The sequence below is a fragment of the Anticarsia gemmatalis genome, chromosome 21, assembly GCF_050436995.1.
Source record: "Anticarsia gemmatalis isolate Benzon Research Colony breed Stoneville strain chromosome 21, ilAntGemm2 primary, whole genome shotgun sequence".
Classification (NCBI taxonomy): domain Eukaryota; kingdom Metazoa; phylum Arthropoda; class Insecta; order Lepidoptera; family Erebidae; genus Anticarsia; species Anticarsia gemmatalis.
The window spans coordinates 163,485-289,597 of NC_134765.1; the positions used below are offsets into that span (position 1 = coordinate 163,485).

A 126,113-nucleotide genomic window follows, 5' to 3' on the forward strand; every position below is an offset into this window, starting at 1 on the left:
TAATTGTTTTCCGGGGTTTGAAAATCATACATGCCTTGAAGGTACGAAAAGCCTTCGATCCTACGCGAGACCTTTAACAGGTTATGTCGGTACCATACCACCAACCCATGTGGGTCTTATAACGTTGACTATGCCTGATTACACCAAACTAACTCCTGCGCAGTTGGCCGTAGTTTCATTAAAACTAATATCGTCCAGAACAACACTGTATCATGATAATATAAAACGATGACTTAATTATATAATTTGATCAGGAACCAAACACTCGAATGACAGCAGTTATAATTTCCCACTGATAAGTTATCAGCTGGTACATAACTGATACTATTATAGTGAATACATAAGAGTTATGATTTTACTCCGTAATGATAGTCAATGAGTCATCAAATACTATTAATAGTCGTTACTTGTTATACTATCAGCTTATCTGGTGTGATGATCCTATGCTTAGATAATACGTGGAAGTAACGGGGTGCCTCCAAAATTTAATAAGGGGGTTTGTGGTAAAGAGGACGTAAAATAAAGTAAACATAACAATATCATATATCTAAATGTGATAACCAAAGTAACCGATATAGCCCTAAGAGTTGCGAACCTCAAGTGGCAGTGGGCAGGGCACATACCTCGCATAACCGACGGCGGTTGGGGCAGAAAGGTTCTGGAGTGGCGACCACGAACCGGGAAACGTAGTGCTGGCAGGCCCCCCACAAGATGGACCGACGACCTGGTAAGGGTTGCCGGAGTCCGATGGATGAGGGCAGCCCAGGACCGGTCCTATTGGCGCTCGATGGGGGAGGCCTTTGTCCAGCAGTGGACGATTCCCGGCTGAGATGATGATGATGATGATGATGAAATGTGATATGTATGTACCTACGTATTTTTATTTTCTTTTACGATTTTAAGAAAACTTACATTTATAGCTAGAAGTCAAATAATATTTTCTTAAGTACAGACAGACTTCAGTCGAAACTTCAGACGACAAATATATCTTTATAAATAAAGTCGTTAATACAGAAATGTATCATAATTTGTCTAGTTTACGAGTTTAAGCAGACTGTTCACAATGTTAGTATTTTAGCTTAGAGATATAAGCACTGTATGTCTGTGTGTCGTGTCTCTATAGAACAAGGGCTCTGTGTAGTGTGTACTAGTATGTAGGTACACTAGTAGCTATTATATCTAAGAGAGACGACGCCACGAAACTTCTGTTTCCACCATTTATAGGGGCGATACAGAATTCATTACAAGTTTTTATTTTGTTTATATTATTAATTTATTATCTCATCGACGACTGACGACGATGTAACTAATATATTTATGTTAGTTGTTAGTTTTTTAGGTCAAAACTCATTTAGACAACATTTGGCAGGGTAGATTATACCGTAAGTGTCTTGTTAAATTAGTAGCAGAACATTTCATTTAATTATTTACTCGCTGGTAGACACCTACTTTGAATGATTATATAACAGTTGATGTCAGTGTTGACCGTGGCTCCATCTTTGTAGACTTATTTAAAAATAAACCGTTACCGTGTCTTTTAATGACATATAATACACCAGTCTCTAATATAGGCATTTCATTGGAGTTCACACAAATTCAGTATTCTTCGTAAGTATTTATGATCGTTTTATCTTATTCATTTACTACTGTTTCGTAAAAGCCTTGATTGCTCGTGAGAAGAAACAAAAAAAAACTCGTTGTACTTTTTTAATCGATTGTAATAATGTGTATAAATAAATAACTTTTATATACTAAAACTACAATTGTCACTAAGTACTTTAACAACGAGACATGTTTGGATTCTAATTATTTCCTTTTGAAGCGCATTCGTAGATTTCTCAACCTCCCTTCAGAAGCATCGCCTGAAATAAAACATTTTTTTTTTCTATCAATTATAACAACAATTCTAATATGTAGTACCAAGTTTTATACCATTGAGGGCATATTGACCCGCGAAGCAAGCGACGAGCGGTCCCTGTCGGCGGCGCAGCGCCAGCACGAGCGCGCCACACAGGACCACCACTACCGGCGCCACCACGCACCACCACCACCGCGACCACCTGATGACATAATAATATATTTTATAATTTTTCCGTTGACCGCGCTAATCTCAGGAACTACTGGTCCGATTAGAAAAATTATTTCAGTGTTAGATAGTCCATTTAGGATATCCATTCGAGGAAGGCTATAGGCTATATAACATCACGCTACGACCAACAGGAGCAGAGTGCGAGTAAAAAAGTTACAAAAATGGGGAAAAATATGACCCATTCTCTCTTATGTGGCTCAAGCGAAGTTGCGCGGGTCAGCTAGTACCTATATGATAGTTCGTTAAAATTAAACAAACATTTTCTTTGACGTAACAAAGAAACTAAACTCACCAAGACGCGCTTGAACTAACTGCAGACTTCTCGACAACATGTGCAATACATGTGCCGTTCTCAGTGTTGTTGTAGCCATGGTCGCACTGACAGTGGCCCGTGTCGAGGCAAGTCCCGTGGCGGCAGGAGTCGGTGCAGGCGGGGCGGCACGTGCCGTTGAGCAGCTTGTACCCGCTGTGGCAGTGGCAGGTGTTGGGCGCCGTGCAAGTACCGCGTTCACACGCGTCGCACTCGGGCCTGCAGTACTTGGAGCTGTTTGGGTGGGGCGTGTAGCCCGGGCGACAGCCGCACTCGCTCGGCGCGCTGCACCGACAGCCCTCGCACTTACAACTTGCACTGCATACTGGCTCACATACCACCTCACTGAAACGTACATAAGACGTGTTTACAAGTGCATTTGACTTCAAAGAAATTATGTTGCTCAGGGTACTTCGATTTACGCAACTACGATGATTTTTTAAGTATATCTTAGTTTCTCTAAAGGATTAGTATAACATTTTTTATCGTAATATACGGCACTGATAAGCCGTGTATTCATCCACAGTCAAATCTTTTAATGTGATCTCCTTTAGCTTATACTGCAGTGATTGTTTAATTTTAAGTGGCAAAGAGAATGACGTTGATGATTGAGGAAGGAAACTAATTGTCAATTTGTATATAGCTATTCTAGGATGGACCAAGTGTCAGAGTTGTTCAAGCTGAGCAATTACTGAGCTTCGCTTTCTCTATTACCATTACATTTCAGCAAACAAACTGCTTTTTATTTTTGCAGTTTTACAAAAAAAAAATATCTACATTAGCCCTTGTTAATCTCAAAAACACCAACAAAAAAAAACAGAGTAAATGCTTCAAATATATTTAATGTAATAAAGCAAAACACAGCAAATATAATACAACAATATAAAATAACTATACACTTTCAGCAAAAGTGTGAAGATCTCTTGAAGAATCTTTGTAACAGGGTCCAAGTGCAGTGGAGGGAGTATGTCCCGTGATGATCGTCAGCTGCCAATGATGAGGTGAATACACCAGCGCAAGTGACGCCTGGTGACAGAACACGTCGCACTCACTCCTCGATGTCGACACACGTAGCTCATCTGTAATTATAACATAGTACATTATATTTAAAATAAAAAATACTAATCCCCTTTTAACAATTCTGAATAAGCAGGTGGAATTTTAACATACATACTTTTTAAACAGTTATGTTTGACTCTTAAGCCAAAACCGATAAACCTGGCCGCTGGCCTTTTCATCTAACCATATCATTCTTTCATTTTACCATGTATCTTTATAAGTGCAGCTAGATTCATCAGCCTGATTAACAAGCTCAAAGAAAAGTTAAATAAAATAAATAAAATTAGAAATCATTATTCAATTAGCCAAAATATGAACTCACCAAACGATTCAGTTTCTCTGGATCATTATAAGCAGCTTTAAGCTCAGTTGTGGGAAATGAGTCCTCGTGGAATTGAAGGAGGGAGGAGTTGGCGTCTTTGTCATCATTGTGAACGTTGATGGTGATGATGTCGTAGTGTTAGCATATGGCTTGCAGACTCCGGTGAAAGACTTGCGGTAGCCGGGGTTACAGCGGCAGACGTCGGGCGCGACGCAGACGCCGTTGGGGCACGGCCAGCGACACACGGGCACACACTCGCCCCCCCACAGCCTGTAGCCCTTGCGACACTCACACACGTCGGGCTCCACACAATCTCCGTTCTTACACTCAAAGTTGCATATCGGCTGGCACTTCAATTCGCTTAAAAGTACACATCATGTTACAAAATTACGACAGTTAAAGAACGAAAAATTATAAAAAAGAATTACTCAAGACGCACTAAATATAGAAAAAATATTGCACATTTTTCACGATTTCTTTTCGCACAATTATATCAATGAGGTCAATTCAAAACTTAGTTCTAAACCTTTTTTGCATACGAAAGTAACGTTAGTGGTTGTAAACCGCGCCTTTTTGTATTATACTATCAAGGAACAATAACTTACCTAGTATCAGTAGCATTGCTAGAATCGGTACTATTGTTAGAGACCATCTCGTATCCATCACAACACACACTCCTCGTCTCGTTCAACTGAAACATGAGTTCAAGGTCACTACATAGTTATACATCATTATACCAACACACTATATACACCACGTTATCTAGTAACACCCACGATCCATATTGTAGTGGTCTAATTTTCGTATTTAATCATAATAAATTTGTATTTTTCCACATGTTTTATCTCTGCACTACCCTAAGGTAAGGTGTCAAAGAATGCCTAAATCATTAACCCCCGATTTCTGAGGTACAATCAGCGGCAGTTTATCTATTAAATAGCGTAAAAACTCATATTATTATATAACGCTACCAAAAAGAGGAGGCGCCCATAGCCAGTTGCGCTCACCGGTCGGTAAACGATCAATGGGTTAAGCAAAGTTTGGCGCAGTCATTCCAAAGATGGGTGACAGCATAGCGCAATTTGAACTGGGCGTCTCCGTGCTTCGGAGGGCACGTAAAAAGTCGGTCCCAGTTGTTGTCCATTAAGATAACGGTTGTTAAGCCATGTCAAAGGCCTTCGGGCGGCTTGAACTACTTTGACACTAGGTTGGCCACTAACCATACGATAAGAAGAAGATAAAAATAAACATTTACCGTGACGTTTTTGGTCTGTAGCCTGGAGGCCTGCCTCATCTTGTAACAGTCCACGTGTTGATGGAACGTGTAAATGTAACACCTCGTGAGGTAAGACTCTGTGAACGTCACCATGGACGTAACTCTCTTCGTTACTTCTTCTCTGAAACATAAAGCATGTTATGTTTAAATAACAATCAGATCATCCTGTTCTTGTATAAATAAGGAAAAGAAAAAAAATCGCTCCATTGCTGGCCCCTTTTGAAATATCAGACGTGAATTGCGTATTAGATACTTTTCGGGACTCCTGCTTAAACATGAAAAAAATACGTAATTTATCAACACTGGAAAGAAATCGATTTTATTTATCCTAGGTTATAATAACCAATTAACGATTTTAAAGTATCGCGACTTGTACACATAATGTAATCTGTATCTTAAACGCGATTGCTAATTAAAGGTTAAGATACCTTATTTGTTAAAATGACTCGACAATTGATCGAATGGTTTTAACAAAGGTATCTTTATCATAATAACCAAGTCGTGATGGAGCTAACGCGCTAAATTGAAAGCTTAAATAAAACCAAATACTTACGTAACACTGCACACTTGTGTGTGTGCAGTGTGTGTGAAGAGCGTGAGGAGCAAGTGAAGTACGAGGTACTGAGCCAACATGTTGAACAACACAAGTCTACTACAAACCAGACCAACAGCTCGGGAGCAAGTGAGGCTTGCAACTAACTCAGCTTCGACGGCAACTATAACCAGGAAACTGATATTTTGGATATTTCCCCAACAGTGGGCCGCGACAATGGCTCACATCCTATTCGTCATGGTGTTATCGCTAATACATGCGTAGTGTATTTATAACAACTAAACAATGTATTTAACTTGTTGTTATTAAACTTATTATAGGTTTTCCTTATCTCGGCACTATTCTAGTGTGTGTGTTCAATATAATATACCTAATATATGATGTAGATATTGTTGAACCGGGAATCTGCGTGGAACTTAAACTATTCAACGTAGCGATGCAAAACAATAAAATACTTGCGTTAGGTATTATACATATTGAGAGATTTTTCTGAGTTAAGCAACTCTTGGTGCGGTCATTCCATAGATGCGTAACCGAGTGCTATTTGACCGGGGGGCATGTTAAAAGTCGGTCCAGGTTGTTATCTATTAAGATAAATAGTCTTTTAAAGTCGTTAGTCGTCAAAAGCCTTTAGAGCGGCTTGAACGACTTTAACACTAGGTTTACCACGAACCGTACTATAAAATTAAATCTATACTAATATTATAAAGCTGAAGAGTTTGTTTGTTTGTTTGTTTGTTTGTTTAAACGCGCTAATCTCGGGAACTACTGGTCCGATTTGAAAAATTCTTTCAGTGTTAGATAGCCCATTTATCGAGGAAGGCTATAGGCTATATATCATCACGCTACGACCAATAGGAGCAGAGTACCAGTGAAATATGTTACAAAAAGGGGGGAAATTATGATTCTCTTATGTGACGCAAGCGAAGTTGCGCGGGTCAGCTAGTAAATTATAAAAATGCACCGAATGATAATTATAATCACCGGATTGTGTGGATCTATCAAAAATTCAAGGGATAAACTACTTCAGTTATTTTGTTGGGGGTTCTCATTTACTAGGACTGAGATACTTATAATGGTACAAAGAGCTTTTTATCAATGGTCGTAAGAGTTGAAGGAAAGAATTAAATAAATTAATAAATATCTAAATTAGTAGTACCTACCTAAAAACCAAGAGGGAGACCCAAGACCACGTGGACAGAAGTGTTGCAGCGAGATATGAAGGCATGTGAGGTTGAGGAAGACGACATCAAGGATAGAGTGAAGTGGATGAAAGGTGTAAGGAAGGCTGACCCCACAACCATATGGGACGAATAGCCAGGAAAAGAGAGAGAGAGGAGTACCTACCTACCTAACCTAACCTAATATTTACGCTTTCGTAGTAGGTAGTAAGATTTAGAATAATGAGGCTCTAGGGTCATAATACCGTCTACAGTGTGTTCAGTGCGCATGACTACATATTTGATATTCGGCCACTGTGACAGTTTAAAAAGAAGTTATCACTTAGATGTTAGAACGACCCAGGACTCGAACCCGAGACATATGCGCAGATGGCGCATATTCTATCGCTGTGCCGTAAAACCCACCTATGCCAAAATGCTTCCGTCAATCTTTGAATAACATTGGAATAAAAATACAGTATTATTCTAATTTGTTTATTTAATTCAATGAGTTACTGCTAATCACTAACAAAACAAATAGGTGAGTCGAGTGCGCGGTCGTTAGTAACTGTTGTAGCTTGTTTGTTGCCGAAGCGAACGCGATGACACTCCTTGAACTTTACCGGCAAGTCACCTGAAATACACGAAAATTATATAAAATATATATTATCTTAAGGCGCTTCTAAACGGGCCATATTTTCCTGCAATATGCGGCTGCACTATTGGCAACTTATTGCTCGGCCATCACAAAAATATTTTATTGCAACGATGGCCGAGCAATCTATGGCCGAGCCATGTGTTGCAATATGTCTGTCAATTAGTGAATGCAATCCCGATCTCGCGGGATCCCGATCTCGCGAGATTCCGTGTATTTTTTCGGGATCAATCCCGAAGCATAATATGACGAGATCCCGTTCGGGATTGTCGGAGAGGGCATTTTCAGCAGCTGGCTACATTGCAATAGACTTAAGATGCCGATTAGAAGCTCGTACTATTGATACACTTTGTATTTTAAGAGGCTACTTTCATGTGATTACTTTTTATTTTGATCTCTTGGAGCTACACCTACTTTTTTGATTATGTTTATGTTATTACACCTGTTAATTATGTTACGTTGTTAGTAATATTCAGAAATAAAGGCTTTTATTTTCTTTCAAATAATAATTTATTGCATTCATCACACTATCACACACATATTACATTAAACAAGCCGTTCGAATTGTATTATTTTTACTAACTAGACGGGATCCCGAAAATCTCGGGATCCCGCGGGATTGATATTTCTGATCGCGAGGGATCTCGAGTTGACGATCTCGAGTCGGGATTGCATTCCCTACTGTCAATAGTATGGAGAATGATGCAGACTCCTAAACGGGCCACACAAACCGGCAATAATGGCTGACGAAATCACACTCGTCGCAGCAGCCTATATCGTTTTACGAGAAAAATCAAAAAGGAAAAAGCAGAGACAGTGGATTCGACCTTACGCCAATAGGCGTAAAACATTAGACAATTTATGTCAAGAATTAATGCTTGATAAAAAATTGAATAATAAATGATAAAATAAATATAAATCGCGTAGAAAAGGATGCACTATATCATAACAAGAGTGAGCGACTGAAACAACAATAAAACTGGCCGGGCAACATTGCAGTAAAATCGGTAGCTCAGCGATCACCGGCAACCTATGAAAACAATATCGGCCATTCACTGCAATATCAAAAATGTGTGGCTATATGTCTGAGACATTGCTGCAATATTGCGTAGTATGGCTGGAGTTGCTCGCAATATGTCCGGCCACTATGTTGCAGCCACATATTGCAGGAAAATATGGCCCGTTTAGAAGCACCTTTATATAAACAATTTCCATGTCACAATGTTAGTTGCCGTACTCCTCCGAAACGGTTTGGGCGATTCTCATGAAATTTTTTTAGCATATTGAGTAGGTCTGAGAATCGGGCAACATCTATTTTTCATACCCCTAAGTGACGCTATTTTTATTATATTAAGTATATGGCAAAACAGCGTTTACCAGGTCAGCTAGTCTAGGTCAGTAATACAGGGCAATAATGGTCATTAGTCCGACTGCTGGCGGTTTTTACCTCGGATCCGTCTCGACTAAGATAAAAGCTATATCATAGGTTTCGCCTTTTATGACGCTACAGGATCTCCGTCATGATGTGAGAGATGATCAAATTAAATTAACGGATGGATTGTGGGAAGACATGGGAATTAAAGAGGTTAAAAAAAATAACGTTGACGGTGGCCGATCCTTATATGTTAATTTAATAGTAATTGCTTTTGCAGATCATCGGGTCAGCGACACGAAGTGCCGAAGTACTTTATTATTTTATTATAAGTAGCGTTCCATGATCTCTGTCCCCACGAAAAAAGATTATATATTGTCACCCTGAACGTCGTATCGTCCAGAAAAGCAAGCGACGAGCGGTCCCTGTCGGCGGCGCAGCGCCAGCACGAGCGCGCCACACAGGACCACCACCACCGGCGCCACCACGCACCACCACCACCGCGACCACCTGATGACACGTCACACCACTCAGTTCACACTCAAACATGCACCATAAAGTTCAATTATAAGATATATGTTTGTGAAAACATCCATTACTGTCTGAATATATTTACTAAATAAATAACAACGATGGCTCCCATGCGTTTAGTCGTCTGCATAGTATCGCAGCTATATTCAACCTTTAATATTTGGCACGTGCTTACGTTTGTGAAAACTCACCAAGTTTGCTGTAACGCGTCAGTTCGGTAACTCGTCCCCGACGTGCGCGCTGACTCCACTGTTGAACCCTCAGCTCCAAGTGTAGAGGCCTCGTCTTCATCAGTGGAGCTCAGCTTGCTTTTCGCCGTTGTTGGTAGTGGACTCGTTATATCGTCGTGTGAGTAGTACCGGGAGCCAGCCGCCGTCTCAGCCCCCGTCTCAGCCGCCCGCGACGTGCTGCTCTCATCGTACACTTCACGTCGAGTCGAAGAACTTACGACGCTTGCAGTGACGGCGTTGGTACGTGTTTCGGTACAGTTGTCACACCGCGGCACACACAGCCCGCTGGAGATATCTCGTGTAGCCAATCTTGTGTTTAAAACAAACCCGTCGAAACATTTGCATACATCCCTTGACACGCAAAGGCCCTTACCGCAAGGTATTCTGCAGTGAGTTACACAATAATGCTCGATGCCTCTAACCATCCATTGCCAGGTTTGCTGGTAGTAATCGGGAGGGCATTGGCAGGTATGTGGCGCGGAACAGAAGCCCGGGCTGCAGTCGCCGCTGCAGTCAGGCTTGCAGGTGCCGTTCACCAGCTTGTACCCGTTGTGACACACGCAAGTGTTGGGTGACGCACAAGTTCCGTGCCCACAAGGCGGCTCACACACTGGGTCGCAGATCAATCCCCTACCAAGGTAAAAAGACTTTGTTTATGTTCATGGTTTAAGTAGCTAGTAAATATAGCTGTAGCGATCATAGTTACTTACACATCCACAGTGGTATGTCTGGGCGGCCCTGGTGCATATCCATCACAACATTTATGCCTCGTCTCGTACTTCTGCCAATGGTCATAATAATATCAACTCATTACTGTCCCACTGCTGTGGCAAGTGTGAGAGGGTATGAGAAATAAAGAAAATGTTTTTTTCGTTGATTGTTGTAGGTAGAAGGTACCTTTAAGTATAGAACTGAGATCTGTGAAAAGGCTGATGACTGTAGAAAAGGTTAATACCGACCGTTTCTAGTTTCGTAAAACGTCTGGACTCCGTAAACGTCTTTATACACGGTGTAGACGAATAGTCATAGTATTCATCATCATCATAATATTCATTCTGCTGACAGATAGAAGGACGCCGCACTAAATAGCTCCTGCTGTATGACACTATCCTTCCAGGTACTTTGATGCTGAAAGATAATATAACATTTGGATTTTCAGAAATTCATAAATGGTTTGAAATTCCAGGGTCGAAATTTGCTCGAAAGTTATACAATATTTTTACAGAAATCTTACTATCTTTCTTATTAGCGACGTGTATCGGTGTATCCGATCTACCAACGATTTTATGTTTAAGGGTAAGCTACGCTTAACGAGGTTGTTCTGTGGATGGGTGACCACATTATATATATCGAGTTTCTTCGTGTTTCGGATGGCACGTTAAATTGTGGGTTCCGGCTGTCATTTTCAAAGATCTTTGACGGTCGTCAACAGTAGTCTGAAGCTTGAAAGCCTGACAACCAGTTTTACTGAAGGGTATCGCGTTATAACCCAGGTAACTGGGCTGTGGAGGTCCAATAGGCATGCATCTTGTAAAATACTGGTATCCAGCTACATTCAGTGACACTGGAAACCGACTCCAACATAGTTTGGAACAAAGGCTAGACTAATATCTACCGGTACTTTGTCTTTTTTCCACTAACTCTATCTGACTCGAAAATAGGTTCAAAATTGATTAAAAACACACACTGTATCACTAATGCGAACCTACTTTCGACAAACCCACGAATAAAATTTATTTGTTAAGTGTTTTTCTTAACTTAATTTTGACTAAATGTCGGCAAGATGTAGGACTCAAATAGGTTTTACTTGGTCCTAATATGGAGATAGGAGCTTTTAGAGTATTTCAATGACTGGTGTCATATCAGGTCAGGATATCCTCTTGGTTGAAATAAAAAGTTATTATTATTATAGTCAGCATTAAGAGAGCTATCATCTATGTTGGTCTCTCAAGTCACTGATCGTTTGTAACCAGAAAAACGGAGAAAAGGAAGCCTTGATGTTCAGAAGTCATATGTATCCGACTTAGGTTTTTACACAAATAATAAAAAAGTTTTAACTTACGGTTCATTGCATACTTGTGTGATTACAGAGCGTGTGAAGAGCATGAGTATCAAATAAAGTATAAGGTAGTGAGCGAACATGTTGAAAAACACGAGACACCAACACTCAGACCAACGCAACTGGCGTAATACTACTGTATCACTGAATAGGCATATTGTGTTGGGAATTCACAACGGCAAGGGATGTCGCGGTATCCGGGAAGATACCATCATCGAATATCTCCATAACATCTGTTTCGCTCTCGCGTTATAAATTAGTTTATTGTTTTCCCAACTCCATGAAACATTGTATATTCTGGTGTTAAATAAAATATGTTGTCACATTATGCTTATTATTATAGCTTCCCCTGTTTTTACTTTGCTGCAAACAGAGCCAGATATTATGTGGTTGAGCTGGTCACATATCGTGCAGTGGTTTTTACCAGATACTGGCAAAGGTCCGCTTCAATGTTAATGAAACGTTCTAATTGTACCTAAGTAAAAAATCAGTCTATCAGTAAGAGTAAACTGTCTCGATTCAACTGATAGGTATTAACCTTTTCGAAACCCAAAGACCAGATTTAATATATTTTTTTAAGTCATTGAGATAAAGCTGTCGTGACAAAATTCTACGTCAAAATTTACTTTGGTTCCGTGCTTATACCGTGTTCCCATCAACAAAAAAGCAAAAATAATTAACAAAAATGAACACAGATCTCTTTTACAAATGAAAGGATAGATATGAAGACTGTACACAACAACTTGAAAACGAAAAGGGCGTAAGTGAAGTAAGTAAAAACCGTCTCCTATGATTATTGTGCATTGTATGTGATTATTGTAATTACAGCTCACCTCATCTGCAGTTCTTCAGTTTTAAAGCACTGTTACAACTCAATGTCTGACTCTGATAGGCCCCTTGTCTACGATGCCATTGAGGTATTAGGGTTTGTTCTGTTCATGCAAAAATCTATTAAGCTTATATCTTAAAGCTTATGACAGGACAAGAAATCCTTCTATGCAGACGAAGTGGTGTCTTCATGGCTGTGGTCTTTTCGTTAGTAACTTTAGTAACCTGCACTAAGTACTGTGTTACTTACGTGTTCTGGTTTAAACATCACCTTAATCGTTTACATCCTATTTTTCGTTTAACCCTCTAAAGTTAAACTATACACTAAAGAAAAAGATGCGCACGTCGAAACGACTTGCGCATCTTTAGATAGCTTTAATACTGAATGTTGTGAACAATTAGTTTGATGAGTGTTATTATTTGTTTGAAGATACGAATGGTGATATTTGGAGGGTGACGCTGCGAGGGTGTAAGATGACTATGAAGCTGGTGCACGCGCTGGCGGTGCTGGCCACCGTGCTACTGTTCCTCGTGCGACACAGGTGCAAGTGTGCTGCCGTCACACCGGTCCGTGTCAATTAACCTTAGCCCTTAGTACTATAAACCGGGTGTTCATAATTTACAGCCCATTTTAGCCCACTGCTGAGGAGGTATACTTACGTCAAAGTATACTATATTTTGAAATAGTTACATCCACTTTATTCTTTTGGATTTATGTACTGCGTGTAATGGATAGCGCGAAGGGATTCGGTAAAGTGTTGTCTTATGACTAGTCTATTCGATATAGTGGTTTGAAGGCCAGATAAGAAAATCTGCCAAAGTATTTTCCAGACTCGTTTAATGATATTTCGATTTTTTCCATAGATGAAAGAACGACCTCCTGCATGTCTGAGATCATGTGGTGACTCCTCCTTCACCCCAAACTCTGCGCCGTTCGGGGACTGCTACGTTTGCAACTACGGAACGCGCTACAGAAGTAACTGCGCTCAACCCAAGTACAAGCGAGATCCAGAAATATCTGTTGACAACGAAGACATAGGCCACGCTCCTCACGATCAATACTTTTAATGCACCAATAACCTGATGAATAAGTGACAAAACTGTATTGTGATTATGTCAATAAATATTTAGATTAACTTCTTGGTATTTAATTTTCTACTGCTTTCATAAGAATCATTTCAAATTAGTAACGTAAGAATGAGTTGGCTAGCTCAAAATTAATGGGTACAAAGTTCCTTCGAAATATAACTGTATTTAAGCTAAGAACACGATAAAACGATCTTCAAAGTTATGAACACTGTCTCGTCGGAGAGCCGTATTGTCGTCTTCTAGCGGCAGGAACCATGAGATATCTTACGTTCTTCTTGTAATACGGACAGGCTGGCTCGTCGCAGCCGAGCACGTCTGCCTCGCGGACCACTTGACCTCCTCTTTGGATCACCTCGTCTCCGATGACCAACCGTCTCGCACAAGCCAGCAAACACGGTCCACATACTGCTACTGCGCACAATGCTGCTAATAATTCCAGCAGAAACATCACACCCTCATACCACATCATGATTATAGCAAGGATGTATAAGACGTTCCATTAGAATATAATGAAAACTACATACAAATAATAAACTTTATATCACTAACTATTATATATACCACAAAAAGTTTACTAAATGATTGAAATTTAAAATTGTAACAAAAATACACAAGCTAGGAAACTGTCAACGTCATTTTATTTTTCTTCTTTTTTTATAAAAGTAGGACAAATAATTTTACAGTTTGCAATACTGTCCTAATAGCTTGCAATAATTGATATGTCAAAGTCATAGGACCTGTCACCGTTGACGTTTTACGACGATGGCTCGGGTGGGGAATAGCCGGGGCATCGGAGAAATAGATTTTATTAATTTATTATGTTGAATTAACCAACGTAAAGTAAAAACGGATTTAATAACATATCAGACAGTATTTTTATAAGTTTTAAATATATTGTTGTGGTGGTTTGTTAAGTGAAAACGTGAAAATGGCATCGATGGGGGTTTGGTGAGTTATAAACATTCTAGTGAATATTGAATGACAATGAAAATAATAAATGTAGTAGAAGGTGTAACTGTAGCGAACTATTGTGTACGTAAGACGAGTGACCGATATTTTAATGCAGTAGGTCTCTGTCTCTATTTAGTATGATGAATAGCTTTCATATGCAACTTGGCAACATGAATTAAATATAATTTGAAACCACACAGTATTTACTACATGTATAATGTTATGGTGATGTAGCCGGGAGAAAAGTAACATTATGTTTTTGGAATAGTTATTCATAAATAGAATTAAATCAATAGCTATCAGGCTTCTGATCTACAGCAATAGGTACGGTGTCTACTTTGCTGATGGTTCTTCATAAATAATGATTAATAATGGAAATTAAAGTAACGAAAATAGCCTTTATCCATCATGATGGCTGCATGTTGATTGATGGTCTATCTTATAAAATATCTATGACACATAGAAAACAATTACAAGGTTTTTGAAGGGTGTAAAGTTTATTCAAATAAAGAGTAAATACTATCCCTTATTATGGTGAGGAAATTGGCCACAGACCATTGACCTACGGACCCTCATGATTCTTATTGGAATATATAGCCTTAAGTCTACTGTATTATCTTATATAGTGGTGCGCAAAAGCCTCTACCTACTAGTATGGTTATGCTTTCACCATCAATATAAATATATGCTTTATATGCATAGATAAGCTTATCTTCAGTCAAATTCTAACGCACTTTGTATGCAAAATCTGTCAAAATTTCACCAAAAATATATGCAAATCTGTCCATGGAATTTAAATTTATATTGGCCATAAGTGATATCATTACTTACTCTAGACCTTTTTAAATTCACAACACACAACTTACAAATAACAAACATAATCAATTTTTTTATCACAACTCATTAAATTTAGCTAGTGTAATTTTTATGTTATCAATGTGAGGCAGGTCTGTGCAAAAAGTAGGCCAGTTTTAAATAATATGACCATTAATTAAGTCATGCTTTTTTATCATTAGGCCTGTGTGATATAACTCCTAGTTTATATATTTATATTTATATGAGTAAACTAAGTTATTGTACCCTGTAACAATTTATTAATAAACAACAAAGGAACTGGTTTTTGTAATAATGTACTAATAGTTCTCAGATAATATATATTTTACAATTTTTTTTTAGTAAACTTGCAAAATTTTGTGTTTCATGTCCAAATTAGTAGCCTCTATCTAAATTCGTTAAGCAGTTTTGCCTTGAAAATGTTACAGATAGCAGACGTACAGTGTTACTACTTTGTATATAAGTAATATTCTCTATTCTCTGCCTACCCCAAGGGGCAGAGGGAGGGAGGCAAGATGTTATGTATGTATGAAATATTAGTAGGTTTTAATCATGATGTGTGTGTGTTTGTGCAGGTTGGTGACGTTCCTGTGCCTGGTGGTGATGATGCTCATCTCGCACGTGTACCACCAGCTACTCGACGCGTATGAACAGTCCGCTACACTCAGCGACATTGAATACTCATGGTATATATGACTAACACACTTCTGTATTAAAATGTACCAGTGTTCATTAAAAACTATAATAATTGGTAGACTGACTTTTTGGTTGGTTACTACCAGTACACCATATGTAATGGTAGTAAAGTCAGTCATTCAGAATCTATTTAAAAAATTAGGTTTTTTTATTACAATCTTTGTGAGTATTTGTTGCAAGCTTATGGAGCTGTTGATGGCTCATTTGATACAGTTACTAAGATTTTGAAATACACAGTTAATTATTTATATGTATATAAATAGTGGGGGTCAAAACTCCTAATTTGTTGGACTATAGTTTCACATTTGTCCATCAGGATCCTTGTAGGCGTTAGTACAAAGTATTTCAAAAAGTCATATTATGTTATAATTTTTTGAATTTTTATGGTCAAATACTTATAAAGAAGAATCACCAATATTGTTTTGTTATAGGTTCTTCCGTCTATTGCTGAATCTGGTGGGGTACTCAACAGTGTTGCTGCCCATGTTCATATTATACAAATACCTACAGAAAATTAACTACTTTGATAAAATCAGTGAGTATTCAGATATGTTATTTTTTACCTAAAATATTCCTCTCTTTGGGAATCGAACCTATGATACTATCTGCAAATGTTTGAGTAAATAGCCCATGTTACCTGCCAATTCTTAGTCAAAGTTTACAGTATTTATTAACAGTTCAAAGTTGTTAGTAGTTACAGTTAAGTACACTCTCAAAAATTACAAATATATCGGTTGTTTGGCAATGGCACCCTGTGTAATCGTAAAGGAGAGATGACTACTGCCACAAAGTTCTATGCAAATAAATTATTGAGTTTAATTTTTTTACAGGAATTGAACCCGATATTTGTTATTATCAAAGTAATCTAAAGCACCGCATGTGCAAAATAAAAACTTAATGAATACAACTAAATAATGAATGAATACGCCTTAATTATTATACATAGTTATCACATAGATAACTCACTAGTGTTTGCACATAATTATATAAATTACTCACACAATAATAATTTATGTCTGTGAACAGTTTAAACAATACGATGATAATTTCTTATTGATTTTTGTAAATATTCTAACCTTTTTTGTCCTATGGACGCAGATGTGTAATGCATGTATGTAAATCTTCTTGTAACTCTTTGCTGTCCCACTACTGGGCAAGGGTCCCCTCCTAAACGAGAAAGTGGTTAGACCTTGAGTCCATCACGCTCAAAATCTTAATATTTTAACTTTCAATATTTTATTATAGTAGGAATTATTTTCTATCGTCATCATCGACCATCGTCAACCGTGGCATTTTTATTAAGTCTACACATCAAAGTCGTCAAAACGCCGACGCGTATCAACGATTTGATATCAACAAAAAAATCGACAACTTTAAGTTCCAGTAGGCTTGCCAGATGGCCGGGATTGTCCCGGAATTTTGCGTGTTGTCTTTACTTAGTTTACTGTACCGGAATGAAAAAGCACTAGCTTTTACAAAGCCACGATGCAATGGCGTTTTTTTTGGTCATTCCTACTTAGTATAGTCTCGGACCGAAGACTAAATCTTTGATTACGTTCGTGGCAACACAAATGTCCAGGAATTGATCAGTCTGGATCTGGCAACCCTTAGTCCCAGGTACTATCGAACCAACTGATTCATGACCCATTTTGCCGATAATTCGCTTGACACCGTCAAAACAGTAAGAATTTCGTCTCTATCGTCAAAGTTGCACTTAGGACATTTTAAACATGCATACGACTGTGTTATGATGTATCTACGACTACATACAACTTTGACCTTTGTTATTACAGTGCGTAGGTACGTTTTCGATAAATCACTCTTAATTTGAATGTAGAATGTAAATAGTCTAAACTCTTTTCACTACGAAAAAACCTATTTGTGTCAAATATCAAATAGCACGTCATTTAGAAATCTGTGAAACGATTAGGGTAACCATTACAGTCATTGCCCATCATAAAGTGATTGCCAATGTTAAGGAATAATACTTTTATTTTAATTTCTAAAGTAACCAGTTCAAATTAATTGCGATATATGTCATTTTTAGAATATTGGTAACATTTTTAATTTATAGAACTCATGTCCGACGTTTGTGCGACAGGCGTGTAGTTCGAAAAGAAAAAGTAAAAGTTTGTTGCAATATTTGTTAAGGATAACATTTGAATTAACAGTATTCGCTAGTATTTATGGTTTTTAAGTGTTTTATATTGAATTAGTATAAAGTTATTGAAACAAAGGACTGATGTTCTTTTAGAAAGAATATTTAAGTTGCGTTTATAATAGAGTTTATGTCAATGTTTTACTAAATAAAGACACTATTGACCAAAATTGTGTATCAATTCCTTAACCGGGTAATAACTATGCTGGTTACCCTATATTATTTAATTTTTATAGTTACATTATTTCCTATAATGGCCGAATAAACCATGCCCTGAGTGGGTATCGAACCCACTCATGACGCGTCGCAGTCGTAACATCAACCCACTACGCCACGGAGCCTGTTGAAAACGGTAGCAAAGCATTATTGTATTGGCGCACAAAGATTTGTCGCAATAATGACAGATAACAAATTCATTACCAAGGAAACGAAAGGTTCAAGCCAATTTCGACCTACGCGTATATAGACGCGTTTTAGAAAATGAGCACATGGTGGGTCATGATTCAGTTTGTTCGATAGTACATTAGTTCCACCTGGCTCTGATATGTGGAAGTGGTCTCAGATTCGATTCTTGATCAAATCTGAAGTATTGTTCCTCAGTTATAAACAATTAGTGACCCTTTTTGTTTTATGAATTGCCTAGACTAGACGTTATGCAGTCAAATATAACGCTTAATTATTGTCACAATAATTACATTTACAACTGAGCGATGTAATCCGACGCTCTCTACAAGGTTGTGCAAATATCATAATTTTTGCAATTGTACATAATAAAGTAACAATTGTGCACACATACAGTTTGAAGAATTTATAAATGTAGGATTGTGCTACAATTACGAACTGATATTATTTTATAGCCAAACAGTTCCTGCCCGCGACATTCGCTTAAAAAGATTTCGGGATAAAAGTATCCTATATAGGTTTTTCTGGCGACTTCATTACTGAATAATGTGTTTTCAAAATATGTAATTGAGCTGTCAGACAGTAAGTTTACATCTCGATTGGTTTAAGAAAATAGTCGTGACCGCATTAGAGACATTAGTTTGAGTTTGTGATACATTGGTTTGAAGTCATCATATAATATGATGAATTGCGTGCGTACATTCTCTTCACGCCTACGTAAAACTATTAATAGCTACATACATTTATAAATTGCTGAACACATTACGGTATTATTTGTACTTTCTAGTACAAGATGATGTGTTACAGTGAAAGTCTTTACCTATCTTGATGCTAAATTCCATCAATATAGGTTCAGCTGCGAACACTTACTTAACTGATCAACAGCATTTATAATATTAAATACGGATTTGCACCCGTTACCTCAACAGCAAAAATACTGTAAAAATGTATGGCCGAATAACACCAATATTATTCGCACAATCTTATCATAGTAGGTATAGTGTTTACGCTGGGAGCTAATAAATTATGATTAGAAATAGTATGCGTGCGATCACACGTATCCACACTAACAACACAATCATTAAATATCGACACGAACAACGATAGCCGAGCCGTTGTACCTTTTGACTTCTCACGCAGAACACTATAAAAACCACGATTAACCTCTCGAGCGCCCCACGTCAAAATTCAAATATACCGTTAAGCGTCCAGGCCAAAAATGGCGCGCGAAATTGAATTGGCGGTTGGCGTTTAAGCGCCGATTCCGTCATATTTTGATACTAACACCCTAGTCATACCTTATATATTTGAAATCTACATAAAATTTGCTATATATTAAAAAAATAAACCACAAATAATATTTGATAGTGGTGGTACAATAGTCGGTTTAATCTGAATATTTTGTGTTTTAGGCATGTGTTTGAAGAAAGTCTAAAAAATATTTTTAGGCATAAAAAATAATATGACGGAAGGTCTTATCGTGTAGTTAATGAATAATGACATTAAAATCCAACTGTAAAATATACTCAAATCTTTAAAATTAGTTAAAAAAAGTATTTACAATATTGGTCATAAAGGAACATGTCGTTGGGTCAGATGTTGTTTAAGGTGCTCTCTGGCCTATATCAACCACTTATTCAAGTGTGTGCATTAGATCGTCGTCTCGTTTCATCAGCTTCAATGTCAAATATGTTTGAAAGGGATAAACATAGTTTTAGCATTTAATTTCTACGTTTTTTTAATGTAAGATCGTTTTGCCGTACCACGGTGGCGGGACGCTTGACGGGGGTAGCACATTCAACCGTGACACGGTGGCCGGGCGCTTGAGAGGTTAACCACTAATTTAACTCTTAGATAGAGATGCGAAAATCGAATGGAAAACATCGAAGTATCGATACAAACATCAATGTATGGCAACAACAAAAGGTTCTTCTTTTGGGAACCGTATTTGTACTGTAATAAAAATCTAGTTTAATTTATTTTCATAAGTTAAGGCAGATCACCTACCGTTTGTTTCTTTTTTGTTGTCAATCTTAGTTAATTTCTGACGGCAAAATATTTTTTTGATTTTTCTTTACCTCCATTAAATTTTTCCTTGAATAACGTTATCAGGGGATGGAAAAATTTAACAGTTATTTGTATGTTCTTTGTGTAGGTAACACGGGGTACACATGGCGCGTGCTGTTCATGTGCTTTGGCGAGCCGGGCGACAAGCTGCCGGAGAGCGCCAAGCCGCGCAAGGACGACGGCGCGGCGCGGGAGGGCGCCGAGCTCGCCTTCTGCTTCACCGGCCTCATGGCCGCCTACCTCGTGTGGGGCCTGCTGCAGGAGAAGATTATGACACAGGTAATAAATACTCATAACTTTTAAACTATCGCGTTGCATGTTTAATATATAATAGGATACGGGAATCAACGCGAACACGCATTTTACCTTAAAATGCCTAACGTTTCGGCGCAGGTTGCACTCGCCGTGGTCGCAGGCTGTAACTGGAATACATACTGCAGCAAGCTAGGTGGAATGATCATGTGCTACTTTAAATAGTAAAAAAATCAGCAAAATATCAGTCTTTTACTTGATTTTGAAAGCTGTGTATCCGTTGTTTGTTGTAGTTGCATTTGTAGCTGTATGACGCTACAAATCATCAAAGAACTATTTGGGTTTATTATGAGTTAGTTTTTTTGAGTTTTTTTTTACAATACACAAGGAAAAAATATTCTGCGACATGTGTTTCCAACGACGTCGAGTGTAGTGGTGTGATGTTTCTGGACATTGTACGCTCGTCACTATGGACTTAAGTTGCGTGTTGTCGCCAGATATCTCAAGTCCGACTTCACTTGTCACCAACTCAATATATCGTGTGTCCCTTACTTTAGTTTTCTGTTAAGAAATGTATCCATAGTGCCTGAAGGTCTAGAAAACACCGACTTTAGTATTCGTATTGGGTGGTAACTTGATGAAAATTAGTGTTAAGCACTCATTTTACGGCACTTTACGATATTTTCATATAGTAAGTAAAAGACATTTGTATCTACATGTTATATTGTGTATAAGAACTAAGTGTGGTCAGCTGTGTCACGGTGTGGAGTTAATTAAGACCCGTTACAAGCGCGACCTTGCTTTTTTTACATACAACTTGTTTTTATGAAGTGCTTCAACGATGTCCGAGGATACATGCGCGAATAAGAGTGTACTGGTGACTTATGGCTAAATGTAGTCATGGTTTGTTATTATAGATACGTTTGATGACGTACTTATGTACATAGGTCTCTTAAAAAATGTTCATGAACTAGATTTTTGCAGATTTTTTATTTTCAATTCAAATATTATTTAAAAAATTTAAAATATTTAGTTAGTCTTAATAAAAAAGATTAATTGAGAGCAGTAGTTTACGTGTTATTCTGATTTCAAAGGTGTACTACTGGAAAGCTTCGTTTATATTCGTTCATAGTAACAATAATTCTCACAAACTTTCGCGTTAATAATAATAGTGAGCAGCTCGCGGCATAGTTAACAGCCGCGCGGAGCGATCTCTGAAAGAAGCCGACTCCAACATAGTTTGGAAGAAATAGGCTAGGCTAATGAATAATAGTATGATGTATGTTATAACGTACGTTTCCTTGCAGAACTACGTGATGTCGGACGGCAGCCTGATGAAGTTCAACGACTCGCAGTTCCTGGTTTTCGTGAACCGGCTCACGGCGCTGGTGGTGGCGGGCGCGCGCCTGGCGTGCTCGCGCGCCACGCTGGCGCCCGCGCCGCTCTACAAGTTCTCGTACTGCTCGCTCACCAACGTGCTCAGCGCCTGGTGCCAGTACGAGGCGCTCAAGTACGTCAGCTTCCCTACACAGGTCTGTTCCGCTCATTTATAATTGGACGCTGATAAGAAATAATGTTCAACCCACACAGGCTACACTTTGAGAAAATGGCTGCTGAAGATCCATTAGTTTTAATTAATCTTTTAAAATGAACTTGTATTTAACGGAATTTTTCAGACTTCCAACTTTTTGCTAAATGTTAATTATAGTTTATAATGTTATTTATAAGGTATTATCGAAATAAATGAAAATATCCGATAGCAACTTTTTGTTTGTTAACACGCTATTGTTTATCACCGTCCAACTCGTGTTGTGTAGTTTCCCGCGTACGTATACGCTTGTGTGACCGTACATTTGCACGTATACGTGTACGTGCGCGTAAGCGTGCATGTGTGGGTATGAATGTGTTCTATCGCGAAAATCGGTCGATGTACAATCATTAGGTTTTCACATTTTATACGTAGATTGCCATATTTTAGCTTAGTGTCCACGTGATTAGAAGAAATTGGTCACGGTCATTTTTAATTAAGATACTAGTTGTTATGTTGCCGGGATTACAACTGTTTGATCACTCTCTCTCTCTCTTCCATGCTATGAATCCCATATGGTAGTGGGGTCAGCCTTCCTGGTCTTTCTCCTCCACTTCGCTCTGTCCTCGACATCGTCTTCGGAAACCTCACACTCACTCAACTGTTTGATCACTGAATGCTAGTTTTTTGTATAAATTAAAACAGATTTGTGTTTGATTGTGGTTATAAAGTAAGTTAGTCAAATTCTGATCCTGAGAGTATTTTGCGGATTATTGTGTATCTATGAAGGGATAAGGATTTGAGTGCTAGTGCTTAAAACACCGTTTTTAAATTAATAAATGATCGTATCGTATGTTTGTCGTCAGGTACTATCGAAATCGTGTAAAGTGATCCCAGTGATGTTGATGGGCAAGCTGGTGTCACGTAACAAGTACGAGATGTATGAGTATGTGGTGGCGGTGCTCATCTCAGTGGGCATGGTGCTGTTCATGTTCGGCAGCCGGGAAGATAATATCGGTAAGTTTACTTAACTCTCTGTACGTTTTGTATGTTATATTTCTTTATGAGATTTGATTGTTATTTGGAAAAGAAGAAAGGTTTTATTTTAGGATTGTATTGGCGAAGATAACTACAGCGTTGAGAATTGATATTTATACAAGCTTTTGTAATATTTGAGAATAATTCGTTAATACAAAGAAGCGATGGTAGTTCAGTGCTAGGTGGCGGCGTTTATATCGGCGGTACGCAGTGGCCGTGTTTGAGAGGCACGACGCGATACTCTAAGAAGTCTCTGTGTGAGTGAGACACACGGCTGTTTCAGTGACTATCTGATACTTGGGGTCTGAAGCTATGTGATGAATGCACAGGGTCTCACGTGACGACGCTGTCGGGCGTGTCTCTGCTGGCGCTGTACATGGTGTGCGACAGCTTCACGTCGTCGTGGCAGGGCGCCGTGTTCAGCGCATACGGCGTGGGCGCGCTGCACATGCTGTGTGCTGTCAACGCGTTCTATCTGATACTTGGGGTCTGAAGCTATGTGATGAATGCACAGGGTCTCACGTGACGACGCTGTCGGGCGTGTCTCTGCTGGCGCTGTACATGGTGTGCGACAGCTTCACGTCGTCGTGGCAGGGCGCCGTGTTCAGCGCATACGGCGTGGGCGCGCTGCACATGCTGTGTGCTGTCAACGCGTTCTATCTGATACTTGGGGTCTGAAGCTATGTGATGAATGCACAGGGTCTCACGTGACGACGCTGTCGGGCGTGTCTCTGCTGGCGCTGTACATGGTGTGCGACAGCTTCACGTCGTCGTGGCAGGGCGCCGTGTTCAGCGCATACGGCGTGGGCGCGCTGCACATGCTGTGTGCTGTCAACGCGTTCTATCTGATACTTGGGGTCTGAAGCTATGTGATGAATGCACAGGGTCTCACGTGACGACGCTGTCGGGCGTGTCTCTGCTGGCGCTGTACATGGTGTGCGACAGCTTCACGTCGTCGTGGCAGGGCGCCGTGTTCAGCGCATACGGCGTGGGCGCGCTGCACATGCTGTGTGCTGTCAACGCGTTCTATCTGATACTTGGGGTCTGAAGCTATGTGATGAATGCACAGGGTCTCACGTGACGACGCTGTCGGGCGTGTCTCTGCTGGCGCTGTACATGGTGTGCGACAGCTTCACGTCGTCGTGGCAGGGCGCCGTGTTCAGCGCATACGGCGTGGGCGCGCTGCACATGCTGTGTGCTGTCAACGCGTTCTATCTGATACTTGGGGTCTGAAGCTATGTGATGAATGCACAGGGTCTCACGTGACGACGCTGTCGGGCGTGTCTCTGCTGGCGCTGTACATGGTGTGCGACAGCTTCACGTCGTCGTGGCAGGGCGCCGTGTTCAGCGCATACGGCGTGGGCGCGCTGCACATGCTGTGTGCTGTCAACGCGTTCTATCTGATACTTGGGGTCTGAAGCTATGTGATGAATGCACAGGGTCTCACGTGACGACGCTGTCGGGCGTGTCTCTGCTGGCGCTGTACATGGTGTGCGACAGCTTCACGTCGTCGTGGCAGGGCGCCGTGTTCAGCGCATACGGCGTGGGCGCGCTGCACATGCTGTGTGCTGTCAACGCGTTCTATCTGATACTTGGGGTCTGAAGCTATGTGATGAATGCACAGGGTCTCACGTGACGACGCTGTCGGGCGTGTCTCTGCTGGCGCTGTACATGGTGTGCGACAGCTTCACGTCGTCGTGGCAGGGCGCCGTGTTCAGCGCATACGGCGTGGGCGCGCTGCACATGCTGTGTGCTGTCAACGCGTTCTCCTGCGCCCTGACTGCTGCGGCACACGCCCACCACGCACCCCCCCTCGCTCTGTTACACGTAAGTTACAAACAAACATGCATTTCTACATTCTTAATTCCGAACATTCGATTCACAACATTTTTCATTTCAACATACACTTACGTGCACGTATACACACGTGCACGCACTTACACACTTGCATGTACTCTGTATATAACATATCAACTATATTATGTTGTTATATTCCAGCACCCAGTGTTCGCGGCTGACTGCATAGTGTTATCAGTGAGCTCAGCAGTGGGACAGCTACTCATATACAGAACTATCGAGCGATTCGGAGCTGTCGTCTTCACCATCATCATGACTCTTAGACAGGTACACTTAATTATTTCTCTTTAATTGCAGGTAATTTACTGTGTTCTTTATTATTTAATATAATTTATCGACATCTCTTAGATTGAATAATTATTTAGGCGGGTTGACGACAAGCCCGTTTTAAGATATATGCCAAATCTCCTTTACAGCATGTTCAACATGTTGTGCTGGACTCCTGTTGCGAGAGATATGGCAAAGAAACGAAAGATCTCTTAATATTTTTTCATATTCAGTCAATTTTCAAAATTTTATTTATACTAATTGCCACATTAATCCTCCTCATAAATCTCTAAAATTATGTTTTAGAAACCTCATGAAAATCCATGCCGCCCTTTTTGAGATTTCTCTGTGATCTGCTATCGCTCTTTCTACTTCTTAGGTACAAAGGTTTTTTTTCATTTTCTGCTCCCCTTCCACCTTAAACACTCCACGTAATTTATGGACGCCTCCTTACATCAATTATAGCATTGTTTTTGAACGACAACAATAAGTACATATGCTCATCTTTACGTTTCCTTAGGCGGTGTCGATCTTGTTATCATGCGTGGTGTACGGGCACCACATCTCGGGCGGCGGCGCGCTGGGCGTGCTGCTGGTGTTCGGCGCCGTGCTGCTGCGCCTGTACTGCCGCCAGCGACGCGCGCGGCCCCGCCACGACCGCGTGTAGCTCGGACAGGCCGCCTGCTTGATGCTGCTCGTCGGAGTACAGAGGCTACTCGACATCTAACGGTCTACACGCGAACTAATAGTATGAGTCGGTATACAGAGGCTGCTCCACTTGACACACAGCGACATCTAATGGTCTTAATGCGAACTAATAGAATGACATACAAAAGTTTACTTTATTTCCTATTGCGTAAGAGTGAATTTTTCTTGAAAGTAAATGAATCATGCCCGGATTATTCTCGACTGGGATCGATTGCGGAAAATTCACTCTTATGTAACAAAACATAAAGTTTACATTTCTATGGATTGAGTTAGACTGGGTTTTGTATTGAGTTGATGTATGTGTGAAGACAGCTGTACCGGACCTACGAAATGAATGAATTATTGTTAGTAAATGATCCTGCAGATGGCAACAACTAATCAAATTTTAGTTCAACATAACAGTAATGAAAATGATTCTAATGTCCACAGCAACTGTCGTATCTTACTATTCTCGGGTGCTACCGTCTGTGAAATCCTATTTAAATAACCTTTGTCCCGAATACAGCACAATATAAAAGGGAACTTTAACTAAACATAATATGAAACCAATACGTACGACATTGACATAATAAAATTTACGTACAATTCTACAGATTAATTCAACTGATTCATACAAATAGTATGAAATCTTGTTGTATAGTTGCGAACCGAATCCGAATGCAATACATCAAGGCTTTTAAGAGCCATCCATAAAATACGTCGCGATGACTTCTGCAACGTTTGACGTAGCATATACATGACCCCTTATTCGACAATTAAATATAAGGTACTATTGAAAATCATTTATTTAAAAAGCAAGTCTTTACAGATTCTATATCATTACCTTAACTAATTCGTAAACGAAGTCTCGAAGTGAACTATAGTATTACAGATAGCTTGTATTATTGTACAATATTCCTCTATTTAATAACTTACTTACCGATTGTTTTTTTACAATATTATTGGCAAATTTTGATAGTAGATCGATACCATCGAATCTTGAGAATCGATAACTGTCGAAATCGATAGCCAAAACGAATCGGGTTATGTCGACTTATTATTCGATTATAGACCTATTTTTAATGGTCAATTATTGATCCATCTCTGATGTAACATTACAGAACAGTGGCAAGAAACTGTCAATATTGGTCTGACATCTCATCGAAGTTCGATGACATCGATCTACTGTCAAAACTAAATACTACTTAATTGTACTACACAGTTTTAACGGTGCATAATTTAGCAACAATGCTTAGAGAAATATATGCTATTTCTACTTGCTACACATATATTTGGTTCGGCACGTTCGTTTTGGAAATATTTATCGAACAACAAAACCGACTCGACTCACTTGTTCGGCTTGTGTCGATCGAGTTCATCATATATTTTACGGCTAGGCCGATTAATGCCGAACCAAATATATGAGTATCAAGCCTCATTTATTTATTTTAATCTCAGTGAAAATGTATGTATTTTGTTCCGCGTCTCGAAAACTATCTCGATAGTAAATGATTGCATTTAGCCTATATTTGTGACTAGGCATATAAGACGGACATTACTAGCAAGTAATGTTGTAAGGTTGTAATATATTATGTATATATAGGTTTAAGTAGATTAGAATACGTTTGATCAGCCTAGAAGTTATATAGTTTAATATATTATATGATACTGTTTACAACGGAAAGACGACTTTCGTATAATACGATTCGATTGGAAATAATTTGAGGGTCTATTGAAATAATTGTAATATCGTTCTAGCCGATATTCAGATACGGTGGCCAGTTTTATTCAAACCAGCTTACTGTGAGGCACTTGGTTGTAGTGTCCAAGTGTGTGTACAATACACAGGTGCATTCTCTGTTCCTTCACTCATATAAGCTCGGTGGGACGGTATCTGAAATACTAGTTATAAGTCAGGCGCAGGACCGAAAGTATTACGTGGTCTCTAAAGCCCAGAGCTCTACCATCTCCACTACCTTACCCCTGGCATCACTCAGAATTCCTTGACAGGAAAGTCTCAGGGACAACTTTTTGACCTGACTCAGTATTCAAACCCGAGACTTTAATTTACACACTAGCGATTACGCCACAGAGGCAGTCAGTGTATTTATAGCATATGAGTGATGTCACCAGTTCTACTCACTAGATGGCGTTAGTTGTCTTTTCGTTGTTCATAGTGCAACTACCGAATATCTACTCTAGGCATTGCAATAGACAAAATATTTGAACAATAAATAATTTGACAAGATTTTGTCTTTGTTTCGTCTAGCGTGGTTTCGTGAGGAAAATGCAATGGCGGCCTGTCAATGCGATGTATGTATGTAAAATATAATAGTACGTGTAAGTCAATTATTTATTGTTGTTCAAATAATCATTTATACATATCCATAAGATATTACCAATTTTTTTGTAGATCTACCCTCTTACTCTTCAAAGCTATTTCTTTAGAGAGCGTTTGAAAGGATTTACGGTGTTTCACAAAATAACTCCATTAGTGTAAAACTAGACTACTAAGTACAATTTTCTTACCTTGTGAAAATCGAATCTATACCCACTTTCCAATAGTGACCGTTCTCACTATTACGCTTGAGCGATGGTCGATCGAAACCATCGATTAACATATTACAAGCTCTGCTTAGTTTCTAATCGAATGACCGTGTGTGAGTTGTCCAGTAATATTTATTTTCTTGTCCTTATCCCGCGATTACTGGTTTCGAAAGTGTCTTCCTCTCAAAAACATGCTGTAAAGGGAATATGGCTGATGTTTTACAACCGACCGTCTTCATGGCGTCAGCCCTCCTTTCGAATCCTACGTAGGTATAGTGTCATTAATAATCGATTACACCTTCGATCGACTTTGTTTATAATCGATTCTAAAATCGATTGATGTAGGGAGGTACCTTACTTTAAGAATATGTTTTTATTTTCTAAATATATCTAGATCTCTTCTAACTCTATACTAGTGCTTAATACCAAAAGTCTTTCATATATTTATTGTTATTTAACTCAAGTTGCAGCTGGCTGGCCGCCATTGTGAAATAATATATAATAAATAAATGAAAGTTGTGATTTTATCATATTAGTTAGGCGACGGCGCTCGAATATTGTCTCGAATCACGACGACTATTGTGTGATGTGAACATTCATTATAATAAACGATAATGAAAACTAAATACCTTTGTCTTTTCTTTATAAAATAATTCCCAAATATAGTAATAAGTGAACCATAGTATGGTACCTAAAGGTATACCAATTTGCAGTCAGCGAACAATTAGGTATACTGAGATAAATTCTAGTAACATACATTCATTATATTACTCCGTTTTTTATAGGGATAGGCAGACTTACAAACTTCGCTTGCCTCATTCATCCATACTAATATTATAAATGCGAAAGTAACTCTGTCTGTCTGTCTGTCTGCTACTCAATCACGCCTAAACTACTGAACCAATTCGCATGAAATTTGGTATGGAGTTATTTTGATACCCGAGAAAGGACATAGGCTATATATCATCACGCTACGACCAAAAGGAGCATAGTACCAGTATTTAATGTTACAAACACGGGGAAAAATTTCATTCACCCATTCTCTCTTATTGGACGCATGCGAAGTTGCACGGATCAGCTAGTAGTTTATAAATAGATTAGTTATACCTGAGGTCTAAATATTCTTCGATGGTGTAAAAGCATTTTTCTATTTGCCAATTCTTTAATTTTTTTTTTTGAAAAATTGAAGTGGTATCTTAATTATAATAAATCTTATTAACTTTGACACACATAAATATACAATTTTTATGGTAAAGACTAGTATTAAATTTTGGTACAATTATTTTTGCTCAATCTCTTTGGCTAAATAGATGCTTTTGGGATTTTTTTTTTAAGTTCAGGGTTTTTCCTGATACAATTACAATGAAACAGCCAAATTTCAAGAATATAAAGAAAACAGTGTTAAAAATTTTAGTTTTTTTTTAAGTAATGTTTTGCAAGAATCGAGAGGTTCGGCGTTACAAATTGCTCTAATACATTTTTTTTGACCCTAAAACACTTCATTGATTGAAGAAGAATTACCCCATAACAGACCATACCGTAAAACTGAGCCAACATAACCATGATATGCTGTTATTGCAGCGCTTTCTGAAGCGGTAACGCGTAAATGTCTAAGAGCATACATATATTATTAATATAGGCTTTCCAATTGCAATAGTTGTCTACAGCCTGCAACACCTAAGAATTTAATATGATTGGTTGGTTCTATGCTCACGCTATCAAGTTGTACTGTTATATTTTTAGTAATTGTTTTGTAGTTTGAAAATTGTATGTAAAACTACCAAGAGACGTCTTCATCACGTCTTCATGAGAGGAAAAACTACCAAGAGACGTCTTCAAGTGAGGAAAAACTACCAAGAGACGTCTTCATCACGCCTTCAAACGAGGAAAAACTACCATGAGACGTCTTCATGAGAGGAAAAACTACCAAGAGACGTCTTCAAGTGAGGAAAAACTACCAAGAGACGTCTTCATCACGCCTTCAAACGAGGAAAAACTACCATGAGACGTCTTCAAGTGAGGAAAAACTACCAAGAGACGTCTTCAAGTGAGGAAAAACTACCAAGAGACGTCTTCATCACGCCTTCAAACGAGGAAAAACTACCATGAGACGTCTTCATGAGAGGAAAAACTACCAAGAGACGTCTTCAAGTGAGGAAAAACTACCAAGAGACGTCTTCATCACGCCTTCAAACGAGGAAAAACTACCATGAGACGTCTTCAAGTGAGGAAAAACTACCAAGAGACGTCTTCAAGTGAGGAAAAACTACCAAGAAACGTCTTCGTGAGAGGAAACACTACCAAGAGACGGCTTCATGATAGGAAAAACTACCAAGAGACGTCTTCATCGCGTCTTCATGAGAGGAAAAACTACCAAGAGACGTCTTCATGAGAGGAAAAACTACCAAGAAACGTTTTCGTGAGAGGAAAAACTACTAAGAGGCGTCTGCAAGAGAGGAAAAACTACCAAGAGACGTCTTCATGAGAGGAAAATCTACCCAGAGACGTCTTCATGAGATGAAAATCTACCAAGAGACGGCTTCATGATAGGAAAAACTACCAAGAGACGTCTTCATGAGAGGAAGAACTACCAAGAGACGTCTTCATGAGAGGAAGAACTACCAAGAGACGTCTTCAAGTGAAGTGCAGTGGAAGTCCAGAGAAGGTGTAGAAGGTGAAAAAATTTGAAAATTTGCGGTATTAATAAAACACAAGAAAGCGTGAGTGGAGCTGCGCGGATCAGCTCTATATATCTAGTTAATTACTCAAAATAAATCAAACGGATCCCTTTGTTAGTAGATACATTTCTAACTCCAACGCACCAAAGTACTAACTAGTCGTTTTTTGATGTATTTAAGCTTGTAAGATTTCCCAACGTAAAAATCAGAAGACAACAGGTTGTGGATAATCAACTTTTTGAAGAAAATAATACAAAGAGAGTTGTTCACAAAAATACATACTGGCCGAAAATGTTATTTGTGAAAACATAAGAAGTTAAAATAAAACATTGAAAGTTGAAACATGAGATCTTTGTGAGCCGTCACCGAGTGCGGTGGAAAATTTGTATGTTTGTTATGTGCCGTGTAGACCATGTTGTGGCTGGCCAACCCCATCAGTATCAACAACTACTATGAGTTCAGGCAGTTCCAGGGCGCTGACAAATAGTTGGAGCAACTTGTAAGAACTTTATCTTATACTTTGTGAACGGCTGTAAAGTCTGGTAAACGCTTTGAGGTAGGTTCTATGTAGGTAGGGTAATATTCTGTGCGTGACGATGACGTTCCTAGATGATCAGCGCGCGTCGTCGAACTGACTTATGACGTTTTACTTTGATGGTGCCAAAAAGTGTACTAGTTGATGGTCTGTAGAAAAAACTATGATGTGAGTAAAATTTACATAGGTGAAGTTAAACTGTAACTTAGCACTAAAAGTTAAGTGTCACGATGAAGTAGTAGTGTATAGGTATAAAGTGGTAAAATGTCTTTATAGTTTTTCAAACTGAACGGATCTTCGGTCGTTTGACAAGTTCTGTCAAACGGATAATAACAATTCGGATCCTCTTTGTGAATAGTACTGCCATATCAGATGGATCTCTAACAGCTGATCCAGATTTTTTTATTACTCCCGGACAGTAGTCTACGTCATTACTAATCCCCCCTTCCCTTTTCTCTCTACAAGACCTTTTAACTATCTAGTATTTTAGGTTTAAGTCAGCCGGCAGTCATATACAGTAATGGTGTCATTATCTGTTTCTTAATTTTATCATTGCCTAATTCTCCAGAGTTGGATTAAAAGCACGACAAATGATGAATTTGCTTTTCTTATAAGGCAATCTGGTTGGTGTAAATCACACCCTTATTAACACAGTTATTTCCGGTCCTTAGCCTACAGGTGTGGTTGTGTTGTGTGCAGGGTGTGTGTGAGCATGCTGGTGCAGCTGCTGGTGACGGCGGCGCTGGCGGCGGGGCTGGCGCCGTGCGTGCTGCAGCGCGCGTGCCCGGCGCGCCGCCGCCGCCCGCCCTCCACCGTGTGCATGCACCGCGTCACCCGCGCCGAGAGGTACCGCCCCCGCGCCCCGCGCCCCGCGCTCCACACCACCGCCGCATAGACTCATGACCATGCTCTTTTGCAGATGTTGTTCTACTAACTCTATGGAAAATTGAAAATGCATACAGAAAATACCAAACACGATTACCTATACAAAATTAAGTAAGTTATTGTTTGAGACAAACATACAAAGGTAAGATTTACGCGGGATTCTTTCAACAACTAGCCGAATCGAACGACCCGCGCCGAAAACTGTCTGCTGCCTCCGTGTCGCAGTGGTTAAAAAGATCACCACGCTACTTAGGTACTACCACTTAGTATATCGGGCGGGAAGTCGTAGATTGGATTCCAACATTTAATAAACATTTGTACGATCGCCACACAGTTGTTTGGTCTGCTTGTACTCAAAGTATGTATGTCCGTTGTTTGTATGATTGGAGAACTCTAGACATACATAAGTACAATTATTATTCTTAGATCGATTTAAACAAAGAAAGAATTTAATTACATTAGCTCCAAGTAGTCACGTAGTTTTTCCTAGACTGTATTTCATTCGGATCATTTAGGTAGTTAGAAACATGAACCAACCAACTCAAATTAGGACGCTATCTAGAGTCCCGAAAATATGCTTACTCAATGAACTACTTACATTCTTGATATTTGTTAACGGTCAAAGGCACCGATGGTTGGAAATACAAAGATGTTATAGTTAATATGAAATAGCGGCTAAAATGTGTGAGAGACAATGGCAGGGAATATTTGGCGAATGAGCCGGCGTGTTGTGACACGACTTCCGTGTGTTTACCAAACACGCTCCGTGTGTCTCTGTGCAGCATTGTGTCGCACCTTACCAGGGAAACTCACTACTCGATTTGAATAAACATACTACATACTAAACTATTTCTCATTAATTATCATGTACCTACACTATACTCCTACTGATTTTTAATTAAAGCCATCTGATTAGGATAAATAGAGACTTTCAAAGACATTGAATAAAACATTGGCTTGAACAACTTTGACACTAGGTTGACCACTAACCATACGACAAACAAACAAAGACATTTAACATGGACCTAATAGCTCAGTCGCTAGGGGTACTGATTCTCGTAGAACTCATCATAGTCAATCAAAAATATCTGTAAGAGTCACGACATGTATCAGTTCACGTAAAAAAAATATCTTTATTACATTTAGATAGTAGTTCCAATCACCGTAGACATCACTCTATCAATATTTGGGTACAATCATTTATGAATCTGTTGCTCTTTTTCAGACGTAAACTCCAAAATGAAAACTAAATACCACAATCAATTACCAAAACCAAACATTCCTATTCCTCTTCAGCTCTCTATACACTTCTTCTAAACTCATACACCTATAACCTCGATAGCAACTCACTCACAAACACGACAGTATATTTCCAATCAATCACACAATTAGTAGTGGATATCGGCGATGGATCCGAGCATAAAGCCGGAGGGTGGGGGTCGGGCGCGCGAGTGGAAGTGCAACAAGTGCTTGACGCTGCCGTGGGCGAAGCTCTGTGTGTTCTGCCGCTGCAACTGCGTGTATCAGAAGACCGACGAATGACGCCCAGCACTAAGACAGGAGACCCGATGGTGTGGGCGCTCGCCGTCGTGATGGCGGTCGTTGCTCTCACCGAACAGGTATGTTTCAGAGAAAAGTGATTCTAGATTTTTTTGTGCAAGGATTTTGTGTAGTATCTGTAGTCCTTGCAGAAAAAATGTCTTCTACGTTCTTTCGGGGAGTTGTAAAGTATTTTTGCATGTAACTATCTGCATAATTTTTTATTAAATTATGTTCGGCATTTTTATTTAATTAAAGTAGCAACATCTCACAGACACAATTCAAGATCTGCAAGATGAGCAGTTTATTTATTTTCATACATTTGCTGTCACCTAATCTGTCGGGTATGTTATCCGACACTTATCCAGAAGCTACAACACTGGTTTTGTTGGAGCAATAGCCGAAACTTTACAAGCATTTGCCTCCCACGTAAATGGTCGAAGATTCGAACCCAAGGCATAACACAGGCATTTGAAGGTGATGTATGTTTTGGAAGTTATTTCAACTCACCTCCCGGATCTATTTTCTTTTATGATCGGAAAGAAATGATACCGTAGAAAACTTGCCATGCAATGCAAACTTTGTTTCTTTAAAAGTGTTGAGTAGATAAATAATTGTTTAGTATTCCAAAGAGCGTTGAAATCAGTTTGCTTAAGAATCTTAATGACTGTTGGCCTCCCGAGAAGCGAGGGTCTCATTGAGGTAAAACAACAACAAAGTGCAACAACTTTAAGAACACAGTCAGGAAATCATTGATTTTGTGTGAGATATCCCTAATGCAAGAACATCATAACAATTATGATGATGAGTCCTTGTAAAGTTTGGTGTTGGAAAACAGACTTAAATGCAATATTTTTGGTTTCTTGTAAATAGACTAGACCTCTGCTAGACTAGCAAGACGCTCTTTTATCACATTAAAGAGACATAATAATCATCAACTTCTCGTTAAATGTCCATGTCTATCGCCTAGTGGCAAGTTTAATATAAGGTATTAAAGGTATAGTAGATTAAATGAGTTTAATGTTTAGTTACCGACAGCCTCTGTAGCGCGATCGTTAGTGTAAATGACTGCTTGCTTATAATGAGGTCCTATTTCGATTCCCCGGTCGGGCATAGTGGTCGTGCTTGGCTAATGACAATGGCTCCCTAATATATCGAGCTAACATTGTCAATCATAACGTGGGTGTATTTCATACACCTCTGCCTAAGCCTTCGGGTATAACAGGCGTTAAGTTAGGGGATTAGTTCTAAATATTTTTTGGTCAAGTTTAGTTTAGTTTCACATAATTGTAGTTACTTATGGGTAAAATTGCGTACAATTCCACGTTATTCATCAGTATAAAATGACAAACATGTATCTTAGTGTTGGACATTGTTATGATTCATCTTGTTTGATGCATTGTATGATTGTTTCAGGCTACAATGGGATGCAAGAACTGTATTGTAAGTAAATGTCTCACATATTTCTATCTGATAAACATTATACTCTCCCGTCATACCATCGGAATGTAATCAAGTGTAATAGGTTAAGCATGGCTTATCTGTATTAATGCTATCAACCATGGCAAATCTAGATGTCTCAGGATTCGATTACGATATTAGATTTGGAACTTTCGGTTTACACTTTAACATAACTCAAATAACAGGATTTCTGTACTCCATCCGTTACCCGACATTTTTATATCGAATATCCGATAGTGTGTTTTTGTTACACATGAAAAAAAACCTAACCTAACTTAGTAACAAGTGTTGATTACATTCCTGCTGTCTTAACCGCTGGTAAATTTCAGATGTTAGGCAAAGAGGAGAAGGCGATGTTCCGCGCGCACTCGGACGCGTGCCTGCCGATGTCGCACGTGGACCAGCGGCTGGTGGACGCCATGCTGGCGGGCGAGCTGCTGGACGAGGCGCCGCTGCGCAAGCACGTGTACTGCGTGCTGCTCAAGTGCAAGCTCGTCTCCAAGGACGGCAAGCTCCTCAAGAACGCCGTGCTCGGCAAAATGGCGGCCAGGCCTGATGCTAAGAACGCCACTAAGGTACGAAGAATAAACTAGTTCAATTTGTCTTATTTAATCTCAAAGATAATGGGATCTCGAGTTCGATTCTGTATTGAACGTTACCTGTTGTTTTTATAAGTAAAAAATCTATCAATGCAATTATAGATGCTTACAAAAATCGAACCTGCGTCGCGATCGAAGTAACTACTACGCTACTTTGATTTATGCAGACTTGCAAACAATCTTAAACTTAGCAAGTGGTGTGAATACTAAACCAAATAAACTCCCAGGTGCTGGAGAGCTGTGCCGAGCAGACAGGAGACACGCCTGAAGACCTGGCGTGGAACCTGTTCCGATGTGGCTACGACAAGAAGGCTCTACTCTTCGAATACATGCCCACCGGCACCGCGGGCTCTGGCGACACTGACAACACCAACTAGTACACCAGTACACTCATAGATGGCGTTAAAAACAAAGAACATCGTTGCCAATAAATGCCGTTTACACGCCCTGCCCATAGATGGCGTTGTCAAACGTCTCCATTCAAACTAGTTTCAGTAATTTCAGTCCCATGTTAGTATTATATTTTCCAAAACATTTCGGTTACATCTCTTCTTTCTGGTCCCCAATACATATAATAGTATTGTTATTTGTTATATTTTTATGTTTGATACAATATAATATAATATTTATTCACCTCCACGTTTTTGTTTTATTTACACTGAGTTGAAGCGGATCCTTCAACAAAAATGAGTAAGGAGCAATATTGACAATTGAATGCCTTAAAAAACTTACATGAATTTAAGAGTTTCTACTTGAAAAAATATGACCTGATTATCACACAAACACTCCATAATAATATGAACTATCTCAAAATGAGGCTTTATAATCTCAATCAACGCGGAAATTATTCACATTACTGGGATGTGACATCATGTTACATGCTTCGAATTTATTTACAAACCTTCTAGGAAGGCCAACAGGATCTCCAATGCATCATCGATCACCGAAATTTAAGAGACTATGTCTTACTAATAGTTAACTTATAGCTGGATTATGGTCTATTAAATAAGTAAGTATATACTAACTATGAATGGAAAGCTACGTCCTAGACGCCAGTTCTTCAGAATTTTAATTGATTCTTTGCAGGACAATACCTTGAGTCCGTCCCACTGGCCAGCCACGAAAGTGGAGATCTAGGACTCTTCACAGCTCTTTTAACCATGCAAAGGTTCCTAACAATGGTTTCTTTAATTGATAATTAGGTATGCGTTTTTCCAAAACAAAATAGCTGCACTAAATAGGTCACAGTCAGATGCACATACTTTCAGGTTACTAATGTTTTAAATTCAGAATTTTGTATACCTCCACCAGCCTTGACAGCCTTGCATACAAGGCTCTATACTAAGTCGCTGGAATATAATACTGTGATGCTTATTAATACACATCTAATTTTGAAAAGTCTTTGATGTACTGCCTTAGGTTTGAGCCTACGACTGCTTGAATAGAAGGCATACAACTTGGCAACCATAGGTTTTGTTATTCATCCAAATGGCCACTCAATTAATCATATCCTGTTTATTACACTATTACAGTAATGACTCGGTAGTGCTGTGCGGTTTGACTGAAGGTTGATGCAACATATGACATCAATGCTCACCGTCATCGTCAAGGTCGGTTACATAATACACTATTTTTACTTTATTATTGACCAGTGGAGTGAATATGATTGATGAAAAGGAAGCCCATATAGTGTTACAAAGTCATTGGCGCCCGATTTCTGAGGTACATTCAAACGGTAGTTTATCTATTCAAACTGTTATTTCTAGATGAGCTTAAACGCTATTGAATAGATAAACTACCGCAGAAACCGGGGGTAAGTATTGTAAGTAATGCCAGTAGCGCAGTTGCTGAGGTTCTCATCATACTCGATGCTAAAATAAATGTATACTGCACTGGGTGTTGAAGGTTCAGTTACTTCACGGAATCACTATTATTTATCCCGAAATCATAGCTGACCTAAGAAAGCAGTGGGCTGGCAATCCATTTCAAGTCTGTAAAGCGTAGCTTGTGTAAAATAAAGAAAGTATATATTATCTACTAATTCCATACACACAGACGTATGATAAAGTTCGAATGAAGCGCATAAATTACATGATTATATTTTCACCGCGATTTTTCATTGTAAGCAGTTTCCATACTAATTGCAAGAATGACAGTATTTGTGCGTGGTGGCGCCACTGAGCACGACACTTAGCATTAAGTTTTAAGAATTGTTATGTTATTTTCTAATATTCGACTGATTGTATTTTTATAAGGTAGATAATAAGACAAGAATTGTAAATATATATACTTTATTTAAGAAATTGTACAGAAATACACTAAAAATTGTTAATTAATGTAAGCGGCTCTCGTCGCAGTCAAGTTTCCTAGTACTTAAGCTTTTGTCCAAAATGTCTTACTGGAATCCTATTGGCTAAAATGCGGGGATTCTAATTGGTCCATTTTTATCGGCCAATAAGAGGGCCTACATTAATTTGAGGATTTTGTATAAATATGGTGGCCATTTGTACTAGCAACACAGTCCACAGCTAGCATCGAAACAATAAGGATCTGAAAATAAACTTTCTTCAAACCGCAAGAAGTCTTCTTATTTACCGGCACAGCATAATGTACCCAGTACATTAAATGGTCCTTCGAGCCGGATCCAGGAAGAAAACATTGAAGAAAGAAGCCTGAACATTATTGAAGAAAGGATCCTGAATAACAGTGAAGAAACAAGCCTGAAGCATTATTGAAGAAAGGATCCTGAAAACAGTGAAGAAAGAAGCCTGAAACATTATCGAAGAAAGGATCCTGAAAAACATTGAAGAAAGAATCCTGAAAAATAGTGAAGAAAGAAATTATTAAAACTGAAGATAGAAACGTGAACAAAACGAAAACATGCCGACTACGCGTTCAGAAGGAAAGGGGCGCAAGGCGACCGCACAAACACCGTCGTCGTCCGAGGGCACGGCCAGCACCTCGGCGACCGGTGCTACCACCGAGGCTACGGGCACCAGCGTCACAGGAACGACCGACAACACAGAGAACACAGCAGCCACCACATCGGTCACCGCGACGACAGCGCCCTCGGGACGAGCCTCGGCACCGCTTGCGCCACCAACAGACGAAACACCTTCGGTAACCGCTTCAACAGCACCGACGCTCCGGATGGACGCCGCGTGTATGCAGCCGCCTGGCAGGAGGACGGATCCCCTTCCGAACCACAATAAGGAAACTACGAAACCAGGTGAGACAGTGACAGTGCAAAGGAAAGTGAACATTAGTGTGCAACCGAACAAACCACAGTGCCCCTCCCCCCCGCCAGTGCTAAGGGCGCAAGGGGGATCAACCGCGAGTCGTGTTAAAGCTATTAAAATCGCAAAAGCGCGGGAAGAGTTGTTACGCTTACAAGTGGAGTTGGCTACCGCGCGCTTAGCCGTCCTAGAGACTGAGGACTCAGATGAAGAACAAGAAGAGATATCCGTGTGTACGAAAGAGGAAGTGAACGAAAGGGTTGACAGCTGGCTAGAGAGGCAAAACACGCAACCAATCTTGGCGATCACGAACGAACCACATCAGCCGGAAGAGCCGTCAGTTATAAGAACCACTATGCAGGGAGATCAACATCAGTCGCACGGGACTCTCACACCGGCGGGAGCTCGACAGGACTTCAAGGAACTTGCGGAGGCCATAACGTCAGCAGTGAGAGCGGGTCAACGACCTAAGTTCATCGAACTACCTATTTTCAATGGTTCATATCAAGATTGGCTACCTTTTCGCGCCGCTTACTATGAAACGGAAAGTGTGTATAGTACAGTAGAAAACATAAACCGCCTGAGAAGAAATCTTAAAGGAAAAGCCAGGGAAGCAGTTGAGGGTCTGCTTATCACCGACGCTCACCCATCCGAGATAATGCAAGCACTCGAATCTCGATTTGGACGACCAGAGTCAATAGCGATGATGCAAATGGAAGCGCTACGAGTTTTACCACGTCTCACAGAATCGCCCCGCGACATATGTATATTCGCCACGAAAATCTCCAATATCGTCGCTACATTAAAAACCTTAAGCTGTATCAACTACATGTACAACCCGGAAGTGAGCAAGACAATAGTGGACAAGCTGACGCCTACCCTGCGATACAGATTCTTCGACTTCGCCGCCGCGGAACCCAAAGAAGACCCAGACTTGATGAAGTTAGACAAGTTCCTGAGAAGAGAATCAACGCTATGCAGTCCTTACGCGCTACCTGAGCAAATATCAACACAACCGCCGTTCACCGCACAGAAGAGGCCACAGAGAGTTCACAACGTCACGGAAAAACCGTACACACCGAGATGTCCGGTATGCGAACAAACAGGACACTTGGTGACAGAATGTGGACGTTTTAAGAAGATGAATGAAGATGAACGATGGGACATAGCCAAGGCCAAACGACTCTGCTTTCGATGTTTGAGATATAGGAAAGTTACTCACCGTTGTGCTACGAAACAATGCGGCGTGAACGACTGTAAATACACTCATCACGCGCTTCTACACTGTAACAAGAAAGAAGATAAGAAAGAGTCCGAAGCGTCGGAAATCATCACCTCTACGTGGACGCCTAGAAAGAAACAGTCTTTCTTAAAAATCATACCAGTGCAAGTAGAAGGTTCTACAGGTCTAATTAACACCTTCGCGTTAATGGACGACGGCTCTACAGTGACCCTGATCGACAACGACCTAGCCAAGCAAATAGGAGCGACAGGACCCGTCGACCCGTTGAAAATACAGACAATTAGTGACGTCAAAACGTCAGAAATAGCCTCTAGAAGAGTCACATTCTCGATTAGAGGTATGAACGGCTTTGAAGACAGAATACAGGCTCGTACAGTAAGAAACTTCCAAGTATCGTCGCAACGCGTATCTAGGGAACACATCAAGGCGTGTCAACATCTGAGGGACATACAGGGAGAGTTGACATATGAAGACGTGAAGCCGAAGCTACTGATCGGACAAGACAACTGGCATCTCCTACTGACATCGGACATAAGGAAAGGAAACAAAGACCAACCTGTGGCATCTCTCACGTCACTAGGTTGGGTACTCCATGGCAGTTTGCTGAAGCACAAAACCCAGAGCATCGACTTCGTATCTCATATGACCGAAACAAATGAAGACCACATAGAAACCTTAGTCAAGCAGTACTTCGAGATGGACGCGATCTGCCTGAACCCCAAGAGACCTAGATCAGACCCAGAGGAACAAGCTCTTCGAATCCTAGACAACACTACGAAAAAGACTGAAGATGGAAGGTATGAAACAAGTCTGTTATGGCGTAAAGAAGACTACAACTTACCCAACAACTACGAGAACTCCTTGAAGCGTCTACACAACATCGAGAAGAAGATCGATCGAGATCAAGTTTTGAAGACGAAGTACAAGGAACAGATGGAAGCACTCGTACAGAAGGGATACGCAGAACCTGCACCTCGAGAAACAACACCCGGTAAAACCTGGTACTTACCACACTTCGCGGTCATCAACCCCATGAAGCCAGAGAAGTTACGAGTGGTACACGACGCAGCAGCCAAGACGAAGGGAGTGTCTCTCAACGACATGTTACTCAAAGGTCCGGATCTCCTACAGTCTCTACCAGGCGTCGTGATGAAGTTCAGACAACATGCTATAGCCGTCACAGCCGACATCAAGGAAATGTTCATGCAAGTGCAACTACGAGTTCAAGATAGAGATGCGCTACGTTACCTATGGCGAGGAGATAGAAGAGACGACAATCCCCCCGAAGAGTACAGAATGAAGTCACTAATATTCGGCGCGTCGAGCTCACCATCAACAGCGATCTACGTCAAAAACTTGAACGCGAAACAATACGAAGTGTCAAACCCAGAAGCAGCGTTAGCCATCAAGAACAAGCATTACGTGGACGACTACTTGGACAGTTTCGAAACATTGGAAGACGCTATACGTATAACAAAGGACGTGCGACAAATCCATCAAAACGCAAGCTTCGAGTTGAAACAATGGAAGTCGAACTCACCATCACTATTAGCCGCATTAGGAGAACAAGAACAAAGGGAAGATCTCGAGTTATATACGTCGACAGAAACCACAGAACGAGTGTTAGGAGTCATATGGAAGATCACTACAGACGAATTAACGTTCAATCTCAACTTGGCGAGAATTGAACCGCCACTACCGAAAAGGAAGACGCCGACGAAGAGAGAAGCACTCAAGATCGTTATGTCTCTATTCGACCCACTAGGACTCGCATCACCGGTGACTATCAAGGCGAAACAAATACTACAAGAAGTCTGGCGCAGAGGAACGGGCTGGGATGCTGAAATACAAGAGGATCTCGCAGAGGAATGGAAGATATGGATGGAACATCTACAAAGACTTCGAGACGTGACCATACCACGGAGATACCTCGGCTACAGCGATGCGACTAAGCTTCAGCTTCATGTCTTCACCGACGCGAGCGAGTCTGCCTACTCAGCGGTCCTATATTGGCGAACGGAGACGCCGAACGGGGACGTAGCGGTGTCACTCATCATGGCTAAGGCGAAGGTAGCACCTCTTAAACTGACGTCGATACCCCGCCTAGAACTACAAGCAGCAGTGATGGGAACCAGAATAGCTGAAACAGTCATAGAAGAACATGAGAAGAAACCCGACAAGAGAGTATTTTGGACAGATAGTCGAACAGTGTTAACTTGGATACGAACGGGATCAAGATCATACAAACCCTTCGTGGCTCACCGTTTAGCAGCGATTGAAGAGAGTACAAAGGTAAACGAATGGCGTTGGATACCAACCAAGATGAACGTAGCCGACGACGCCACTCGAGACGTACCTGTTGCCTTCGACAAGCACCACCGATGGTACAAAGGTCCTGACTTCCTGCTCACCGATGAAGAACTTTGGCCAACAGAGAAGCACAACGAGAAGACGGAAGATTCGACAGAAGAGAAGGTACACCTCACACGCCACAAGGAAGATCTGAAACTAAGTCAAGGTTTACCCGATGTATCACGCTTCTCAGACTGGAATCGACTTCGATACACAACAGCGAGAGTTCTACAGTTCATTCAACTGTGTAGAAACAGGACGGATAACGTCAACTACAAAAGGACAATCAGAAACACAGTGAAGGACCCGAACTGGAATCAAACAACGAAGAGAGAGGTGGTCAAGAAAGCAACTTCCTTACGCAGCTACGACAAGATTATCCCGGTAACAGCTGAAACACTCAAGAAAGCAGAAGAACTTCTCATGTGTGCATCGCAAGTAGAAGCTTTCGCAACAGAAATAGAAGACTTAAAAGACAACAAACCGATCAACAAAGAAAGCCGTCTACATCACCTAAGCGTCGAGCTAACCAACGACGTCATCAGACTCAGGAGCCGAATCGACGCGATAGGAGCAGCCAACGAAGCCATCAAAAGCCCTATGGTGTTAGACGGAAACCATCCGACCGTAAAGTTGTGGGTCAACTCAGTACATCGACAGTTACATCACGCCGGAGTTGAAGCTACAGTGAACGAGTGCAGACAACAATACTGGGTCATACGCATTCGTCCAGTGACCCGAGCTATACTGAAGAGATGCCTGTTCTGTAGAATGAAGACACAAGTACCGCCACACCCAAGGACCGGAGACCTGCCAGCCTGTCGCCTCGCGCATCATCGACGACCCTTCACGTATACAGGCGTGGACTACTTCGGACCTCTCTCGGTAGCTGTTGGCAGAACAAGACAGAAGAGATACGTCGCAATCTTCACGTGCCTCACCACACGAGCTGTACATCTAGAAATAGCGGGTTCACTCACAACCGACTCCGCTATTATGGCGCTACGCAGGATGATCGCGCGACGTGGGTGTCCAACAGAAATCTGGTCGGACAACGGTACCAACCTGAAGGGAGCAGACAAGGAACTCAGACAAGCAATCGACGCAGGGACATCGCAGGAAGCAGCGAAGAGGACAATCTCCTGGCGCTACATACCCCCCGGGGCACCATTCATGGGCGGCGCATGGGAGAGATTAGTGAGGTCAGTCAAAGTGGCCCTCACAGCGACACTGCACGAGCGAAACCCTACGGAGGAAGTCCTGTCTACTCTACTTAGCGAAGCCGAGTACACCGTGAATAGCCGACCGCTGACTCACGTATTAGTTAGCGCAGAAGACCCTGAAGCTCTCACGCCCAACCACTTCCTATTGGGCGGACCCGGCCGAGTACCACAACCCGGTACATTCACAGAACGAGACGAACTTTCAACATCAAAATGGCGAGCAACGCAACGACTAGCCGACGTTTTCTGGACGCGGTGGCTGAGAGAATATCTACCGGAACTTCAAAACCGGCGGGAGCCCCACGGACGCGGACCTGCGGTACGAGTCGACGACCTAGTGCAGGTCGTTGACCCCAACCTGCCACGCAACATCTGGCTACGAGGACGTGTGACAGCTGTCTACCCAGGCCCGGACAACGTCGTGAGGACCGTGGACATCCTGACCAAAGGAGGAGTTCTTCGCCGACCCGTCCGCAAGCTGGTGATACTGCCGCTCAAGGGAGACGACGCACCCGCACCGACAGAAGATGCGACGACCTCGCACGGCGGGAGAGATGTGCGTGGTGGCGCCACTGAGCACGACACTTAGCATTAAGTTTTAAGAATTGTTATGTTATTTTCTAATATTCGACTGATTGTATTTTTATAAGGTAGATAATAAGACAAGAATTGTAAATATATATACTTTATTTAAGAAATTGTACAGAAATACACTAAAAATTGTTAATTAATGTAAGCGGCTCTCGTCGCAGTCAAGTTTCCTAGTACTTAAGCTTTTGTCCAAAATGTCTTACTGGAATCCTATTGGCTAAAATGCGGGGATTCTAATTGGTCCATTTTTATCGGCCAATAAGAGGGCCTACATTAATTTGAGGATTTTGTATAAATATGGTGGCCATTTGTACTAGCAACACAGTCCACAGCTAGCATCGAAACAATAAGGATCTGAAAATAAACTTTCTTCAAACCGCAAGAAGTCTTCTTATTTACCGGCACAGCATAATGTACCCAGTACAGTATTTAAGATAGTTGTCTGGACCTGCAATTGAAAAGTAGTGGTTTCAAATCCGACCTCACATTGCACTTCCAAGATGACCCCGCTCCTAATACAAGCTTTCGAGCTTAGCTAGAAACACAAGTATTATGCAGATATCACTTAATTCACACCAAAACAGTCTGCAACAGGTAAATCTACGGCTTTAACACCTACTTACCTATTACCTTACGAAAAGGGATATCAATTACGACTAACTACATTAAGTCGTACGTATTACATTATGTAAATCGTGAGCGAGGGAGGCTGTGTGCACCGCAAAGTGTAAATGATATTCAAAACGACTTTATGATCTCATTGCGCTTGTGGGCGGTGACCCACAAGCGAGAGCAGCCTCCGTGGCTCTGGCAGTGTGACTGCATGCCTTTGCCCGCTTTGTGCTTTCAAGCGTCGCGTTGTCTCAGCCGACTGACAGTTTCGCGCGCTTTTAGAAAATACAAATGTCATTTTCGTGATTATTTATCTGTTTTGTTTTTGTAAAATGTTTTATTGTAGTGTGTGATATTAATGGATGTTTAAGATTTTTTAAGTGGTGTGTGATTATTGCTGTTTGGATGCTGTGTGTGAAATCTAATGTGTGGACTAAGGAGGAGCATCGACGAGAGCTTTTTTAAGAGTAAGTTTATCGTAATTTGGTTAACCATAGTTAATGTGAACGAAGTTAACAACTGAAATAGCGGTATTGTTTTACAAATGACTGTCTTTGAATGAATGCAAGATCTTTGTATTTTTTGGGATATTTAAATCCCTACCTACATTTAAGTTTGGTGTAGACATGTATGAAGTACCTACGAATAGCTTGATAACTTACATACTTACGTAAGTACCCACCTAAAATATTGTATAATAAATTCTCTAAATATTTATTTAGAGAATGTTAGTTTTACACTTGATAGGCAGATAGGACCTACCTTACCTTCAGAAAAATCATAATTTAAAATATTTCGCGATAATATATAAATAAGTATTAGTTTTTCGTAGGATTTTCCCATTTTCTTACGCATCAAAAAGCAGGATCTTAAGAATATGAACAAACTCAATAGGTAAGTACCTACACACCTACTGTAATATTTTTCATCATAACGTTATACGAGAAATAATTTTGACTGTTTGACTTCCATAGATTATTCAAACGTAGCAGCATGACTTTGTGGATAGGTACCTAAGATATGTAGGAAAATAAGATCACTTGTCTCGAGCCAGTACTTACTTAACTTAAAACCTTGCAATGTGTTCATCAAAGTACGGCGCATATGATTAGTACATAAAGAGTCATATTTATATATATCTGCGGAGTGTGCGGTCCACCCACTCGCCACTCACAGTTAATATCTGTACTTAATAGCACTAGTACTCGCAGGGCTGCCATCTTGTAACGTCTATCTCACTTAACACAACTCAAAACTATGAGGTTTAAATCATGAGTTTTACTGGTAGAAATAGGTAGATAGGACCTATATCAAATAACGTAGCGAGTTGTTTTAGGTGCTATCTTTGATAGGTAGAAAGTCACACCATAATAAACCTTTTGACACTCGCCTCGCACACACAACGCACTCACTGTGCGTATTGTATAGCTCGTAATTAAATACTTAACTGCCCTGCGAAATGTGTGGCTATGTGAAAGTCTAGTTTGAGCACTTTCAAAATCACTGAACTTAATTTATTAAAGTTTTGCAAATAGTTTACTGTAGAGCGTGGCTGGCGTATCATCGGTCTCTACTACTCTTATTAAAAACTAGCTGACCCGCGCAACTTCGCTTGCGTCACATAAGAGAGAATGGGTCAAAATTTTCCCCGTTTTTGTAACATTTTTCACCCGTACTCTGCTCCTATTGGTAGTAGCGTGATGATATAGCCTATAACCTTCCTCGATAAATGGTCTATCTAAAACTGAAAGAATTTTTCAAATCGGACCAGTAGTTCCTGAGATAAGCGCGTTCAAACAAAAAAACAAACAAACTCTTCAGCTTTATAATATTAGTATAGATTAGTATACTTAGATAATAATTGGATTTCGGTTTCCCGTTCAGAAGTTTTACGTATCATGAATTAAAGACTAGGATAAATACCTACTTACGTCATACTATGAGGTACAAGCTGCATGTAGCTTTCCATTTCCATTTACTAGTCAGTAATCAGCCCCAAATCCTTAATAACATATAGGACACTGCCAAACACGTTACAATGTTACATGCATCAGCTACGATAATGTCTAAAGTGGTCTATCTACATTCGAAAATACGATCGACGGCAATCGAATCTATCGGAGGACAGTGGTACCTGAAACTCATGCCTCAGTGTCGGCTAGTTATGAAGCCAAGACTTACGACCGCCACTTTACGCGTGATTACGACACAGCGTACTATTTTGTTAAGGTTTTAATAATAGCTCTATTATTAGGTAGGACAGCCCTAGACAGTTAGTGGAGGCAGTAGTTTAGTGCAAATAACAGGTATCCTTGAAGTGCAGTAATAACCACGCTACTATGAATTTACTCAACATTTGCATAACGTGAAGCACTCGTACACTCGTACACTCGCTCACTTCTACAACAAACAGAGACTACGATCAACTTGTACATTCATATGTAACGAACGATCTAAGTACAGAATGTTACATGAGATGAAAAAATTGGGTATTCTTATGTGTGAAACTAGGATTTTCATTTAGCAAGCAATTTGAACAGCACTTTGCACGCGAACGAACATTAAAAACATATTACTCCTTTGAGCTCTATCATCACCATCAGTGTAATCAAAATCCATATTCCATATCCATACTAATATTATAAATGCGAAAGTAACTCTGTCTGTCTGTCTGTCTGTCTGTCTGTCTGTCTGTCTGCTACTCAATCACGCCTAAACTACTGAACCAATTTGCATGAAATTTGGTATGGAGATACTTTGATACCCGAGAAAGGACATAGGCTACTTTTTACCCCGGGAAAATTACGCATTTCCCGGGAAAACTCAGGTGTCGATCGAAGTCGCGAATAGTCAATATTATAATGACATTAAATTAACAAAATTCCGTTGTCATGGCAACTGTTTTAATGGCGTATATGCCTTAGCGCGACTTCGTTATGTTAAGAGATATAAATAATGTTGCAACTATTTTTCGTGAAAAAAAAATAACAATAAAAAGTGTTACAAAAACATGGAAAATTCTGACCCATTCTCTTTTATGTGACGCAAGCGAAGTTGCGCGAGTCAGCTAGTGTTATATAAAACTGATGTCTTTTCGTCTTGGTTTTGCTTATTAGAGCTTTCTTATAAAAATCGGCATGTATGTCACTACTTTTCGTCGTTTCGTGTGCATTTACGCGAAGAAGAAAAGTAGCATATCACAACCAAAACACCACAAGTTCCTCCTTATTTAAAAATACATTTTTTGTTACGAATAAAAGGTCAAATTGATTTCCACCTTTAAGTTGCAGTATGAAGCTTGCAATGTAACCAGTTAGAAAGAAACAACCGTTTCTATGTAATTAGCATGTTCTTCGTAATGGGCTCTAATATCGCCTGATAAAGTCATTTTGTTAGTTAATGAAGCGTGTTCTAAGTGAATGGGAGTTTTCAAGGAAAATAATAAGCTACATTTGATGTTCGCATGCCATTTATTTTTCATGTTGATATAACTCACTTGTGTCAACAGTTTTAAGTTAATTTAAGAGCGTTGATCTTAGAAAATAAATTCTTAGAAAATAGGATTGTATTTAAAAAAAAAAAGGTTTTATGGTTCTAAGTCACAATAAAGGGGAAAACTTTTGGATAAGTTGGTTAATGCGACTGAAACGAAGCAACACTAGTCAAATATAAATCAGATCAAACTGTAACACCATAATTTATTGCTAATTACTTCTAAACGTTTCTCCATAAACATCATGAGAAAGTTCCAAAATATATATTTAGTAATTTTTTATATATTCAGCCACACGCGTGTACCGCCATATATGTAAACAACGATGTAATAGTATGTAAATATTGACAGCCGACAACAGCGCCCTCTATGGTGATAATGTGATAAAAATGTACCATTTATTGAGTTTTGCACGCGGCTCGTCCTGCGTAGGAGAGCACTCCAATTGGCCTAAGACTCCATCAAATTCATCGATTTTATTTTGATTAATTGACCATAATATGCGACATTTGGTGTGTGATAGATCTACTTTATCGTCATAGGCTTATTATATCACCATTTTTCTTTATAAAACAGTTTAATAACCAAAATATGTTAATAAACATTGCGTTTATAGAAGTAGGCGTTAAATAGAAATTCTGAAAAGTGTTAGTAAATATAAGTTAGGAATTACATTATTTCCGTAAGCATGTAAATATGTAAATATCTTAAATTTTAACAAACTGTAAGTACATAATAATATGTAGTGTGTATGGATACGAGTGAAGCAAGAAAATTTTGTAAGGATCGTAGCAAGTGGCGTTCTTAATTCCCTGTCCGACTTTTTGGGAAAAAGCGTCATTTTATGTATGAATGTAAATAAATATAGTTCTATTTCGATAAGTCACATTAATAGACTGCTATATAAAGAAAGCATAAACAACTGTTATCATAAATACTTCTAGTTATAATTAGTCATAGAAAGTAATAGTCTAACAATTAATATCATTAACGTACGTATTAAGTGAGGTATGCGCACACGCATCATAAAACAACATAAAATTACTCCTAACATTTATTATCTCTAAGTTGAATGTGGCACGTTTACGGCATTGTCTCGCAGGGAATGTGTGCAGATATTTTAATTGATATCTTTATTATATTTTCACTTTCTACGGTTTTCCTTTTTTATTGTTAGTTCGTGTTTATTGTATATTGTAAATCTACGAGACAGATACTTTTTCTTTGGCGTCCTTTTTATAAATCGGCAGTTTAGTAGTTGACATTAGCTTGATAATAATAGTTTTTTGGCTTACGATACGCGCTGATTCATTTTTCGTTCAAAGTGTTTTGACAGATCCTCGGAAGTAGAAAGTCTAAAGTAGTAGGAAATCGGTTCTTTTGTTTGCTTGATATTTCTGTCAGAGACTAACATTACAACCAAGATTATTAGTAAACAAACATATATATTATGAATCCCAGTTTCAAAATGGTTAGTTAATTGTATTTCATCGCAGAAACATAATAATCATTAAGCTAGGTACATACAAATGACATCTGTCATTAACATGTAAAAAAAAAGCCAGACATATCGCTGTCAGGTAAGTGTAATGTCAAATAAAATAGAGTGTAGACACGAGCTCATTACTGTACATTAACACGTTTTATTGGCTCAGATTACCGTGGATTAGTCCCTTGTTTTTGCTTAATATTATTTATTAGATGTCCATATCGGCGCTCTGATTCATTCCACTGTGGGTGGCACCCACGGCCGGCAGTGTTAGGCCTAGTGTACATTCACGACAGCTGTCACCTGATTTAAATATGTTTTAACTATTCCATGTCTTAAATAGACAGTCTCAAAGTTTATCACACTTGGAAGTTCTCGAAGTCGCTCTCCCTTTAGACGTGTTTTAGGTACTAGGTATTCCACATTGAAATTTGATTCATAAAAATCCATTTGAGTATTTACTTTTTTTTGTACTTCTTTTGTTTATAGAGTACTTACTTTTTGCTGCTTTGCCAGCTTTGCCTTTGAGGGAATTTCCAAAAATCCTCTCTTACTGCTCCTCTACAATTCGTAAGAAATCTTCATACCGAATTTCATACGAATTTCAGCGCTAAGTAGTTGAGGCTGTGCTTTGTCCATCAGTCAGTCAGTCACTCAGCAACGAAAGAGTTTTATATATATATGGATTGATTGATAAAAACCTAAATGCGATAGACTTCGTGACACTTTTTCTATTTATCATAAGGTGCATTAGTCAACCTAGATGTATAAAAACTCAAGAGCTACTCAAAAGTATCATTTTTCTATCCGCCAATTTGTTTTAAAAACAAAGCTTAATCAAGAATAATTATGTACTTGACTTAACAATAATATATTAAACGCTTGTATTAATCTATATCGTATGTTGGAACAACGCATTATGTCTGTATATAGCGAATGATTTGCTCACTGCTCAACAAAAGATAAATTGTTTTTATTTAGCGCTAATGTTTCAATATTATAACTTTGGTAACGTGACTTATTGGCGTTTTAGTATTGACACGCAACTTAGAATCGTTTACTAACTAGACCCATATTCAGTGTATATAAGAATAAGTAATTGGTTTTACACAGTTCTTCAGGGCATGTAAAGTTTCCAACCCGCACTTGGCTAGCATGGTGGACTCGAAGCCTAACTCCTTCGTTCAGGAGTAGACCTTTATCCAGCAGTGGGACAGTCTCGGGTAAAAAAAAAAGAAGACACCTAGTAATTTCCTTATTGCTCTTATTTTTTTATGTCAACTTGGTTCCACTCTATAAGTTAAGTCACGCGGAGGCTTTTACAAACACACGATCGTTTTCTTTTAAAATTATAATAATAATTTTCAATCCATCAGCACCCCATCCAATAGCCCTAGTAGTTTATTCCTGTAGTTATGTCATAGTTCCCCGCAGCCCGGTGATTGTCCTTGGGAGCATTTCATAGTGTTCACAGGGATAATCACCGGATTGTGACACCTTGCATATTTTTTGCATATTAAAGCTGTCTAAATGGGCCTCTACGTGTTGGCTTCGGCCCCACGCTCGCCTTCTTAAAGTCTGGGACTCTATAGTCCCGAGATGTTAAACAGACATAATTATAATAATTTGTTTTGGATGGGAATTGAACCCGTATGAACGAATATCATAATAACTGCGACAGCCAAAGCTGTTATTCATATAAATTTCTATGCAAACTCTATTTCAAATTAGTGTACAAAGCTACTAAACTTGTAAGTTGACAATAACTTAGAATTAATCTGTACAAATATTCATAGTTCGTGTCGCTGTAATCTTATTGAAATGATTTCCTTTGCTAAGTGGCTTAGATATTGTGCATAATTGGTGTTCTGAGACGCCCACGCCTACACGGTACAATTATTGCAGTATTTACATTACAACCGCATTGTAGCGCCGTGTTATCCTGCTTTGAGAAATAGTTAGGAACATCTTACTGGTAAATGTTTACTTCTCACTAACTTGTAGCTAATGGTGAAAACCTGTAATTGGCCATTGGACAATGTAATTTATATTTTTAAGATTATGTGCGGTTGGTCTCCCTAACAAATAAAAAAAATAAAAATAAAATAAGAATATCTAAGAATGAGTTTAAAATTGTTCTATGGGTAATTACTCACGTATGATTCCACAACCCGCACTTGGCCAGTGTGGTGGACTCAAGTGTTAAACCCTCCCTCACCATCTCCCTTGGGAGAGACCAAGTCCTTGCCCAGCAGTAGGACTGGAACAGTGAGTAATGTGTAAAAAAAATACTCATGGTTTTTAAAAGACGTATAATATAAGAATGGAAAGAACGCCGAAGTGGTGAAAGATATAGTTTAGGCTAGTTTTCAGGCAGTAGATACAAAATATAAAACATAACAACTTAAAAAACCATCTAAGAAACTGAAACTCTAGGTTAACTAAAGATTCTGGATAAGATAGTCACTTTGTTACAAAAGTTTCGTACCACAAGCAAGGATTTGCTTAAAAACGAACCCAAATGAAATTGTTTTTGCTGACTGTGACGAAATAAATATGATTTTTAAATAAACAGTGCTACATTGTACCGGGACTAGTAAGAGCTTTAAATAGCAAGCATTGTGTATCAGCCTTAGTCACAACAAGCAGAACCCGACAGGTCCTTATCAAACAACTTATCATAGTATTCAAATGTTCTCAGATATTCACACTACACAGTACACAGTGTACAGACACGTCGGGGCTACAGGCGTCGGCTAACTGTTGGTCAATGCATATTGCATCCGTAATGTTAGCAACTCATTTGAATGCAATAACGATAAATTACATTATGATTACTCTGGGCTAAGATCGTTTCGAGATATACAGATTATTATGATAAGGTTTGTTGGTCCGTATTTCACTTTGAGAAATAATATTTGTAGGTATGTACTAGGTACTCTTGAACGGATGTAAAGTCTCATTATAGGCGTAAAATACATACAAAAATACCTGTTTCGCGTACATAATCATAACTTACTTACAAAGGAAATAGCTTAAATTTCCGCAACATGTACCTATACTTAATTAGATATTTGAAATTTAAAGTTTATACAGCTAGCGAACATTTTTATAGTAATATCTAAAAGGCATTGAAAAATACTTATCGTACAATAACAAATAAATAATTAGCTAGCTTTGATCATAGGATCACCCAAGAGTTAGGTGTCACAAATCCCAGTTTTAACACTTTCGTTATATTAGTAACTTTAATAAATGTTGTAAGTTTCAAACAGCGTACAAGTAATGTAAATGCCTTTGTAAGCTTCTTTTACGAGCCTTTTAGACTATTTGATGTTTTTCTTGAATATTGGGCCTCTTGTGACAGACGACGTTTTACAAAGTCTGTAGAAACTGTGTTAGCCTGTCAATATAATTTAATGTACTATAAATTACATTCTAATTTGGAAGTATTCCTCAATCAGTTGAATCTAAGGTCAGACTGGAGTCCAGCCGCTAATAGCTTGAAGGTGCGTCACTCGCCATAAGCGGTGAGAACTGCTAACTGGTGGCCGATGGGACAATGGTATCAATGGCACCATCGACTTAGGGCCGCTATAGGGCTGCATGGAATCCTTACTTAGATTAGAACTTACAAGTATAGTAGGTAAAAGCCTACATGCATGGTGCCTGGTGAGCTCAAGTCTTTACCCCTCCCGGAATGAGGCAGGAGACCCTTACCCATCCGCGGGACAGTAATGGGTTTAGATTTTGCTGATAGAAATCGTTTAGCTTCTTAAAACAACGCACGTAGACAACTAAACACGTCTAGATTTTGATTTATCAAAAGAGTAACCGCAAAAATCTTTGCTTTATGTGAAGTCACAAGCGATAAAATAAATGACGTCTCATTACTTTAAAAAATGGCTACCGAAGTTGAACGCCTATCTCAATTTCGCCAAATACAGTCATGTTGTCCTTAACCAGTGCTATACGAGTATACTTGGGAGTCGCGAGAGTCAGCAACCCTGGTGCAAGTGCATAAGGAAACGACTCCGAGGCCGCGGGGCCATTTCGGGCACAACTAAAATGTATTTATATTTATTGGTTCCTGGTTTTGGCGCGCTGCGTACAAGATCGCCAATATGGCGATTTCGTCGATCGATGTTAAGTTATTTAAATAAATTATTGCGTGTGAAATTACTTTGGTCATACTGGTGCAAGATTAGTGAAAATATAAAAGTTTTTTCCAGAGTGTTATGGAACATGGTCTCTGCCTTTCCCTATCCGAGAAAGGCGTCATTTTATGTTCCTACGCATGTTGTCACAGTGAAATATTCAATCAAATATCAAAATAGCCATCACTCTTTTATAATAATTCACAATATTTTTGTGCATACGAAGCTATCTCTACATAACAATATCTTTGCAAAAATTGGGTGCAATACATTCAATTGTTATTGTATTGTGCCTTTATAAAGCTCTGCTCGATATTACGTATTATTTATATCTCAAGTATTCGCCTCTGTATGTCGACATGTGAAGTTATTTCATATTTTATTTGCTCCACTTTAGCGTTTATTTCTGTTTTGTTTTGGATCCGTGTCGCCGCTTCCTTACACAGTCATCTTTAGTAAAAATAATATTCTACGTACTAAATTATTATTATAGAACTGTGTTACGTCGGAAAAATGTCTTAAGTGTTTTCCACGCAACGTAATTAAAGTATAATTAAAGATTTATATAAAAATGCTTGTAGGTGTCTATCGATGCAAAAGTTCCTTTTAAACGTCTACTCCTAACTATAACTAGGGTAATTTTGAGAATTGCCATTGTTATTCTTGCTGCCGATAAGGTGATTTGGAAGTAAAGAGAGAGGCCCTTGCCCAGCAGTGGAACACTCAACCAGGCTAAGAAAGAACATAAACAAATTTTTATATGTTGTATGTTTCTTCTAATAAAGGCGACTTGTGACCTCGGCTTTTTTACTATTTGTTACACATAAAGAAACAATTTCCCCATGTTCAATGTACAGGAAATAAAATGAGAACAAAATTCAAAACGACCAGATTCCCAGAAGTACTCACAGTGGATAGCGTCACCTCAATGACGAACAACACAACATGAACTAATATCACCAAAACATCGCTATTACCAGCATTTAAGCTTCCATACCTATTATTATATCCATAACCGAATCATAAGCCCCTCCCACTGAGCATAACATAAATGTAAAACAAAGCATATCCCACATGATGCCTACTTATAATAATCACTAATATGGCAGCAGTTTTTGTACCCCAAGTAGCGTGGGTTCGAGTTTCGGCGATGCCCATCGTTAATGACAGACAGACCTACGGACGTATTATTTGTAGTGAACACGTACGGAATGTGACTTTTAAAGGCATATTTGTGATTCGTCATTTGATATACTTGCCTTGTTTGGGTTAAAGTGGTGATTAAATTATGTTTTGATGTAGGAGCTTCTTAAATTAGGATTAGTTAAACTCAGTTTGGTTACAAATTGGAGGTTAGGAAACTATGAACAAATAGAATATACGTACTTTAAATACCTATATGTACTTCTAACTAACTTTAATATACAATGTTTCATGTTATTAGATAGTTATGATAGTTCCTTGCCATCGTTATCAATATTTTCAGCTCGGACGGCCCTTTATTGATGGCCTCCGTGGCGCTGTGGTTAAGATGGTCGCCAAGCCACTACCATTGTGTTGAGAAGACTTGGGTTCGATGTTCACACGAGACAATAATTTGTGCGGTCAACAAATAGTTGTTTTGGGTCTGGTGGTACTTTGTGCCCGTTGTTTATGTTATTAAAAGTTTCAGCGACACAAGAGCAATTCTAAGTGGGGGAGTTGTCTTTTAAAACTAACATGTTTTAAGCAAGCTTAGCAACGAGAATTCAAAATAAGTGTCAATGTGAATTGCTATAATTAAAATTTCGAACTTCGCACTCACTTGTCTCACTCTGTACTTATAATAATTAGTTATACCTATGTAGTGTAAATACAATGAAATTCCCATGAATAGCGTGTTGACATACCGATATAAGACAACTCATCTAACATTCGACATGCTTGGCAACTACACACACTTCTTCCGCCAAAAAATTACTGTTTTTATATTTTGTTTATATGCCATTAAACATCGCGACTGTTTCTATATAGAGTTTAGTAGAACACCCAGAATGTTGCTGAAATACAAGTCTAAACCAGCTTGTCTTTATGAATTGTACTTTTTTCTTACTCTATACCTAGAGTAAGAAAAAAGTAGAACTCAAGAACTTTATCAGAAATGGAATAAATATTATGTATTCAGTTTTGTGATACTCGGCTATTTTACTTGATCGAGAAAATATTTTTATTTTTTATACACTTTATGAAATTGAGTTGCGTGTTTTGCAGTTAACACATAGAGTTTTACTCGTATTCAAGAAAATTAATCGTGTAATAGCTAATGCAAGTACTCATTTATGTAAATAACCAAATCATTTATTAGGATTTTTCATATTTATTTTGTACTTTTTTATATTTAAATCACTTTACTGGCATGAAAATTAACATAAATAATTCGCAAGAATTGTATATATAAGTACATATAAAAACATAATATCTCTACCTCTCCAAGTTTATCACCAAGCGTCTCTATCGGGATTAAAACCTCATCACTAAAAAACGATTTTCCCTATATGCATACTACTCTGTAGAACAACTACAATACAAAATTATACGTCATAGTAAATAATATACTCATATAATTATATATTAGAGTTCACGTCTTAAAAATAGCAACTCACAGGCCCACGCGAGAAAACTAACTGCATTGTTGTGTACAGTGTGTACACCCACACTCCGTATTATCTCTCAGTTTATCTTTATATTATGTAGTATATGAGTGAGAAATTGATACCTTTGACTAATAACGTGTAAGGCTATGTTATGTTATAATTAGATGCTTTTATATAAGACGCCAACTTACATAACTTTGCAATAAATACTAAATATTAGCTAGCTAAGTAGTCTATACATGCACATAGTTTTATATGTTAGTTACCTAGGGACTGTAGTATAAATAAATATTTTTGCAACTATTTAGTAATGCACTCGGGAAATGGCAATAGGTTCTACTTTTTAGCGCTTAGTTGAAAAAATATATACCTAATTAAATAAAATATTATATACTTCTATTAAACTTTTGATTCATATGCCTATGTCTTAGTGTTAGGTCATTGTTACATACTTTTTTCTTTCTATCTGCTATTCCTATGCATAATTTGATGATTATTTAACAATGAATATTTGAATAAGCTCTACCTCTCAATACCTAAACAACTGTTGATAAACAATTTATTCGATTCATAATATATTATTAAAGCCCTTTTGCCGCCTCCGTCTCTCTATCCGTAATAAACTCAAATCTACTGAACGAATTATCATGCGGTTTTCAGCACTAGATGTAGCGATTTCCGCGACTTTGCAATAAAACATATTTAACACAGCCAATAAACAATAAACTAGTGTATTATTTCAATTAATATCGTCGATAGTTGCATTAGACATGTCTATTTGTCACCGCGGGGGTGTGGGTTCGGTTACCGCGCGGCTATTGTCCCTCGAGTGGGCGGATTTTGACACGGTATCAATACGATGCCTATAATTGGCCACGTTCAATGAGCGCTGTCGTGACGCGACACCTCATTATTAATAAATGTGGGTAGCAGGTTCGATGTCTGCTGCAATGTTTGGGACATTTGGATTGACAGACTGGCTAATGATTGGATATGTAGAGTAATTGAAGTATTATGTAGTACTATAACAATTTCTATTAAGTTTCGAGTTATTTCGTTTGCTTGCCACGTACAGTCAACAGTTCAATTCCTTAGCGAAGGGTTACCCTGCTTTTGGTTCAAAAGGACATACATAGATAGGTCGCTGCTTATGCGTGTATCGGTAATAATCCTATTATAATATTAAAATAATAATATTACTAAATTACAAAAACTACTTATTAACAACTTTACTTGAATCTATGGCCTCACGGTTCATTCCGTGTGATTATTAAAATATCGACTCTATGCCCTGATTTATCCTAACCCTGGCCCTACATTTAACATGAAGTAAAAAATTAAGAATCACTGAATAGTTGCTGATTTATTTCGTCAATAACTTGTAAAGTTTTCTCTAATCTTTTAGTTTCACAACACAATAGTAACAGTTCGTTAACACCCCGCGGACATCACCCACACATGATTGCGATATAATTGATTTATTTTGAAATATTCGCACCGCTGCATCTTATTTAGCGCTCCTACATGATTCATAGGTATTAGGAGTACATTATAATTAAATATACACGTCAACATGATTGATAATAAGCCAAGTTTGTTGCCGAAAAACATATCAATGAGAAAAACACGCGATTTCTTATTTAATTTAGAAGTTTTTATGTATTAGTATTAAATACGTAACTTTTTATATTTCGAGCGAGCCATTTTAAAAGAAAACGTATGATAATACGTGTAAATCTGGTTCTAAAAGGATAATATAAAATGAATTTGACATAATTATTCTTTCTTTTTGCTGCCTTACTGGGAATAAAATCAACTACGCCCAACAGCATGCTACTTCATAAGTTATTTGTTTTTCGTTTATCATGCGTTAATTGTAGAAAATAATAGATCCCCATTCTCCATGTATTTTATACACGATATAAATATATTGTATTTACGCAAGAGGGCAAAAAGCACCCAAATAATCCCTGAAAAAAATTATCACTAAAACAAAGTGCCCATGAAATGCGTAATACGATTTACATAAGTTGTCAAATATCTGTTTACTTCGGAAATTCAACGTATAAAAACAAAATCATACAAAAATACTCTCTTAGACATATTTCTTAGACTTTTCACAAGATAAATGGTATAGAACCGTCCGTGACGTGCCGTATCATTAGGCGCCGGCTACGAACACAACACAAATATACTGTTAGAAATAATATGAGTTACAAACATGCACGTAACGTGCCAAATTTAACTGTTTTGTGGCTAAATATATCTAAATTATTGTACCTATTTATATAAAGAGCAAACTCTGAAAAAATATCTTCTTCTTTTCGTATGGTTAGTGTTCAACCTTATGACAAAGTTTTTAAAGCCGTCCGAAGGCCTTTGACGTGGCTTAACGAATGTTATCTTAATTGACAACAACAGGGACCGTCTTTTTACGTGCCCTCCGAAGCACGGAGACGTATAGTTCAAATACCACTATGCGGTCACACATATATAGAAGGATCGCGCCAAGGTTTGCTTAACCCACAGATCGTTTACCGATCTTTGAGCACAAAAGGCTATGGGCGCCTCTGAAAAATGATAAGCGTGACTATTCGAAAGTGCGCATCTTCGTTAAGTTAATACGATAGTGAAAATGTTCTTTCTTGATAAAGGCATTAGTCACATGAATTGCTACTTGCATCATTGAAACACTTTAGTAAACGGTCACCCATCAGAGCATTGGCAGCATTAAACTTTGCTTATCTAACTCATGATTGACTAAAAAAATCAATTCAAATCTTTAAATTCTTTCACGCTCTGACTTCTATCAAAACAGTTTTTGCATTAATGCAAAGTCCATAAGTCTCATTTGTTCAGCGTACTGGACTCATTAAAACAAACCTTCCCTTCATGATATGTGGAAAGCCTTGCATATACCAACAATGGGTTATTTTCTGACTGAGCTATAATAACTCAAATATCAGTGTTGCAACAGAGAACACATTAAATATTGCAATAATCATTATTTACATAAATAGGTTTGAACTGCGATAATTTCAATATAGTCAAATAACGTTGCGATTATAAACTGGGTGAGATCTGTTTGATTACTTCTATTACCACATCTGTGTGAGCTAGGCAAGTGGGCTGACTCTGAGATCATTGCACGGATTCTCAAACTTCTTACTTTTACATTCTTAATATAAAGATAGGGAAATTGCAAATGTGTATTTTGCACTAGTAAAATAAGGTATATTTATAATTTGTTCTCACTGTCTCTATGTATTTTTTTTTTCAAGTTCGCTTTCCCGGCATTACGTTTATTCAAGACCGTCTAGAACGTACAGAAAAATTAGCCGTAACGTTTTCTATTATTATTCTACTGAGATTTAAAAACGATAAAGCTTTTCTCAGAATTTTTCTTTATTCATCTAATATTGTGATTATAATATAATCTGAAAATCGTGTTTGATTTCAAATGAGAATGATTATTAAACGTAGAAAAGAGTTTCTGAGAGAGACCTCTTTCAGCACGTAGGGTTTCAGCATCTTATTTCCTGTAACTAAAAATCTTTTATACCAAGGAAAATATTAAGTTTCTCACGCTACTAAGTTTGAGTGCCACAGAGTAGTGAAATCAGTTGCGGGGGTGTGACAGTCGCGTTGCATGCGCGGCGTGCTCGCACCTCGCACTCACAGTGAAAGGCCTACACTGCTCATAGCTCGGTGTTACTTGTATATTTGCTGTTTTATAGTCATCACGATGTTTGAAGATTTATAGCTATGGATGAATTTTTTTTATTGTAATTGTTATAAGACTGACAAGGTGATCTAAGCGGTAGAACTGTGTTGTGGACTGCAAGGTTTTAGACGCATTTCTTTTTGATAAGTTTTATTATCCGGCTTGTCTCCTATGTTACCCCAAAGAATAGTATTTGGTTTATTCATTTATTGTATTGGTGTTATGGTTTGAAACCCTGTAAAAAGTGAAAGAAAGAACCTTAAATACTTTCTTCTTTTGTACATTCGAAAACGCAAAACAATCACTATTGTTTACTAAATTGTTGTCAAAACACACACAACGGACTTAGATCTAGCTATAAATCTTAATTCGTCATCTCTAACTACATCCCCACCAGTTTTTGTTAGAAAATACACATAAATTCACATAATGTTACGTATGTAATGAGGTTCACAAAGAGTTTGTTTTGGCATGCATTCGAAGCATGTTTTTCTACCAACTTTATGGGTTATTCGAGCGTAATCATAGCAGGTAATTGGGTTATAAAACTAAACAAATTGGGTTTATTCGTTCAACTATTTTAATATGATTTCTTATTGTCTACAATATTATACTGCAACTCATAATATAAACTAACCGCAGTGGTTTTGTAGCTAAGATCGCACCACGCTGCCATTGCGCGCAGGGGTCGTAGATTCGATTCCCGTACAAAACAGAATTAGGTTTAGAATTTAGACTTAGTTATACTGAACATCGTTAATTTGTACGTTTGTAAAAGCCGATGTGAGACAAGACTAGTTCCTTGAGAATAATGAGTCATAAATGCACACCGCAGACCTAAAAACATTTTAGAACTGACAGTAATACAATTTATTTTAGGAAGACGAAAATATCGAGTAGAAATGTAGATGTCTTATTTAAAAGTTTGTGTTAGAAAATTCGCGAGTTCGCACTACGGCGACTACTTAATTATGTGTTGTGGTGTAGCATTGATATATGTATTAAATCATCCTACGCTAGTTTTTAGGTACTTTACAGACAGACTGATGGATTATAGTCCATTTCATTTTAGTTGATTGATCGAATCGTTAGAATCTGTGTTGAAAATAATTCTAATATATTACATACATATAACAAAATACTCTCTTTGGATCTTACCTGTTATGATACAAGTGTGTATTTAGTAATTAAATAAAAAATAATAATCATTAAGCGTGATTTTCCTACACTTTTCACTAAAATAGGAACTTTTATCCTTAAAACTAATCACAATTTAATTTTACTTTACTGAGCAAAAGTATCCATATTATAAGGCAGTTTTGGAATCTATTTGTTCAGCGAGCAACATAATAAAATTACACACAAAAGTTATTTTCACAGAAAGAAAACTGTAATAAAATTATAGGGGACCATATCGGCCGATCAAATTTAATTTTCACTTAAGTTTTTACCAAACACTGAACTTGATGAGTACCGTGTAATAGTAATACAGGTACCTGTTGAATGCAGGTACCTGTAGCTCGATTCTCTACTACTATCGACTACCGACAACCGACCTGTCATCGAGAAATTTTGTATGAAAATCTGATCAACGCCTCTGACGGGTGTCGTAAGAAATATTTTGGCAGTACCTTCTAAATGTCAAAATTTCGATACTCGACAGTACCGACTGTACAGAATCGCGCTACTGATCTTCAACACAATACTTTCAATCACAAACCTGCCATAATCCATTGATAACTCATAAATATGTATGCGAGATATAATATAATTGAGTTGCAGGTACCTCCTCCTACCCGGTGTATTTGGGTCACCTGGCGCTGTGGGCGCACGGCTGGCGTGGACTCGCCATAAACAGAACTTATACTGTCATAATACATTTCTAATCAGTACGCAAATGTTGTTTATTAATCAACTAAGAGGCGGTGATGGAGCAATCGTTACATTATAATTGTAATATTGATATTGTTCTTACAATGTACGAAGAGAGATTGATAGACTGTATTACCTGGTTTCTGAGGTACATTTAGCTGTAGTTTATCTATTCAATATCGTTTAAGCTTATATAAAGATGAGAGTTTGAATAGATAACCGTCCGTTAAATGTACATCAGGAACTGGGTATTAGTCAGTCAAGCAATCTTTCTCGCGATTATTATGTCGATGGGTGACCGCATTGTTGTTTCAGTTGAGCATCTCGATGCTTTAGAAGACTGACGTACCTACTACGTAGAGATAAGTAAGATTGCGCTACCCTATGATTGAAGGTGCTAGCAATCTCAAGCTTAAACATAGTGTAACTAATTGCATCGATAACTTACGTAGACTTTACATACTGCAAATAAATAAATAAATACTTTACATTATTGGCCTACAGGAAAAGAGTAGATCAATCGCCTTCTTGTCATTATCTTCTTTGTTTCATACATGCGTTAGTGTTGTATAACTAGCTGCAATAAACAGACCCTTGAAGCAATAAATAAACTTCATTCACGAAACTCCAATGTAACAGTGAAAATGAAACATTACTCATTTGTCACGATTTCTTAAATTAGTCGCGAGAAAATGACTAATATATCGTAATTGGCACCGAATCGTGAATCCAGCGTAATGTAGATATTATGAAGATGATAGACTAAGAATTGTTCTTCCTTTGTGCAATTAACGTGGTAAAAAGCGAAAGTTTGCGCTAAAATGTGTTTACGCTTCTTTGCGGCATTCTCGTTTTCAGTTTTAGCGTTCTATTTAGATTACATTATAATATTATGTGTATCATGCCTTGGTGATATAAACTCCTGATTTTTCATAGAAATACACATAAAATCACGCATTTTGCTTTATGCGTAGGAAGAGACCGAATAAAAGTATAAGGGTTTATAAACTAAAAAAGAAAATTTCGAATGCCGGTATTTTTTTATTTGTGGAAAAAAGCCAAAAATTATCAAATTATAATTGAAATATAATTTTAATGATAATATATTTCAGAGTCAAGTCAAAATAAAATGTTCTGGGTTGCAAATCCACTCATTTGTCATTTCGTAGTATATCTTACGAGTTCAACAATATTTATCGACGAGATATAAATCCAGTCACGTGGAGGCCAGAGTGCTCGAATTTTTCTCACGACTAAAAAAATATTTATGTAGTATTTTGGTGGAATCTCCGAACTGTGCACACCAAATACTTGTAGCTTTTGAATTGTTGCCAATCAACGCACTCCACTAGATCTTATTCTCTTAATAGAAAACACAAACATATTTCTATACCAAATAACAAATTTTATTCGAAAATTTATTTTTTGCATAAATTGCAGAGCACTTTCCATTTCTTACGTTAGTTAATGGTCGCTCCGTAATGTCTTATACAGGCTGCGTTTATAACATTTTATTCAAATTAATAGTTTAATTGGCGTGTTTTAAAATTTACGATCGTATGATAATATAAAGCTAGCGAGCCGTGTTACCACTCGACGTAAGTTAAAAGCGATAACATTTATATTTCTACGAACATCTGAATCTCTTGTAAATTGTACAAGTGACGCACTTTTGACGTAGTTGTGAAAAAATGTTCAGCACTGACTTGTTTGTGTTAGTGCTTCGTAATTAACAATTGTTTTTTGTAGATTTTCCTTGAGTTTTTTGAGTTTCAGTTGTAGCCTTGTGATATTCTTAGTGATTATTAGACGAGACATTGACTTAATATGAAACCATAACAAATCACTTTTTCAGTGTTTCATTAAATAGAGATAGCTACAACCTAATATGCAATATTAATAGTTCAGCATTATACCCACGCCCGAATTATTCCATTATAAAAATAGTGAAATGATAAACTTGTATATTTATAAACAGAACAATATCTGTTCGCATTGTGTAAGCGTTGAGGCAAAAACTGCCCGTTGTGTACAAACGATATGTTAATCTAATTCTCGTTTAAGATTTGTAGGAAACGAGGTTGAGAACGCGAAAATAACTGACGTGTGCTAATTACCCCATTTTTGCGTACACATTCGACCCAAGTTAATGGAATAGTGACGCGTGTAGGGACAGTGCGAGTCCAGTGCGAGCGGTACAATGGACTCGACGTACTGGACGCGTGGCGGCGGCGGGAGCGACATTCCTGTAAGAGAATACCATATATGGCAGGCTAGTGGCGCATGGCGGCCAGGTAATGCATCCCCGATCAGTGAGCGATTATAACGCAACGGAAGCGGCTGAAATTAGCCGCGCGCATCGTGCGGACGGGGCCGGTGCGCTGGCAGCCGCGCCGCCGAAACTAAATACCCAAAAGCGTTTGTGATCGCGCGAGCGGTTGCCAAATATGGCACGAATCTCGGGTTTCGCGAGGCGCGCGCGCCGCGTCGCTGGCACACCACCAGCCACTGCAAAAACGCTCACTGTTCCCGTCTAAAAACACGTAAAAAACGTTTTTATTTCTGTAGCGAGCGGCCTCTAAATTTAGGCCGTATGGAAACCGAAAGTAATACGAGCGATTTTGGTTGCGGCCGCGTTGTCTGTATTTAGATTAGAGCGGCGCGGGCGCAGCGGCACGCAGTGGGCGCGACTCGCGACTCGGGAGCGTCGTGTCCCGACTGTATGGAGCTGATCCGCGCCGACCTCGCGCCGCGCTGATAACGCGCGCACTGCGCCTGCACCGCGCCCGTCGCGTCCCCGTCTCGCGGACTCTCGCCGACTCTCGCGGACTCTCGCGGACTCTCCCGCGACACGCGCACTCTCCTCTAACCACTTACCGCCGCGGTTCTATCAGTTTATCAATGAAAAGTTTCGTGTTATAATAAGTGTTCAATTAAACGGATTTGGATGTCACAAATGTTGCCTGAAGGCGGAGGTGATTATTGATTTTTATGTTTTAATTACTAGTGTGTGCGAAATGCCGGTGTTTATCAAAGTGAAGTTGAAAGTGTTGAACGCATGCGGGTTTTGCAAATATTAACTCTTGATTTCATGCTGAATATTGTGTAAATACGACTAAATATGGACTGAAATATTGTCATTCAACTTGGAGGCATATTCAATCAAAAATTTGACTACCAAATGGCTATTTTCATGCCATATCTTATTCGGAAACCTCGTAAAGGTTTACATTCTAGTATACTTAAAAAACTTATGTTCAACGTTTTGATAAACACCGGTAATATTCTTTCATATATCGTATTATTAATCTGCGTGTGTTTGGCGGCCAGGCGGCCGGTGTCGAGTGTAGTATTATCAAAGTATACAGGGTGTTGTGTTCGTGGCCGTTGTTATCAGCCGGTTATCGAGTTTATTGATTGGTTACTAACAAGTGTAGCAGTACCGTTCAATTATTATCTTTACTATTTCGTTGATTTGACTTTGGGTTATATGAGACATTTTGGAATATATTAGTTTTAAAGTGCTTATACAGTTTCCTTGCTAGAAATTATCTTATACGAGTCAAGAATTAACATTAATTTAAGAGTTTTTTTGTTTGATTACTATAGAACTTAATAGTACTTATGTAATATCTTATCTGTGTTTTCACTGTAATTAATATTGAAACTGTACGCATGAAGGTACCTACAATTACCTTTTAGAAAAACTATCAAAAACCATACACATAATATCTTACTGATAATACGGTATGTGGTTTTGATAGACGGTTCGACCACATATATATTTCTACTCAGTATACTTACCACTGCGTCAAATATAATATACATAATTTATCAAAACATAAATAGTAAAAAGAAAATTTGCTAAACGTATGTTATGGTTGCACCCTTCACATAAATATACATAAAAATACATTTTTATATTATGTATACGAAATTATCACATAATGGCACATTTACTTACACTATATACCAACTTACGAACAAATGAATTAGTAATAGCATTAGTAATAAGCAGGACAGCAGGTTATACTTATCTCAGAGGTAACCATACACATAAGACACTAGCTGACCCCCGCAACTTCGCTTGCGTCAAATAAGAGAGAATGGGACATATTTTTACAGGTACTCTGCTTCTATAGGTCGTAGCGTGATGTTACATAGCCTAACGCCTTCCTCAATAAATAGGCTATCCAACAGTAAAAGATTTTTTAATTCGCACCTGTAGTTCCTGAGATAAGCGCAGTCAAACAAACAAACAAATTCTTCAGCTTTATTATATTAGTATAGATAGTATAGATACAGAAGAAACCTCGCAAAAGCTAAATAAACTAAATTAAATTTAAAAAAAAAGTTGAATTTCTATTCCCAGCTTCCATGCATTTGTCATCAAACTATGTTAAACAATTAGTGTGCACACTTTATGTGTGTCATATTGACCAATACCGTTTGTATGTTTGTGCAAACAATTGTCACAGAAAGCTTGAGCATATGCCTTGTATGGGCAGTGTCAAGTGAGGCAGGCGAAATATCTAGGTATGTCAAATTGAACAGTTACTGTTTCAGAGGTGGGTAGACATTTGAGCGATTGTTTGTTAGGATGAGTGCTGTTCGTTGCGAATAACATTGTCCGTTGTTCGTTGTCTGAAAATTTAAATTTAAAGCATTCATTTCTGTATATTTGTTTGGATTAATTTAGAAAATAATATGATAAAATCGACCCTTATACATTTATTACAAAATCAAATCATTTATTAATTTGGGTCAAATATTGATAGTTATGTTAGAATGATATAATGAGATGAATTATGATACAATTATCAATGAGAATCAGTGGCATGTAGATAAAAGAAAAGGGCCATACGATTTGCAATAGCATTTCTTATTCTATAGGAACGAAAAATTATAAGTTCGAGGAGAATGTTCGGTTCGCAAAGAGTTACAGCATACATAGTTTGGTTACAAGTGCATGCTCTAATGTGTCCTACACCTTATACTTCAGTTATCACTTACTGTTAGATCTCCCTGAGGTCTAGATTCTAGGTTTCTGAGTATTTCGACACATTTGTTTAACAACATGACTACACAAACTGCAATATTTGTTCATCATGTTTGTTAAATTAGAAATTGTTACTTTTTGGAAAAGTTCATGCATGTTAATTGATGAACATGTAGTTTGACAATGGTTTAGGCACTGAGTTTAAAAAACGAAAAGTATTTTAAATAGTTAGGTACCTAGTAGGTAGCAGGTAGGTAGTAGTAGGTACTAGTGTAGTGTAGTAAGTAGTTAGTGATTGCTAAAATTCTCATGTAGAGTTTTAATTACACGTAAATAAGAACAATATAGAATTGTACTATGCTTACCACAAAACTGGTAACTCCGTAGTTGCTACAACACAAGAATTGGTCAAATATATTTTACCCCAATTATTTTTATATGTAAATAATAAGTCAATCAGGGAAATACTACTGAATAAGGAAATTAAGATAGTAGAGAAACGTGAAATCTATTGTATTACCTACATATGAACACGTGGCCACGTTCACGAGCGTGACGCATGATGAATCAATAGAAATAAAACCTTTTATAACGAGCGAACGTTTACTGTTTCAACACAAACTTGAGTTCAAAAAAAGAATGACTTGTAGGCCGTTTAGGAAGCACCGTATCTTTAGTCGTATCTTTAAAATATAACACGTAGGATTGTACCTTACCTACTTGTACAATTCTCAATATTCTATATTTAATTATTGAGTAAACAGCGCAGCGTCCATACCAGTTGGATGGCCTAAGAAAGGTCCTGAAACCTGTGAAATCAGTACAGGGTGAGTGTGAAGGGTTAAAAAAAATTGTTATATTGTGCAGATCGCGAATGGTCATAGTGTATCTATCAGACCTTTCTTTATTGTTGAAAATGATGATGACTAAATAGTTTAACATAAATTAATAAATAATAGTAGAACCAACTTCGTTTACCAAATAAGCCATCTATATCCCCACAGCATTAATGTAAAACAATACATCCATAACCGAACTGTTTGGTCAATCGTTTCGTACAAAAACGGTGATAAATAAACCGATCTCCTACGCTGCTTCAACGTCCGCGATATGATTCATGCTCAAAAGGCACGGGCCCAATATGGCCGCTATTAGCATACCCTTTATGCCGATCTCAAATTAATAGGTAGTGGTTAACCCGCGAGTTTGTGCCGACTTTTGGAAAGTTAAAATAATAAAATACTCCCGATATGTTTAAATTTATGTTTGGCTCGAACGCACATCGGTGATGTAATTTTGGTAAACTATTTGATCCTTATTTATGTACTGTACTTGTTTTGTATACTTGAAACAAAATGTTGATGATGAATCAAGACATTCAAGTGCTGCTTTACTCATGTTGCAAGAAAGTTTTTACAAAACCTATATGTATAAGTCTACCAAATAATATCAATTTTATTGGCTTAGGCCAAACAAACTATAAATCACCCCACTTGCACTGAGTATTGAATTATATTACTAACAGTTTCATAGTTTTACTAAGTAACCACAACCTGTAGACAACAAAAGATTATAATACAACATATCAGTGAAATATTGGTACTCTTTGTATAATATTATGCATATCTATCTGAATGGATTTCATTGAAATCTGGCAGAGTTTAAACTATATCCGGGGAACGACCATATACCGTTTACAAGAATAACCTATTGAGAGCGAAACCGTGACGCAAACAAGGCGGATAATAACAAAGAGCTTATCAATTATTGCTAGAATGTGCTCAAACGTGACGAAAATAGGGAAAAATACCTCCACATCACATAAACATAAATAACACGGGGGACTTTCCGAATTTATCATATAACTTACTATGACTACACTCCAAGCACGTGTCCTCTGACGGAAATTCTACGTACCTACTCTGAGTAGACTATATAAAGGACGGTGCATCAAGAAATTTTGATGAAATATTAGGAATCTTAAACATTGCCACATGATGGTCGGCTGCGACGGCGAAGGCCCAAACGGAGATGGCGGAATGACCTGAACGCATTACTGGCCGCAAAAGTTGATTGAGGGGACTAGAAATTCAAGGGAGCCTTTGCTCAGGTGTGGGATACAGAAACAGGCTTAATAAAAAAAGAGGAAATGAAGAAATCTCAGTTCTCTATATGATATATGTACATTATTGCATTAGCGGATCTTGGGATAAGGATGATAGCTTTCCTAAAAAAATATCAACCGTCTCGGGCCTAAAATATGTCAAATTTAACGCAGAAATGAATTCCTGCCTTGTATGACTCACAGTACAATATTCACTATATCACAAGACTGCGTAAACGATTTGTACAACCGGCCCTAAAGGGACGAACAAACTTGTACAAACGCCAAACTGTCTTGGCACCTGCGATACCATTCATGAAACTCATATGTAGGGAAAAAACATCGTTATGGACAACGAACTTATGTCCTGAACATGTTCCACTGCCCTCGTGAAGCCGTGACGTGTGTTGTTGGCGGGAAGCCAAGCGCCAATGTAAGCGCTACGTAATCTTACGTTCGTTTGTAATTGTGACTCATTACAACAGTGGTATGAGGGATATTTCCTTTTTTCAGAGAGTTTTAAGTTTCTTTTTTTGTTTTTAACAATTAGTTATGAAGGATTAAGGGCCGCTATAGCTATTAGCGACCAGTTAAAATGGTGATTTGGGTTTTCTTATTTTCATACTTAGTAAAAATCTAAGAATTTTTCATAAAGTGTTTAACAATCAGTGTTAAAGCTTTAAGCTTATTTCTTTTTTTATATAGTACAACAATATAACGAAGAAAGTAGTGTGAAAAGAATGTTGTTTTGGTTTTACGTATTTGAATTCATAGAGTAGAAAAATCTTAATAAATAATACAAATAAGTTAAACTCAATGAATGTAAATGACTTATATGTAAATGTATATGAAAACAAGTAGTACACTTTGAACTTGATGAATAAAAATTAGTGATCAACAATGACTCATGCCTTAGACGTAAACTTCTCATTTTCAGTAGAACTCGATCAAAACACCCATCATAGTGAGTGACGTAGGCAACCGTAGGTACACAGTAGGTAAGTACATACAATAAACACTAATATTCCCTGAATCACAAAATTTTTGAATTAAATTTTTTTTGTGTTTTATAAATCTTCATAAATCGATCACAATTAACATATTCTATCAATTTCCAGACTGTGTAATGTATGCTTCAGAATATAGGTTAATGAAAAGTTCAATTTGTTAAGGGACTTTTGCAACTGATAGTATCTACTTGCCTATTTTATATCAGTTATTTGTGGTCGGGTGGTGACCACTTCCCGTTCTAGCAATGTTTAGAACAACAGGAAAATAGCTCGAAGTAAACCGGTAGTTGAAGGTTAGTATGGAGGCAAACATTCTGAAAAATAAATTAATTTCATTCAATATTATCAGTTTAAAAAAGCGGACGTAATTTTTTCTAGAGTCAAGAAGAAGTAATTTTCTGAGATCGTCTGCTAAAGAAAGACTAAAAAAAATATTAAGGATATATTTTTTTTTAATTGGGCCTCTTCTCTTGAACAAATGCGTAGTCAATCACATTATCATAATTATAAGTTATTTCTGGGTACCTAAATATGTCGCTAATTAATCATTTAAGGCTTCTATCAATGTCGAACCAAAACCGACAGTTCGGAAGTCCATAAAAAGGACTGCATTCCTTTTACGTTTTAAGACAAATAACTAAAATAACAACAATAAACTTATATAAATGATTCAATGAATGATGAATGTTCAAGGGCTTCGAGAAACGAAATGTGTAAAAAATTGCTTTAAAAGTATGTAGATACGACGTTTTATCTCGGGGAAAGTCGTTGGGTTTTTCTCAACCGCATTATACGAACCACATTGGTAATGCTGACCGGTAAATGACCATATCACCACCACCTAACTTGACCACCTACCTTCACGTTATAAAAAAACGATAAAATGTAGATTTCCAGGAAAAAAATATATCTCATAACTAGTATAGTACCTACAGTAAACTTCAACAAAATTTGAGAAGATAAATTGGTTGATGTGTGTATTCTTTATTTTACTAGAATATTTTACTACATTTTTCACAGATTTTTCATAACTATTTATCAGTAAAACTGACATAATATTTGCGAAAACAAATTTAAGGAAAATAAACCATTTTAGAAATAATCCCATACCTACTTAACTATGAATAATTGTTTGGCTACTTGTTTACCGATTCGTAGCACATTGGGAACGTATAGAGTAAGCTACAACTCACTGACTTATTTATACCTAGTCATTCAAACGTGCTCTTACCATATAAGGTAATAAATAAAGACGTAACACGAAAACATATTGTATGATGACTGTTGTGTATTAAAACTAAGTAAATAACAATTCGTGCCTAAATCTTGTGGTTTTCCTTACTTCTCGATAGTTTTATTGGTCAGCTCAACGTGGGTGATTTTCGATCATGGCTTAAAATAAAACCTATATCTTCGTAAAATTAGCAATCATTATTTGAATTAAAACATTAATGTATTATGTATGAAAGTAAAAGGACCCAAGAATGTTCTAAGCTTATGCTCTACCTACCTACGTTTTAGTTTCCTTATTAGTTCTCTGTAAGAAAAATCTTTCTTTGTTAGGTATTTTTTAAATAATCAGCGTTTTAAATATGAGTCAAATATGTAAATTAAGCAGTTGAAATTACGACCAGAAATGGGAATACGTGTTTCAAAGTTCATTCTTTTACCCTTGGTTGTCTTTTCATACAGATAGTCTAGAAATCTAAATGTCTACCTGTAAACTGTAAACACTCAGTTGCCTTATTCTTTAAAAAAATAACGTCTTATTAACGACTTTCCATCCAAAATAACTTGATCCGAAAACGTCAAATACATCGGTCATAATTTACACTTAAAATCTAAAACAAAAACGTATTAATATCTAAAACGTTCGTGTTGATACATTATGATAATCTTTCTATATATAGATATATCATCAATATGCCTTAAACGTGAAGGGTCCGGGCTTCTTTTATTGACATGACTCAATGTTTATGTTTATAATTTACAAGTGCATAATTGGGAATGTTGGGATGGTCGCCGTAAAAGGATATATGCGGATCTTTTTGATGATGATCTTTAAAAGTGCATAGCAGTTTAATATATAAAAATTTTTGAACAACTCACACACGGTCATCTGATTAATCGACAAGCATTTGTGTTGAAGCTTTGATAAGTTTTGATGACTACTGTGGCGCAGTGGTTCAGGTGGTCGCCGCGCCACTACCATTGCGTTGGGAGAACGTGGGTTCATTCCCACACGGAACAATTATGTGTGCGGTCCATAAACAGTTGTTTCGGGTCTGGTTGTACTTTGTGTCCGTTGTTGCGCAAGAGCAATTTTAAGAGCGTAAGTTGAAAAAACAAATGTATATCTTAAAATATTAATTTAGTAGTAAAATATAAATATTATATATACTTAGGTAAAACAGTTCTCATTTTGACCACAGTTGTATCTCTTTTAATAGAGTATTTTCAGTAAAACTGCTCTACATATTTCCTTCCTCTCATTCTAATTACAAATCGTCACGGCATCTTTATAGTATGACTGAAAATTATCACGTCTCGTTAGTAAAGACAACACGTTTTTTTGGCACATATTCATGGCTATACTTAAATGATTCTCTATTTAGATCACTTGAAATAGTCACAAGTAGGTAGATACTTTAAAAAATGTGTTAGAATAGTCTGTTGAACTTTATAAGCAAGTTAATTGGTATCGCAAATAAGACAAAAAAATGGGGTATTCTTTCCTTTTTACTTTTTTTGCATCATTCCCATTCGTGCACCATTAGTAGGACAACACTAAATAATTTTTTTTTACATAGTTCTAGGGAGTCTTTTTATGCTTTTTAGTTTACACAAAGGTTTTTTCGCCAATCTACGTTCTATTTATCTCCCTCACTAAATAAACCGAGCATTCTTTTCGATTAGATTCAAATAGCTATTTCAAGAACTCCACAAATCCTAAAAGTTTTCATCTGTCTGCTACAGAATCTGACTCATTATTATGATATCGCAAATAAATCTCAGTACAAAAACATTCTTCACTTCGATAACAACACAAGATACACAGATACCATTTATTTATACTAGTGATATGAGCCAAATGTATGTTGCGTATTCTTTCCTTATGGCCGACTGGCGGGCTGCCACGAGGTGCCACGAGATGCCACGACGTGCCTGAGAATGCGACCAGTGATTCATGGCTCGGAGATTCGGTGGATGCTGATCGATTAGAGATAGTGCGATATTCGGTCGATCGTTCGTTCTCGATATGGATGGATGTGGCGGCAATTTAGTTATTTATATCTTACTTAATTTAGATGTTGCATTGACGTAGGTCCTCGCACTTGGCCAGCCAATGGTGGATTTGGTTACCCTTTTCCAATTACGGGTTGAAACCTTTGACCGGCAGTGGGAGAGTGTTTGTAACAAAAATAGATATAAGTTTGCTAAGATTATGAACCCCTAATAACAAATTCCTTGAATTATGTCTATCATAATATTATAATGGAAAAAGTCTGAAAGGCTTACTATTAGTTCGTCACCACGGTCGATGCATTTCGATCGAAACGTCAGGTAAACAAAAAAACCTTTAAGTGTCAAACGCGTTTAAGAACCGTTACATCATAATATTAAGTGTACAAATCGCCAGAGTTTTAAATTGTATCTATCAATCTAATCTTTTTAAAAAACTAGCTCTACATTCCTATTTGTTAAATTGAAGAGCATAAGAAATAGTTTTCTGTCTAATAATAGACCCACATTTACGGCACACGATCACCCACAGTGCGTATGAGTGAATGTGTCTGAAACTAGCGAAAGTGTTCAGTAAACAAGTGAACGTCACACGATTGATTCGTGCTACACAACGAGAACATTTTGATGTCTAAATTACAAAGATAATTACCACTTTACCTTACTTATTAATAAGTGTAATAATTACTTATCACAGATACACCTATACATATAGCAATCGAGCATAAGTTTATAAATTATGTCTACCAGTGGATATTTCATTTACGAATTACTCATTTTTTTTTCGTATAATAATCTTTTTTTTGGTCAAATGGCGGTCCACCTTTCGATCACTTTCAGAAAAAGCGCGTAAAAAAGTTTATAAATAATTATTAGCTTTGAATAACGATCTTTATCTAAGTCTTTCTTTTTCATAAATCATTATCTAATATTATAGCCAGTTTGCAACCACTGTAACCATCGCTAAAACGTATTGCAATACAATGAAAGATGTGTGCCTAATTCCCTCATAACATTAGATTTTAATCACGCATCGCTAAAGATGTTTACAAATTACAATCTACAATTAAAACGCAATATCACTAATGATATATTAAAGCCCCTACTACCGTGTTACACGTTAATGAATAGCCCCGGCGATTATAACGAGAATGTTGATCAAGCGGCTGATTCGCCCCGCCCACCACATCGCCGCGGGAGACATGACATGTTCACAAGCTTCAAATACTTATTACTGACCATTTCTGAGAATGTACAGCTATTCGGGTAATTCTTAATGTGTGTGATTTAAATGTTTTAGTTTGCGGTGACTGTGTGTGGTAAAGAATTCGGGTTAATTTAGGTAGAATATGTTACAGAAACGACTATAAAAATAAAGGATGTTTTTAATTTCGAAATTTAAGTAAGCTGCGTTGCAGTTTAATTCTAAAACAAAGTACCTAATCCTTATACTTACTTTACATAAATAAATCTATTGTGTGTTGGCCTATATTTAGTAAATAGACTTATTTAAAGTTAATGCAAGCATTAGAGCCGTCAACATATTTATGTAGTTGTTTATTGGCAATTTCAGCATCTACAAAAGCTTTGAAATACTATGTATAAAACATTTGAACATGCCTTCTTCTCAGGCTGTAAAGATGGAATTAATGACCTAAAGAAGATTATTATATTATCAAATGATGCGTTGCTCGAATGACAAGAATGCTGTAACATTTATTTTGAGAGAAACGTAACAATTCTGTTTCACTCCAAGTGTCATCGTTCCTTCGGGAGAGCGTGCTCTTACACGTGACTCGCCTCGAATCATGCGGTTTTACAAATGTGATGCTTTATCTAAAAATGTAAGAAACTGTTCCTAGAATATGTGATCATTTGTAGGTTTGACTTGCTTTGGAGTTTCCTTAAAACTACACTGAATGATCAGCGGTAATTCCGTATCCATTTATAACTGATTCTGTGTTTTTCATCTTAAAATCCAATTTACAAATACCAAAAATATTACGTAATAATACGTTACACAAAATCTTTTTGGCTAAATAACGGTACCTATGTACGTAGAATCGAATGGAAGATATCTTTGAATTCAACAGCATCGCTCATCAAACCTGTTCAGAACACCAATAATAAAACAATACAGTAGGCGTCTTTGTTTCTAAGAAGTTCAATTTCACTGGTGAGATGATTGCGAAATGGTGGCGAGTTTCAGACGTAGCGCGTCGCCTTTCCCGGCGCGAGTATTTCTGGCCGTGCCGCCGTGCCGCCTTGCCGCTCGGGTTTCAGGCCTGACCATACTACTGACACACTAACTGAATTTACTACTAGCTTCACTCGTGCCCCCGTTTCTGTAGATTCGTTTACACAATTACTTCTGCCAACCTACCATTTACATGCCTATTTTAATACTTTTTCCAGGATAATTACGCGTATATGATTATCAGTGATGTTATTTTAATATTATCTGATAAGGTACCTAGACATAGTGTTGATAGATTTTATTTAGGTAAAAATAAGTTAACCGTTTAATTTATTGTTAGATACAGTAACAGGGAAAGCACTAACTTTATTAAAACAATGCATGTTTTGATGGTGCATTGTAGTAAGTAAGTGCAATATTAACTGTTTGTCGTACTCACACGACCGACGTCGGACGATGTGGCCAGTAACACTCAAACATTCACACTAATCGGAATAATTACTCTAAGCTCACAGGCTTGTAATAGAAGAGGATTTACTTACATACGTGATACAACGAGAGAAGCCAAAATCCGCGTTAACACAATATTAATAACAGAGCACAAAGTTTTTAGTTCTAACTTTTTTTGATAATTAAACATAATGTTAATTCTATCTTCTATTTACTTTAGAAATATATATGTTACTGTAAAAGCCCGAACTGTGGTAAATCCTGAGATTTTCCGGTAAAACCTAAGATTTACCAACTCTCAACGGTAAAAGTCCGAACAAGCCAGAGTTTAAAAATTATGTTACGATATATAAAAAAATCCTCCTTCATAACTATGTTTATAACTATTTCACGGTATAATTATATACTGTGACATAGTTCTAAAGAAGGAGTTTTGGGCAAAGCGACATGGGTAGGTTAGGTTAGAAGCCTAAGGTGGGAGCGAGCGAAGCGAAGCTCCCACCTTAGCCTTCGTGGTTATTTTTTTTTAACCACCCAGAAGGAGGAGCCCCGCGAAGTGGGGCTCCGGCGACATCTCGACATCATCAAGTGAATATACGTAAAAGTTCGAAATAAAAGAATTGTTCGGACTTTTACCATTGCGAGTTGGTAAATCTTAGGTTATACCGGAAAATCTTAGGATTTACCACCGTTCGGGCTTTTACAGTAACATATACACTGATCATATCTTGGATGTCTGTCATTGTTGTTGTCTGTGATGTCTTGGAAAAAAATCAGGTGCGTAGTACTCGTAACCGGCGGGCCCGTATGACAAGATGTATGGATGGAATTTTGAAGGATCGTACTAAGTAGCGTTCTCTTGTCTCTGCTTTATGGAAAGAAGGCGTGATTTTATGCGTGTATGTGGTTACTTTAGGGGCGGTTTCATTATTTACTTGTAGTTCAATAAACGCACTATCATTTTATCAGTATATCGTCACGGTTACGTAGTAAACACATAATGATTTACGATACACACCGTATATAATACATGCGTTATATATACCAGTAATATATTATTACCGCGCGTGTTTACTTCCACTGACGATTTCATGAATCCATACATTTAGTATAAAGTACGTTCGGTTGAATCATTCCGTTAGGTTTAGTTGCACGTGGAGATAATATTCTGTACTAAATATAAACAAACATTTTATGTTCACGTCTTAAGAATAATCCTGATTTATTTATTACTTGTGCAGTTTGCGCTGCGTGTTATGGTCGCATAATTACCGCAATTTGCCATTATTTCATTAAATACATTTTTTGCAATTAATTAAATATTCGTTTTGATTCCTTGTAAACAGCGGTCCTTACACCCTTAGTTCCTCATTACTATGTCTACCATTAAAATATTGTTCACCCATCTTTTGGTAAAGTTTGAAAGAGTTGCTTAACAGTAGATTCTGCTGTTTCACAGATTTATGTGTAGTTTGTTCATTTATCTATAAAATCGTGTCCGATTTGTTTAAATCCAGGTTATCGATCAATTAGGTCGTATTATCAATTTAACTGTAGTTACATAGCTATCTACCTGTTTCAATATTTAGGACAACAGTTTTTTTGTAGGGCCCTTTGTAATGCAGATAATGAACAATATAATGAGCAGTTTTGTAACCTTGTAAACAATAGTTTCTAGAGATATAATACGACTACTTAGATGCAAACACCTTTTAGTATTAGAAATGAATCAAGTTCAACTTTTAACATTGTGAAATCATCCCGGTCTGTTTGTTACGCTCTCTGAGGCTGAGCCGCAAAACCAATTTTGATGAAATTTTATATGGAGATAATCTAGGGCCTGAAACCAAAAATCAACCCTTTAGCGGCTGAAATAAGGGATAAAATATTTCAACTTTATTTAGAATTCGATATGATAGAGATAATTTTTATACTTAGGTAATGTTTAAGGTTTAATTATCTTGATATTAACGCTAACGTGTGTGTGTTTGTTGTTGCAGAAGTGATGCGGCGCGTGGCGTGCGGCGACGTGTGTCCCGCGCCGCCGCCCGCGCACCCGCCCCACGCGCACACCACGCACAGGTAACTACTACACTACCCTCTATGTACCCTCCACATATACATTATAGTAACTATGCAACGACACTATGGGAAAACAATACCTACCCCCTAAAATATCTTACTAATAGTAGTGTGTATGGATGTTTGCTACTCTTTCACGCAAATACTACTGAGTCGATTACGATGAAACTTGGTATATACTTAGGTATCGAACGATAAAGCTCGGAGATTGCAATATCTAGCATGCTTTTACTTCTGCCCTGATCTGAAACATTTTAGGTATAACACAAGCTGTGTCGCTAGCTATTCAATAGTGTGCATGCCAATTATTGCTTTCGCAATAATAATTATATTACCTAAGTACAGAGCATATTTGTCTTAATACGCGTCAGAACACTTGCCAAGTTTCACAAGTGATGGTTCTCGATTATCACCAGCCAATAATATCATAACTGTGTCTGTAATATAACGTATTATATTTTATGACCAATTAAATTACTAATAATATCTTTTTATATTTTGCAGGACAGAAAACAAAGAGCTGCTACGACAACAACTGCTGTCAGCGAGTAAAGAACGCTTAGAGAAGCAGGAGTCTCCCAAGCCGAAGCACGCTCGCAACAGACAGAAGAACCGTTGGAAACTAAAGTTCCACCACCAGGCCTTGCCGCAGGAGTACCTCGACCACTACGAGCAGAGCCTGCAGAAGGCCAACGCCAAACAAGCGCAGCAGAAACAGAAACCTCCAGAAAAACCCAAAGCTGAACCAAACTTCGACATAAATAACTTCACCAATGAGACGTTCAAGATCTGGGCGCAGAGACTCGCCGGCATACAGAATGAGACCGGCACACTGACCGTCCCGCAAGTGTCGTCGATGCTCAACATGGCAGCTAAACCACCCGCCAAACCTGATGAGAAGAAGAAGAAATCACCTGCTATTGCTCCTAGTAAAATTGTTACTTACGACGACTTGCCGTACATGGGAGAAATGACTCTGAATAATTCTAAACCAAGAAGAGGAAGGAAACCCAAAAAGGCAGACATCTGTCACCTAATTTATGAAAATTACGGGACTGTTGTCCCTGGACAGCCACCTCCTTCGCAGGACAAACTGAACCCTTTAAACATGTGTCCACCATTCAGGACTGGTGATAACCCGCCACTGAGCAGTCCTAAAACTGACTTACAGAATAAGATAATCTCAAGTTTATTAGAAAGGAAATTGTCGCAAGAGAACAAGAAACGTTTAGAATCTATGACACCGCCGAAGTTCAACAGTCCGGACGAGCCTATGCCGGAAGCTCCCATTACTATTGCAGGACCCTTGCATAGTGATGATGAACCATTAAACTTATGTATTAGAGACCTTCACGATTTAAAGATACAGATACAAAAGAAATTCGGTAACATCTACACGTCACTACCTGAAGTGAAGACTGAAGTCGACGCTGAATCTGAACAAGACGGCAAGGCTGATCAGCCTCCAAATGCAATTTCTGTCATTCAGAGGAACACGAATTTAACCCCTGCGACAGCGAGCAGTTCTCCTGACTTGTCAAGGACGAACCGTCCAGTTTCTCCTGCGTTGTCTGAACCAGCGCAAGGCACTGTGAGTCAGGAGGGAGAGGGGAAATTCCCTCTCGTGTACTGGCCTAACGCAGGCATCTACATGCACCCCTTAGCGTTACAAACCCAGTTGCTGTACTACCAAAGGCTAGCGGCTGCAGGACAGCTCCCCGTCTCACCAGACGACCCCAGCCGGGGACCCTCGACACCAAACAGTGTGAGCGAGGTCTCGGAAAACTCTTCAACGTTAGACGATAATAAGAACAAGCTGGTGCTCAAACAAATATCAGAATTATTAGACCCTAAGGTGATAAAGCAGGTGGAAGAAGCGAAGCGAAGTCCTGATCAGACGAAAATGAAGAGGGCGTCGCCGAACCCCGTGCAAGGACCGGTTAAAAGGAAAAGATCAGCGATATTCATCCCTCCAATGCCGACGAAAACTAATTCTACTACTCCGACAACAGAAGTTAGTATCTGCAAGTTCAAATTCACGGGGGGATCCAAACCTTCGCTACAGGAGAAAAAGATGCTGTCAGTTGACTCTGGAGGCAACTTTAGGTACTACAGCGGCACTGGGAATAAGGGAAACAAAGGTTACGACTACCTGCAGAGGAATTCAAATCAGAACACTGATACTACAGGAGAATCATCAACTTCTGCTCCCAAAATCGATCAGACCGTAGCGTTAAGCAAAGAGGATTTAAGCAAAAAGAAGAGAAAGTCGCGAAAGAGTTTACAGAGGGAAAAACTAGAACAGACATTTAAAGAAAAGGGGTTTCTGATACAAACGCAGCAGCTTCAGTCAGCGGAAGGGGCGACGTACTGCAAGTTCCGGCAGCTGAGGAAGTTCACCAGATACCTATTCAGGAGCTGGAAGGACTACCTCCCGGGGGAACTGGAGGAAAACCAGAATAACGCGGAGAATACTGAACAACAACCGTCACCAGCGAACGATGGCACCACGGCTGGGGAGTGGGGGTGATTGTGAAGAATATTGACCAAAGATATATCATGAAATGCCTTCAGGCAGTTGAACTATGATGGTAGAACTACTATTATAGGAATAGCAGGACGTTTTAAGACTTGAGGTGAAAACCTCGCATTGTGAAGTGTTTGGAGTATTAACAGACCTCAACGGTCGAATAATGCATTTAATATTCGTTTCTAGTGAGATTTTAACTTAAAAACTTATTAATTTGTGTTGTTTTGTTCAGATCGCCACTCCGTCCACTGAATGGGTAACATGTAATTGTTATTTAATGCTTTGTGTAAATGAAGTGTGTTGTTAACTTTAGATATCTATAAATATTGTGTCGGTTGAAAATTATAATGGCGTATACGAAATTATAGACAGCTTAATCTTTATCAAAAGTTACAAGTTTTAAAACTACCCGCAATAATTTTGCACTTTCAAAGACGTATGAAATCCTTCGTTTCTAATAAATTCCTTAAACCTTCAAATTATTAACTGAAAACGTTGTTATAATTAAACACTGGTCTATAATTTCGTCGCATTGTTGTTAAAAGTACTGAAACTTTATTATTTTGTACATTTGTAAATTAATTATTGTTGAATATGTGATGAATGTTTCAAATTAACCTGTTAACTGACTGAACTTAGTGTATTGTTCTACAATATAGTACAATTATGTTTGCAGCTCGAGAGTAATTAGTAGAAATGAGAATTATTGTCAAAATCAATAGTCCTGGGATTCTTTGCACTTGCTAAGTAAATTTATTTTGAAATTTCCTGGCCGATATTCAGCTACAGCGGCCATTTTATTTGAAACTAGCCAATTTAAAAGAAGTTTGTTATAGTTGTCAAGTGTGTACCTAAGTGCGAATACTAAATTTGCAGGAACTCATTGAAATATTGTTAAAAATGTTCTATATCCTTGACTAATAATTTGTTTTGCGAGTTGTTAAACGGAATCGAACCTATAATATATAACTGTTTACTATTTAATACATAAGTTCACTAACATAACTAGTCATGGACACCTCTAACTTAGACTTACTTATATACTTAGGACAATCGGCAAATTGTACATATATGAACGAAACAAGAGGCAATCTAGTCATTAAAATAAGTTTTATACCGTTATTAATATTGTACAGATATATAATAATTATATTTAAAAAAGTTTTCATAATTTTATAATAAAAACAAAAAACGTTTGTATACAATAAACTTTATTGCAAAAAAACATTGATTCCGATGATTTTAATATAAAGAAAATAATGCAATCAACAGGAATGTAATATACCAATTAAACTTTTAACCAAATGGATCTTTGTGTTTCATTAACTGAAGGAAGCCCTTATGAAAATATACAAGAACGATTATAATATGTACTTTATCCATCCCCACTGTCGACAATAAAACTTAACATTTATGATATAAAATATTATATATTCTATCGCCGACAGTCCCCTGTGCTTATAATAATCAACTCTAAATATATATCCTTATGTACTAAGGTTTAAAAATCCATCAAAAACACATCAACAGCCTTCAAACACCTTGTGCGTTATATAAAGGCACTCGTATATAAATTCAACATCATATAAAAAACGTATAGAAAAAGATCTATTATAACAAACAACCGTTTGAAATGTTACCACTATAATAAGAATTCTATCCTTTTCTGACTTATAGCCATTTATCGGATCTCTCGCTCACACAGCTTCTTATTATAGAAGTAACACAGTAGTTATTTTATAACGGTATGCTTAGGAACTAGATAATAGTTTTCAAGCAATTCAGCTGAACATTGGACCAATATGAACCACAGTAATGACGGGAATGTACTACAGGAATGTGAATTTGGACAATTTGTAGATCACAACTGTGGTTACTTATCACTGAGTTACGATAACAGTTTTGTGCGAAACATTACAACAAGTTATCAATCACATTACCCTTAGAAATAGAAAAAAAATGGCGAACGGTACATGGATTGAATTGATTTTATCGTATATAAGGCGGTTTTCAATGTGATGCATATATACGCACTAAAACGGTACGTTCGGTTACTTTTATGTTACGAACCGATTTACAAAATAAATCAGTAGTTACATCAAAGTTTTGCATTTACATCGCTAGATGGCAGTATTGTACTGTAACGTTTTCGATAATCCATCTACAGTGAGGTTATACCTACTGTAGTTAAGTCTATAGTTAACATTAGCAGGACAGTTCAAGCTGCGGTAGATCTGTGTCTAACTGACGATACATTTTAGAGAATAGCTGTCATTTAATATTGTGATATTATTGTCACCGAGTTTTGTTGTAGTACCGTTCGCGTGATCAGTAGTGTAATGTTTATAGCTTGAGCACTTGTCCGACGGCGGCGTGTATGTGGTTGGCGGAGATGCCGTACTTGTCGAGCAGCGCGGCGGGCGGACCCGAACGTGGCACCTCGCGCACGCACACGTGCTTCACCACGATGTCGCGCTGCTGAGCCACCGCTGAGATTACTGCCTCGCCGAGACCTCCTGCAATACGATTAGTTAAATGATGAGCAAAGAGTGTCCAAGATAGGTTCCCTTCTAAAATAAATTCTATACATCTTTACACACGTAATTTGACGCAAACATTTACTGATAGACGAATCACATTGACTCAATGGTTTACTTTTCATATAACAATTAGGCTCCACCTCGAGAAAACTATGATAAATTAAGTATTGAACAGTGTAATATTTAGTGTGAGTGATATACTCGTACTGACCAGCCTGGTAGTGATCCTCGACGACGACGATCCTGCCGCCGGCCGCCTTGGCGTGCTGCACCACGGCCGCCTCGTCCAGCGGCTTCACCGTGAACGGGTCCAGGATGCGCGCCTCCACGCCTGGAAGCAACATAGTTTTATAATAACATTCCTTGACGAAATAGACTATTATTCTACCTACACATGTTGATTCTAATGTCACGGACACTCGATTACTTTTGCGTACTTTTACTAGCAAGTTGTTTGTTCTTTTGAAACGATAGATAATCATTAATATTACGATGTTTACCTTCAGTTTTAAGTTTGTCAGCGGCGATGATGGCCTCGTGCAGAGTGATGCCGGCGCCGATCAACAACACGCGGTCCTTGGGAGACTGACGGATGATCTTGGCTTGACCAACCTATAACACAAAGAAAAAATATTGTACAATTATATTTTTACGAGTTTAAAAAAACAACCTTTTTTTATTAAGGAAAGTGTGTAAATGTATTTTTACTGTAAAAAAATAAATAATCGTGTTTAATTTTGAATTGAGCAAACTTTTGCTTACTATTTAACGGGATTGTTTTAAAAATCTCAAATGAAAATCAAAATTTTAGTTGTCAATGCATAAGATATAACGTGTATTGTGCTCACCTTGAACACCTCATCGTTGGGGTAGAGCATGGCGGTGTTGGGCCTCGAGGTTCTGATGTAACAGATGCCCTTCGTGTTGGCGGCCAGCTCCACGGCACGCTCGCACGATACTGCGTCACTACAGAGCAAATACATCTTTAGTACATTGTTTTATATTAAGAAAGATGTATAGTGATTTATAATTACTTAGGAATCGTTACAATATTTTTTAATTTTCTTATGTGCTAAAGTACAAGTTAAGTAAGTAGAACAGAACACGAACTTATATACTGTGAAACTTAATTTACTAACACGTGTATCGTGTATTCGCTTACGTACGAACAGTATTCTAAAAAATGCAAGTATAATGGGCGTGGCATTGATTTCAGTGCGTATAAGGGTATATACGTGTACGTATACTATTTTATACGTTCCTTGAGGGTTTTTACGTCATTGTTTAGGTATCGAAGGGTAACTAACGAGGGGTAGAAGACGGTGGCGGTGGGCACGGCGCGGAACAGCGCGATGTCCTCGAGCCCCATCTGCGAGGGTCCGTCCTCGCCGATGCTGACGCCGCAGTGCGAGCCCGCCAGGTTCATGTTGGACTGGCTGATGTATAATGTGTATATGTATATACTATATATACTAACGAGGGGTAGAAGACGGTGGCGGTGGGCACGGCGCGGAACAGCGCGATGTCCTCGAGCCCCATCTGCGAGGGTCCGTCCTCGCCGATGCTGACCCCACAGTGCGAGCCCGCCAGGTTCATGTTGGACTGGCTGATGGCGCCCATGCGGATCTGGACCACGGAACTGATGTTAGTTTATAGCCCACCCAAAAAAGCAAGTGTAGAATGTGTGAGCAGGATCCTAAAATAATTCTGAAGAAATTGCTTAGGATCCTGCGCAAAAATGGGAACTTTAACCCCCTCCCCCCACTCCGGCGGCCCTCCTAGAGGCGGGAATTTTTAGTATGTTTACACTCTAAGCATCCTGAACCAATTTCTGAAGAAATTGCTTAGGATCCCGTTCACGCACTCTACACCCGCTTTTGGAGTATTCTTTGTGCGAACTATTAACCTTTGTGAAGAGGTAGGCTCGTGGCAACGATGAACATTGACAGATAGATAGATGACCATGGCCAGTGGAAACGTGAACTTCCTAAATAAGACATCTTTCATAATATCTGGTACAAAACGTTTAGGGTATTTGGTTTTATGGCAATAGTAAGTATTAGGTAAGAAATAAAACATACTCGTACAGATTCATAGCTAGTTAAGGAAATCCGTCAACTTGGAATATCATGGAAATACAAGTTCTTTTACTCTCTATTATTATTATTTACAGATTATTTTATCAAGATGCAGGCATCCTCAGATGCAACTAATTTAAAGTACCTACTCTAGATTCTGTGGAAGTGTGAAAAAATTATATTTTATGGTAAAAATAACGATAGTATCTAACTAACCTGGTCGAAGGTCCTGGTGAAGAAGGCGGCGAAGGTGGAGGCGAAGACGACGGCTCTGTCGCGGCAGGCGGCGCCAGTAGCGACTCCGACCAGGTTCTGTTCCGCGATGAAGCACTCGATGTAGCGCTCCGGGTACGCGGCGCGGAGCTTGTCGCTGAATGTGGAGTTCTTTGTGTCGCCGTCCAGGGCTATCACACTGGGAGAACAATTTAAACGTTAAATTTTCCTTATTGGAATGCCTTGGGGCTATGGGTAGTGCAGCCTGATCGAAACGACAAGCTTACTTTGTTAAAACTAGATTCAAGTTTCCCTATTCCACAAAGCAAAATATTGAATACTGTACCAAGTGTACCTAGTACCAAGGATGAAGATACTAGACCGGAATTTGATGCGAATGCGATAGCGTTAGAAATCATTCGCAAAGGAACTGGAGTAAAATCACTAGATTTGGACATCTGAATGTTTAATTCTTAAAATAATATAATAAATGTATGAGTGTTACTGCCCACATCGTCCGACGTCGGTCGTGTGAGTACGACAAACAATTTATATTGCACCTACTTACTACAATGCACCATCACAACATGCATTGTTTTATATTTCATCAGTGCATAATATATACCATAACAAACGTACAATCATTAAATAGGACCAATAGTATTAAGCCTGATCCAGGAATCGAACCCGGGACTTCAAGTTTCGAAGACAGATACACTACCGACTGCACCACTGAAGCAGTTACTATTACCATTTCTTTGCTAAATTGTTTAGCAACGTCCTTGAATTTTATTATTTTGTTCATGAACTTGATACAACAGTGTTATCGCTTAGGTAAATAATATGAAGGCCACAGATAGATAAGAATTCTTTTAAAATTAACTTCTTTCTAATTTGTGATAACAGTTATCAAAAAGTAGGTGTGTGAAAATTATATTTTGCAATTGATTGTAAGTTTCGACTTATTTATGACTATTTCATCATTTTAGAAGTTGGATAATATAAAATCTAATATTAGCATCAATTGTATGATGCAGCAATAATGTGTTTATAGTAGAATATATTGTAATAATCACTGAAAGTGTTAATCGGATTTGTAAAACTATTTTTGTGTATGACAGCCACTTTCACGAGAAAGGTAGTCTAACATCACGCTATGACCTTTGTGAGAGGAACAAGTCACAGCTAAAACACAATAATATCCTTAAGTTTACCAATATTAAAATTGGCAAAGTTTAAGATGATATATTAGTTATCACGCCAGATTAATTTTGTAAAAATAATTCAATTTTAGATCGGTGAAGACCCCAATAAACATTTCTGTTTCATATTCTATGTCTATGTTTCCAATAAACATGTCTATTTTTCTTGGCGTCTTTAACCACTTATCTGAAGGTCGATTTTTGAATGGAAGTAACTCTACTTCCTTTCAAAAATCGACTCTCACGAGTCTAAAAAGTAAACAAAAGATTATATTCTGACGAAGACGTTAACAGAAGCTAGTTAAATAACAATTAGACTTACCGCATGTTAGTATCAGCGATCTTCTTCAAGGCGGTCCCATACGCGAGGCGCGTGGCGACCAGCTCGCCCGCCTTGTAGGCCGGCGGGGACGAGAGAGTGATGTCGCCGATGTGGATCTTGGGAGCCTCGGCCAGAGGGGGGGAGGCCTTCAGGGTGATCGCGTTGTTCTTGATCTGACTTTGTAGGTGCTGCGAATAAATAACAATTGTTAGGTATATATGTTACTGTAAAAGCCCGAACTGTGGCAAATCCTAAGATTTTCCGGTAAAACCTAAGATTTACCAACTCTCAATGGTAAAAGTCCGAACAAGCCAGAGTTTAAAAACTATGTTACGATATATAAAAAAATCCTCCTTCATAACTATGTTTATAACTATTTCACGGTATAATTATATACTGTGACATAGTTATAAAGCAGGAGTTTTGGGTACAGCGACATGGGTAGGTTAGGTTAGAAGGCTAAGGTGGGAGCGAGCGAAGCGAAGCTCCCACCTTAGCCTTCGTGGTTATTTTTTTTTTAACCACCCAGAAGGAGGAGCCCCGCGAAGCGGGGCTCCGGCGACATCTCGATATCATCAAGTGAATATAGGTAAAAGTTCGAAATAAAATAATTGTTCGGACTTTTACCATTGCGAGTTGGTAAATCTTAGGTTATACCGAAAAATCTTAGGATTTACCACCGTTCGGGCTTTTACAGTAACATATCTATACTAATATTATAAAGCTGAAGAGTTTGTTTGTTTGAACGCGTTAATCTCAGAAACTACTGGTCCGATTTGAAAAATTCTTTCAGTGTTAGATAGCCCATTTATCGAGGATATATATCGTCACGCTAAGACCAATAGAAGCAGAGTACCAGTAAAAATGTTACAAAAACGGGGAAAATTATAACCCATTCTCTCTTATGTGACGCAAGCGAAGTTCGGCGGGTCAGCTAGTTAATTATACCCGGGTTATTCTTAAATTGTATAGTAATTATAATCGGCGTTTGGGAGAAAAGCATTGATACGAATGAAACTAAGGCTATCAATAACATTTCCCAAAGCAATATCAGAGCCCAAAGTTCGTGGTTAGGTTAGGTTAGTAGGTTAATGTAAGCGACATTGTTAGAAAAAATCCTAAAATAAGAAAGTTATATTTGTATGAGTGTTACTGCCCACATCGTCCGACATCGGTCGTGTGAGTACGACAAACAGTTTATATTGCATTGTTTAATAATAATGCACAATATAGATGCACTATCTACTTTGTTATCAATGCTTATTGCAGTCAAAGTAAAAATGCCCAAAACCAAAACACAGAATGAGATAATGAAGCAGTTTTTTCGGCACTGAAAATTTTTACGGTATTTTTTTAGGTTTTAGGAAACTATTCCGTAAATTAGACAATTATATTACCACAGTGAAATTAGGAAGCTGTTTTCGTACAATGCTGAACAGAAAATATTTTAATTTATTTTCCAGTATAGCTTTCACATTGTTAGAAATATGTAAGAGAAGCATAAGATGATATGTCGTTACCTTGATGATCTTGTCTCCGTCGGCTCCCAGCGCCTTGCCGTGCCAGTTCTCCAGGTCCTCGATGCCGGGGAAGCCCTTGCCCTTGAAGGTCTTGGCGACGACGGCGGTGGGCGCGCCCGCGTGGCCCGCGGCGCCGTCGAACGCCTTGACCAGCTCCGACACGTCGTGGCCGTCCACCACCACGGTGTGCAGCCCGAACGCCTTCAGCCGGGCCTCGTATACTTCCATCTGGGTAACAGAAACTTTACTTAATATTGTGCTTTTAAGAATTTGCCCAATAATAATCAAGATTTCAAGCATTGTGACTTTTTCTATTCTATTATTTCTCAAACCCTTTTTAACTGCTGGATAAGAGTTGTCTAATTTTAAAACAGTAGACAGGTCTTTTGTTTCAATAATCAGGTGGTATAAAAAAAGGAGACCATGTTAGTCCAAAGTTATGAACTTCCTAGATTTCACGACTCTCCTAGTGTGGAGATTTTGGTGGTTAATTTGGTTTACCCAGAGGTCTTCAACTATCTTCGTACTACATAAAAAAAATAATTCGGTATTTTAGACGTAACGCCGAATCAGTTTAACAAACTGACAGTCTTTCGCATTTTAAATTTTTAATGGATAAATTTATTTAATGGATTATAGATCGTATAAGGTATAAAGAAATGTATTGACGTCTATGAACACACACATAATAAACGAAAGCATGATGCGTGCATTAATCGTCAAGATCGACTGATAGTGTTATCAGGTCGGTATGATGTGGCACAACTTGTCTACGCACATACAGTATCATATGTGTATATCGCTTTTAATTGTGCTATTCTAAGCAAAAACTTAGTACTTAGTAACTTGGTACTATGATTCGCCTAAAAATTGTTACAACCCAAATAAAAATAAACGTTTTGTTAAGTTCTAACATTCCACTAATATTATAAATGCGAAAGTTTGCGAGTATGTATGGATGTTTGTTACCCTTTCACGCGAATACTATTGAACCGATTACGATGAAATTTGGTATGTAGGTAGCGGAAGACCCAAAATAACACATAGGCTTTTTATCCCGGAGTACCCGAGGTAGCGAGATTTCCACGGGATGGGTTTCCAGGCGGACGAAGTCACGGGCGACCACTAGTTATGACATTAAAGTGAAGTTGTACAAACCTTGTGCTGCAGCGAGGTGGGTTCGGACTGTCCGAGCCTGTTGACGTCGAAGATGACGACGAGGTTGTCTAGCTTGTAGTGGCTGGCGAAGTGCAGCGACTCCCAGATGCTGCCCTCGGCCGCCTCGCCGTCTCCCACCAGGCAGTACACCCTACGACAATCACGAAACATTACTTAATTAAGCTTTGTTTCAAATATACTGCACTGTTGTATGTTTATAAACTTAAGGGCTTTTAGCAGCAACTGAAAAAAAGTAAAACTAATTTCCTCCTAGCCGATATTCGGCTATTGCAACCAGTTTTATTGAAACCAGCCATATGGGAACATGTATGGGAATTTGTTTATAGTGTCCAATTGTGTGCACGATACACAGGTACACTGTATTCCATTAGATGGCTAAACCGAGACGATCAGTGTCATGAACATGCTCTCCGAGGCACGGAGGTCTACATCCTCAACTTCGTAACCCTGGGCAATCTCTGAGAAATTCTTAACAGAAGAACTCAAAAAAAACTTAGAAGGAAGAAAAGAGCTTGGTGAATTAAGTATTAGTGCTGAGTCATGGATAACAAGGGTTTATGTAATAATACATGTTTGAGTGTTACTGCCCACATCGTCCGACGTCGGTCGTGTGAGTACGACAAACAGTTAATATTGCACTCACGCACTACAATGCATCATCACAACATGCATTGTTTTATATTTTATCAGTGCATATTTAAGTACGAGATTAACATAAAATAATTAAAGTCATCCTTGGTTCAGTAGTTAAGGTGATCACCGCACTGTACACAGTCATAGCTTCAATTTTCGTTGGAAAAATATTTGCATGATGCACAAATAATTAATTTTGCGTAGCTTCATTGTTTGTAAAATATATCGCAAAACGAGAATGACATTTACAAATGTTTTTATTTCTTGTAAGTAATTTACCTAATTTCCCATTACCTAAACCAGAAATCGAACATTATCAAGATGTCTTGATAATTTTTTTCGCTAAGCACATAGGTATCTAAATATCTCCAAATCATCCCTAACTATCATATATTCGTGTGATAAGATACTATCAGCTGTTATCTATTTAATATTAACATTAGTTATGTTATTTACAATCAGTACATTGCACAATTATATACCAGTGATAAGCGAATCCTTGAGTCTAATAGTGTTATGAGAAAATAATCAATATCGCGTCACCTTGAAAGGTTAATAAGTACTGAAGAAAGACAAGTCTAAGATTTGCTCTTGTGTCGCGGGCACTTTTACAGTCATACAAACAACGGATATCTTTGTATCCGTTTAGAGAGTGTACAGCGGATACAATGTACAACCAGATCCCAAGTAACTATTTGTGGATCGCAAAATAAAAGTTTCGTGTGGGAATTGAACCCACGACCTCTCGACGCATTGGTATATGTGTTAGGTCTTAATATTATGTGGTTACTTAATAAAATTACTATAGGTTTATTGTCCAAAGATCCGGGAATCGAACCCAAGCCTTCATGACCGGAAGTCATGTAAGCCGTAGCTAAATCACTAAAATAGATTAGATAGATAGATTTGGAACGATGCAAAACTTTACACATGTTTTGTTATTTTACTCAATCAAGTAAATATAATTACCAAAGTACTGAGGTATCGTAATGGCTTAAAAACTAGATCACTGTACGCATATTTAAAAATCTACGAGAAAATCCTCATTACCTGTATGGTGCCTGGTCGAAGTACTTGCCGACGTACGCCATACCGGCGGCGACAGCGAGCCCCTGACCCAAGGACCCCGTGCCCACGTCCACGAAGTTCAGTCTGGGGGTGGGGTGGCCCTCCAGGTCCGAGTCCAGCTTGCGCAGGTTCTTCAGGTCCTCCACGGGGAAGAGGCCGGCCTCAGCCCAGGCGGCGTATAGGATGGGGGCGGCGTGGCCCTGAGGAGAGAATAGAACAATTTGTAAGTATTATTTTGTAGTACTGGGGGTTTTGGTTCTCAAGTTATTCTGTAAGAGCAAGCTTTGAGTTTATAGTCAGTCCTTTTATTAAGTGCTTCTACAGATGGTGTCTTTTATCGTTTCTCAAGCTTTCCCAAATGTGATAGTTTCTGAAACTTTTCTGATTTTGAGGGTTAGGTATATCATTATAAATGCCGATCTCCTACGCTTTCAGGGCAAAAAAAGCTGAATCTATATTGATGTGGCGTGGAGACAATAAAATACTGAATGTTGCTTCATCCGCGCAATCTGAGCAGCTGGCAGAGCTTATGAAGTAGCAAGATTAAGTTATCAAGAGTCAATCAGTTGTAATCCAAGTGGCCACTAGTCTTTGAAGTGGTACATTGTATTACTATTTACCGAGTGATAAGTACAAAGGTGAAGTAGTTGGCGTACGTACCTTGGATAGAATGAATCGGTCGGCGGAGGCGTCCCGGGGCGCGGAGATCTTGTAGCGCATGGTGTGGAAGAACAGCACCGACATGATCTCCGCCATCGACGCGCATGATGTCGGGTGACTGAGCAAACATACAAACAAACATTACATTAACTATCATTAATAGGTTGCTTGGTAATTCATTTCGTAGTGGTCATAACTCTTGAAACTGATAACTACTACTACTAATTTAACAGTTTATGTCCACTCGAAAGGCCTGAGATTATCCTAGAAGCTCGAAACTGTTTTTAATAAAATACCAATAAGTGAGAATTTAGGCAAAAAGAGATTTTCCTGAAAGAGTTAGGCTTCTTTTTTTAAGAACAAAATATAATGCTGTTATTTTTATTTCTATGTAGTTAAGGGTCGAGTTTAGTGGCATTTACCGTAGAAATTAGGAATTTTAATATGTTGTTACTAAGAAAACCTAATAAAAAAATATTTGCTCGACCGGGCTTCGAAACATTCTTGCCAAGCAGCCACACACACAGGTACTTTGGCAGTTTCCTTAATTTCGTATCCTTCTTAGCACATATCTTAGTAGGTAATGGTTATACTTAGTTGTCGGTCTGAAGGTAGCATAATGCAGTAACAAGTAAACTGACCTTAAAACACTTATTTAAAAGATTATTTTAGACAGAAACGCGATTTGGGTAATAAATTAAAGGTTGCTATGCTTTACAAGGTTATCACAAACTTGGTAGATCGATACTGTATTAGCAAGCGATGTTCCGTACAAGTTTTATTACTGTAGACTTGATACAAATAGTATTGTAACACGAAACATTCTTTGAAATATGACATTGAACATTTTAGACATGAATATATGATAGCATAATACATTTATTTAGTCTTTGCCTACCCGTATGGAAAAATGCGGAATAGATATAATTATACCAAAGAAAGACATTTGGTACGATCCTTAGAAACTTCCCTTGCCTCATTCCCATCCATACATATTGTCATACAGGGCCGCCGGTTACAGGCTAAGTTAAAAATTCACTTTTCAATGCCAAACCCAGGAATCAAACCCGGCAACTCAAAACCTCGTCCGTTTTCAGGAGAATATTGCTGCTATGCCAAGGAGTCTTGCGAAATACATAACAAGGCTAATATTTATGCACTAAATGTAATAAATTACAAATAACTAGTGCATGAAATATATACTTATCTGTTTTTGTAAGTTTTTATGAAAGACTCTTCAGCCATGACTGAGTTTTTCAAGCGAGACTAGGTAAAAACTAGGTTTTTACAACCGAGTTGGAGACCACATAAATAGGACTATTTACGGAGGCTATTTTTAAATGCTTCTGAAGGACGACATAATTTTTGTGTAACCCTAATATTATAAACCTGAATGTGTTTGTTCGTGTTTCTTTTACGTCACAACGGTCGCTCCGATTTGGTTTAAATTAGATAGGGCGACACATTTATATCAGGGAAGAAAGCTAGTGGCTACTACTTCATTTATTTCAATATTTTTAACGAAATCAGTGCATATGCAACTTCCATAAATCCTACACGTATCCCGAAATGTGTTTAAAAGAAGCCCTTACTGAAAAAGGCGGGCTTTAATGTATGTATGTACTACAAACATATTTTTTTTATTATTCACAACATACAAATGTGACAGGCTAGCATCTCACACGTAATCGCTACTGGTTACATCGACGGGTTATTTTGATAGCCCACAAGGAATGTTTCATTAAAATTCCCAGACATGTTATTTTGATACCATAGTCGGTAGTACCTATAGTATTTTATCAAGTAGGTATATATCATATAGGTAAGATTGTGGTGGCAGATGTGGTTTGATTTAGGTCTGTGATACTGACCAGAGATAACAAGTGGTTTAGATCTAGTGATAAGCTATTAGGTATTACACAAGTTTACGAAAGTGTTGTAAGGATAAATTATGAAAATTGATGGAGGCCATGTGCATAGAATACCTATTGTGCTATATAACCAATAATATGGAGCTTTACTGCCAAATATCTAATTTGATGAAGATTAATATAGTACAATGCCCTGAGAAAGGTCATGAACTGAGTTTTTCTAAACAATCATTGCGATAATTATTAGTTATGATAATCCGACGAATTCATCAACAAAGAACAAAAATATGCCTTCTACTATCAATAGATGTTTTGAACAGTAATTCAAATTCATTTTATCGTTTATTTTGTTAACTTCGTACAAAGTATTTGAAATAGCCATACCTACCTATATTTTATTTTTTTGACCATATACCACACAAAGAGACAATAATGCGAGAGTGTTAGTAAAATAAGTTAATACTAGGTACCTACATAACTATAAAAGCAGCAGAAATACGATACAACAAAACAATTTAATCTTTAATCTTTCTACCAAGCGTTAGTATCAAGTAACCTGAATACACAGTAAGTAATCATTACAGTAGGTACTGCAATAAATGAGTGTGTGAATGTTACTGCCCACGTACGACAATACGACCGCCGTGAGTACGACAAACACTTGACTTGATCTAGCACTTAGACTATACACATGTACATGTTGTAAATGTGTTTGATAATGTCTTAGTGCGGATATAGGTATCATAGGTCAAGAGCTAGGAAGGTAAGTTAGTATTATACAAATGAGAAGATAATTTGTTAGATTACTGTAATTTTTGGAATTAGTACTAGGTATTAGTAAAGATTTTTATTGATATAATTAGAATAGTAAGAAAAGATCTGTTTCTTATTAGTGAATGTTAAAGGTTACTTTCATATGATACATCCACAGCCCAGGTAGTTTCATTTAAGAAAGCTGATGGAAATATGATTCCTAAATAATGATTTGTTTAAAAATTATACTTAGTTGTAGCAGATGGGTGCAGATTATGTGTTTAATAAATTGTTCAGCAATGTATGTAATTGCATAATATGTGCCTACATAAGATTCTTATCAGAACTATTTGTTTGTAATAGCTTCCTGCAATTAGAATGCATCAGATTCAATATTATCAAAGATATATGATTGTTAAATATAATCATAGCTTACATTATATTATAAGAATAGCGAAATGTTCTTATGGATCTTCTTTAGCAATATTTTTTGATGAAGTCAATGAAATCAACATCCTGTCTATGTAGTCAATGAGACGCTGAATTGTTGTAACGGAGATTCTGTATGACTTTCTTGTCAGCTCCTTTTATTAGCCCTACCTCTCAAACTGGTGGTAAATTCAATTACTGTATTTGACCATTATAAGTGTCTATAAATAAGTAAATGATTTGATTTTGATGTTTGCATGTGAATGAAGCAAGGGAAGTTTGTAAAGATTGTAACAGGTGGAGTTCTTTAGCCAACCTCTAAGGAAAAAATGTATTAGTTTATGTATATAACTATAAGCATAAAGGAGGACAAACATATTATTATCATAATACTTTCATAATGTACTTCATACTTATGAAATTCTATATCTCTTAAGTGTTGTGTGTGAATATGTTATCATATTATTTGGACTGATAATGTTTTATATCAATTTGTTATGACTCAGGTGATTAATTATCATTTTAACAATGCGGTTACTATGGAAACTATGCTCTATAGTATTTCAGTAGTGTTTTAGTTAGAAATGTTGAAGTTTTAAGTATCTGAAACCATATATCTCCCTGATGATATCAGTTGCTACTTAGCTGGGCTTGAGCCTTAGCCTACATCTTAGTTGGGTAACTTTATTTATTCAATTTGTCTTTACATATTTGGTAGATAAATATAAAGAGAACTGTTTTAAATTCTCCTTAACAAAAATATTTTCATGATGAAAACAATAATTAAACAATATTTTTAGATTTGACAGTATATTATGTAAGTAAGAGACTTATCTGAAGATAAAAATAGCCCTAATTATGCTAAGTCATTAATAAAATACTGTTGAATTAAACATTAAGCCTTCTCTTTACATAATGTATTTAAGGTCACAATACTACTATCTCTAGTTACAATATATCCTATGCAACAACCTTAACTTGACATTTAGATAATAATACCATATTATTATCACTGGCACTATCAGTTTGACCTGAGATTACTCTTAGTACCAGTATTCTTTTACTGATTATGTAAAAATAGATGAGTTAAGTAAAGATAATTTAATTCAATTAAATTAAATGTACCTATGATGTGTAGCTTTCAGTGTGAGTAAAAAACAACAGAAAAACAAAAAAAAACAGCTACTACAGTCTTTGGATATAAAAAAATTTGCTTAAACAATCTCATAAAGGGCAGACTGGCAGTTGGATATATTGGTACTGAAAAACTTGTACACAAATAGTAAAAAAAAAACTTATTGGAAATAAAATCTTCAAACCTATCATACTGTGTTAGAAACAGATAACAACTAAAACAAACAGAAAAATAAAGAAAAACAATAACTCATCTGTTTAAAAGCCAGTTAGTGTTTACCACATGGATATGTAAACATGCCTATGAGAATTTTTCCATTGCCCAGGTAATGGAAATATACTACTGTCTATGTAAAAAAGCCTATTTACTATGACAAGCACTCTAAAACAATCGATAGTTGTCTATGACATAATTCGGTTGTGATAACCTTGGTGCTATGGCGTGATGATCAACTTAGCCGACGCTTCGGCGTCACGTGGTACCGCCATAACCTATTTATAGAAAATTAAGCGTCCCCCGCAAACAAACCGCATGATATCTAAACAAAGTCCATCTAAAATGCTAAATAGGTGACCTATAACCTGAACTTTGCATTCGGCCGGCGAAATACCGGCTAATTAGGCCATTTATATGCAGAAAAATTACGAAAAAATTAAAGTTTTATGGTGTCAAACTTATGTTAAACTTATTAGTTTTCAACTTTTCTAGAGTAAGGATGTTAAAAAATCGCATAATAAGATTCCAATAAGTAAGAAATTGCCAAAATAACCTTCATTAGACCTTCAATGAAGCGGCAAATCCATTAGGTTATCTACTCACCCCGATTTGGATGCATTTGTGGAGACGATGCTGTCGATCCTCAGTTTGTTGGCGATGTCCTTAAGGGCCTGAATGTCCACATTTTTGTCGCCTTTCATTTTAAAGATATTATTTGCACTGGTTATTTAATTAATTAAAAACCACGTTGTTTACGACCGGTCTGTAGCCCGCCGCCGGATTCAATGACATTTTCATTGACAACAACTGTCAGCTAACTTTTTATCATTCATTCGTAAAATATCGCATCGGTCATTGAACTATAATTTCTTAGTAAATACAAAAAATACATAAAGTAAGGGATAAATTAAAGATCATTTATTTGTAAGAAAAAGCTCAAAAATACTACTTAAAAAACTAATAAGGATATCTTAATATTGAAGTCCGTATACACTGCCATCTATCAAAATTATGTGGTGATACAGCTATTCCATCGTAACAAAGTGCTGCGGTTATCGCCTAGATGTCGCTCCACGGTATTCGAAGAGTTTATTTTCAAAATTAATAATTCTCTGCTCCGAATTTTTCCACTCAAAAAAGATCATAGAGATCTGAGGGGTTTAGAGAAATTAAACAAAAAGCGTATAAATAACTATAGAATAGGTCTAATTTATTTATTTTCTTATTGCTCTTTACGCACGCTTTTTAAAATTAACAAAAGATTAATTTAAACTAAATAAAATATAATATGACATAGTAGTTTATCAGTCTCTACAACCCAGAACATTCAAACAAGTGAAAACAAAAATAATGATAGGACTCGTAGATTAGGGTTGTCTTATCAATTTCCATAGACTTTAATTAAAATTGTCTTAATCTATAAAGATGGCAATTTAACAAGTTTATTGGCGACATTGTCCTTGAAATGTAGAAAGTTGTAACGTCGTTGTTGATTGATATCGTTCGCGAATGATTTATTAATGAGAACAGTTGTTTTGGACGACAACTGAAGGTCAAGATAAAATGATTTGCATTTCATTGTGGTTTGGTTTTATTGGCAGTTGCTAATGATTAGTCGTTAGATGCCCTTTGGATATGTCTAGATTGAAATTGTAATAGATAGAGCTTAGGTATGGTTGTAGAGAGCTATTTACGACGAAAATGAGATGATTTCGAATGACTAAAAACTTTGCATGCTCAATTTACCCATGAGAAAATGAATAGAAAATTTATTTTGACAGTAAATGAAATGATTACTTATCACTTTGTAGAAACTTACGCAATTTATTTAGTTTAATGAGATATTTTAGACATTATCCTTACCCAGGACATTACGACCTACCTATTTGAATTTCAAGCACTAAGTAATTAACTGAGTGTGAGCGTGGGAGTATTGACTTTACCCTTTACAATATCCTACCTACATACATAGGTGTGTTAATACTTAATTATGTTAGTACAACATTCACTGATATTCAATGAAACAGCAAATACTAAAGAACGTAAACTTAGAATACGTAAGCTAAAGAAAAATCCCAATAATATAATAGCAAAGCACATAACTTACAAACAGTTACTGAAATTAAAATGCATTTAATATAACCAAATACCCTTTAACTACAGGAAAGACTAGGCCAATAAGAATTGCAAACCATCCACCTATGCTACAAGTCAACTATCTAAGAAACTAACTCTTCAATTACCTAATTCTATTACCAATACAATCTCTCATCACGTAAACATTGGAAGCAGCAGAGAAATCCTAAATAAACCAAATGTAATTCAATGTGACACCTGTCAAAGCGTGGCGCGGACAAACTGCGCCCGCCGCGGCGAAGAGCGATGCCCGCGATTACGCGCGACTCGAGATTAGCCCCAGTTTAAAATTGTTGATTACTTTCCGCCCCCGCCCCTCGCGCGCACCCCCGCCTCAATGACAGCCTGTTAAATTTTTGAAAAATCTATTCTAGTAGCGTTTGCATGTGAATAAGTTGAAGGAAATATTTTGCTGTGGTTTTTACTTCTCTTCTTCCTTCTATATTTCTAACAGCTTTTACTGTGTCTGAGTGGTTTCTTATGATGAGTACAGCTAGATTATTTTAATTTGAATCCATTTATATAGGACGTTTTCTCCTACATCTACTTAAAGAATAAAAAATCAGTAGATAGTTACTTGAACATAAACTTGGAGAAAATAAACCATACCTATTGATTTTCATACGTTTACTTTCATTTCCTTACAGGGAATCGGTCTTACAAAAGTACTCGCAATAAGCAGGAATTATTATTAACTGATAGATAATAAGGTAATTAATTTAAATAAGATAAGTTGTAAAACTTACTTAAATAAATAACTTGTAAGGTTATGTTTTGCTAACGGTAGGCGATTTCTTTCAGTTGATGCGATAATATTAAGGTTCCGTGTTGCTGAAACACTTTTATTAGTTTTTGAGTTTAAATTATTTCGCTATACGTCTGTAGAGTTTGTACAGTTTGTAGAGCTACGTGATTTGTACGTAATAACATTTTCATAACAGACATTATTTGTGTAAATGTGTTCGTTTGGGTTGGTTTATGCTTGGATAATGTTTACGAAAGAGTTATAATAGACACATATTTATTTCTTGTACTTATTTAATTTTAACCTTCTGGTAGTTAATTAAGGTAAAGTAGACCTGTAAAAGATGTCCTATATGACAATATTTTTGGTTGTGAATGAGGCTAGGGAAGCTCGTAAGGATCGTAGGAAATAGCATTTCAGCCTAACTCTATGAGTAGTAGGAATAATTTTATAAATGTATGTATGTCATAGGCTTTGGAAGTTGCTGTTGAGAGCCGGTTTCTTTTCCTGATTAGCTAATACAATTTTTTGCTACAACAATTCTGCTTAAGTCATATTATTATGTCAGTAAGCCAAAAGTCAATGTGACAGGTAAATAAATTACTTGACTAAGTATTAATGTTTTAAAATCAACCCCAATTAAACATAGCCCACCAATTACCTCATCAAATAAACCCACTAACAAGATCATTGACGGTCCGACAATTAGTCGCAAGTCGACTAAACGCGTCGATTAGTCGCCGTGACCTGGCGCAGTAAATCTCCCTGACCGAACCAATGTTCCGCTTAAGTGGCAAAACAAAGGGTACATATTTAGATATACAACCTTTTTACAAGGGTGACTCCCTTCCGCGTCGCTTGATTGAATAGACTTCAAAATGTTCTTTATTTTATTTGTTATTGAAAGTTTGCGTTCTAAGTTTTGGAATGTATTGGTTTGTGTATGGTAAAGTATATTATTGTACAGATATTTAGTGATAGGGACAGATACATTAACAAAGTTAGCGAAGGAATCTTGAAAGAATAGTTGTTTTGGGTTGACAACTAAGGAATAGGTGAACTGTATCAACATCAGAGCATGCGATTTTTCTGCCCTTTTTTAGTGGTAAGATTTTTAAGCTTTGCATACATACTTATTCTTATATCAATGTAAGTGTTAGAACCTTATATTTACAACATATTACGACAGGGCATGCACAGTCCTTACTTGCTTAATTTAGCCGCTCAGCTAATAAATTAACCTCCAAACATGGGTACATTTAATTTAAACAGCACTTAATTTTACTTAACAATATTTGCGACATAAAGCGTGCCATTCAAATCACTTCCGAACCAATAACCAGTAACAATTCACAGACACCTTTACTCCACCTTTACGGCGAGCTATTCACGGCACGATTTTGCGATTGTCGCACGACATTATTGTCGCGTCTTTTGTCGTTTTTAAATAGATGAAGTAAAAAGCGTGGAGTTGTGGACAATTATTTGTGTATAACGGATTTCCTGTCCAGTGTCCGGATACTTTTTTTTGTGTGCTTGACCAACAATGGACATCTTGTTATATTTTATTTGATGAAGAGGCTGTATTGATACGGTGAATGAAACTAGCTTATAAGAAACTTTAGTAGATAGTTTTTTAATGCGTTTAATATCACCGATTAAATCGAAATAGGTACCTAGAGTTTTAGTAGTACAGTATGTTATTGATTTATAATGATTTTTCGTATAAAATATGTCTATTCCGTTTGCGTCTTTTGACTTGCCTGGTCTAATCTCTACCTCGAATTAAGGGATCTTGACTAGCTATGCTACTACAACAAACAAGCATATTCATCGTGACAGAAATAAAAAGTTCGGTTAATAAAATATGAGTATACCTAATAGTTTATTCAGGGAAAATAATTGTATTAGAAACATCTATTTTATAGTGTTATTTACTTCTTTATCATCGTCATATAGTGCGAGTTATTACTATATTTAAATAAACTTTAACCCGCAAAAACTATATTTTACTCACAAAATGAGTATCGTTTAAAATCGCAGTCGCATCATAAATGGTCTCTTTAGCGCTTCATCATGCGTGCCATTACACTCATTGTCCGACAATTTGTCTGAACGACAATCGGGAATCGAACCCAACAGCAGATGTCTACTGACATATTGACGGCAAAAAATAACTATTTAATGTTTATTACTTCACTTTGAGTATATGGATCGTGTTGTGTTAGTTCTGATTTGAGATAATAGATGGCGTTAGTAGTAGTTTCTTATAAAATGTCGCATTATTTATAGATGCGTGGTTTTACTAATTATATTACAGGATACTACAGGAGTACGAGCTCAGTAGTAGTTATGCCATGTCGATAATTATGTGGACTAGAAATATTTTTACGTACGTACAAACAACGGGCACAAAGTACAGCCAGACTTAAAACAATTATTTGTGGATCGCACAAATAATTGTTTCGTGTGGGAATCGAACCCACGACCTCCTGTCCCAGTGGTTTTGGCGTGGCAACCTCAACCGCTGCGCCAGTCTATACAAAGTAAAAGTCAAAAAGTACAATGAACGTGAGTAAATTTCACAAATTCGCGTAAATACTGCCATTGAACATAATCCCATAGACGGCTTCACGTACCTATAAGCCGATTAGCTGTAATAGATCGCAAAATACTTTCAATATATACCACTAAACTGTTACACATAACACTGACCTTAACACAACGGAATAAGGTCTAATTTCGCTTAATTAAACTACATGATTAAGTTTGTAAAGAATGCAAAGAAGTTGCATATTGTAACAGTCTTATTGTTAAAGCAATAAGGTTAAATTTCGCTTCATACATTTGTAGTTAAATTTTGGTTATATACACAATGATATTAGTAAGATTTAGTTAATATTTACAATGTGACGTTATTCCTGTGTTAGATTGACAGTCGGTTAATAAGTGCAATCTGTTCGATTTTCACTAAAAATGTTGCTTTTTTCCGTTAAATTGGATTTGTGATAGATTTTGGGGTAAGAAGAGAAGTTTTGTTTGTAGATATCATGTACAATAATAAATGTATTCATACTATACATCTGTCCGTTTGAAAATTGTATCTTTTGTGGTAATTGGGTACTAGGGTTAAATTGTAGGTTGTTATAATAGCATATAAGTCATACATTGTAGTAATACATAAATCCTTGTAACCTAGTATATAACTATAAAGTCCTCATATTTTAACATCATCTAAATCAAAACATATAATCATTATGTTATCTTGTATTTAATAATCATCATCTTAATGTATCCTGTTTACTATAATTACTAATCACTTTGTTATTGTCTTTTCTCAGGACTCGCTTATCATATTTACTTTAGCCCTAAAACCATTAGCTAATAAGTTTACGTTTCACATATTGTATTAGTATATAAGCTCGTCCTCGATGTACGAACAGTCAGTTCATAGTTAGTTCAGTTCATAGTTAGTTCTAAATCAATTCCAAATCTTAGTCGTAAATCAGTGTTAATTCATAACTCATGTATTATTTCTAAGTGTAATAAATAAAGTTTTATTTTTTAAAGTGAGTTTGCCATTCGCCTCATAACAAGGTATTAATCAAAGTACTTTTTGGTCACAACACTGAATTTCACAGTAGAAAGTTTTTTCCGACTTTTTCCTTCAGTTTTATCATAGAAGGCTGAGATTAAAACATTACCTATCAGTACAGCGTTAAATATGAAAAAAAGATGAAAAACTACTACAATGATGGTAAAACTACCATCACTAAAGGTATGAAAGAATACCATCAAAGAGAATACTATTGAATTCATTAGTTCTGTTAAGTAATACAACATAATTATTATTATAACATTAGAGTTTTACTCCAACTTCTCTCGCTCTCTGTGTCTTTTTGCATATTCATACGATCAACTCCAACTAACTCCTAATCCATACTAATATTATAAATGCGAAAGTAACTCTGTGCTGTCTGTCTGCCTGTCTGTCTGTCTGTCTGTCTGTCTGCTACACAATCACGCCTAAACTACTGAACCAATTTGCATGAAATTTGGTATGGAGATATTTTGATACCCGAGAAAGGACATAGGCTATATATCATCACGCTACGACCAAAAGGAGCAGAGTACCAGTACTTAATGTTACAAAAACGGGGAAAAATTTCACCCATTCTCTCTTATTGGACGCAAGCAAAGTTGTGCGGGTCAGCTAGTCTGCTATATTTGCAACAGAATCACTTTCAAAAAAATACCATTATAAATTATAATTTCTTCACTACATTGCCAGTGATATAAAATACAGCAAATATTGCAAGTTGGCAGTGAATCGGGCCCGGCTTACGTTGCATTAAAATAAAAGAACACGACCATTGTAAGCGTGGCAGTAAGTGGAATATGCGCTGAGCTGCTTATCAACGTAAATTATGTCCCAGATTATACCAATAAAAACTTATTAAATATATATATTTGTTTACCGGCCACTGTGTTGCGCGGTTCACTCGGTTAGGTAAGGTTTACATGCCGTATACCAGATTCCAGAAAGTATACATTAATTAACAGTCGTTTAGCAAGGTTTTTCGGTCGGCTTGAACAACTTTGACACTAGGTTGTCTACCAACCATATGACAAAATAAAATAAACCTTGTAAAAATAGAGAAAAATAAGTTTTTAAGCTAACTTGAGTAAGGATATTCGTGGACAACTGTAGAAATATATAGGTACAAACATAACAGTAAAATTAGGCTTAGAAACCATTGTGTTTAGATAGCTTGCATTGTTTTGTGAGTGGATCAAGTAAATAGGTGCTGTGATACCGGCAGGGCGGCTATGTTCTCTAGCCCTAAAAATACATAATTTTCGTGTAAACAAGTTATAAATGCAACTTTGATAAATAATAATCAGGACTTATGGTAAATAAAAAACTGCTTTGAAAGTGTTTTTTCTATAAATCCCATAATTGCGACCTCACCTTCCAATAAGAAGTTTAACAACATGTGTTATTTGGTAAATATTACGGTAATTATTTATGTCACTTTACTGATATGTCATTGAGGTAATGAACACAGGAACACACCTGTGAAAATATTCAACTGCGTAATCATTATTACCTGGGTCTACACTGGTGTCCATCCATACTTTATAGTACATAGGCTAAGTCCGTTTGTACCACTCTTACGGTTATATAGTTTGATAATTTGATTTTGTTGAAAATCAATCAAATATGTCGAAAACCCTTGGTCAAACATAGATTAAAACCTGAAATGAACCTTTAATCGAGTAAAATAGAGCAAACAAGCAAAATCGCGTATATCAGACAAAATTACTATTAATTTAATTACATTTTAAATGATACTACAATATATCTTGAGAAGTTGTTACCAGTCGTATTTTTAAAACCATGCGTCATGTGTACCTACATTTAACAGGTACACAATAAACCTGCGCACGAGTGTACTTACTTATACCGGCTTACTGCACATAACGTTCTACAATACACAGACTATATATTAACACAACACACAGCAATGGCCGCCACGTCTGCTTCAAGACAACGTATTGGAACCTTTATGACAAACCGATGGACCTGTTGTTCTAATCTTTTTAGTGGATAACTGGGACTATAATACTGTAATATATTTAATATCGCCAATAAATTGTAAAACATAGATCTGGGAAATAACCGTAACTATCATACCCCCGGTTTCCGAGGTATATTTAGCGATAGTTTATGTATTCAATAACGTTTAAACTCATATAAAAAACGCTATTGAATAGATAAACCATCGCTAAATGTACTCAGAAACCGGACAATAGTGTACTAGTCATACTTCATACAATCGAAGTATGTCTCTTTCACCAATGCTACGGATCGTATTTAAATGTTTTCGTATGTTACACATTACCTACCGTGCGTCAGTAAAAGTCTATCTTTTGTTGACCGCCAGCGAGGATCGAGAATAGGGATCATTAAAGATCAGGCATACGCTTATGTTTCTACAAAACTAACTCTCTTATATTTACGAAACGGTATTGTAAACGGTTTATTTCCTTCGTGACAACTGGTCTCAGTCTATGAACCAAACAATTTTTGGATGGGTGTCTAAATTATTAGTCACTTATGTGAGGTACTCTAGTCTAAGTCTGTTTTAGGCTCAGCAACAACAGGAAATGTAGACAAAATTACATTTTATTCTACTATTGGAATGGAAAGCAAAATATCTTGTGCATGAACAAATTTCTGTAAAAACAATGTGATGAATGGAAGGATTTATTATTTATTTTCTTTTAATCTCCCTCCGTGGCGCAGCGGTTTAGGTCACCACGCCGATACCACTGCGTCGGGAGGTCGTGGGTTCGATTCCCACACGGAATAATTATTTGTGCGATCCACAAATAATTGTTTCGGGTCTGGTTGTGCTTTGTGTCCGTTGTTTGTATGTTTGTAAAAGTCCCCGCGACACAAGAGCAATTCTTAGTGCGGGAGTTGTCTAAGAAAACAAAAATAATAATAAAGGGCACCTTGAGGCGAGGTGACGGGGAGTAGCGACCCCGCGGTACCTGAGTGCTCCAGGGGGAAGTCACCCTTCCTCATCTCCGGCTTGCCTTAGTTGGCTGGTCGGAGTGAAAACTGACGAGGAAGCGGTCCCCCGCCTCTGGCTTGCCTTCATTGGCCGTCCAGAGTGGAGTCGCAAGAGCAGAGCTCCCACTTTGTTCGGAGGAAGGATGCTGAGCGTAAGATGGCTAGGTGGCCAGTGATGCCTGAGCCTAGCAAAGGCGCGTGAGCTGACCGAGGCCTCTCCGTCCTTCAGCCGCTCACGACCCTGTTGCCCCCTTGTTGCTATTCATGCGACTTGTTTAGGGTGGCCCAGTTTGTAAGTTGGCAAGTCTCCGCCTGCCATTTATACATGTTTTCAACATTGTTATCGGCAGGCGCCATAGTCCCCATAGATCCCCTGGTCTCCAGTCCATAAACACCCCATCCCAATAGCCCAAGTAGTATTTCCCGTTAGTTTTGCCATAGTACCCACACAATCCGGTGATTGTCCTTGGGTGCATTTTATAGTGTGCACAGGGATAGTCACCGGATTGTGTCACCATACAAAGTTGAAAATTAAAGCCGTCTTTCATAAAGGGCCTCTACGTGTTGGCTTCGGCCCCACGCACGCCTTTCAAATGTCCGGGACTCTGTAGTCCCGAGATATAAAAGAGACGTACATAATAATAATATTACCTGTTTTACAATGTTTAAGACAAATACAATTTATATAAATAATAAAACACTTGTGCTTACAATCTGTACTCATTGAATTGCAATTTGTTACGGTGCGGTGTAAGGTAGAAGGCCCCTTAAGAAAAGACAAGGACAATTAAAGAAAAATACATACAAATATAATTGTAAAATCACGCCTTTTCTCTATGGGGGTAGGCAGAGATCTGACACAACTATTCCTTCTTTGACTTTGACCTCCAGAAATTCTTACTCTTTTCTTTTGTTTCATTCCCATTCATACATCTTTTTATACAGGACCACAACAATAAAAAATTGGTTAATAATAATATAATTTATTTTAGTTAAAAAATATAATGTAAAATCCGTTATATTATACTTAAAATTAATGACTAAGAAAAACAACAAAAAAAAATCTAAAATTTAAATAGATCCTTCCGAACGTATTATTAAAAAACTCTGAAAGAAATAATAAGTATAGTTGCGCGATTCTCTAGTCTGTACTATCGAGTATCGAGAGTTTGACATTTAAAATGAATTGTAAGAATAACAAGGATAGTCCAACGATGCCGATCAAATATTCATACATTTTTTTTCGATAACTGGCCGGTTTTCGATAGTGGTAGAGAATCGCGCTGTAGATTACATGCTAGGAAGTGCATAAAGTAAAAAAAAAATTGTTCAAATAGTTGCAGATATTGTTACAAAATCAAAAATGGGGTCTTAGACAATATTTAATTAATGCTTTTAATAATATTCATCTCACTCCGTCTTCTATGATGGTGTCTGTGCCTGTGCCTTCGCGAACTATGCCTCGGTCTGTGCCTATGGCGTCTGTGATGCGGGTGTTTCCTTCTTCTATGTCTGTGTCTCGCTGGAACATGGTGTCTATGATGTGAAGGTCTCGCTGATATGGTATTAGGAGTCGGGCAGACAGAGGTTGGGTTAATGGTTGGGCAGTCGGTAGCCGGGCTAGCAGTGGCTGGAGTTGCATCGGTCGTGCAATCAGTACTCGGGCTGAGACTGGTCGGGCAAATAGTTGCTGGGCTATCAGAGGTCGGGCTATCAGTGACCGGGCTAGCAATGATGGGGCAGTCGGTAGCAGGGCTAGCAGTAGCCGGGCTGTCAGTGGCTGGGCTAGCAGTAGCCGGGCTATCGGTGATCGGGCTATCAGTGGCCGGGACAGCAGTAGCCAGGCTATCAGTGGCCGGGACAGCAGTAGCCAGGCTATCAGTGGCCGGGACAGCAGTAGCCAGGCTATCAGTGGCCGGGACAGCAGTAGCCAGGCTATCAGTGGCCGGGACAGCAGTAACCAGGCTATCAGTGGCCGGGACAGCAGTAGTCAGGCTATCAATGGCCGGGCTAGCAATAGCTAGGCTATCAGCGACCGGGCTAGCGATGGACAGGCAGTCGCTAGCCGGGCTAGCAGCGGCCGGGCTATCGGTGATTGGAATATCAGTCACCGGGCCGGCTGTGATCGGGCAAATATTGGCCAGGCTTACGCTGATGGTGAATACCTGAAAGTCGGAAATATTTGGTTTAGACAGACTATTAAGCTTCTGACTACTGTTAACGACAGTCAAAGATCTTTGAAACGACAGCCAGGACCCAGAATTTAACGTGCCTTCTAAAACGCGGAGTAACTCGATATGTTTAAGATGGCCACCCATCCACAGAACAACCTCGGCAAGCGTGGCTTAACCTCAGAGATCGATCCGCACGGCTGTTTTTAACTAAGCTACGAGCTCCTCTAAATGACAAATAAATAATAAGTTACTTACCAAAACAGCTAAAGCAATATGAAATCGCAACATTTTGCGTGTGAAGCCTTCGCATGCATCACTACAACTGTTTATAACACCACCTGTCTTGTATTTAAACTGTAACGAGTCTGTTAATATGAATGAGTAATTGATATAAAGTGTATTATGTACTGTAAGGAGTTCTTTTATTGACTAAAAGTACAAATGATTGACGCGAGTACGTGTTTGTTTGTTTGTTTGTCTTGTGTGTCATTTTGTGCGTAAGTATATTGTGATAGACATGTTATTGATGAGTAAGAAAGTGTTTATAAATTGTTTTATAGAATTTTACGGCTAATATTATTTTTTAATGCCATTTAAAATTACCTATTGATTACTTTGGAAAAAAAGCATTATCTACCGTTTTACCTTACTTAAGCTTTCTGCAATTCTTTCATGAACAGCAATCTACCTGTAATATTTGACAGGACATTGAACATGGCCGTCACTTACCCCCGGTTTCTAAGACATATTTAACGGTAGTTTATCTATTCAATAACGTCAAAACTCATACAAAAACGCTTTTAGATAGATAAACCACCGCTAAATGTACTCAGAAACCGGGGGTTAATCAGCTAGCGACCATGGTCAATGTAACCTGTGCCAATACGTCAAGCAATTCAAGGTCAAAATAGTGCAAGTTCGCGTTCGTTCTCAATATGTATTACGTCATCAAAATCGTAAGCCTACATAAGTATTACGATATATTATGATAGTATTAGAGGTAGTTATGTCGACAAGTACCTAAAAGTAGTTTTTCAGTAAAATATTATACGTGATAATTAAATGTGTAATGGATTTTTTAGTCAATACCGAAACTCTATTCATTGATAGGTACCTTGGTTTACTGTCGTACTATTATTTAAGCTGTTGCTCTTAGGAGTCTTAGCTCTTAGCAGTCTTACTATGCCTTAAGGCACTGTATGATAATCGAAATAGTTTCAAACCCAAAGCTTCATTATAAAACGGATGTATAAACTACTATAAAATTCATAGCAATCATTATTTTCTTAAATCCCTACTAGTTTTAAACCCAATAACTGCCACCCATCGTAACCCCGACCTTATCATATAGTACTTACCACCACTAAGCCGGCGTATAGTGAGCGGTCATTAATTCGGAGCATAAGTAGCGGCCAGGTAGCGGGTTCGACGCCGGACGGTGTAAAAAGAATAAAAAGGCTAAGCCGAGTCTGATTAATGAGTGGCTATTGTCGGCTACTGGTATTGACGGAGGTTTTACTTTATACATATTTTGGGGTTCCGTAGAACTTGTTTAACATATAATTATGCCTTTATCATCGTGAAGGAATATTAAGAGTTATTATGTTGTGGTTTGAATGTTTTTGTAGTTATTCTAATTATCTACAGGATAGCGGAATACTCTTACAAAATACTGCAGTAAATAGTGGTCGCAGGTTCGAACCCGAGGCAACACACCAATGACTTTTCGAAGTTATGTGTGTATTAGAAATAATTATCACATGCTCCAACGGTGAAGGAAAACATCGTGAGGGATCCTTGCATGCCTAAAATTTGTTTAATACATTTATTGAGGGCATGCAAAGTCCCCAACCCGCACTTGGCCAGCGTGGTGGACTCAAGGCCTAACCCCTCCCTCATTACGGGAGGAGACCCTTGCCCAGCAGTGGGACATTAATGGGTTAAATTTATTATGTATATATTATATGAAGCAACCGAAGTTTGTAGAAAATCATAACCATGTAAGATTAAAATTATTTTATGTTTGACTGGCAACTCGGATCGATAATTTTTGTAGTTGAATCAGTTGAATTTTAAAAACGTCAGAACAGCACTGTGCTATGGATATGTAAAATATAGTCTCTCTGCAATTTTACCAAACTGAGTCATTGAATAAATTAACACAAATTTTAAAAATAAATAATGGAAACTACAGCTGTATACATAAATATAGACTAGATAATACTAGATATACCTACTGCTAAATGACCTCATTTAAAATCATAACACAACCCTATATGTTCCACGCAACTAAGTTATATAAAATTCTCTAATGGTCTGTAAAAACGTCCCGTCCTCCACTGGACCCTAACTATATGAAAAATAAACGGGTTCCGCGGCTTTGTCGGTCTCGCACCACAAAAAAGACTAGTACAGATGACAAGCTTCCAAGCACAGACGCTTGCGTAAAGGCAAATGTAGATATTATTGAGACGTTATAAGAAGAATTCAGGTGCATGCCTTAGTAAAGAAATTCTTCAAAACCTTTAAGTGTCAAATCTTTTAGTCAAGTAGAAATTTGTACCAATGCAACAGATACGAATATAGTGCCTAACCTAGTTATAATACATACCTATATAATACAAGCATCTCGTACAGCTACAGTTTTGAAGGAATATGAATTTGATAACATCATAAGAAAGTTTCATTAGATAAAGACGCAATTTTAAATTTAATAAGTCTAAAGGGCATCTGAACGAGACATTAAATATACAACTTATTTGGACAAAACGTTTTTTAAATGAAATGAAAAAAATGTTACGAGCAAAGAAACCAGTTCTCATGGTCAAAACTAAAAACCAGCCTTTGACAAAGTAAAATACAAGAGAACACTCTCATTTTTCTTCTGTAGTTTGATATTTTGTGTGATAGCCGCAAGTTTATTGACACTCTTGTATAAAGGCGATGTTCCACCGGCGTGCTCACACTCCTGTACCAATAACCCACGTATGACGACTCGGCTTTATTATAATGGACAATTAACTTAATGATTTTAGAAGATTTCATGAAGAATTAGAAATGGGAGGAGCATTTGTTTATTATGTGTTGACTTGAGGTCAGATTTAAATGTGTCGCTTTATATAAATTTATTTTAGATTCATATACTTTTGGAGGGGTTTTTTAAAGTTTGTTATATGAAACGTTTATTTATAAGCTAGGACATACCAGTATTAGTAAGCGTTTTGTGGAAATTCTTTTTGTTTCAGGACTTTAACTATAGTCATATTTTCTTAATTTCTTTTACTTTACAGTTCAATCGATTCGCAGTTAAAGACGTTAGCAAATATAATAAGCCTATCTATCACAACCATACTAGTTTATACATACATACGTATGTCAAATTACACCTTCTTCCCTTAGGGGTAGGCAGAAACCAGAGAAGGCCACTTGATACGAACCAACACGTTTTTATTTAAGTTAAAAAGTTTGTTATTGTTATATTTGTAAATTAACACGCTGGTGTGATATTTTTGCTAAGTCTCGTCATCATTATGTCACATCGTTGCAACATCCGTGTTGAGATAGGACCGAGTGTCGTGAGTGTCAACACGCTGACAGTTAGAGCTGACATCACTGACACTTGACCTTACTTCCTGACACAAGTGTCATTTGTCAGCTGATTTTTACCGAAATTGTATCATTATTTTTATGAAGCTTGCATATGCACGTCAGGCGCAATAAATTAGTAAAAAGATACTGAGGTTACTAAGTTATATTTGATACAATTTACAAAATCTACAACCACCTAATTGTATCAGTATGATTTGTGGATATTAGCGTGATAACACTAATTAAATTAGGGATTGAATAATATAAAACTTTTAAACATAATAACACAACGTCGAAAGAACGACAGAACTTCAATATTACTGACTTTAAAAGTACGGCAAAAGTTATCAAAGAACTACCACAATAACTGCCAACCCCCTAATCTTTTTAAAGTCAACAACCTATAATAAATATAACACATTTGCTCAAATTAATCCTATTCGCGTAAAACATTTTTTTCATCCCAATAACACACAATGCTGCAGTCATAATGGACTTTCACAAAATTATCCAAAATCCCAGTTTTGGAGAAAAAACGTGACAATAATTTTACGATACATTTAAGTAGTATGAATGGAGTCTCGAGCCATTGATCCGGGTGTGGGCAGAGATGGAAAAAATTGACTCTTTAATGACGTTTTGTGTGACGTATTTCCGCTCCGGTTGCTTTGTTCCGTTTGGATGTAGGGATGTTGCAGTTGTTGTGTGATTTCGGATTTTTTGCAAAATGACAAGCTTTTTTGTACCTAGTTAGGTGAAATTTTTTTCCTATACCTAAGAGTCAGCCTTAGCTCGTGAATATGTCCTATGGTCATCATCATTGTACCTTCGCCATAATATAGTGGCCATTTACTCTTAAAGTAACAGTTAATTTATGTAATTTTCCTTGTATTTAAACTACACAAGTAAATATAAAAAATACGCAGTAATGAATTTTATAAAGACTATTGAACGTTGATTACAATTTAAAACTATCGATAAAAACTTAAAATCACTGCCATAAATTGTACCCAGGCATTTCTAAAAACGCCCTTCGATCCCACTTTACCTGCAACACGTAAAGGAACTAGCGTATTTGCAACAATCGTCTCCATGAATGCGTGTCAGATCTTCACTATATTGTACGTTTAATGACACTTTACATTTATACGACTGACAGAATTAATTTATTTACCGTCACTTAGTAATTGTAGGGGAGATATTGCACCTTTGCTTGATGGGATATAGATTCTATTTAATGTACGAAAGATTAATTTTAATTGATATTTGTTGGTTGCATGACATTTTGAATTTTACCGTTAGTAGGCATTTAGTAGGTAATAATCTTGGAAGTTGTTATTGTAGAATGAAAAGGTTTCAGTAGAAAAAGAAGATTATTTTTTTTATCATTATCAAAACTCTATTATTATCTTTCTGAGATATCAGGTATTAGTTTACCTAGAGTTTATAAACTATGTATGGTCATTAATCGTTCGGACATCTGACGCTAAAGGTACAACAAATGTTTTACTACGAGGGGTCTTACACACGTTAAATAATTAATTTATGATATCTCCGGAAGGCTTTCTAAAATTAATCTAATAGGTTGTTTAAATCTATTCTGTACATACTTCTACTATCTATTGCTTCACTCATTTTTCTCGTCACATATATGTCCACGTGGTAGCTAGAAATTACCACCATCGTAACCTCAGATTACTTTCCTGAATACAAAAATTCTTAATCTCTTAACGTCTCAACATTTCTCAACAAAACAAAAACAAACATCCCCGTATCTTTCACTTACATCGTTAAGGACCACATACATCCCGACAATAATTAGTTGACACATCATTTCTATCATTAGCCGACAAAAACGTCCACATATTTGAATTTATAACAAAAACATGTCTCCCCAGACAGTCTGGCACCACTCAGTGCGCAGGAGTTGTCTTGCGATAGAAAAATACACCACATTTTTTTCACTTTTAAAACCATTTATATAAAGAAAACTACACCTTATTGTATACAAAATAAGAACTATACAGTCTGTACATGAAATTTTTGAAATACGAATGTAAGTTTGTTAAGTTTTCTTTGGAAATTTCGGTTTTGAGTGAATTAAAACTTTGATTTTAGTGTAATAGAGTTGATTTTTGTTAAAGTAAATTACTGTAACATACAATACACAGGAGTTTACGTTCCGTCCGTATCGTTTACGCGGGCTTGGAAAAATATACACTGCGTTTTGCAATTCAAAAATATATGAACAATGGATTTTAAACTCAATTGGGTTAAAAATAAGAGTCAAAGTTACATTATGATGACTGTAAACATAATTTTGTTAAGTTTTCAATTGAGTATTTTCATTCTAATGAAATTTGGACTTTGTACTCGTATTACAGGGTTGGTTTTTCGATAGTTTTTGTTAAAGTATCGTGTTGTAAGTGTCACGGTATCCATTTAACTGTCAAGCGGCGGAATGTCATTCATAGTAATGGATCGCAAAAGGAAGGAAGTGGCAGGTAAAAGTTGAAAAAAACGCCTGAATGAATGCGTACGCGCATGCATTGTGTACAGGGGTGGATTCTGTGGGCCCATTGATGACTTCTTACACACTTTTATTAGCGCTAATAAGTAAAAAAATGAATTGGTTTAGGGCTGCTTTTAATGGTGTTTAGGCACGTCTATGATTTAAATTTTTATAATAGGGTTTAGTTTTGGATTTATGGTTTCGGTTTTATAGGTAAAGGATATTGGGTGTAGTTTAAGGCATTCGTAATAATTTTATGAAGGTGTAAGGTATTTTTATTAATTAAATGACAGGCAATGCACAGGAAACTCACTGAGGATATTGGCATTTAGTCGTATAGTATAGAGAATAGAGTGGTTTGGTCCTTTTTGTTCCAAAAAGGTCTAACTAGCTTACACGATTTCAGCATGCTAGTTAATTTTTCGTTACAGTTTACCGTAAATATTATAAAATAAAACGTTTATATAAATTTATTATTTAAGAATATAGAAGGTTTATTGTTTTACGGGTATTTTAATTATTTTGTAAGTAGTAAAGTTCTTTTAGGTTCTAAATCCTAAATTATTCTGACACGGTGCGCACGTCTGCGTGAATGACTGGATTTAAATTTATTTTAAGCCCGTTCAATATGATAAGTGATATACAATTTTATAAAAGAGTGACTGTAACTAAGTAAATTAATAGATATATTGTATACTACACAATGTATTTCTATTAATTTTAGCGTAAATTCCTTCAGAATTGACGCTACTCGTATCGTACTGGTAGAAGCGACTGCCAATCACGAGGTCTCGGATGCAATACCTGGCTCCAAAACATTTTCCTCTAGGTAGCAAAATAAATCATTACGTACAAAATGAAGTCACTATCCGCTGTCTGTCTCTATGTATGCTTAGATCTTTAAAACTACGCAACGGTTTTCGATGCGGATTTTTAAATAGATAGAGCGATTTCAGAATAAGATTTATGAGTAGAATAAAAGTATAAGTGGAAAGCTGGTGGGTTCACTAGTTAAATATAACTTTCTTGTATCTTCAGCCTGTAGTGGTGTAAAATACCCCAAGAACATGTTCTCACGTTACAATAAACAAGGTATCAAGTGTGCCATTAGTGCGAGCGAGACGGCACGAGTGTAAGCGGGACGGCAACACTCTTTGTATCGTCCGAGATCTTTCCCGAGCGCTAATGACGCCTGAATCATTTATAATTAATATTACTCTGTAGAGATGGCACTAAGTCGATGATTTGGCAAATGATTTTCTAAAGATGATTTTCAGTGATGCAGTTTCATATAAGTTTTTCACGTTTTTGATCTAACTGTCTTGGAGTTCATAAAAAAAGAATATCGATCGACCTCCGCTTATGCCAAAAATAAGGTTAACACTTCTTTTCGAAAAAATATGAAAGAGGTTTGTTTTTTCGAAGAAATATAGAGATCTTTGAATAAAACGCTTTTTTCTGAGATCAATTATTGCTAATAATTGAATTGCTATTTAATGGGATTGTTGATCTATACTAATATTATAAAGCTAAAGAGTTTGTTTGTTTGTTTGATTGTTTATTTGTTTGTTTGTTTGAACGCGCTTATCTCACGAACTACTGGTCCGATTAGAAAAAATCTTTCAGTGTTAGATAGTCCATTTATCGAGGAAGGTTAAAGGCTATATATCATCACGCTACTACCAATAGGAACAGAGTACCAGTGAAAAATGTTACAAAAACGGTGAAAATTTTGACACGTTCTCTCTTATGTGACGCAAGCGAAGTTGCGCGGGTCAGCTAGTTACTCAATATAAACGCTTTTAGTATTGAAAACCATACATAAAATTTTAGGTAGAGCTCTTGCATGTTATGATAAGTACCTAACCAATGCAGTATTGAAAAGAGCACATGAACGTACTTAGCGATATGTGCTTCTAAACATAAATATTTAATCACAAATGTCAAGATTTCTTCTCTGTACCTACTTCTCTTAGATTCACACGACGACGCATGAAAAGTATCTGTTACTGTAAAAGCCCGAACGGTGGTAAATCCTAAGATTTTCCGGTATAACCTAAGATTTACCAACTCTCAATGGTAAAAGTCCGAACAATTATTTTATTTCGAACTTTTATATTCACTTGATGATGTCGAGATGTCGCCGGAGCCGTCTCCTCCTTCTGGGTGGTTAAAAAAAAATAACCACGAAGGCTAAGCTTCTAACCTAACCTACCCATGTCGCTTTGCCCAAAACTCCTTCTTTATAACTATGTCACAGTATATAATTATACCGTGAAATAGTTATAAACATAGTTATGAAGGAGGATTTTTTTATATATCGTAACATAGTTTTTAAACTCTGTCTTGTTCGGACTTTTACCATTGAGAGTTGGTAAATCTCAGGTTTTACCGGAAAATCTTAGCATTTACCACAGTTCGGGCTTTTACAGTAACATATCGACAAAACAAGGAACATCACTAAAATCAATCCGTCAGCGCAACTTGGGCACAAAACCTATAGTAATCCTGTTGGCTACCGTTTTATAACACACTTTTTATTATAGAGGATTAAAATACCCCACACAACACAAGTTAATTACAACCTTAGGTCACTAACTATAGGGTTGATTTTACAAATGTTTTTGAACTAGAACAATAAACGAATAGAGTTATTATTGTTAGATTTATAGGTGATCTGATGTCGGCTGAGTTATTATGAGTTTGGGCATTGTGTGACCGGATGTGGCTTCACTGACTACACTGGCTTCACTGGCTACTAGTTAATGAGAGGAATAATTATTTAATATCATGTTATTGGATGTAACGCCGATGTTTTGAGTTTAATTTTGGGATTAGTGGATTTCAAATTAGAGGAAATTTCTGATATTTCGTTTTAATATAAGTACGTCTAAGGTATCAAAGTCTTTTGCATAGGTATTTTTTTGTTATGGTTCAAGATTACTCATTAATTATTATAACAGATTTCTCAATATTTTCCTGTATTTCAGAAAATAAGTGTGAATAACGTTTTGGTTTTGATGATTTTTTTAAACCAGAATTTATTTAGTCAGCCATCCCAATAAGTTGTCAAATCGACAAAGTTTGATGCCTGTAAAAATATTTTACTTACATCTGAAGTTAAAAAACCAAGGATATTTTGATTGTAACGTTTCTGCTGACGATGATAGCTTAATAGCTCAAAAAACGAAAAGTAAGGTAACAATAACAGACCATGTTGTGTTATGGGTTCGTTTCCTTCGCGTGACGTTTATGGATTGTAAAACATCCGATATGCAAAAAATATATATTGGTTGTGAACTGATAAATTTAATTATTTTCAGCTCAATATTTCAAATCCTGTACAAATGCTACCTCTTTTATTCGCGAGTGAAGCCGCGCGAGTCAGCTGGTTTACATTTTAAATGTTAATTATTTAGAAGTTCACCAACCCATTTCACAACCTTTGAACAAGTAGCAGACGTCGGTTGTTTTCATACGTTTACTGTCACTCTATCCAGCAGATATCTGACACTTATACGTAAGATATGAGATCGGCTCTAAATTCACAAAACAAAAAGAATATTACTGTTTTATTACATAAGATAATGAGTAGAAGAATGCACTTACTTTCTTACCTTAATTTATTTTCAAAACACACTCGAAAACAAATAAAATATATTCGTAATCTTAACATCAAACAAATAAGTATGTTTACACAAATTAAAACTTAGATTTTAAAACCTTTAAATTGATAAGATAATAAACATTTTACTCGAAGTAAATCTATAAAGCCGAGTACAGACGGGCAATAAATAAATAACACATAAATAAATAAATACAAGAATAAATCGTATGTTATTTATGTCATTGGGCTGAGATGGCGGTTTAATGACGGACAGACGGACGGGTTGTTAGTGATATTAGTAATAAAGGTACGGACGTGTGCACCAAGCTTTGTTATAAGGTCATTTACACTATGCTGGTGGCTTTTTGGTATGTGGTCTGTATAGCTATGAAGTAAAGCTATTGAAACTTTCCATCTATCGTTTGGTTAGTGCTCAACCTAGTGTCAAAGTTGTTCAAGCCTTCCGAAAGGCCTTTGACATGGCTTAACGACTGTTATCTTAATTGACAACAACCGGGACCGACTTTTACATGCCCTCCGAAGCACGGAGACGCCCAATTCATATACTACTATGCGATCACCCATCTGCAGAATGACGGCGCCTAAAGTTACTTAACTCATTGTTCGTTTACCAGCCGGTGAGCTCAACTGCCAACAACCTTTTTGACTGCACCAAAAGGCAGTGTATTTTGACACTAGGTACACCACGAAGCCCAAACATATCCTTAAAGCTATACCTTCGTTCTCATTTCCATGTTATAAAAAGTAAAGTGAAGTGATCAGATGATTAATGCGTCGGTACTAGCTCGTTAAACCGTTTATTTATGACCTTTTAAAACGTTTTAATGTGAAGACGCACAGGTACTTTACTGAGGGATGTTACGTGTTTACTTTTGATCAATGTTTGTACTGCTGGCCAAAGAAAAAAGCCCAGCTTTGAGGTCGCTTTTAGAAGATCTAATTCAGTTTAGTTCCCATGTCAATGACTTGAAGTGCACATTGACCGTTGACATTGATGTTCCTCATAACGATTTTAAACAATCAATCTAGTATAAGGCTTATCATTAATAAGCCTTATACTAGATTTACCATACCCACAATCCCTTCAATAAATAATTAACCCACCTAACCCGAACTATTGTGTTTCGTATTACATCTCTGAAAACTCGAATGTTTTATTGGCTCTTTTACAATTATTCTTGATGATATGAATTTTTTTTGAAAATATTAAGCTCTAAGTTATTTTTTCTTATACTTTGATAATTGAGCGATTTTCCACCAATTGGTTTACACAAATTTAACTAACAACGCTCACAATCTGTTATTAAATAAACAATATATTAATTATTTTTTTATTTACTTGACCTCCTTGACCCTAACCAGTGGTCAGTATTTTTGGTGTTAAACTACATAATTAATCGTGTCCTGCAGTGTAACGTTCACGTGTGTATAAAATGGGACTGTTGGACAATAACTCGGTTATCGCTCAGATATCGAACCTGGGATCAACGGGACGCTGTCACTCATTTTGATTACCTTCGCCCAGCGCGGGGTCAACACGATTCTTTGTTTTAGAGTTTAAAAGTAATTTTGGGTGTAGAAGACGCAGTTTGGAAAAAAGGTATTCGTATACTTTTTGTTTTTCACACTAAAGTTCAAACTTGGAATGCTTTGTATGCTTTCATAATATTTATGTTAAGTACGTATGTATGATGAATATTATTTAAGAAGTATTTTATCAAATCAAATCAATCAATTTTAGAACGTGTAATGTTTCAGTTAGCGTTGGTTTTAAACAGAAATTTGTGTAACAAAAAAATATGCAGCAAAAAATGCATCGCATTGCTAAAATGGAAAATATTTTCGCACTTGCACTAATTAAATCTCAAAACGTCTTCATACAAAAAAGCCTTAAAATGAATAATAACAAGTGCAATAACGCAGTAATGCAGTGGCCATATAATGAAGTGTTTTGCTCGTTAGGCGAAGAAATGCATGTTTCTTCAAATTGTTAATTATGATAATATGACGGTCTATACCGCCATTAAATCCTGACGCCTCGGCTTTATGACACTGTTGTATAATTTGCAATAGCTTTGAGTGCAGGGTTTGCCTGTATATAGACTTTGCGGGTTTACAAGAAGGGTGTGTAGTAACGTATTCAGAATGTTTTAAAACTGTCCTGTTGGTCTTTCTGTTGTCATTACTGAATAAAGTTATACTTCTGTAGTACGCAGTGGGTGCTGTTCAATTTACTTTGAAAGTCGGTAACAACTTTATAGCGGTTGGTCTTAAAACCCCAAAATGTATAAAGAAAAGAATAGAGAATTTAGAAAGAAATTGATGAAACTGTTTATTAACATTACTCTATATTTTTTGATATCGTATCAAAAGAACTTATTATTATATGCATACCAAATATTATTACAAAAAAGTTCCAACAAGATATTATGTCATAGTCACGAATACATAGCATTTCATCGATTTTTAAACCCAGGAACCTAGTTTTCTATAGTTCTTAGTCACTTGATAACAATAACAAACCATCAAACAATTTTCAATATATGTATATAAAAGAATCCTATAACGTTTTACGACGTTGGTCCCGAGTTATTAATTTTAATAAAATGGCACGTATCCCGCGCCTGTATCGCGATTGATGCGACTGTTGATTGATAAACCATCTTCATTTATAATGATCTCATTTAATTGGACGCCACGCGGTTTATACAGTTTATACACCTCAGTGGATGCCACGGAGACTGATAGAAAATGCTGATTATGATTACGATTATGATTATGATTATCACATTTTCGTGCTTGTGGTTAATTCTGCCTCTGTGGTACGATACCAGTGTATGTATTTCGGTTAGATTTCTGGTTTCACTGCACACGTGAATTTTCTAATAAAATTGGCTATATAAGCCATCTGCTTAATTCGGAGTTGAAGTGGTCGCCATGGCCGAAATCGGTCGGATAGACCATCATCATCATCAGGTTTCTGGGTATCTGGTATCTTGATAACTGCACGTTTGGCACAGTGGTCAAAATGGCTACCTCGCCGCAATAACCAGAGCGCCGTATGTGGTGGAATGGACTCCCACTCCAGCCAAATATTTATGTAATGAGCACGAGTAGCTGTTCTGAGCCTGCAAATGTACAGTGTGCTGACAAGTTTACCTGTCAACGAACCCTTATGAGTTTATACTGCCGATGTCACTTAAAGACGAAAAACGTAAAGAATCAGATTTAAGTTGCGTTGTGAACGAAGGACCAAATCGTCAAACCTCTTGGACAGGCGGAATGAACCTAGGAGCTCTCAATTAGACCAAATAGACCACCGAGACAGCATCATTCACAATCATGCTTCAAACATAACATTCAGGCGTCCATTCGTCTCACAGCATCTAATTATACAAAATTCCTTAGAAGACAAGTGAATGAACCTCAATGGTAAGGTTATGGACCAATAAACCGTTTAGTAAGAACCACTTTATGGGGTGCTTGAATTATCACTCCGAGGGTTGGGATAAAAAATCAATTTGCATCGGTTTTAATGAACGAGTGATATTAATGAGTTTGATTGTTAATCATCTGTGACTTTTGTAGTCGTCGTTTGTTTTGTGAGGGTTTTTTGCAAGTTATTGCTGTGTTGAGGTGATGTCAAATATTTTGTGACTTATTGATTTTAATGATACTTTCCTTGAACTAAGAATATACCTTTAAACTTCTGAAAAGCGTTTATGAGTGCATTGTTAACTTGCTTATAGTTTTAGTGTAATAACTAAATAAGTATTCTATCGAGAGGTCGTATAGACATGAGTCAAGAAGTGAACCATTTTTAAACAACTATTTTAGTAACAAGTTTTCGAGTTAAGAGGGGTTAAAATAATTGCTGGTAAGTGCCACACAGCTTTAAAAATGTTGTAGACAAGTTTAAAGCAACGGAATAGTTAAATATTTGTATTTTTAATAAACAATAAAAATATCGGAAGCCGGGTAAAATCAGCATTTAATTATTTATTAATGTTTTCCAACAATAAACTTAATAACATTCCTCTTTTAATAGATTGATTGAAGTATGAGTCAATGAAATGACAGACCCATCACTAGGGGTCAGATAATGTCTGTGAGACCTTTTATTAACATAGGTTAATTAATTATTACATTTTATAGCTAATCTTTGACTATTATTGGAATATCGAGAATTTACTTATTATTCTTTTTTAAATTTTGCTGGTCGTTAATATTTTGCTCGGCCCGGACTTGAACTAAGAAATCATGACTAACTATCACAACTCCGATCCGATTATCGGTTTTGGCCTGGTAGTCACTTTTATTTAAACCAATCTGCGGGTTTACGTGTAATTTAGGTGACAACTAGTGTACGTCAAATTGTTACCCATTATGCAATACATTTTGACGTAACGTGTTAATCACTTTAATGTAAGGGAGAAACCAATGTACACAGCATAGTGGCTTTCAAATAGTTGTCAACTGATATACCTGATAGACCCCTTGTACAGTAATCAAGCCCATGAGCATAATACACAAGTTCCTACACTCTATTTTCCATCATTGTTATAGCCCCGAGGACGCCTGGGACCGGACCGGCGAGAGGTCAGAACTAGGAATACACATAGCGTAAGTTATTAGACATAGGTTTTACGAGCTTTCAGAGGCCCGGGAGGTCTGCTTCCTGACTCCAGAAAGCCTCTAAAAACTACTAGGCAGAGATATTCGTGAATATTTTTTTTGACCTGGAATTTGAACTCAAAAGTTTGACATCTGCAGCCGCATACACGACCGTCTAACAAGCATTCTCACTCATTTCACACATCAATACTCATCCAATAATGTAACCAATTAAACCGGACACATGATACTGTCAATGATTTGCGTTTACGACGTCCAGCTTGACGTGTGCCACTCACGACGACGTGATGTCTTGTTTATAGGACACCTTTATATTTCGTAGCCAGCTTTATGTGGTTCTGGGTGGTATACATTGATGGTTATCCATCACAGTCAGATTAAATAGTAATTGTTTAAAATCTGTTTTTAGATATATTTTGTAGAAAATATGAAGAATCTTCAGCAATAAATGGACTCATTCAGGGAAATGATAATGACGAAAATGATGATGTGATTTAGTTTAGAATTATGGTTTAGCTATACTTACAAAATAGTTGTATAAATTTAATTATGTACGTAGTTTCGTATACTATTTCTGGCTTTAAGGGATTGATTTTTGAATTATAGTTTGCTTATGTTTAATTCCAGGCACTCAACTATCTCCATGCAAAATTTTATCAAAATAGGTTCAACAATCCAGTAGTAAATGTATAACAAAGTTTACTTTTTAATTATGAAAGATAGAGTTTCAGGCTGCTCAAGCATGTAATTAGTTATTTTAATTTACGCCTAGTGTTCACACAAATAAATTTTCAAAACTAGCTTTGTAAAAGAACAAATAAATACGTCAGATTATCGTGACAATATAGTCTGTAGTTAAAGATGATTATTTAGAATGTGATATTTAATAGCAGCGTGGGTCGACTCATGCTAAAGCTGTAAATCAAACTATCAAACTAAGGTATACGTCAAATGATCTGTTTTACAATTGTAGAGGAGTATTCTGATAAAAGTGTAACGAAATTGTACTATGAGTTTAATTTCATTATGTGTACTCCAAAATAATATGAAATCGGTTTTCAATTCTCAGCAATGTATATTAAATAACCTTATAATATGTTAGTTTTTCTGTCGATATCTTCTGTAATTTAGAAGGTTTTTTCTTAATTTTCCATTTTCTCCATTATACCCATTTTGTCGGATTTTACATTGCAGTTTACAATAGCATGTTTTTAAAGTTTAAAATTATTCGAACCTAGTCAAGTAACCTATTGGATTCTAGTCAGACTAATTAGATTATTAGATTATTATAATAAAACAAATACCTAGTTCAACAACACTTCAAAGTTATTTTGCAAAAACAAAATAATGTTAAAAATATCTTTATACTAGCCATTTTCTTCTCTCTATTTCCCGACCGCATAATCCAGAATACTGTCGTCCCAGTGTGTGGCCACTAAATATCACTTTTATACCAAACCGTAGGACTTAAAAGTGCCGCTTTTTAACTACATTTGTTTGCCTATTAACTAGAATAACATGGCTTTATTTCAAGGTATGTAGGTGGATTGATTTAAAGCTATATTTGAATGAAAGATGAGGTTATAAATGTTGATGTGATGTGTCAATCTGTACGATTGTCTGTCTTATGTGAAAATACAATTGTGTTTAATTCGTGGAAGACTTCATTGTTTCAATCGTGGGTTCAGATTTTTATTCTACGATTTTTCTTGTCTGAATACATTCAGTTTTCTCAATAATACTTATTTGTAGTCCCATGTAATTGGGGGTGAGCTTGTTACTGTGTTATCGGCATAGAGAGAGAGAGAAATCAACTTTACCAGTTCTAAGGAAATTGCATTTCGCTGCTTTTTCGTATTTTTTTTATAAAATATGCCAATAATCTCTCATTAATAGACTCAGTAATCCTTATCTTTACATACTCCTCTATACCAGGAATGTTACCGAACTTATAACTGCTATTGATAATACTCCAACAGAAATTAGACAAACCAATTCATCCAAATCCTGGGAATCAAACTGAAGACCTCTTGTTCACTCGCTATTTTTACCACTCAATCAGTCGCTGCAAAAGATTTATAATATTTATATACTTTAACATATACGTAAGCTGTAGGTGTGAAGAAACACATTAAACTCTATATAAAGTCGTTATATAATACATTATGTATATTACTTATATTGTTTTAGATTCGCCAATAAATCTCTTTCTGGTTTTATTTCTAAATATTTTGATATTTAAGGAGATTGATATATGAAGAGACTTATTTAGTGTTTTATATGCTTGTTATTTGATATACTAGGTTATTGAGTTATAAACGGATGGCCTTATTTACTTCAGAGAAGGTTGCACAACTATCGTTTCCTCCTATTCGAGGGCTTTTCACAGCAATTTTTCTATCTTTTAGTTTAGTTATTGTTTAATAAACATTGGTAAATAATTTAGTTTACGTCAATTTTCAAATGTTTTGAGGATGCGATTGCCTTGTTAATCAGTTTTTTCTGATACATAAGTAGACTATTACAGATCTAAGTGTAT

The 126,113-nt window shown here is 37.3% G+C and overlaps 8 protein-coding genes across 10 annotated transcripts; 4 read left to right on the forward strand and 4 right to left on the reverse strand.

Annotated features, from left to right (window-relative positions):
• Positions 1–1,733: 1,733 nt before the first annotated feature.
• LOC142982161 (uncharacterized) lies at positions 1,734–5,867 on the reverse strand. 2 transcript variants are annotated; one of them, XM_076128523.1, is made up of 6 exons: positions 5,610–5,867; positions 5,036–5,177; positions 4,386–4,471; positions 2,382–2,744; positions 1,933–2,060; positions 1,734–1,862 (listed from the first exon to the last, which is right to left on the reverse strand). In XM_076128523.1, the coding sequence occupies exons 1-6, from the start codon at positions 5,687–5,689 to the stop codon at positions 1,807–1,809; spliced, it is 855 nt and encodes a 284-aa protein (XP_075984638.1). In that variant the 5' UTR covers positions 5,690–5,867; the 3' UTR covers positions 1,734–1,806. The 2 variants fall into 2 exon arrangements, with proteins under 2 accessions (XP_075984638.1, XP_075984639.1); XM_076128524.1 differs by having other exon boundaries at positions 1,742–1,862; positions 1,951–2,060.
• A 1,399-nt stretch (positions 5,868–7,266) lies between these two features.
• LOC142982266 (uncharacterized) lies at positions 7,267–11,738 on the reverse strand. The gene is made up of 6 exons (XM_076128689.1): positions 11,620–11,738; positions 10,517–10,685; positions 10,268–10,338; positions 9,519–10,187; positions 9,179–9,306; positions 7,267–7,403 (listed from the first exon to the last, which is right to left on the reverse strand). Exons 1-6 carry the CDS (start codon positions 11,697–11,699, stop codon positions 7,288–7,290), a joined length of 1,233 nt encoding a protein of 410 aa, XP_075984804.1. The 5' UTR covers positions 11,700–11,738; the 3' UTR covers positions 7,267–7,287.
• A 2,540-nt stretch (positions 11,739–14,278) lies between these two features.
• sll (adenosine 3'-phospho 5'-phosphosulfate transporter 1) lies at positions 14,279–29,437 on the forward strand. The gene is made up of 9 exons (XM_076128360.1): positions 14,279–14,481; positions 15,894–16,004; positions 16,446–16,549; positions 20,730–20,920; positions 22,201–22,425; positions 23,288–23,438; positions 25,084–25,286; positions 25,458–25,583; positions 26,104–29,437. Exons 1-9 carry the CDS (start codon positions 14,462–14,464, stop codon positions 26,248–26,250), a joined length of 1,278 nt encoding a protein of 425 aa, XP_075984475.1. The 5' UTR covers positions 14,279–14,461; the 3' UTR covers positions 26,251–29,437.
• A 4,875-nt stretch (positions 29,438–34,312) lies between these two features.
• Positions 34,313–37,153, forward strand: LOC142982139 (B2 protein-like). The gene is made up of 4 exons (XM_076128486.1): positions 34,313–34,534; positions 35,871–35,897; positions 36,245–36,490; positions 36,742–37,153. The coding sequence occupies exons 1-4, from the start codon at positions 34,454–34,456 to the stop codon at positions 36,889–36,891; spliced, it is 504 nt and encodes a 167-aa protein (XP_075984601.1). The 5' UTR covers positions 34,313–34,453; the 3' UTR covers positions 36,892–37,153.
• A 1,545-nt stretch (positions 37,154–38,698) lies between these two features.
• On the forward strand, positions 38,699–45,580 carry LOC142982180 (uncharacterized). Its single transcript, XM_076128569.1, has one exon. It carries the CDS (start codon positions 39,395–39,397, stop codon positions 45,155–45,157), a length of 5,763 nt encoding a protein of 1,920 aa, XP_075984684.1. The 5' UTR covers positions 38,699–39,394; the 3' UTR covers positions 45,158–45,580.
• Positions 45,581–45,992: 412 nt separating this feature from the next.
• On the forward strand, positions 45,993–82,821 carry LOC142982240 (uncharacterized). Of its 2 annotated transcripts, none has more exons than XM_076128646.1 (3): positions 45,993–46,238; positions 79,143–79,224; positions 79,729–82,821. In XM_076128646.1, the coding sequence occupies exons 1-3, from the start codon at positions 46,196–46,198 to the stop codon at positions 81,752–81,754; spliced, it is 2,151 nt and encodes a 716-aa protein (XP_075984761.1). In that variant the 5' UTR covers positions 45,993–46,195; the 3' UTR covers positions 81,755–82,821. The 2 variants fall into 2 exon arrangements, with proteins under 2 accessions (XP_075984761.1, XP_075984762.1); XM_076128647.1 differs by lacking the exon at positions 45,993–46,238 and adding an exon at positions 65,336–66,114.
• A 127-nt stretch (positions 82,822–82,948) lies between these two features.
• Positions 82,949–98,364, reverse strand: LOC142982242 (transketolase-like protein 2). The gene is made up of 12 exons (XM_076128650.1): positions 98,177–98,364; positions 93,170–93,287; positions 92,492–92,709; positions 90,788–90,938; positions 89,630–89,857; positions 88,110–88,297; positions 86,589–86,784; positions 85,772–85,920; positions 85,143–85,260; positions 84,795–84,906; positions 84,506–84,625; positions 82,949–84,270 (listed from the first exon to the last, which is right to left on the reverse strand). The coding sequence occupies exons 1-12, from the start codon at positions 98,272–98,274 to the stop codon at positions 84,098–84,100; spliced, it is 1,869 nt and encodes a 622-aa protein (XP_075984765.1). The 5' UTR covers positions 98,275–98,364; the 3' UTR covers positions 82,949–84,097.
• A 9,640-nt stretch (positions 98,365–108,004) lies between these two features.
• Positions 108,005–109,601, reverse strand: LOC142982395 (uncharacterized). The gene is made up of 2 exons (XM_076128883.1): positions 109,467–109,601; positions 108,005–109,202 (listed from the first exon to the last, which is right to left on the reverse strand). The coding sequence occupies exons 1-2, from the start codon at positions 109,497–109,499 to the stop codon at positions 108,420–108,422; spliced, it is 816 nt and encodes a 271-aa protein (XP_075984998.1). The 5' UTR covers positions 109,500–109,601; the 3' UTR covers positions 108,005–108,419.
• Positions 109,602–126,113: the final 16,512 nt, after the last annotated feature.

Bases quoted from the DNA above. Each gene is read 5' to 3' on its own strand.
- LOC142982161 (XM_076128523.1), bottom strand. From the start codon at position 5,689: ATGTTGGCTCAGTACCTCGTACTTCACTTGCTCCTCACGCTCTTCACA. The intron at 2,061-2,381 runs GTGAGTTTAGTT...TTATGTCATCAG, and splicing joins GTTAGTTCAAGCGCGTCTTG to GTGGTCGCGGTGGTGGTGGT. The intron at 1,863-1,932 runs GTATAAAACTTG...GTTTTATTTCAG, and splicing joins GGGTCAATATGCCCTCAATG to GCGATGCTTCTGAAGGGAGG.
- LOC142982266 (XM_076128689.1), bottom strand. From the start codon at position 11,699: ATGTTCGCTCACTACCTTATACTTTATTTGATACTCATGCTCTTCACA. The intron at 10,686-11,619 runs GTAAGTTAAAAC...ATTATCTTTCAG, and splicing joins ACACAAGTATGCAATGAACC to CATCAAAGTACCTGGAAGGA. The intron at 10,339-10,516 runs GTCGGTATTAAC...GACCATTGGCAG, and splicing joins GTTTTACGAAACTAGAAACG to AAGTACGAGACGAGGCATAA.
- sll (XM_076128360.1), top strand. From the start codon at position 14,462: ATGGCATCGATGGGGGTTTG. The intron at 14,482-15,893 runs GTGAGTTATAAA...GTGTTTGTGCAG, and splicing joins ATGGCATCGATGGGGGTTTG to GTTGGTGACGTTCCTGTGCC. The intron at 16,005-16,445 runs GTATATATGACT...GTTTTGTTATAG, and splicing joins AGCGACATTGAATACTCATG to GTTCTTCCGTCTATTGCTGA.
- LOC142982139 (XM_076128486.1), top strand. From the start codon at position 34,454: ATGACGCCCAGCACTAAGACAGGAGACCCGATGGTGTGGGCGCTCGCC. The intron at 35,898-36,244 runs GTAAGTAAATGT...GGTAAATTTCAG, and splicing joins TGGGATGCAAGAACTGTATT to ATGTTAGGCAAAGAGGAGAA. The intron at 36,491-36,741 runs GTACGAAGAATA...ATAAACTCCCAG, and splicing joins ATGCTAAGAACGCCACTAAG to GTGCTGGAGAGCTGTGCCGA.
- LOC142982180 (XM_076128569.1), top strand. From the start codon at position 39,395: ATGCCGACTACGCGTTCAGAAGGAAAGGGGCGCAAGGCGACCGCACAA.
- LOC142982240 (XM_076128646.1), top strand. From the start codon at position 46,196: ATGTGTGGACTAAGGAGGAGCATCGACGAGAGCTTTTTTAAGA. The intron at 46,239-79,142 runs GTAAGTTTATCG...TTGTTGTTGCAG, and splicing joins CGACGAGAGCTTTTTTAAGA to AAGTGATGCGGCGCGTGGCG. The intron at 79,225-79,728 runs GTAACTACTACA...TATATTTTGCAG, and splicing joins CACGCGCACACCACGCACAG to GACAGAAAACAAAGAGCTGC.
- LOC142982242 (XM_076128650.1), bottom strand. From the start codon at position 98,274: ATGAAAGGCGACAAAAATGTGGACATTCAGGCCCTTAAGGACATCGCC. The intron at 93,288-98,176 runs GTGAGTAGATAA...ATGTTTGCTCAG, and splicing joins ACAAATGCATCCAAATCGGG to TCACCCGACATCATGCGCGT. The intron at 85,921-86,588 runs GTTAGTTAGATA...TCCGTGGTCCAG, and splicing joins TCACCAGGACCTTCGACCAG to ATCCGCATGGGCGCCATCAG.
- LOC142982395 (XM_076128883.1), bottom strand. From the start codon at position 109,499: ATGTTGCGATTTCATATTGCTTTAGCTGTTTTG. The intron at 109,203-109,466 runs GTAAGTAACTTA...TCCGACTTTCAG, and splicing joins ATATTGCTTTAGCTGTTTTG to GTATTCACCATCAGCGTAAG.